This window comes from Pinus tabuliformis, chromosome 2_2 (genome assembly GCF_031772625.1).
Source record: "Pinus tabuliformis cultivar Carrire ecotype Pingquan chromosome 2_2, CPIR1, whole genome shotgun sequence".
Lineage (NCBI taxonomy): Eukaryota > Viridiplantae > Streptophyta > Pinopsida > Pinales > Pinaceae > Pinus > Pinus tabuliformis.
The window spans coordinates 1290413870-1290546760 of record NC_142300.1 but is presented as its reverse complement, the minus strand read 5'-3'; the positions used below and the strand labels follow the sequence as shown (position 1 = coordinate 1290546760).

General features: G+C 38.1%; 1 long non-coding RNA gene and 1 pseudogene across 1 annotated transcript; both read left to right on the top strand.

The window, feature by feature from the left end:
• Positions 1-17450: 17450 nt before the first annotated feature.
• On the top strand, positions 17451-52205 carry LOC149198205 (uncharacterized). The gene is made up of 3 exons (XR_016254255.1): positions 17451-17640; positions 17766-17825; positions 52081-52205. It is a non-coding gene; the product is annotated as an uncharacterized LOC149198205 (long non-coding RNA).
• A 95-nt stretch (positions 52206-52300) lies between these two features.
• On the top strand, positions 52301-76393 carry LOC149198204 (calcium-dependent protein kinase 1 pseudogene; annotated as a pseudogene).
• Positions 76394-132891: the final 56498 nt, after the last annotated feature.

The window sequence follows — 132891 nt, the reverse complement described above, 5'->3', positions numbered from 1 at the left end:
ATAAACTAATGACCAAACTCTAAACAATTTACCGCAAGTACTAAGGAAGGAAACCACCAGTAGATCTTAGGAGAGGAATGCAATGATGAAATCTGAAAGAATCACATATTTGATGGCTAAGGGATATCTTGTATTAAATTCACTTATTTATTAAGATGCCCTTCAACCAAAAGAAGTGGAGTAAAAGTCCAAAGTGACTATATCTTCAATCGTGCAAAGTATAAATTTGATGGGCACTCCTACCCGTCAAGTAAATATAAATTTGATGGGCACTCAAACCTGTCAAGTAAATATTTTATGACGTGTCTATTTTTAAATGTGCACTTTCTCCTACACATACACTTCTCTCTCTCTCTCTCTCTCTCTCTCTCTCTCTCTCTCTCTCTCTCTCTCCTCTCTCTCTCTCTCTCTCTCTCTCTCTTCCATAGACACACACACACATATCTACTCCAAATAGATATGGGTAAATTTTTATTTCACCCAAATTTACAGTTTTAATTTTTATTTTTTTAAATTTACTTCAAGAGATTTGTGATTTGGGAGTTCTAGAAGGGGGAATTTTAAACCTCAAGAGTTCAACTTGGGAGAGCTACACCTTTATGAGGACTATGAGACAACTAGATGGAGTTCATTATAAAAGATTTCAAAATGATTGAATATGTTGACGAATACTTTACGAGACAAAGATCAAGACAAGTAGTCATCAATGAGGGAGGGTGTTGGAGATATTAAATCCTACCTTTCTTGTGCTTAATATTTGATGTCAGTCAGCATATGTATTGGTTATTGTAATCTCTATGTGAGTTGTTTATTTGTTTTATGTAAGAGATTGTTAGTTAGTTTGATTTAAGAGATTTTTCCAACTCATATAAATATGTACTATTGTGATGATAATAATAAATGTTTTGTGCAATAATTTCTACTCTCCACAATTTTATCTAAATTCATCATTATTTCATAAGTTTATGTAAAGTTTAAAAGTAGATAATTTTTTTTTGAAATAGTGAGAGTACTTATCATAAATTAGTTATGTATTAGTATTAAGGATAATAATTATTAATTATTATCTTAATAGATAAAAAATAGACAGTTTATTGGTGGTTGTCAAATTCATTTTCGACACATAGTTTCATATAGTTTGTTTTAAGCTTTTCCAAAGTTGCAATAGTATATTTTTAAAAATAGGGGGAATAGTTATCATTCAAAGCTCCATTAATAATAGAGATAAATACTATTGCTTGTTATTCATAACTGTAAACTAATTCATCATAGTTATTCAAAGAATTGAAGTTAAAGATTTCATAAAAAATTGGAATTTTCATGTATGTTTCCATAGATAGAATTTGTTCAAAAGATATTTTTAATTTTGGATATAAAATTAAGATTAAGATATTTTTAATCGGGATCGAGTCGGAGTGGATTATCTGCTCTAATCAGTTCAGGTAGGTAGGTAATCGTTCTATTCTTCTCTGCTGCGGGATGAACCCTTCTGCTGTGGGATCGTTCTGTTCTGCTCTGCTGCGGGATCGAGTCGGAGTGGACTTGCTGTTGCGGGCCGGCCAAAGGAGCTGCTATTAAGGATATGTGCTTGGAGGCTGTGTTGATTGCCAATAATATATTGTTGCCTGCATTTTCGCAAGAACGGCGCCCAACCCATAGGATCCAAGCCGGGATCCAGCATTTTCGCTATAGTAGGATCTGTTATCACTCCAGGAAACTCTCCGAGGTTGTAAATCAAAGATGCCTGGTAACATATAAATTTTAATATTGTTCTCTGAAATATTGGAATGAAAGATGGTTTGGATCAAGTCGGATAACCATTTCAGCTCTATTCACACTCAAGGCATGCATGAACACCCCCAATAACACAAGGCTTTAGACTGCTAATGCTTAATAGTTTGTAGATTTAATGGATAGATGGAGAACAATGACTATGCCAGCAGGTTGCATACATGGACCTATACGAATGGCTAGCTACAGGCAGCAAATGAACTTACTGACTATACCGACAGATGCGTATATAATTACACATATAAATGGCTAGCCATAAGCAGCAAAGAAGCTTGCAAATCTAATATATCAAAGCAGAGATAAGATGACAGTTATCTGGCCTCGAACACACAGAAAACCTGAACAAACTGTTCAGGTGCAAGCATAGAACAGAAGAGAAATGGACATTAAACATGTAGCAGCAAAAGAAGCTTGTATTACTAAAGACTACAGATGAGAAGCTTGAGAAAACAGGGGAGGAATAATCTCCAAAAGTTGAACCCTTGTTACATCTTGTTTTCAGCTATTTATAGCTTGTTTACAATGGTCCTCAGCCTTTTGAGGCTTCAGGTGTCTTAATCTATCCTTCTGTCTTGTTTAACTGATTGATTCCCTCAATAGGTAGGCATGGCTCGGCGGTTTTCCTCTTCTGACAGAGAAATAACCATACTCAGATATTTTGGGTGGCCTGCTGTGATGCATAGGAGCTCCCTCGTGCCAAAGATGCCCCGTTAAGTTCGTTAGGATGACTGCTACACTGGCAGGGCCGTTAATGCTCCATGATTTTATTTGATTTGGGTTGAGGCGTGTAGTGGCCCTTTCGCTTCCCTTTCTGGGTTCTGTTTGCCGGCCGTTGTCCCTCCGCCGAATCCTTCTTCTGGTATATAACATAACTGCACGGTTCCTTCAAGGATGTCTTGCCGCTTGAACCTGCAATGGAGTGGCTGCCGTTCTTATGAAATCCCTGCACCGGTCCCTTGTTTTTTTAATATTTGAACAATATACATAAAACAGTTGCAAATTCATGAAAAATGGCTCTGGCGGATTTGAAGAATATATAATTTTACTTTCGAATCCCATTGGATCCAAAACCCATCATAATCGGCATCTGCCCAGGGATTCCCTTTATATTTTCTTTATACAAAGAAATACACCAAATACATTGAAAACAATATGGGCGCGGACTTTAAAAAATATGAAATGGAGTGTTGTGCATATATCGGGTCCGGCCCATCGGCCTACACCATCATTTGTGTTAAAGCCCTGCCCCTTTGAAAGTGCCGATGTGATATCGGCGATCACCGTGGACCCGATATTTTATAAAATGGAGTGTTGAAGGGCCATCGGGTCCGGCCCATCTCATCGGCGCATAACTTATGTTAAAGTTTGCCCCTCGTAATCGCCGATAGCGAAATGCCGACGCGATCTGGACCGTTGACCAGCCAGATCCAACGGCTGATATGATTTCGGACCCTTAAGCCTGCAACTTTGGTTTTTATGTGATATTTTGGGTACTTTCACCTTCTGATAGTGTAATTCTTCCCTCCAAAGGGCTTCGCTCTTGCAACCTCTTTGATCGGTGGGTAGATTTTGTCATGTCTTGATGATTTGAACAGCAAAAATGGATTTTGGGCATGACTATAAGCATATTTGCAGCCTTTGAGAGCTTTTTGAATCTATTTTTAATCCATTTGCATAGCAAAGCTAACACTGGCTCCTTCTGGGGATGAGATCCTCCCTGTGAGGTCTCAAGAACTGTAGATCAATGCCTTTCCTGTAGAAAACAAATTAGCCAAAATTTCCTAGTGTTCCATTGGGCATGGAGTCTACTTTGCTTATACTAAAACTGAAAAAATAAAATATTTACAGTTTTAAGGCCTAAAGACCTTAAATCACATAGCTTTTCAAAAACCGCCCATTAATTGGGCCATCAAAAACTGGTTCTCCCTCCATACTTTTCAGTATGAAGGTATTGTTCCCTTGAATCTGTGAAATGATGAAAGAGCCCATCCAGAGAGCATCAAATTTCCCATGATTGTCTTTCTTTTCTTTAAATGCATCCCATTTCATAACCAAATCCCCAACCTGCAAGTTGTCTCTCTTTGCCTTCTTGTCAAAGACTTCCTTGATCCTCTGCTGATGTGTTGTAGCTTTTTCAATCAGCTGCTCTCTGATCTGATATAATTCTGTTAAATCAGTGATTCTATTGGCCATAACATCTTCTTCATTCTGCGCTGTTTGGAGCAAATTTGCCACAGGAAGAGTAAGCTGAATTGGAAAAATAGCATCAGTACCATATACCAGCTTGAAAGGAGAGCAGCCTGTAGATCTTTTGATGGTCACTCTGTCTGCCCATAGTGCATATTTGAGCTTTGCATCCCAATTCTTCTTATTATCTTCTAACAGCTTCTTAATAATCCTGATCAGACTTTTGTTAGAGGATTCTGCTAGACCATTCCCTTGGGGGTAATAGGAGGTGGAATGAACAAGCTTAATGCCCATTGAATCACACATTTCCACCAACTCTTTTTCCTTGAAGCTGCTGCATTATCTGTTATAAGCTTATGTGGGCAACCAAATCTGCTGAAAATGTTTTCTGATAAAAATTTCATTAACACATTATGATCAGCCTTCCTTGTTGGGATTGCTTCAATCCATTTTGTAAAATAATCAGTGGCAACTAATATCCACCTGTGCTGGCCACTGGAGTGCGGGTTGATTTCACCAATGAAATCCAAGCCCCACTGCTGAAAAGGTCCTTTTGCAATTATTGGCTTTAGGGGCAGGGATTTTAACTGTTGCTTTCCTTCAAATCTTTGGCACCTGTCACAAGATTTAACAAAAGCAAATGCATCTGAAAATAAAGATGGCCAATAGTACCCAGCTCTGAGAATCTTTTGGGCTGTAGTTCTCCAATAATGATGTCCTCCACACATGTTGTTATGGAACTGCTGCATAACTTCTATTGACTTTTCTTTGTCCAGACATCTTAAAAGCACTCCAGATGGATCCTTCCAATAAAGCGAGCTATCATTGATGCAATATTTCATTGCCTTGAGCTTTAACGTTCTTGCTTGACTTTGAGAAAATTCTGAAGGAACTTCTAACTCTAAAAGGAATTTAATTACTGCAGCATACCAATTACATGAAGCTAGGTTCTCGGCCACCGACTGCCCTCTCTGCGATTCAGCTGTTTCATGCTCTTTCATTAGACCATTTCCTTCTACATTGAACAAGAAATCGATGTCCAAAGATTTGCAATTTTCTTTAGCCAACAGTTTGGCAAGCCCCTGACCTCTTACCAGCTTGGTAGGCTTCAGCTCTATGTTGAATTCTATCATTTTTGCAATCCATTTCGCTCTTTTTCCATCAGCATCAGGTTGCGTTAAGACATCCTTTATTGTAGCAGAAGGCACATATGCAACTATTTTGGAATGCAAGATGTATACTCTGAAAGCTTTCAAGGATTTGATAAGAGCGTATGCTTGTTTCTAAATAATATCATACCTCACCTCAGCATCCCTTAAGGTTTTACTGAAAAATGCCACCGGATGCTCTGAGCCTTCTTCATCTGCTTGCAATAAGACTACTACAAGGGTGTCGTCAGAGGCAAAAGAAAATATGTGGAACTCCTTGCTATAATCTGGACTGATTAAAGTGGGGGCCTCCATAATTGCCCTTTTAATGGAATCAAATGACTTTCTCGCTACACCATTCCACTTGATCTCTGACCCCTTCTTCATCATAGAGGTAATATGCTTCACAAGTTCTGCAAAATTTGGGATAAATCTCCTTACAAAATTAATCTTTCCTAGAAAAGACTGGATGTCCTTCTTCGATCTCGGGATAGACAAGGTCTGTATCGCTTTTACTCTTTCTGGGTCAATTCGGACACCTGCAGCAGAAACATTATGTCCCAACAACTTGCCTTCTTCTAACGCAAACTGTGACTTCTTAGGATTTACTGAAATCCCAAACCTTCTGCACTTCAAAAACACTTTCTTCAAATGTTGCACATGGTCTTGATGGCTACTGGAGTATACTGTTATATCATCCAGGTAGATAAGGACAAATTTATCCTTTTCTCCCACAAATGCTATATCCATAGCTCTCTGAAAGGTGCCTCCAGCATTCATCAACCCAAAAGGAATCTTGGAATACATAAAGGTACCCCAAGGAGTGGTGAATGCAGTCTTCTCCTGATCATCCGGATGCACAGAAACCTGATTATAACCTGAAAAACCATCTATAAAAGACATTACTTTGGCACCTGAGACTTGCTGCAACAAATGCTCCATTTTTGGTAGAGGATAATTATCCTTTTTGGAACATTTATTTAGATCCCTGAAATCAACACATAGTCTGATTTCTCCACTCTTCTTCCTCACAACAACTAGATTGGCCACCCATTTAGAATATCTGAGAGGCACTATGATCTTAGCAGCCAACAACTTTTTAATTTCTTTCTCAACCAGAGGAAGGAGCATAGGATTCATTGGTCTCAGCTTCTGTTTGAAAGGAATAGTGTCTTTCTCAAGTGGAATTTTATGCTGAATTATATTTTCATCATATGTCTTCAGATCGTTGTACTCCCAAGCGAACACATCAGCAAATTGCCTCATTAATTTGCAGTATTCAGCACTCTGGTTAGCAGATAGATTGGTGGACAGATTTATGGATTTGGGGTGGCCTGGACCTCCTATATCATGTTTTCAATCTGCAGTTTGATCTTCTTTTTGGGCAGCTTTGTAAGGCACATCATTGTGATCAAACAATCTCTCAAGAGGAATTAGACCCTTAGGAATATGGTTGCTAGGGAGTTGGACTATGATATTCTTGCCAATATTATTTCTAAGCTTGGACTTGGGATCTTCTAACAAATCATCATTATTTTGGTCAATTTGCATTTTAGAAAACTCATCAATGACTTGAAGAAACCTATTTAGCTCATCATCATCATCAAAAACCCTCCAATGGTGGACATTATCAGGCACGGAGGGTCTATACTTCATTTGTACCTCATAAACTAGTTTGGGAGGCGATGGAGGTATAAACAAACTAGCTGAGACAGCAAGGGAGTCGGCAAGCTGATTTTGGGCTCTAGGAATATATGAAATGTAGAAAAATTCAAAGAACTCTTTGGTTCTCCATACCTCATCTCTGTACGCTTTTAGCCTTGGGTGCTTTGCTTGGAATGTTTTGTTCACTTGTTGAATTATCAAATCAGCATCTCCGAATACCTTCAGCTTCTTTATTCCTCTGTCTTTGGTGGCATGAAGGCCCAACAGCAGTGCTTCATATTCTGCTATGTTGTTTGTCACCTGAAAAACCAACTTTAGAGACAATTGAACTGTTTCTTGTTGTGGAGACACTAGCACCACCCCTGCTCTTGCAGTCTCCTTGGTACATGCTCCATCAAATAACATCTCCCAAATCTGACCTCCTGTATTATGCTCAGCCTGAGCTGTTGGTTTCCTCATCTGCAATGCAGCCTTCTAAAATTCTTCTATTTGGAGAATGCAAGCTCCAAAATCAGTGTCCACTGCATATATGGGATGGTTTGTAGGACTCTTCTCATCGCTAATGATATATGCCAGCTGTGCTTCTCTATATAACCTCCTGCTCTCTCCTCCAAACACTGGGACAGTTGCATAAGATAAATCGTTCTGCAATGTTCCACTTAGTCTCTTAATCCACCCTCTGGACAACAGCATGCCAAACTTAGGAGGGACATCTGCCACCACAATATCCATTATCATGCTCTTCATGGGCAGCTGGGTTAGGGAAATGGCTAAATCTTTAATCAATCCCAGACATTTCACCTTCCTTGAATCAAACGAGAATAGGTCATGATATGGTCTGGTGATGTCAAGGTCTAACTCTTCCATGACAGTTTTAGGCATCAGATTGTGACTGGCACCTGTATCTAGGAGGCAGTTGTGGAGAATTTTGTCATGAATGGTCAAGGAGACATAAAAAGATGGGGAATTATCCTTGGCAAGTTCAGTCATTGGGCTTAGCACAACTGCAGGCCTATCGTCTTGCAAATTGACAAAGTCAGTGGAGGTTCGTGTGATCTTCAGCTCGAGAGCCTCAAGGATAGGCTTTCTAAACATCTCACTCTTTACCAGTTCTGTCAGAGGCATGGTTATTTTTAACTTCTGAACTTCTGATTCGAAGCTAAAAGAGAGAGGTAGCTTGTCAGGACTTTTTACCTCTTGAACTGGTGCTTTGAGGGTGACTGGATCAGCTGCTGGTCTTCTTTGTATGCTATTCTGGGTCTCTGTTTGGACGGCAGCTTTTTGGGCAGGATTCTCCTTGATATTATTTGCATTTGACCTTAGATTATATCTTTTCTGCTCCCCCGTTTGCAGAACAACCCCTCTGTCCCACCTTTGACTGTCTTGCTCCTGCAGCAAAGACTCTTCGTATGTAGCCAATGTCAAAAAGGCATCACTGCCTTTATCTTCCATACAGAGAATTTCATCCTCATCTTCAATCTGTTCCTCCTCCATGACCACATTCTGGAAAGGAGCCTTAACCTTTTGATCTTCGTTAGTTTCTTTACCCCTCTGAATGGTTTGTGATTGTTCGTTGGCTCTTCTGAATGGATTCGGATTTCTTGGTGCAAATGTGCCTGGGAGCCTTGTCTTCCCAGGGTTCTGCTCAATCTCCAGCTTAGAAATTTTAGCAGACAGTGACTAGATCATTCTAGTCATTTTATCAAGTTTGGTATCTGAGGATGAAGCAGAAGAAGCCTCGCCTCTCAACCTCCTTCTATCAACGTGACTTTTGAGCTTTTCTGCAGCCATAATGTTAGATTCGACTTCTAGTGCCGCATCCTGCATTTCAGCTAGGGTGGCACATCTTCTTTCTCTCAACAGCAAACAGAACTCAAAGTCAAAGGTACTGGTGTAGGCAAGTTTGGCAGAGGTGGGGGTAGGCTTTACCTCAGCTGGTATCTTACTATACATACAGTTGAATCTTTTATTAAAATCAGACAAGGATTCCCCATTTTCCCTCTTCAGGTTTCCAAACTCCGTATGATAGTATAGCAAGTCCTTTTTATCTCCCTAGTGTTTTAGGAACGTATCATCTAAAGCTTCGATATCTGCTATAGATCTTGGGGCTTGTTCTCTAAACCATTTCCTAGCCTCCCCATCTAGACTTTGGACAAAGACTCTCATCCACACATCATCTTCACTAATATCCAGATTATCAGCATAGCTATAAAATGACTCAAGGTGTTCTTCAGCAGTGACACCTTCAGTCCCAGTGAACTTGGGCATATACTTCTGATATTCTCCAGTGGGCATAGCATTCAAGGGAGTGGGCAGTATTAATGGTCCATACCTGGCGGCTATGATTCCTTCCATTTTGGTGGGTGCTTGTGGTCCTGCCATGTTTGGAATTTGTGGAAGGACACTAGCAGATGGGGCAGTAGGAAATAATGTAATGGATGGCAGAGATATTGGGATGTTTTGGATAGTATGGGAAGCTTTCTTTGGACTGAGATTCAAAGGGGAACTAAATGGACAAGGAGCTTTATGAATCTCTGCAGGTACTTCTTCATTAGCAATACTAGGCTTTAAATCTTCAAACTGCGTATCCTCAACTAAGAACTTCTCATGCAGAGACAAATAAGATTTCTGGGGCTTACCTGATTTTGATGCTCCCTTCTGTGATGTTTTCTTCGGGTTAACAATCTTCTCAGGGACCGACATTGGGACAACTGGAGACTTTTGCGGATTTCTTCTAGTATGCCTCACAAACTGAGCTAGAACTTCAAAGTGGAGTCGCCAGACAGATGATTACAACCAACGTCTATGCTCAAACCTTGTCTGTCATCAAAGCTTGAAGCTGTGTCGTCTCCCATGGAAGCTGAGCTTCGATTCTCTTCTCCCCGGCAACGGTGCCAATTATGTTATCACTCCAGGAACTCTCTGAGGTTGTAAATCAGAGATGCCTGGTAACATATAAATTTTAATATTGTTCTCTGAAATATTGGAATGAAAGATGGTTTGGATCAAGTCGGATAACCATTTCAGCTCTATTCACACTCAAGGCATGCATGAACACCCCCAATAACACAAGGCTTTAGACTCCTAATGCTCAATAGTTTGTAGATTTAATGGATAGATGGAGAACACTGACTATGCCAGTAGGTTGCATACATGGACCTATACGAATGGCTAGCTACAGGCAGCAAATGAACTTACTGACTATACCGACAGATGTGTATATAATTACACATATAAATGGCTAGCCATAGGCAGCAAAGAAGCTTGCAAATCTAATATATCAAAGCAGAGATAAGATGACAGTTATCTGGCCTCGAACACACAGAAAACCTGAACAAACTGTTCAGGTGCAAGCATAGAACAGAAGAGAAATGGACATTAAACATGTAGCAGCAAAAGAAGCTTGTATTACTAAAGACTACAGATGAGAAGCTTGAGAAAACATGGGAGGAATAATCTCCAAAAGTTGAACCCTTGTTACATCTTGTTTTCAGCTATTTATAGCTTTTTTACAATGGTCCTCAGCCATTTGAGGCTTCAGGTGTCTTAATCTATCCTTCTGTCTTGTTTAACTGATTGATTCCCTCAATAGGTAGGCATGGCTCGGTGGTTTTCCTCTTCTGACAGAGAAATAACCATACTCAAATATTTTGGGTGGCCTGCTGTGATGCATAGGAGCTCCCTCGTGCCAAAGATGCCCCATCAAGTTCGTTAGGATGACTGTTGCACTCGCAGGGCCGTTAATGCTCCATGATTTTATTTGATTTGGGTTGAGGCGTGTAGTGGCCCTTCCCCTTCACTTTCTGGGTTCTGTTTGTCGGCCGCTGTCCCTCCGCCGAATCCTTCTTCTGGTATATAACATAACTGCACGGTTCCTTCAAGGATGGCTTGCCGCTTGAACCTGCAATGGAGTGGCTGCCGTTCTTATGAAATCCCTGCACCGGTCCCTTGTTTTTTTAATATTTGAACAATATACATAAAACAGTTTGCAAATCATGAAAAATGGCTTTGGCGGATTTGAATAATATATATATTTTACTTTCGAATCCCATCGGATCCAAAACCCATCATAATCGGCATCTGCCCAGGGCTTCCCTTTATATTTTCTTTATACAAAGAAAATACACCAAATACATTGAAAACGATATGGGCGCGGACTTTAAAAAATATGAAATGGAGTGTTGTGCATATATCGGGTCCGGCCCATCGGCATGCACCATCATTTGTGTTAAAGCCCCGCCCCTTTGAAAGTGCCGATGCGATATCGCCGATCACCGCGGACTCGATATTTTATAAAATGCAGTGTTGAAGGGTCATCGGGTCCAGCCCATCGCATCGGCGCATAACATATATGAAAGGCCCTGTACTCTTTGGCAGCCCCGATAGCGAAATGCCGACGTTATGCGAGCCGTTGATCTGTGCACGCGATTAACGGCCCTGATCAAATCGCTAGACCGCAGTCACAATGCCACTTGCCGATACCGCCAACCCGCCGATCGCCGATATTGCCGCGGACCCGATATTTTATAAAAGGGAGTGTTGAAGGGCCATCAGGTCCGGCCCATTGCATCAGCGCATAGCATATGTGAAGGCCCTGTACTCTTTGGCAGCCCCGATAGCGAAATGTCAATGTGGTGCGAGCCGTTGATCTGTGCACGCGATTAACGGCCCTGATCAAATCGCTAGACCGCAATCGCAATGCCACTGTCGATACCGCCGACCCGCCGATCACCGATATTGCCGCGGACCCGATATTTTATAAAATGGAGTGTTGAAGGGCCATCGGGTCCGGCCCATCGCATCGGCGCATAACATATGTGAAGGCCCTATACTCTTTAGCGGCCCCGATAGCGAAATGCCGACGTGATGCGAGCCGTTGATCTGTGCACGCGATTAACAACCCTGATCAAATCACTAGACCGCAATCGCAATGCCACTGCCGATATCGCCGACCCGTCGATCGCCGATATTGCCGCGGACCCGATATTTTATAAAATGGAGTGTTGAAGGGCCATCGGGTCCGGCCCATCGCATCGGCGCATAACTTATGTTAAAGCCTGCCCCTCGTAATCGCCAATAGCGAAATGCTGACGCGATCTGGACTGTTGACCGGCCAGATCCAACGGCTGATATGATTTCGGACCCTTAAGCCTGCAACTTTGGTTTTTATGTGATTTTTTGGGTATTTTCACCTTCCGATAGTGTAATTCTGCCCTCCAAAGGGCTTCCCTCTTGCAACCTCTTTGATCGGTGGGTAGCTTTTGTCATGTCTTGATGATTTGAACAACAAACATGGATTTTGGGCATGACTATAAGCATATTTGCAGCCTTTGAGAGCTTTTTGAATCTATTTTTTATCCATTTGCATAGCAAAGCTAACAAGATCAGCCCATACGATTGGGACTACAGATCACGCGGCGTGGAGGAGACCGAGATTACAGAAGTGAATTGACGATTCAGTGATTCGTTGGACGGGCGAGGTCAGAGCAATGCAAAGGTGAAAAGGATTCACTTGATAGCGAGGAGATCGGAGTTGTTAGACGCCTAGGTCGAAATACATACACCACGCTCTTTTTCCCCACTTTATTGTTTCACATTATCTGTCAACTACTTAACAGATCCAATGCGTAGCTGCGTGATGCTTCGCAGGTCCAGCAGTATTTTTTTTTTTGAAGGTAATTCCATTTCCCTTCACGGCTAGGTTTTAGATCTAACTTTTTTTGCGGCTAGATCTAGATCTAGGCAACTAAAATTTTCTGCGGCTGGGTTCTACGGGCAAGTAAAATATGGCTGCAAGCTTCACAAAAATAACTAGTGGCTCATCTGCCTCTGGAGGGCAATCTCCTACCCATATCGTCAGTGAAGCCCCAGCTCCCACTATCCAAGTAGTCTAGGCCTCACTCGATGAAGCTTTGAAGTTCTCCGAAAGTGCCCTAATTTGCCGGTTCAATGGTTTTTGGCCGCGGCTGATAGCACTCCACAATTGGATCTCGGAGGTATGGAAGCCTGTCATTTCTGATGAAATTAATATCTACCCCTGTGCTAGGGGTTTCTTCATAGTAGATTTTGAAAATCCTGAAAGCAGACAATGTATTCTAGATTCCGGCCCTTGGTTTTGGGAAAAATCAGGCCTATTCATGAAGCCATGGAACCCATCATTCGATCCCTCTACGACAGTGATAACTTCAGCACCAGTTTGAGTGACATTGCCAAGCCTACCCTTGCATCTCTGGAATCTCTTTTCGCTAAAAGCAATCGGAAATGCAATTGGAAAATTTTACTACAGGTGCCCAGAAACAGAGGAATATGCCAGAACCACCTATGAACGCATCTGTGTGGAAATGGACTTTAGTGCCGGATTCCCAGCTGAAATAAGCCTAACAAGTAAAGACTATGTGTGGAACCAGAAACTTGATTATGAAAGTGTCATCTTCAGATGTTGATCCTGCTTTGAGACAGGGCATCTAGCCAAAAATTGCCCAAAAGCCTCTGAGAAAAATTTTGCTAGAAAAAACCACCACAGATCTACATGGTGGGAAGGAGCACACAAAGAACACTACACTGTCATCAAAGAAGAATATTCTAAAGAAAACTCTGAGTCACAAGAAATCAGGGAAGAAAGAAACAACTCTCAAGACAAGCAAGGAAAAAGCCCGCCCCAACAAATCAACAGTTATGAGGATTCAAATACCGCAGAAAATAAATCTTCATTTAACAGCAAAGCAGATCTCCTAGACCAAACTTCTTCTCCGACTATTTTCAAAAGATCGAACACAATAGATCGCGAAGCTAAGACACCAATGTTCGAAGAACCAGAAGAGATGAAAGAGATGCAATATAAAGGAAGTTGGAAGACCGTAGAGAAAAAAAAGAAAGCTACAACACCAATCTCGCCAAGAAAGACAAGGAGCCAGACAAGTAAAAATTAAGAAAATTGTAGGTCCGATAGACCAATTTGGTCTCAGGGGACGTTAGCCATCATCATCATCAATAAAACCATTTTTTATTTTTATTTAATATATAGTCAAAAGAATGATGATAGATAGAATTTGTTAGAGAAAAATTCTTCGGCGAAAATCACATGGAATACCATTTGTCGACGCGTTTCGAACCAACTAGTGTGGTTCATCGTCAGGACAAGTTGAAGAAACAGATCTAGCTCATCATGTTAAATAGTCTGAGCGGAGCCTCCAACAGCTACCTTGCCTAACGGCTAGTTTGACTCTAGGATTAGGGTCAAAATTATTATATTAGATTAATTAGTATAAAATAAATAAATTATTATTCGGTTTAAGAATTAATTATTAAAAATTATAAAATAATAATTTAAAAGAAAAATTAGTTAAATAAATAACCTTATAATAAATGAATAAGTAATAAATTTTATTTAAAAGTATTATTAAAAATTGTATGTTAATTAATAAAAGTTAATTAAGTTGTATGAAGGACCATATAAGATAGAAAATAATAAAGAAATTCAAAGGGTGTTATATTAGTTAGGAAATTAGCTAAAAATATAAGCTGATTAGAATTTGAAAGGAAAAATTAGTTAAATGAAGGACCTCAAAATAAATAAATAAAAAAAAAAAAAAAAGAAGGGGTGCCAATTTATAGGAATTATACAAAAAATAATTGAAAAGGGGGTACCAATATATAAAAAGAAGATCACATCAGGGAAAATCAATAAATATCACGTGAATAAAAACTAATAAATAAATAAACATAAAATAAAAATAAAAATCGAAAAATAAAAATGAAATAAAAATAAAAATAATAAATATAAAAATAAATTAGTTAAAAAAATAAATAAATAAAAATAAAAATAAAATAATAATAATAATAATAATGAAAAAAAAAAAAAAAAAAAGGACGAAAAAACGACTAGGAGGAGAGGGCAGGGACCCAACACCTACTGACTTTCCAACCATCCTCTCTATTGAAATTGCTTGGTCTCTTTTCAATCTCAAGTGCTTCCCTGAATTTTCGATGATGAAAATGTGAAACCTTAGCAATAACACTGGCCTCTTCAATACAAACATGATGATTGGTTTTCTCAGCATGTTCAGCCAAAGCGGAAGACTCAGCTCTCCTATGCTTCAGATCCGCTGCGTGCTCGCTAATCCTCTGATTAATGGAGAGACCAGTCTCCCCAATATAGTGGGTCCCACAGGAACAAGGGATCATATAAACACCCTTCATATCCTTAGGGTCGATAGGATCCTTCGCTGATCTGAGGGACATACGAATGGTGTTCAGGGGCCTAAAGGTCACAGGGATACTATGCCTCCTGAGAATCCTACCAATTCTATCAGTGGTCCCTTGAACATACGGAAGATGGACACCTTGAACTCGATCTTTCGGTTCTCTTTTAGTCAGAGAATTCTTGGAAGCTTTACGGAAAGCCCTTTGACCCATGTATCTACTATAACCATTCTCCACAAAGACATCCAACAGATGGGATTTTTCTTTCTCAAAGCTCTTCTTGTCCGAGATCCTCAGGGCTCGAGTAGCAAGGGTATTGAGGACACCCATCTTTTGAGCCGGGAAATGGTGGGAACTGGCATGAAGATACTGCTCCGTATGAGTTTTCTTTCGAAAAACTCAATGGGCGAGGGAACCATCATCATTCTTAGAAATAAGAATATCAAGGAATGGAAGGCATCCATCAACTTCAAGGAGCAGTTACATTTCTTGCCCTTCAATCACTGTGAAAGTCATCCATTGGAATGGCAGCGTTCAGGACCTTCCTAAAGGCGGCGGCCACCGGATAAAAGCAGCAAAGCTAATGCTGGACAATCCTCAGCGCTTTGTATGCCACTCCAATGGCTTGCAGATCCTTAGTTAAAAAGGACCACACACTTATAAGCACACCCTTGGTTGAAGAAGGGCCACAAATTTATAAATAGAAAATTTGCAGTGAAACCACGTGGATGAAGAAATGAAAAGGGAGGGGAGAGAGATACCCAACATTTTATATATCCGCCTACAGCTCCTGACCTCTATGGAGTTCGCTGTTTGCCCAGCCAATCCCCAAGGGTTATTTTCGCAGAAAATCAGATTTTAACAGGTGGCATCTCCTTCAAACTCGCAGCCTTTACTATAGCTTATTATGATAAAGATATTAATAAAATTATAAAAATATACTGTAGTTTATTATTATAAAAAATTGCGAAGAAATTTTTTTATGTAAAAATATAGTGTGGTTTTTATTATTATTAAAAAATGATTGGAACCTGAGATGAGATGTGATGCAATGAGATGAGATGCGATGCAAAACTACAGGTATTGGTAACGTGGAAATCTCTTTGACCCACACTACACACGTGCGAGGACTAAATATTTAATGAAGTAAGAAAAAATAATAAAATTATAAAGATATACTGTGGTTTTTTTAATTATTAAAAAATGCAAGTTGTGGCCTTGTCATTAACATCAGTTTCTTACAATGCTTGCGATTTTTTTTTAACTATGTTTTAATTTTTAAAGGTGATTTTTTTTTTTCATTGATTTAATATTTTTATTTTCTTTCATCTCTGGCTTGTGTTTTGATTTGTTTTTTTGATTTATTTATTTAGATTTTAGTCACACAAAAGTGTTTTGAGTTGTTTTTACAAGTTTTTGAAAGTTTTTCTGTTGGGTTTCTCTAGTTTAATTTCTCTAAAATAGGGTAGGAATTTATTAAAGTCACAAGCTTGATGGGTAGCCCCTGCCTAGGGGTTTTTTAGGGTGCTGAATCCATAAATGACAAGCTTGATGTGTAACCCCTGCACAATCCAAGTGCCTTAGGGGTTTTCAGGGTGTTGAATCCATATATACAGTAAAAAAAATAATTTAAATAACACAAATTAATATTTCACCACAAATTTTTCCGTGTAATTCGGGTACAAGAGTCCAAAAAAGCCCACTAAAAACAACTCTAATTTACAAATCTTTAAAATCTCTCTAATTTCTGTTGTAATTTGTTTTGGTGGTTTTTGAGAGATTTGTATTGTGTTTTGATTATTTTCCTCTAAAATCAAGACCAAAAAAGCTTTATATATATATATGAATGAAGACATTCACTTATATGATAAAAAGGTAATTAATTGGAAAAATGTCTTTAAAAATGGTTTGACACTAAAATAAAATGAATTTATACCTATTAAAAATTTAATTATTTGAAGAAATAGAAACATTGAAAAATGGTTTTAGTAGAAATTTTAATATTAGATATAATGTGCCATATCAATATATAGGAACTACATTTCATATAATGTGTCATGACAATACATAGTAACAAATTGCATTTGATATTGTCACATATCCTTGGAACAACTTACCAACATACAACAAATGTAAAAAAAAAAAGTTTCAAATTTGTTTTTTTATTAAACATTTATGGTTGTTATTTGTAATGTATTATCCAATGTTACAAAATTGTATTACGACATTTTTTCTCGTACAACATTTAACTTATATCTCTAGTTGGATCTGCCATTTCACAATGAAATTAATGTTATGGTTTAAATCTATGTCTGGTGTATGTATAAATTTACGAAGAATTTAATTTAGTTACGATAGTCATTATATGCGTTAGCAAACTTGCGCTTGGGAATTTTTTGGACACTCATGAGTTGCTAACATCTGTCCCCGCCTCCGGAGCAGGAATCACATCGATGGTCCAGGACGCTTGTACCCATATGACATTGAGGAATGGCTTCAGCTGGGTCATCGTAACTACCCACTCGAACCATGTTGCCCAAGGTTCTTTCGCTTCGTCTGTTATAGGGTTGCTATGCCTGCTATAGGGTTCCAAACTTCCTCTCTTCGCAGTTCTTCAGTGGTCTGGGTAGATGCCTCATACATTTATGTAAGTTCATCGTTGCTCCTTCCAGAACGTTGCCATCATGGTTGCTTGCCAAAATTTGAGGGTTACTGTGTTAATTCTACCGTTTTCTTTCTCTGAACTGGTTCCTGCTGTTGATATGCAACCAGGTGAAATGGTTTGGTTACTGCTTCCGTGGACGATGAAAATAGCGGAAAGGGAAAAACTAGGTATATTGACTTCACTGCATTTTGTTCAATGGCTCATTTTGTTCACAGTCTGGGGTAATAGTTATTAATTTTGCTTTGGCTCTGTAATTCTTTTGTTTATAACTCGTTCTTTGATCTATGCGGGTGTATTATTCCTTATGCTTAAGAGTGGCGAACGTTTAAGCTTTTAACTGGTCTACGCCCTCCAGGCATTCAGAGACCTTTAGTCTTAGAAGGTCCGGTTTTTATAGTTCAGTGTGTAGAATATACTTTATATTTCTTAGCTACTTGAGCCTGAGAGGCAACTCTGCATTGGGTTTTCCTGCGGCCATCTAATAACTTATGAATATATATAAGTTTGTTTCATTTTGTTCTAAATATGTTTTGCACAGTGAGGGTTTCGATAAAGAACCGTTTGGGATGGATTTGATTTCCTCTTATGCAGTATCGTCGATGTCTACCTAATGACTTCGACATTTCACAGTAACTTAATGTAGTTAAGAGTACTGTAAATTCTAGTTTATTTACAATCATGGTTTTTTTGTTAACAATTCTACCCTGCCATAAGGGTTTGAGTTTGAGATTAGATTAAATAGCTATTTAGAATTTATAGATAATTACAATGGCTTCTTTCTGTGTTTATCTTTCTCCTGCAACTATAGTTTAATTTTTCAGCACTTCTAGGTTTAACAGAAAGTAAATGGTTTAGTTTATTTGATTTATAGTAACTTTGTCCCATTGCACACAGTCTATAATTTATTATTTGAGATTAATGTTGACCAACCCCACTTAATATCCCAGATGTGGGACTGTCTTCCATCTAGGCCACAGTGCCAGAGAATTAGAAACTAAGAAAATTAGAGGTCCGATAACCCAAGTTGGTCTTAGTGGACGTTTAACCACCACCATCATCATCATCAATTTATTCTTTGAGATTTATGTTGACCAACCCCACTTAATATCCCAGATGCCGGACTCTCTTCCGGCTAGGCCATTGCCAGGGTAGGCCAAAAGACCAACCCAGGTTTTTTCCTACAATATTCTCGGTCTAATTTATCTGTAATTCTATTGTTTCTTTTTTTTTTAATTTCTGTTTCTTTAGTAGCCATTCCTAACCTATTTCCATTGTTAATATACTTTGTGTAATCTAAACTTTGTTCACAAGAATTTTTACAGTGGTATTAAGAGGACTTAGATACTGCAATTAAACATATTTACATTTACATTAGTCCACATAAAATAAACAACCAGGAAACTTATTGCTAATTTACACATCTAAAACTTAAGGCACTTATCTATAGCTTGATGGGCCTGTACTTATTTACTTCACCTTCTAGAAAGCAATGTTGTTCCTCCCTACCTCGAGAATTAGTCATACACCAAATCTCCCCCCGTGCTATTCTCACAACCAAGGTAGGACATAACAACACACAGCTAGTTCTTCTACAACTATTTGCTCTTAACCAGAGTTAGTCCAGCTAGCTTTCTTAAATCTGTTTGACTCTTCAGCACAGATTGAGGATATGGCTTGTTACAGTTCTCTCCTCACTCGTCACCTCAGGTACCTCTACCCTCTTGGTTCCCAACAAGGTAGGACATAACAACACACAACTAGTTCTTCTTCAACTATTTGGTCCTAACTAGAGTTAGTCCAACTAGCTTTCTTAAATCTGTCTGACTCATCAGCATAGATTGAAGATATGGCTTGTTACAGTTCTCTCCTCACTCGTCACCTCAGGTACCTCTACCCTCTTGGTTCCCAATGTTTTGAGAATTAATTCTCTAGGAGAAGTTAGGTAGTAACCATTTTCCCATAACTATCTACCCAACTAATCATGTGAGACACATTAGGTATTCTTTCCAAAATGTCACGGCTTTGCACAACTCAGCAACATAATTTTATCAATCAAATAAAATTAAAATTTCAATTGTCATCTAAATTTTCCTAATCCTAAATATTCATGTCTTTACTGTGGTAATTATTTTGTTACAATTTTACCATGGTATGTCACATCTCTCCTCCCTTATATTAAACATCGTCCTGATGTTGGACACCATCAAATAGACCAGGATATGTTTCTTTCATCATTTTCGCGTCTTCCTAAGTAGCCTCTTTCGGGCTAAAGTGTTGCCATTGCACCTTAACTTGGGTGATAACTCGCTTTCGTAGTGTTACTTCTCTTTGATTGAGTATACATAGGGGCTCAACCAGAACCTCACCGTCCGGCTTGACCTACATACACAACCACCAAGAGTCTATGAGCTTCTTTTCATCTTTAACGATAGTAATTATAAACAGAGTATACATATCATATGTGTACCTATATATTATGCCAACTAATTATATGGTGAGGATCATAGATGTATTTTTTTAACACAAAAACATGAAAAACCTTATGCACGCGTATATAATTTCGCAAGGCTAGCTAATATGCCACAGGTTCGATTCAAGCCAAATTTTGAAAAGGACCACAAAACCAGGGTGCTAGCTTAGCACAACTTCTCCATTGCAAGGAGCTTTTCTTGGGCCTCACCCATACATATACATGATCCCCAACCTGAAATTCTCAAAAATTTTGTTTCCTATCTGCATAATTTTTTCCTATCTTGAGCAACCTTTAAGTTCATCCTTACTTTCTTAATTGCATTTTCCATTTCTTTCAACATATCAGGACCTAGCATTAGTTTATCTTCGGGGCCTAACCAGTTTAAAGGTGTTAAGCACCTGGGACCATATAAAACTTCGAATGGGCTCATCTTTAAGGATGCCTGATAGTTGTTGTTGTATCCAAATTCCACCAAATGTATATAGTCTTCCCATTTAGATGGTTGCTACATCACATATATTCTTTGGTTTACGCGTTCGGCATGTCCATCCGTTTGAGGGTGGTATCTTGTACTAAATTGTATCTCGGTGCCCAAACCTTCCAATAGTGCTTTTCATAATGCAGACGTAAACTTTACATCCCTATCTAAAATTATAGCCTTTGGTATTCCATGCAGTTTGAAGATATCTTTCATAAATATGTTAGCAATTTGAACAATTTTAAAAGTAGAATGTATAGGAATAAAGTGGTATGACTTAATTAATTTATCCACAACTACCATTATTGAGTCATTTTACCTTTTGTTCTTAGGTAGACCTGTAATAAAGTCAATTGAAATAATTTCCCACTTACATTATGGGATAGGCAGTGGGTGGAGAAATCCAGCTGGGTGTTGGTGCTCTGTTTTCATCCGCTGACATTCTAAACAACAAGACAAATACTCTGCTACTTCTTTCTTCATGCCCGACCAAAAATACTCCTTCCTTAATGAAATTATTAATTTTTGATAGCCAGGGTGAGCTGCATAAGGACTCCTATGGAACTCATCCGGAATCAATTGCTTGACATGTTGTTGGTTGGGTACATATAATCTGCCTCAGTAAACCAACATTTTGTCATTATTTATCTCATATCCTAATTGTTGTTCATTGTTGTTAGTAATTTGGGTCTGCTGCAATGAAAATTCATATTTAGGATCTCTTTGAGCAACTTCTTTAATTTTCTCCCTAAAAGAAATTTGAACTTCACTAAATGAAATTTCATAAACATAATTTAATTTCCGACTTAATGCATCCGCTACTCAGTTTTCCTTTCCTTTTAAATTTTTAATTTCAAAATCAAACTCACTTAAAAAGGAAGCCCATCATTCCCATCGATCATTCAATGTAGGTTGTTCAAAATAGTTAGTTAAATTGTGATGGTCTGTCATCAACAAAAAAAATTTCCTAGTAAATAATGTCGCAACATTTTCAATGCATGGATTACCGTAGTTAATTTTAGGTCATACGCAAAGTATTTTAGCTCAGTCTCTTTCAACTTTCATGATTCATAAGCTATAACTCTGCCCTCCTGCATTAGTACTCTCTTTACAAGCATCGGTGCAGACAACAAATTCTTTGTCTGAGTTTGCAATGCTTAAAATAGGGGCAGTAGTAAGTAAGTGCTTCAATGGTCAAAACTATCTTGACACTCAGTGGTCTACTTAAATATTCATCCCTTTTTCTGCAATGAAGTAATAGGGTATGATACTTTGGAAAATCCTTCTACGAACCTTTTGTAGTATCTCGACAATCCCATAAATGATCTTATGTCAGCCACATTTTTCAGAATTGACCATTCCATTATGGTTTTTATTTTTTCCGGGTCCACTGTAATCCCATTTTTAGTTATGACATGCCCTAAGTACTGAATTTTCTCTTTAAATAAATCACACTTACTATATTTTGCATACAAGTGGTGTTCTCTTAAAATCTGGAAAACAATCCATAGTGCTCCGGTGTTCCTCCATATTTCGAGAATATATTAGTATATCGTCAATAAATATCAATACAAACTTGTTGGACACCTAATCCTCTAAGGGTTAGTGTGGAAGCCGAATAGAGCAAGGAAGTCCAAGAGACGTTGGGATGTGGAACCCAACGGTCACACCATGTACTATAAATTTATATAAATTGTTAATAATAAATGTACTCTCATGTTTTATCTTTCATATTTTGTTGCTGCCATGTGTGTGTTTAACAAAACTTATCTAAATATTGATGAAAAATAGAGTTCATAAGACACATAAAAGTTTTTGGAATGTTAGTCAAAACAAATGGCATAACAACTAACTCATAATGCCCATAACGAGTTGTAAAAGTTGCTTTGTGTATGTCTTCTTCCTTTATTCTTATCTGATGGTAACCTAAGCAAAGGTCAATCTTAGAGAATATTGTAGCTCCTTTTACTTAATGAAACAATTCATTGATACAGGGTAAACGATACTTATTCTTAATAATCAACTTATTTAACTGTCGATAGTCAATACACAGTCGTAAGGTTTCATCATTTTTCTTCATGAAGAGTACAGGAGCTCACCAAGGTGATACACTTGGTCTGATGTACTTTTTATCTAATAATTCTTGTAATTGCATCTTAAGTTTCGTTAACTTCGACACACTCATTCGATAAGATGCCCGAGATACTGGAGTAGCCCCACGAATAAGTTCAATTGTAAAATCAATATCTCTTCTTGGAGGTAATCCAAGAATATCCTCAGGGAAAACATCAGGAAATTTTGTACCATCGATAAATTTTCTAGGGTAGCGATCTTCTCTTTAGTATTAGTATATCCCACTTGCACCGCATAGATCTGTCATCCCTTCTGAATGCATGTTGCCAAATGGGAGGTTGTTATCGATCTTAATTTTAAAGGTATTTTCACCCCTTGAATCTCTTGTCTCATCCCCTTTTCATCTAAATAATTGATAGTTATATCTTTACAATTTATGAGCGACCAATGGAGTTCAAGCCAATCCATTCCTACTAGGATATCGTAAGATCCTAAAGGAAGGATATTCAAATCTGCAACAATTGGTTGTCCTACTAACTCCACGGGGAAACTATTCAACTTTGCTGTCACCCTTCTCTTAGCCCATGTGGCTAATTGTACCAACCACGGAATCTTAAATTTAATCATTTGTAAACAACATTTTTCAACTACTTTTGGGATTATATAACCTAAACTAGCTTCAGGATCAATCAAAATGGACACAATTTGGTTAAAAATCTTACCTTGAAAGTCCACCAAAGTGGGTTGATACTCAGCCTAGTGATCTTCTAGAGAAGCATTAATTAGGGGTAAAATCCTTTCTACCTCTCCAACAGTCGATGTCACCGGAATTTGTTCCACCGGCTTGATCCCTTTGCGGTGAGGACAGTTCTTAACATAATGTGGTCCTCCACATCCCCAAGATTGCACTGGGGGTCTTGTTGCGGTTTCCATTCCAGCTTTATCTGAGTGATCATTGACTTTTAATTCATTTGACAATTTAATTCTCTGATTGATTTTGTTGGCATTTCGATTCTGCAAAATTTTGTAAAGTCCTTTAATATTTGTGGCCTTGTTTCCTTTAGCACCTGGAGAGAAATTGTATCCCTTCTTCTCAGTCCACCTTTTTCCTCCTTCTCCATTATGTTTGTTTTTTTTATAATATATACGTGCTTTCCTTATCACCTCATCCATTGTTTTCAAATTATCAAACTCTACATGTTCATTCATATATGCAGGCAAACTGCTAATAAATCATTGGACCTTAGCCTTTTCCTCACGTATGTAAGGGACATAATGCAATAAGCAGTTAAAGTTTGTTATTAACTCATCCGTGGTCATTTATCCCAGTCGAAGGTCATGGAATTCCTTTGCCTTTTCATCATAACATCTTTTAGTTAAGTATTTGTCTTTAACGTGTTTATGGAATTTTTCCCAGGTCACATTCTATTCAATAATTCCGCGTACCATTTTCACTTCCCACCTCGGGGTGGCCTTTCCCTATAATTGATAAATTTCTAATCGTGCCTTTAAATTATCATCATACTCATATAATTGGAAGTATTTATTCATATTAATAAGTCAAGCTTCAACAGGCTCCTCCTACTCACCATCAAAGATTGGAGGTTTTTCTTTAAATACCTCCTACAACTCAACCTTCTGCCTCTTGTGTTTTTTATGCTCAAAAACATTGTCAGATTTCTCTTCCTGATTTTCTTGGTCTCCTTCCAATTCTGGAATCTCATTCCTGAGTTCTTGATTTCCCATCATATTTTCTTGTTCTGGACTAGGAATAGGTTGTCGTTGGTTTTTCCTATCTAGCAAACTTTTCATAATCTTCTCCTTCTCTTGCAACAGTCATTCATTATCAACTCACAATCTGTCCATTTCATTTTTCAACTCTTGAATTGTTTCTAGTATAGTAGCATTAGTGGTACGTGACTCCTCTCCCAATTTTACCCACATTTTTGGCAAGTCGCGTATACATTATGAGATTTGATATTTGAGGTTACTGTTGGTTCTAGTGGTTGTTGCAGAGTTCTGGGCTCTGCTCTGTGTTCTGGTGACTGTGTTTTGATGACAGGGTTTTAGTGATTCAGTTGTTGTGTGATTCAGAGTTGATGGTTGTATTGCAGTAGTGATTATTTTGTATTAATGGATCCAGTCTAAAAATCTATGAAACATGGTCCCTAAAGAAAAGAGAAGGTTGTAGCCTTCTGTAGGTCAGCACCTACGTACTAGTACATCAGCTAGTACAAGAGCCAGGGGGTTGTAGCTCCCTTCTAGGAGAAGCTGGAAAACGAGAGAAGGTTGTAGCCTTTTGCAGGTAGAAGCCTACGTACTGGTATAAGACTGCACCAGTACATAAATATTGTAAAAAGAAGTTTCTTATTAAAAAGAAGATAGAGACGAATTGAAGCAGGTGGTTTTCACCCACATTGGGTTTCCACCTTATATCATGGTGTTCATGTGTGCTTCTTATGTGATGATTTGTTCTGTTTTACTGCACCTGTTTACTGTTTATATGGTTAATAATGTTCTGATGCACTCATTAAATATCAACTAACTGAATCATAAGTTTACTGGATATACGCTAGTTGCATTAAACACAGTTGCGTATACACGCGGGTTGCCTTAACTGAAGTAGCATATATGAATCTGATAATGGAAATGAAAAGATTATTGATTTTCTAATACTGATTCACCCCCCCCCCTCTTAGTATTATTTCCAACAATTTTTATACAGTTTAAGTTCCGTAAGCAGAAAACCCAATTACACTAAGAAATGGTGAAAAACACAGTCGGAATCAAGTGTTGGACTTGAAATATTATGAAGGTTGGCCTAAACCCTTATCGGGTCTGAAAGTTTGATCGGATCGACGATTTATAGATGAAGGGTTCCGACCATAGAGGGGAGCGATAGTGATAATGCGGTGGATCCTGGACTGTCGGATCGAGAGTCCAGATCGACGACCTAGATCTAATCGCTAATCGCATTATCAGCGGTTTCATGAGGCAAAGGACGAACAATGTATACGCGATACACCGATATTGTGTAATATGACCTGCGATAGTGTGATAGCCGATTGCAATGAGGTTAAGCCTCGAAATCTGTGCAAAAGCCGTACGGAAGGGCGGAAAAAGGTATGTTTGGGAGCATTTTCCTTTGTAAAGGGTTTTATAAGGAATTAGCGCCGAACGAAGGTTTTGTGAGTTAAATACATATGTTAGCCAAGGTTGAAAAAGGGAAAGGTTGCATATGTATAGTTTAAGGGTTTATAACGTTATATAAAGGTTCTGAAGAGTTAATGGATCCCGATAGAAAGGAGAAAGGGTTATATTGAGGAAAAGTCCTGATAGGAGGTTTGGCGGGGTGATTGAGTTCCGATTCAAAGGAACTGGTAGTAAAAGGGCCTTAACCATTGATATTATGAAGATTTGACTCCTTTGAGAGTCAATTACCTAGGACAATGGATTTATGCATATTTATACATACTCTGGGTATGTGCAGGGGTAACCCTGCGTCATTTTTAAAGATATGTGAACCACAAATATCTCAATAAATACATTGTGTGACCAACACATTGTCAGTCTTATAGTGTGAAGAGGATTCAAAGCTTTATAATGAAACAAGAGAAGGGTTATTTGTTAAATTCGTGAGCATGGAGGCATAAATTAAGTCGTGTAGTTCGAATGACAACGTGAAGAACAATGTTAAGGATATTTGTCATAAAAAGTGTTGTTTGTAATGGGTTGTGTTGGTGTACATGCACCTAGTTAGCCTTAATTAGATTCAGTTAAACTCTAGTGTTTGCATGTGATGTGCACTTGGATTTAGTTAGTTAACTCGAGTGCTTACAAGTGGTGTGAACTTGTCTTTAGTTAGTTAACTCTAGTGCTTGCATGTGGTGCATGTGCACATTTACAGAACATAAAGCAAACTTAACTTTAGTTAGTTTTAAAGTCATAAATTCATTCTCTATTCCAATTTTCTCTTTCAATTCTTACAATTTTTTGTCATTATTCTTCAGCTAGATCTGTATTTCTGCTCTAATAATTTTAGATGGTATCAGAGCTTGGACCTAGGTTCAATTCCCTCAAGCTACATATGAGGGGGCTATTGGAGGAATCACTGCAACTCTATGGAATCTGTAATTTCCACCCTGGAGATCCAACATACTGGTTTGGAAATTTTACCAACACCTATGGGTTTTGGTGTAACGAAAATCCTATTCATGGTATCAGAGCTATAAGGAACTAGAGAAGGTGCATGAACAATCTTTTGTAGGTTTGAAGATCAAAGAATTGGAAATTGTTCAAAGATTTGATTTGTGGATAAGAATATTAGATCTTTGCTGCAATTACTTCTATATCTGGAAGGTTAAAGAATGGAATTCCCATCTTCATCTATTCTTACTCCGTATAACTACTTCCAATGGAAGCCAGATATTTTGCTTCACCTCAGAGGCAAAGGCTTGTATTAGATAGTTATGGATACAGAAGTTGAACCAAATTTTTCCATTGAAAAATCCAAATACTTCAACATGATGGGCGAGACTTTTGGTCTTCTATTACTTTCCATATCTCTAGCATTGTGTGTCCATGTGGAAACATGCAACACTTTGAATGAGGTCTGGACAACCTTGGAGAATTTATTTGGAAAGCAAGATGAGATGCGGGCTCATATTCTTGGAAATGAGCTAAATTCCTTATATCCAAATAGATTTGAGAACATTCAATATTTATTTACGAAATTCAAATCATTGCTTCTACAATTACAGGATTGCGGGATCAATAAATCCAAATAGGAAGGTCAATTGATCCTTTCTATTTTTTCTAAATTAGGTCTTGAATATGTTTTTTTCATTTCTATATTTCATACAATTAGAATTACAACTGGAGATAAAAGGAAAATTCCCAAACTCTATGCATTTATTGAGTCTCTCATTCATGATTAGGATAAACTCATCAATATGGGTTCATTAAAGTATTCAAATGCACATGAACTTGCCATGCAAGAAAATGGAAAGTCCAAATTGAAACCAAATCAACAAACCAAAGACAAAGGAAATGCAAGAGATCTAGTTCCAAGAAAGGGAGGAAATATAAAACCTCCATATGACTCTTCTAGCTCCAAGGGTAAGAATGGAAAGAAAGGAAACTCCAAGTGTCCTTATTGTAATAGAGGCTATCATCCTGAATCCTCTTGAATGTAGAAGACTATTGATCTGATGGAAAAGAATCTTTAGTAAAATAATCTTGGTCATCACATTCCAGAGAGTTCCAAGAAGAAGACGAAGGAAAAGCCATCAGAAACAAGCGGTAGTGTCTATGCTTTGATTTCCCTTCATTCTACACTACAATAATGGATAATCGATTCAAGGGCTTCTCATCACCTGGCTTCTTCAAAAGTATCCTTTTCTTCTCTACATGTAGGCTCGGGACCTCCTATTCTCATGGCAGAGAATTATGCAGTTAATGCAACTCGACAAGGAAGAGTGCAATTTGAAGATGGAATTTTTGAGAATGTCTTGCATATTCCAAGGCTTTCTGTGAATATTCTTTCAGCGTATCAGATAACATGCATTGGCACCAGAAGGAAATTGGAATTTACCCTAGATCTGTGAACATTTAGGATATGAAAACCAACTTGAAGATTTCATCTGGCAAGGTAACTCCTCAATCTCATCTCTATACATTTTCTGATTTTGTTCCTTGATCGGATTCTATTTTTCTACTTATGCATGCAAACAAGAAAGTAGGATTTGGCACAAGATATTGGGACACTTGAATTTCATATATATGCAGCAACTTAGCAAGCAAGGGATGGTTAAAGGATTGTTGACCATTGAATTTTTCAAATGGTGTTTGTAATGGATGTGCTCTTGGAAGGCATCCACAAGACAAGTTCGAGAAGGGGCATGCATGGAGAACCTCTTCATCTCTGGAGATTGTAAAAAATGATCTCATGGGTCCATTTCTAGTACCTTCAATGAGAAAAGAAAGATATGCATTGTCATTTATAGATGATTACACAAGATTCACTTGGGCTTATTTCCTGAAACTAAAGTATGAAGTTTTTCAGCATCTAAATATTTTCAAAGTGCATGCAAAAAATCAATCTAGAAAATGCATCAAGATCCTCCACACAGATAATAGGAAGGAATTAGTCAACCAATATATCCAAAATATTTGTAATGAAGCAGGCATACAGTTGCATTATACAGTTTCTTATGCTCTGCAACAAAACAGGGTGGGTGAGAGGAATAATATATCTTTAAAAGAGATGGTTAATTGCATGTTGCATGCAATATCTCTTCCATCAAAATTGTCAGTTGAAGCTATCAATTGCGCCTCATACATCTTGAATAGATCTCCTCATAAATTTGTTACTTAAAAAACACCTTTTGAGGCTTGCACAGACATGCAACCTGAAGTCATTCATTTTCACATTTTCGGATCTCAAGCATGGACCCACATTCCTACATAGAAGAGAGGGGCTTTGGAACCTTAGACAAAGGCATGCACGTTTTTTGGATATTCTTATGAAGTCAAAGGGTACAAATTGCTTGATATCAACACTAAAGAGCTTTTTATTAAAAGAAGTGTAAAGTTTGAAGATGCTGCTTTGCATGCACCACTAAATGAACCTGTTACAAATTTCCCCTCACCACTAATTTATGAGTATGTAAATGATACTTCAGGTCATAATTCTGATCTAGATAAGTCTTTTCATATGACATTTGTTGGACCACTATTTTTTGAATACCAAGATAACACTTCCTCGTGCATTTCAGAAGATTCGTGTCCATCTTCAGCACAAAAATGGCACAACATGAGTGACCTCTTAGATGATCTTGCCACTATACTTTAGTTTGAGGAAGCTCCAAAAGCACTCCTAGCTATGGATTCATGCATGCCCATGCATGCTTATATGATGCATGCATCTGATCCACATATTTACGCAGAAGCAACTGGGCATCCTAAATGGGAAGCCACTATGGATGAGGAATACGACTCTCTCATTAAGAACTAGACTTGGGACCAAGGATAATTTTAGGGGCGAATGTTCGCCCTTTGGCGAAATTAAGGGGTTTTAAATTTTTAGTGGGCGAATATTTTGTATCATAGTACATTTTTACAAATCACCTCAAATAGCCCACCTTATTTTAAGGGAGAGGGTAAAAAAGGTAAATTTAGCCCTTGAAATTAGGACTTACAACCTTCCATTCGCCCATTTTCAAGAATAGGTTTTATTTAAGTGAATCCTATGGGCCAAATACTGTATTTATAAAAGAGGTATGGTAAATTAATAAAAATGTAAATAAATGAGAGGTATGGTAAATAAATAAAACATTTTTTATATTTACTCCATAAGTCACCTTATATACATGTAAGGGTGTAAACAAATAAAAATATAAGTAAAGTGGAGGTATGGTAAATAAATAAAACGTCTTTTTATACTTCCTCAAAAAGTATGGTAAATAAATAAAAATATAGATAAACTAGACGTATCGTAAATAAATAAAACCTCTTTTTATATTTAGTCCATAACCCTCGTTCTATTTATGAAGGCTCAAGAAAGAGGTTTTATTTAAGTGAATCCTATGGGCCAAATACCATATTTGTAAAAGAGGTATGGTAAATTAATAAAAATATAAATAAACGAGAGGTATGGTAAACAAATAAAACATTTTTTTATATTTACTCCATAAGTCACCTTATATTTACGAACACTCAAAAAATGGGTTATATTTAGGTGAAACCTATGGCCAAAATACTATGGGACAAATACCATGGACTAGATTTTTATTAATACCATGCAAAAAACCATTATTAACCCTAATATTAGAATTAATAAAAATAAAAATGGCACATGGTATTGACCCATGGTATTCACCAAAATGGCACATGGTATTGACCCATGGTATTCACCTAGAATGTAGCTTATTTAAATGGGGGAATTAAACCAGCATGTAGCCTATGCTAAGATTCACTAGGACTTTACAAAGTTTTATTATTTAGTGAAAGACTCGCCAAGATCTTACAAGATTTTATAATTGAGTAAAATATTCGCCATGCCTGGTGAGAGATTCGGCAAAAAATTATATATACATATTATATTATTGATAAAATCGCCTTCCATTTTTCCTATATACCATGGAGATTCGCCCATTTATTATATTTATAAATTTAGGGGGGGTTCTTAAAATTTTCCCTGCTTGGGACTTGGATCCACTACCTTCCAATCGTAAACTTTTCAGGTGCAAGTTGGTTTATCGAACCAAGAAAGTAGTAGATGGCCAAGTTAGTCGATATCAGGCATCGTTGGTGGAAAAAGGTTTTTAGCAGGTAACATGGTGTTGACTGTGAGACTTTTGCTCCAGTGGAAAAAAATAGATTCCATTCGGCTAGTTCTCTCCATTGCAATAGCAAGATGTTGGGAGGTGCACCATATGGATGTGAAGAATGTCTTTCTCCATGGTGATCTTGAGTAGGAAATCTACATAGAGCAGCTGCAGGGATATATGCCAAATTCATCTTTGGTATGCAAGCTAAAGAAGTCTTTCTATGGCCTCAAACAAGCACCTAGACACTAGTACAAAATGACCAATTAGTTACTAAAAAAACAACTAAAATTTGCATATAAACGACCATTTTTTAGTCGGTGACCAATAGTAGCTCATTTACAGTATCTTATAACGCAACCAACTTTTAGTCATTTTTAGCTTAATCATTAATTGGTTTCCTCAATTTTATCATCTAGTGGTATATTTAGTCATAAATTTGGTCATTAATTTTTCATTGGTTTAGTTATTAATTGTTGCAATTAATGACCAAATATACAACAAAATATATTACTATATGAATCCTCAAGAAAACCAATTAATGACCAAATAAATATGACCAAAATGTTGGTCGTGTTATAAGATACTGTAAATTAGCTACTAATAGTCATATATATGCAAATTTTAGTCATCATTTAAAACCAATTAATGACCAAAGAAATATGACTAAATTTTAGTCGTGTTATAAGATACTGTAAATTAGCTACTAATAGTCATATATATGCAAAATTTAGTGATCATTTTAATAAAAAAAATATCATTTGCAGTAGTCATTTATCTTTTTTTGGTATTTTTATATTTATTATATAAACAACTAATTTATTAGTTTCTAGTCATTTCATTTAATTTCATTCATAATGATTATAAATGACTAATTCAATCGTATATTCATTTTATTCGTGTTCATCATTAATTAATATAAACTACTAATTTAGTAGTTTTAGATTGATTTTATGTATTTATTATTAATCAACATAAATTAATTAGTATGATTTTGTGACTAAATTTAAAAAAAAATGTCAGAATGTGCATGTTTATCTAATATGATAACGCAAAGTTACATATGTTAATTATGAGACTAAATAATATCAAGTGCAAATAAAATAATTTCAACCATATAAATTTTATTATATAAAATATCAAGTATTACAATATGAGTTTCCAACTTAATATCGGTTGGACTACAATTTACGCATTAAATATTGTTTTATCATTTCAAAACATTATCACTGTGTTGCCAAAGCATTGCAAGTGAATTCACCAACTCTGAAGACTTGACCATCAGTCTCTATGAGTGTGTCTCTTCTCTCTCTCATTTTGCATTTGTCGCTACAGTGTTGTTGTTCTCCTTTTTCTTCAATTGCTGCTTCTTACCATCAATATGAGTTCCTCTCCTGAAAATCAAAGAAGATACAATGCAGAGTATAAAACATGAAAGACGATGAATACTTGAATATAAAATAAAGTAGAATATAAAAGGTCTATACAACATATACCTCAACATTCGATAATGGCCATTATGCGGCTAGATGACCTGTATAAACAAAACAAATAAAACACCACCATAGAAAAAAAAAACCTTAGGAACTTAGTATTCAACCTTCAACAAAACCTTAGGCACGATCATACCAACTAAGTTACATGTTAAAAATATCACGCAATAGATAACTTGTGAAAACAAATGGAAAAAAAAAAAAAAAGATTACTGTAAAAAATATCCTTATTGCTTGTCCTAAAAGAGTCATGTTCCTTAAATTTGGATATTATTTTTCCAACAGTAAAAGTTCCTCGCTATTATGACCTATGTTTTTAGGATCATAAGATTGATCCAACATCATACTGGATTGTGAAGAAAGAATGTTCAAATTTCCAAGATGAGTACCTCACTTGGTTGAATGAAGGTGCTGGTTGTGAGTAGTGTCAAAACCTTAGGGAAGCAGAACACTAAGGCCTAAGAAAATATATCACCACTTTTCCAGTGAAAGAAAAAAATTTAATCCCACAATGGCCTCTGGGAGTACATTTCCTTGGATGGATATCGCAATCTGAGAGATGATTGTCTAATACAATAAGAAGTGTACATATATTGTCACAGTGCCCCTCACAATTGGACGCTATATTTTTGTCCAATACTATTAATCATATTATACTATTTAATTATAAATTATGACTATCAGATAATTATTAGTTTTAATAATTAGTCTGAAATTTCATTTTTAGTATTTATGTATACATGAAAATATTCAGAAAAAAGGTACTTTTTGTGACTAGTTAATTACGAGTGAATCTAAATACACAAAGAAATTATGATGCCCTGGTGTTTCTCTAGCTTTATCCACTCATTGTACCAATTTCTCCCATGTCCTCTACTGATTTTAGTGAATTCCTCTTTGATGATGTCCAATGCCAATGCAGTGGACATTTATCCTCGATACTTTTCTGAGCCAAAGGGAATCTCCACAAGTAACAACCAAAACATAGCCTCAAATATATTATTGGGGGCCAAAATGCAATAATTATATGACAATCCAAGAAACATTTCACGTTAATCATCTTCCCTTTAATATTGATTAATAATTTCTTTGCATGATCATGTAATATTAAAGTGTCAATTAGGGTCATTTAAAGTCAGTCATCCATCAATATCACCTTTGAGAGTGTTTAGGATTTAATACTTCCTATTACACACATAGTAGATCACAAACTTCAAGGATAACAATATAAACACAACAAAAATGAAACTAAAAGAACTGCAAGGAAATCAAATGTGACTAATCTTGAGCCAAGAAAATACCAAGCCCTTCACATTAGCAAGGCATTCTTAGGCACTAAAACATAAAATCCTTCCGTTGTATAATTTTCACTTTTTTTTTTTCTAATTTCTTTAATTGATAACATAACTTACAAAAAAAATAAAAAATCATTGAAAAAGGTCTCAAAATCCTAACAAATTGTCGGGTTATTGTCGTATCAATTAAGCAGAAAGGAAATCGTTCGATATACTTTTAACTTGCGGAATACATTGAAGAATATGAAACTTTCTCATCCCTTACTCCTAATCAAATTTCAATCTGTGGGTTCCGATCAAGTAATCAATTTCCCTCCAAGATGGTTAAGGGATCACTTTGGAGAAGGACTTCTAGAAGCATTGGGATAGTAGAAATGGAATTAACTAGGAGGAAATTGAAGCACTTTAGTGGGTGCTCCAAAATATGTGAATGCAACTGAAAATGATTTTATACTCCTTCCACACATTTTAAAATAGAGACCATTCAGTTGCATCTCATTTATTGTCTACCTTTCTATAATATGTAATTCTTTGAGCAAGAATAGAGCATTCATAAATATTGTCATGAAAGAGGACTCTTCATAATCCTAATAAGTTGGGCTCTAACAAATAAACAATTTCATGTAGTCATTAAATTTTACATGGTATATTTCAGTGATTAAAATGACAACTTTATTCTTAATCTGATTACAACAAAAATAAATTCAACCCTAACTAGTTGGGATCTAACAAATCAAGAATTCCATGTAGTAAAGTAAACTTACATGGTAGATCCCAATTATTTGCAATGACAACTTTATTCTTGATCTTATTACAACATAGATAAATTCAAGAGTACATACATATTTCTGTATTGAACACATTCCAAGATTTCATAGAAATATAATGATACGATTTACCTGTAGGATTTGTCTCCATCACACAAACCTCTTTTCATAATAAAATTATAAATCCCACATCTGCATTCCTCATCCCCGACATACCAATTATTTACAGTGGAATACTTTATCGTTGCTCCCTTAGTGTAATAGAGATCCACTACTGTGGCATGGAGATGATTGGTGTCATAAAATGGTGCAGTGCATCCTTCAATATATGTCACAAAACTCCTCTCACCTCACAAAATTCCTCTCATATACAACAATAAGAGTCCTCTCAAACTGCCTTGTCTCCATCTCATTCATCTTGAAATAATTGGATATTTCCATGGGTGACAAAGTGTGCTTGGGGATTTAATAGAAGGAGCTATCACTAAAAAAAAAAATACAATGCAGCATTTTAGTTATCAGCACGAGGAACAACCTTGCCAAGATATTTCCTAACTACATAAAGGTACTCTCGAATTACCTCTTATAACAAGCAAAAGATAACATCAATTTCCTATAGAGTCTAACTATGCATGGTAGCAATGAAAACACTGTAAAAAATAACATCTACAACAACGTTGGTCAATCTCTTCTTCTAGTCAAGGGCATGCCCAACTTTTGAAAAGTATCAAGTAGGTTAGGGTCCACCACATCCAGGATCCTCTTCTTCTTCTACTCTCTCCGTTTAGGTTCAGAATAATAGGAAAAGTCTTGGAAATTGATGGGTGGGTAAAAGTTATCATACCATTTGGGTTCTTCCATTTTTAATCATTGTCTGTAAGCATTGAATCTAAATTGCAAAAGCCATTCAGGTTCATTCTTTTTAGCTGAAATTAACCTAAGATTTGGAGAGCTGTAAGTTTTAATGGATCTAAGTATATTCTACTTAAAATATGGTAACATGGTTTAAAACTATAGGCATTGAGATCCGAATCTAAGGATGAAACATAAAATATTTTATGTTCATGATTACAAGAAGTTTTAATCTCATGTATCAAAGTTTGAGGAAGGTCTAGCATTTGCATCCTACTAGAAAAATTTTCTTGCATCACTCGAGCCCTTTGAATTTGGGCATGGTAGAGTCCATTACACAAACAATCAAACACTAAAAAAGGGTGAAAAGAAAAAATAAAATTTCATGCATTTTCACCCTAGAAAAGTTAGGGAGGAGCGAACTGATCTGTACAATAAAGAGATGAAAAATGCTTACTTGTCCATTGTCCTTTGATGAATTGTTGGCTGCAATCAAGATCTGCATTATCATAATCATTAAACCCTTTATACAATAAGGACATGCAAAATGCGTACTTGTGCATTGTGTTTTGATGAATTGTTGGCCGCAATCAATTATTAAACATTCAACTCTAGATAAAATTTATTCTTTGATCATATAAACCCTCAAAATTGTTTAACCATTAGAAAAAAATCATCCTTAGTAAAAAGGAAGAACTCTCCATAGTCCAAATTCATACCCATGTAAGAACTACCAAAATCTCAATAAGGACATGCGGAATTCTTACTTATGCATTGTTTTTCATGAATTATTTACCCATAAGAAAAAAAATCATCTTTAGTAAAAAGGAAGAACTCTCTAGAGTCCAAATTCATACCCATGTAAAAATTACCACTATCTTCAGGATCTGCATTATCATAATCATTAAACCCTCAACTCTAAATAAAATTTATGTTTTGATCATATAAACCCTTGAAATTGTTTACGCATAAGAACAAAAATCATCTTTAGTAAAAAGGAAGAACTCTCCAGAGTCCAAATTCATACCCATGTAAAAATTACCAAATCTTCAAGATCTGCATAATCATAATCTATGCTTTGATCATATAAACCCTCGAAATTGTTTACCCATAAGAACAAAAATCATCTTTAGTAAAAAGGAAGAACTCTCGAGAGTCCAAATTCATACCCATGTAAAAATTACCAAAATCTCCATGCCAAATGACCTTTCCCTTCCTCCATCTAATCGTTGATGCTCTCCTCAGGTGTTTCCCATGCAAACTCCATCTGGGGTTTGAATCCCATGAAATCCATAGATCACGTTGATGGTATTCCTCCTTCTAGCATTTCCACGCTGATATAGACAAGGCATAGAGAAATGCAGTGCTACAATGTGATGTGATGTTGTAATATGTAAATTATTTCACAATCAAAATATTTTATATTTTATAACAATATGACAAGATTGCTAACCATGGATATTAACCCTCACTTTACCATGGATATTAATTTGTAAATAGGCTTTGTTACAATACCATGGGCCAATACCATGGCTTAGCAATACCACATGCCAAAAAACCATAACTTATTTCATAGTAAAAATATATTATTTTAATTTAATTTTACAGCATTTTTTTAATTGAATTTAAAAGGGATATATATATATATATATATATATATATATATATATATATATATATATATATATATATATATATATATATATATATAACCGACATAGATCCATCTTAGCTAAGGATCCAAGGGATGAGAGCAAGCAAATTGTCTAATTATAATAGATTAAATATGGTGCATGACTTTTTAAAGTTTTTCATTACTTTATTTTCTTTTACATGATTGATCCTAAATATAGGTTTAATATTTTACAACCAATTAAGTTTTTTTAATTTAGATAATTTCTTAAACACAATACAATATGATCAAATTCAAGAGAGAGTTGTGGAGGGGGCAGTGAGAGGGAGGGAGATAGTGAAAAGGTTGGAGGACAGAGAGAGAGAGAGAAAGAGAGAGTGATGGGGGGGAGAGAGAGGGAGGTGGGAGAGAGGGAGTGAGAGGAAAGAAGAGAGAGGAGAGAGAGAGAAATGGAGTTGGAGTGGGGGAGAGAGTGAGGAAAGAAAAAAGACATAGAGAGATAGAGGTGGAGAGAGGGAGAGGAGTGAGAAGGGAGAGATGGAGAGAGAGTGAGGGAGATAGGAGAGGAGGGAAGAGAAAGAAGAGGAGAGGATATATATAGGGAGATAATGGGAAGGGAGAGAGATGGAGACAAAGAGATGGAGAAGGATAGGGAGGGGGGAGATAGTGATAGAGTTTGAAGGAAGAGAGAGAGAGAGAGGGAGAGTGATTTGGGGAGAGAGATAGAGAGATGTGGGAGATAAGGGATAGAGAGGAAGGAATATAGAGATGAGGAGAAAGAGATGGAATTGGAGGGGTAGGAGAGGAAGGGAACAAGAAAAACATAGAGGGAGAAAGGTGGAGAGAGAGAGGGGGTGAAAAGGGAGTCATGGAGAGAGAGTGAGGGAGAGAGGAGAGCAGGAGGGAATAGAGAGAAGGATATAGATAGAGAGGGAGAGAAGGGGAAGAGAGAGTTAAATAGAGAAGGGGAAGAGAGGGAGAGAGTGTGTGTATGTTTTGGGGTGAGATAGAAAGAGGGAATAACAAAGAGACACAATACAAATATAGATATTATAATATAGTTATATTATATAACTAACCTAGATCCATATTAACCCTATAACTATCAAGTGCCGAGAGAGATCCAATCTCTTGAGGTGCAAACATTTCCTCAAGTTTTGCACTAGAAAAAAAAGTTTGCACCTCGAGAGATTGGACCCCTCTCGGCACTTGATAGATCCGGGGTTAAGATGGATCTAGGTCGGTTAATATGAAATTAAAGTAGTTTTTATTTGATATTATAGTCTTAAAAAATAAAATTTCCCTTCAAATTAATTTCAAATTGGAACTAGATCAAATTAGATTCAATGAATAGATTTTTAAAAAATACATAAAATAATTTTTTAATTAAAAAATATATTTTTAAAAGTACAAATTATTAGAGATAAATAATGCAAAGTTGGCTCACCTATACACCATGTGAGGATGAAGAAGTTTTCAAGGAAGGATAACCTTTCAACCAATATATAACAACCTTTCAATCCCCTATCACTTGTAAGTTTAGATTGCTTGACACAATTAAGATGACTAATATAAAAAACTGATCCATATTATTGTAATACTTGTTAGGTAGTTGTATTTTTGTTCTTAGACTAAATTAGTCATTCATGTTAGTCATTTTTAGTTGTATTACTTATTAGCTAGTCACATATTTTAACCCGCAACTAAATTAGTGATTTATGTTAGTCGTTTTTAGTTCGGTCACTTAATATTGCTAATTTTTTGTAGTATTTCACTTGGAAAAGCTGTGGTGACTAACTTTCTTAGTCACCTAGTCACTAATTGCTCATTTTCTACTAGTGAGAATGTGGTATGAAAATATGGCTTCTTATTTGTTATCTCATAATTTTTTACGTTGCAAATCTAATTCCAATCATGGAAAACTTTAGGGGCTAATGTTTGCCCAGTGAGCTAATTTTCCATGATTTTTCCACAAAAAAGATTCACCAACTTTATAAAAGACAATTCAACCAAATTTTACAATATAAAATTATTTTACCTTAAAAATCGTCAACATTATATAGAGACTATATATAAAATCATTATAAATTTGAATAATTTTACAAATATATCAATAAACATTTTATAGTTTGCATATTAGGGATTAGTGACATTCACCAATGTTTTTAAACTTCAAAAAAAAATTCCAGCCTTAAAATTTTCCTTGATTCAAATGTTTATTTGTTGAAGAAACTTAACTCCTTGTTGATCATAGTACTTTATGTACATGATCTTTTGATAACAGGTAGTTCACTTCTGTCATTGCTGAGGTTAAAACTCCATTGCATAAGAGGTTTTATATGATAGATATGGGCTTGCTTATAAATTTCTTCCTTGTACTAGATATCAATCAAAGTGGTTATGGGATTACCATTTCTCAACCAAAGTATGCTAAAGATATTTTGGCACAATTTCACATGAGTGACTGCAAGCCAGTAGCCACACCTTTCTTATCAGGGATACATCTTGAGAATGGAAAAGACACACCATTGGTTGATTGCACATTATATCGTCAACTTGCAGGAAGTCTTATTTATCTCACTCACTCATGTCCTGATCTCTCATATGTCATAGGAGCAGTTTCCAGATACATGTAGGAGCCACATGAGTTACACTATAAAGTTGCAAAGCACATCCTTCGATATGTCCAGGGGATAATCACCTATGGGATTCACTATGCAACTAATTTTTCTTTGGATCTCATTGGGTCCACAAATTCTTATTGGGTTGGAGAGAACCTTGATTGCAAGTCCACCTTTGGTTATGTACTTATTTTGGCATCTAGCCCAATTTCTTGGTCAAGCAAGAAGCAGGTTGCCATTGCATTATCATCCATGGAGGCTAAGTATAGAGGGGCAGTCAATGCCACTATTTAGGCCATTAGGCTACAACATTTCCTTTCTGAGCTTGGTATTAGTGTCTATCGTCTGAATTTCATATGGTGTGATAATCAAAGTACACTAAAGTTTTGTAGAGATCTCGAGTAGCAACAACATACCAAACATATCGAGATCCACATGCACTTCATTAGATAACTGATTCATGATTGGATCATCAATCTACAATATTGTCCCAGTTATGAGCAGATTCCTGAAATCTTCACCAAGACCTTCATTGAGAAGAAGTTTCAATTTCTACGAGATCATCTCGGGGTGAAGGACATGACTGCCTAACCGTTGTCTTTTCTCTATATTTTACATCTTATTTTGAGAGGGGGTTTTCTTCCCACCGGGTTTTCCCTCTTTACTCTTTTCATGCATTGTACATGGGTACCTAAAATATCTTTTTTGTCGGGACTCATTAATTTTTCATTACACTCACCTCATTAGGTCGAAGGGGAAACAAAAACTGCATTTGGGTGTGCGTGGGAGAAATCTAGTACCATAGAACGTTGAATATGCTAGAATTTATAGAACGAAGCCTTCTAGTATGAATTGCAACAATTGAGCGTGAAGCTAGAGTGGAATGGAGAGTATATGCTAGAGCCAGCCAACGTTGAGTAGCATTTAAGGAAGGAGTTGTATGTTGAGTGTGTGTGAATGCCATAAAGTATTGTGCTATGAAGCGGTTGAGCTATGTGGAAGTGGTGGTGGAGATGAGTGTTGTCATGAGCCATAAAGTTCGATTCAAATATTCATACAAAAAAAAAGATAGAGAGATCAACCAACTCAAGGGTTTGTAAACTAAACATCATTTTAAAAATTCATGTTATGTTCTGTTCATTCTTTGTCAAGAAATCCATCTGTTTGTTGCTGCCAAAGATTTCTATTATTTAATATTTTTGATTCTATAATTTGGATGGTTTGAGTGAATCATACATCCTTGAATAACATTGAATTGGGATCAAAGCTACCTCTACTCAGTTGTAATGGAAGAAAACAATATCTCCAGTGCTCTACAGAATCAAATACTACTCAGAGTTGTGAACTAGACGTGTGTGGCATAGTTTTTGTGAGAGAGGATATTTTTTATGGAAAGAAATTTAGAATGAGATAAATATTTAAATTTTATAATGTAGTGTTGCTTACCAATCTCTTATCATTCATTATGGATAACAATGAAACAAAATTCATGAGAGCCTATTTTTTTTCTTTTTGGTGGCTTTCATATTGTATGTACTGTGCATGGAAGTACAGTGCATGGAGAACCTTCTAGGTGGATGTGGAGCAAATGTATTGTTGAATTTTTTTTGTGTGAAGTGTTGAATGCCAAGAAAGTGTGAGAAGAAACCATCATCAAATGTTTTCCAGCATAGGAGTTGGAGTGTTGTGTATTTGCTAGAGTGCCAAGGTGAAACATATTGCTTGTGGAGCGCTTAGCAGTTAGCAAGGAGGAAATTTCCTACGATGTACAATTTGTCGTAGGATTGCTTTTGCAGCTTTGATGTAAAAATATGATGAGGATAATGAAGGGTTTATGAAGGCACCATCAGTGTGCATAATTCAAAGAAGATGAGGTAAAGTAGATAGTAATGCATTACACTGTGATAAAATTTAAATGGGCTTATATGTTTGGGCAGATAATTTTCACATAGTAATATTATTATATTTTTGTTGCATCTGACTTGAGATTGTTGTAATGAGGCATTTGTGTTGTAAAGGATGCATGATCAGTTATACCCAACACCCTAAAGTTTATTTCCCCAGTTGTGATGTAATCCTTGTTGAGTCAGACAAGTAATGTTTATCCCTCTTAGGTAGAGAGAGGATGTGACCTCAAGTTGTGGAATTAACCACTAGGTAGATATGAGGGTTTACTCATATCTAAGCTTGATGTGTAATTTTTGAGTAAGGAATGTAGTGTTTATCCCTCTTTGATAGAGAGAGGATGTGACATCAAGTTATGGAATTAACCACTAGGTAGATATGAGGGTGTACTCATATCCAATCTTGATGTGTAATAGAAGAAGTTAAAATGTGAGATGGAGTCGAAATGTAAGCGACCAAGTCATAGAGAGTTTATCATGATTGATGATCAACCATGTAGCGGAAAAAGATTCCTAGAGAACTAGATAGCACAATGGATGGTACCCATGTGCCTCAGTAGATGGATTTTGTTTTATACAGACATCAATAATTAATTGTATGCAGATACAAGAGAGAAAATAAGAATTCCCATTACGAAGAAAGCCTAAAGGGAAGATAATAACAATTCAAGAAAAAGCTTTTGGTGTTTTGTAGATTTGAAGATCAATTTGTAGACATTTAAAAAACCCTCAACAAATTACCTTTGGTGGGATAATTAAAGGGAGAGAATGGTAGATAGGTAATTATCTTACGACCTCATCATGGCTACACCTTCAGTGTGTGCACTACCTCAGTGATCACTGCCTAAAATCACCAAAGAGCCAAACCGACTTTCCATCATCTTTACTACCTCTTCTAGACTCATCGAAATCTAAGAGGAAAAATTAATTTATGTAACCCACTTAGATTTTGTATAAATATGCATGCTCATATAAAGTCGGAGACCCACTCTCTGTTTGAGATTTGTTTGTTTAATTTAGCAGTCTTCGCTATGTTTTGGTATGTATTGTTTCTTTCAGTAAACATTTTAAATTAATTAGAAGGGAGGGGCTAGTTCCCAAAAGCATTATAGGGCCCTCTTTTTATTACATTTATACATATCAGACAAGCTAATAACTGTCACATCGAAACCATCATTACAACTGGAATATTCGCCATCACATCAGCTGGAATAATCGCCATGGGACAGCATATGCTGCAGCGCAGCAACACGAAGGGGATTCGAACGATCGCGGGGTGCGAGTTAGCCACTGCCCCATCCGCTGAGCCATGCACTCATGTGCAAGTAAACATATTAAATTACTAGCACTATGAACTCAAGATTTCTACACATGTTTCATTAAGACAAACGGGGCGACGTGTATAGTAATGAACCCAAAATTATTTTAACCTTGTAGACCCAACATCCATGCACAAGGAATATGGAAGGGAATGACAATGAAAAGGATTAAACGTGAAACAATTTATAAGATACAAATAAAATAGATAACATTTTGCTATATGAAAACAAATGTTCTCAGACTGAGCTTGAAATTCCACATACCTTGCTTCCTGAACTTAAATGATGTCTATGATGCGATTTTGGGAAATTGTTATGTTCAGGCGGGAAATTCTTTACAAATCTGATTGAGTTCTTGCTAATTTTGAAGCTCTCGACAATTCTCTCATTATCAAAAAGACTGAAACTAACTCTAACTTTGCCAAAGGAGTGCCTCGGGGATTTTGGCTCCATTTTTAGAGGATGTCAATTCTCATTAACACACTGATGTACCACTAACCCTTTCCACATTAAGCCATTATGATAAAATTAAAATGAACCAGTAAATGAATAGTTCACACTATTTTCCAAATCTTATGCAATTTTCAAAGGGAGTTTCTTCTTTTCACGAAAACAGCATCGCTCCCGACTATGGTCGAACCTGATTTGGTTTTGGGGCACTTATTTTCTTACACGTAAATATCTACATCGTGGGCTCGACTACCCACTATTTTGTGGGCCAACACATAACTCGGGGTCAAATTGTGTTGCGGTGCTTTGCAAGATAGAGGGGATTCAGGATAACTGGCCTGCAACTAATGGTCTACTATCACAATTATTGATCGGTGGAAATAAGACTTGGTGTTGGCATATTTCTTTTCAACACTGATATTTTTTCTAAATGTTTGGGATTTTTCTGGTAAAATCCCAAAAACAAGGAAACTAAACACACAGAGGCAATGCTCTGTTACTCTGCCACAGGATCTTTTGCACAGGGAAGTTTAAAAAAAATTCTTTGAACAGAGTATTACACTTCCACACAAATATTTGTATTCATTAAAAACATAATGCCTAATACAAACTTCATCCTCTTTTACTGAGAGGGATTCACCCAAAAAAAAACATTCAGCCAATAAGAACAAAAGCTCTGTCTCCTCTGAGATTTTACACTGCTGGTGTGTAAAAACCTCATTTACATTTACTGCTGTGAAAAGATTTTACATAAACTGCTGTAAAAACCCTTTTTCACTTACTGGTGTGAAAACTATTTTACTCATACTGCTGTAAAACAAATTTTTACATATGCAGTAAAATCTTCATTACATTCACTATGAAAAATAAAATTCTTTACTCACACCATACGCACTTGCTTCCCCTTCGTTTTTTTTACAACATCAAAAACTTACATTTCAACCTTTTGTTTTGTTCCACATTGTTGTGCGGTATATGCTCCCTGCTTCACACGCTGATCTTCATTGTATTTCATTAACGCCTTCTTTTTTTCTTTTGCACTGTTGTGCACACTTTAGTTTCTCTCTGTTCTCTTTTGCTGCAGCGAGCTCACCTTTCTCGTTTTTTTTTCATTCGTTATGTTTTCATTACACAAAATGGTCAACACACATATATGCGCTCCCCCATTTTTATTTTTCATATGCACTGTTGTGCAATACCATAGTTTTTCGCTGCTGCAGAAAGGAACATTACAACCACAAGCGTTTTTCACTTTGACTCGTTATCACACAAAAAACTTAAAACAAACATATGTAAAAACATAAAACGAACACACATAATTACTTTATGTGCCGTAAAAGAACTTCTACCAACTTTCTACGATCAGGAAGAGTTCATTAAATGCCTTAATGAAAAAAATCTGCGGTCAACCAAATGTTAATTTTACTCCACGCAATGTAATTAATTCGATGCAGGTTCGTATGCAGGTTTGATTTATGGATGGCGGAGAACATTGAAGTGAATCAGACGGTGGACAAATATTTCGAGAGGCTCCTTTGTGCTGAACATTAGCATCCGAAAAGTGAGTTCTGCTGACGTATGTAGAGAACCACGTGGCTGCATTACATTGTATCGGAGTCCACTGTCCGGAAATAGCCAGATGACCAAAGGCGGTCCGATAAGTTTAAGTGGTTTTTCTGAGGCGGTTTTAGGTGCTGCGTGCTTGCTGAGTTGATGGCGGATTTGGCCTGTCGTCGCTGTCCACGATTTTGCAGTTGCTGTCCACAACGCCTGCAGTTGGAATTAATATTCCAACACTCCCCTTTAATTTCAACTGTTGGGCATTCAAACATACCCAAACACTTCCTCACATAGAGGGATTCACCAACTACTGTTACAAAAATATCTTCCTCACACAGAGGGATTCACCAACACTGCTTCTGATGAAGTTCCATAAACAACAAAATAGTCTTCCTCTTAACAGAGGGATTCACCTGAGACTGTGCTGAAGAGCACCTTCCTCATGACAGAGGGATTCACTAGTGTATGCTAAAAACATCTTCCTCTTGATAGAGGGATTTACCACACTATGCTGAAAAGCATCTTCCTCTTGACAGAGGGATTCACCAAGAAGTTGTGCTGAAAAGCATCTTCCTCCTTAACAGAGGGTTTCACCAAATGACTGTGCTGAAAATCACCTTCCTCTCACAGAGGGATTACAACCAGACACTGCTTTAGATGCAGTTCCAAAACAACCGAAAATATTACTCTGTTTTCCTCCTGAGATTTTACACTGCTGTGTGTAAAATCTCAATTACATTTACTGCTGTAAAAACAGAGTTTTACATATACTGCTGTAAATAAAAAAATTTACTTACATTTACTGTTGTAAATATAATTCCTTACATTTCATTAAAAACCTCCTTTACTGTCGTGTTGCTGCACCTCTCTTACTCTTCATGATTGCTCTTTTACTGCTGTGTAAAAACACATTCTTTTTCATTCTCACTTCTCTGGAAAAATTAACCTTAGCTCTGGTTTCATTTTCATCACACTGCTGTGCTCCCCCTCACTCATTTCATTGCTCTGTTTTGGTTTTCTTTTATCCGCACTTGTTGTGCATTTCATTGCCCATACATTTGCAATAAACAACGCCCTCAACTCCTTATGCACTACTGCGCATCTGCTTTCATTCTTCTGCTGCCGCCTCTGCAATTAGTACTGATGTGCGTAACAATTCCTCACTGCTCTTCTGTGCATATTGCTTTGCACATATATATAAAAACTTTTACATATTTTTACACACCTCATATGTGCTGCTGCCCATGACATTTCATTTCTTCAACAAAAAAAACTTCATGCTGCTGCATTTTTCATATTCACATTGCTGTGTGTTTTTACTACATATTCTCTGACAACAAAAACAAGACTTACATTACCCTTTTCACTGCTGTGTGAAAAAATTTCATTGCATTCTCAAACACTGGGCATTTACGCTCTGTTGCGTTTTGCCCTCTTCTCATTTTCCTCTCACCGCTTTGCGTTTTCATTGCCAATACAAAACATTTCCATCTGCTGTGTATTACACTCAGTCTGCTGTGAGTATATTCTCTCATATTACATAAAAGGAAAACTACATTCCATTGCTATGAATTTCAATTCATGTGTTCCACAAAAAAAAATTCCATGCTGCCCCTGTTCTATGTTCTGCCTTCGCACTGCTGTGCGGGTCTCCTTGCTTTGCATTACAATGCATATACAATGCATATGATTCACATCGAATTCATCTTCATCTTCACTCACACACTGCTGTGCGTTCTACTGCTTCTCATTTTTCTTATCGCGCTGCTGCACTTCACATTTCAACGCTGCCCCTTTTTCTTCTCCGCACTTCTGTGCATATTGCATTGCATATGTGATAAAAAAAATTACATTTTTCAACACTGCTGCATATTACATTTCAGAGGGATTAACAACAAAAATTTCATTTGCGCTCTGCTGCGCTGCAATACATCCTCCACGCAATCTCCATGCCCTGCAGATTTTTTTTCTGCTTTTATGGTAGATTTAATTCCATATCTCTCCCCTTATAACAAGATCTTCATCAAAGAATGACTGTTAAAACAGTTCAGAAATAATGATTAATAATTACAGGCTCCCCCTTAATGTATGCATTGTTTTCTTTCAGCAAAGTTTTCTTAAAAGAAACTTAGATCAGCTAGAGAGCTCAAGGGACTTTCAGGCTGTATTTCCTTCTTTCTCCATACTTGTGTAACTTTCTTCTTTTGCATGGGTCTAGCTTGTGTAAAGGCCCATATTAAGTTACAGTCACGTGCCATATGCCCAATGTTATGACACTTGAAGCATTCAACATTGTTCATGAATAAGAATTCATGATTTCTTCTTGTAAAATTGTTTCTTGGAGATTGTCGGAGACTACAACATCTATCTCTATGAAATGCTCCACAGTCTTTTGCCATATGACCAAAGTTTGAACAAGAGTAACAATAACCATAAAATGAACTTTGGTACCTGGGAGATGGAGGTTTCCTTGATGTACTTCTGAAGCCTTGCTGCTTTGAGATCCTTTGATGATAACCATTGCATCTTGCCTCTTTGACATCAGCTACATTTCTTCTTGGAGCTGGTTTTCTACTTGGAGTAGGATTTCTTCTATTGTAGCCTTGATCTTTCTCCTTGCCTTTGCTAGAACTAGGAGCATCACAATTTCTTTCTGCCTTCTTCGCATCTCCTTTGCTTAAATCATATTCATTCTTGTTTGAAGGTTCACCTACATACCCGAGTCCTGATTTATCAGATGGAGATCTGTGATAGCTGAGCATGTCATCCAAGGCTTGAGAGCTCTTCATGATTTTGTTCATCCCTTCAACCTTTTTCCTGAGGAGGACAATCTCTTCTTCCAATCTTTCACACTCATTATTTTTCTTTGCAAGTTGTTCCTCAGTTTCTTCTTTGCTACAAGTAGCTTCAGCTGCTACTATTTTAAGGGAGATAATATCAGACTTCATTTTGGAGATTTCTGCTTGACTGCTCTCCATTTTCTTTTCAACTTCTTGTGCCTGCTTCCTGGCTTCTTGTAATTTAGACTTAAGGGAGGAGACCTCTACCTTGTACTGTCCAATCTCTTCTACAAGCTTATTCACTCTCTTGTGCCTTTGTTCAAGTTGACTTGACAAGGCGTCTTCCTGCTTCTTTGCTTTATTCAACTGATTTGTCATGGATATGACTTCTTCATGATGTTTCCTCTTGCATTGATCAAGCTCCTTCTTAAGCTTGACGAGCTCTTCATCCCTTTCTTGTACTTGAAGCTTAATGAGGTCAACCTTCTCACATTCAGCTTCTATGATGGGTTCAGAATTTTCTTCTTCACTGATGGTCATGGTCAGTGCTCCCTTTGCATGAAGGTCATGAAGTCTGTCCCATATCTCCTTTGCTGATGAATATTTTCCTAGATTCTTCTTTATAGAATCAGGGAGTCCATCCAAGATAGTCTTTGCTGCCTTTGCATTGTATTCCTTGGATTATTTATCCTTCTTGCTATCATCCATCACTGATTCCCAAATTTCAATCCCTTCAGACTTTAAGAAAGTCCTCATTTTTATTTCCCATATATCAAAGTTCCCATCGAACCTTGGAGCCTCAAATAGAAAGCTTTTAAATAGATTGTTTTCTATTTTAATAGGAGAGGGAGACACAACCTTAGGGGGATTGGAGGCTTTCTTCCTTGACCTTGCCATTCTTAACTATTTTTAAATACCTGACTGTGTTTTTAAATGACTCACTGTTTCTTCAACAGCAACACAGAAAATTAATCTGAGAAATACCTGAATCCTTTTGCTGAGTCTTCACACTGCTGGAGAAGCTTTTACTGCTGCAACAAGAGTCTTTCCTTCAGCTTCTTTGACGCATTCAAAGAGCCTGAGCCTACTCTGATACCATTGTTGGGGATTTTTCTGGTAAAATCCCAAAAGCAAGGAAACTAAACACACAGAGGCAATGCTCTGTTACTCTGCCACAGGATCTTTTGCACAGGGAAGTTTAAAAAAAAATTCTTTGAACAGAGTACTACACTTCCACACAAATATTTGTATTCATTAAAAACATAATGCCTGATACAAACTTCATCCTCTTTTACTGAGAGGGATTCACCCAAAAAAAACATTCAGCCAACAAGAACAAAAACTCTGTCTCCTCTGAGATTTTACACTGCTGGTGTGTAAAAACCTCATTTACATTTATTGCTGTGAAAAGATTAAACCTCATTTACATTTACTGTTGTGAAAAGATTTTACATAAACTGCTGTAAAAACCCTTTTTCACTTACTGGTGTGAAAACTATTTTACTCATACTGCTGTAAAACAAATTTTTACATATGCAGTAAAATCTTCATTACATTCACTATGAAAAATAAAATTCTTTACTCACACCATACGCACTTGCTTCCCCTTCATTTTTTTTACAACATCAGAAACTTACATTTCAACCTTTTGTTTTGTTCCACACTGCTGTGCGGTATATGCTCCCTGCTTCACACGCTGATCTTCATTGTATTTCATTAACGCCTTTTTTTTTCTTTTGCACTACTGTGCACACTTTAGTTTCTCTCTGTTCTCTTTTGTTGCAGTGAGCTCACCTTTCTCATTTTTTTTCATTCGTTATGTTTTCATTACACAAAATGGTTAACACACATATATGCGCTCCCCCATTTTTATTTTTCATATGCACTGTTGTGCAATACCATAGTTTTTCGCTGCTGCAGAAAGGAACATTACAACCACAAGCGTTTTTCACTTTGACTCGTTATCACACAAAAAACTTAAAACAAACATATGTAAAAACATAAAACGAACACACATAATTACTTTACGTGCCGTAAAAGCACTTCTACCAACTTTCTACGATCAGGAAGAGTTCATTAAATGCCTTAATGAAAAAAATCTGCGGTCAACCAAATGTTAATTTTACTCCACGCAATGTAATTAATTCGATGCAGGTTCGTATGCAGGTTTGATTTATGGACGGCGGAGAACATTGAAGTGAATCGGACGGTGGACAAAGATTTCGGGAGGCTCCTTTGTGCTGAACATTAGCGTCCAAAAAGTCAGTTCTGCTGACGTATGTAGAGGACCACGTGGCTGCATTACATTGTATCGGAGTCCACTGTCCGGAAACAGCCAGATGACCAAAGGCGGTCCGATAAGTTTAAGTGGTTTTGCTGAGGCAGTTTTAGGTGCTGCGTGCTTGCTGAGTTGATGTCATATTTGGCCTGCCATCGCTGTCCACGATTTTGCAGTCGCTGTCCACAACGCCTGCAGTTGGAATTAATATTCCAACACTAAATGGACTATTCAACCTTTAAAACAGGGCTTTGGCACCAAGAGATTTCACCCTTGATTTAAATAATGCTAGAAATTGTTACTATTTCTATATTTGTTATTCCCAAAAAAAAAAGCAAAATGAGATAAGGTAGTCCTGTTGGCTCCCCGTGGTGTAGAAGGTCAACGCTCCCTGTTGTTTCGTGGCATGTGCTTAAATCTAGCAATGTGTCTAATGTGCTTAAATCTAGCAATGTGTCTGTTTACTAACACTCGCTAGTTTTGACTCCAACAAGTGGTATCAGAGCCAGAGGTCTCGAGTTCGAAACACATTGGGCTCGCGTTGGGGGGAGATTGTTGGCTCCCCATTAATGGCACTCCATGTATGTTTCATGGCATGTGCTTAAATCTAGTGATGTGTATGTTTACTAACGCCAGCTAGTTAAGTTTTGGTGTAATGGCAATCGTGACACCAACAAGACCATAGTACTGAGCTACTAAGAGGTGCATACCTGTACCTAAACTAGCTATAAATAACACGCAGTTGATTAACGGGTTCATCTTCATCGCCATTGCAGGACAAGGGCATGAGCTCAACGCTCTCTTCTCGATCGCTAATTTGACGAGCGCAGTTGCATATATGATGATAAGGGATTGCAGATTTGAGTTATAAGCTTAACATATTTTAGAAACAAAAGGACATATTCTTTTATTTTCTGAAGTTCGTTGATTTTACTTGTCTTCCCAGTGGGGTTCTTACCATCAAGGATCAATTATATATTTTATCTCAATTATTGTTCATTTTTATATTACGTATTCTCATGTCTATGAAGTACATTTCATTAGTATTAGATCCATTCAAATATACTTATATCATTTGTTTAGTAGATAATGTTTATCCAAAATTGGCTACATATTTAACTAAACTTTAAACATTTTAAATTTAGAATTTTAGTGAAATGATATTTGCTTTGTTGCAAATTGAATAAATATTTTAAGTAAGCATATCATGAGTTCAAAGGGTGAACAAATTTGATAATAGATATCTAAGATATATATATGAGCACCATCCAAATCGTGTGCGCCATGGAATCTGAAAAATCACAATAAATTAATATTAAAATAAATTAAATTTAGACCTTTGATATATATATTCAAAAAACAAAATATATTAAATATATAAAATTTTCTATTTAACTATTTTAAGTTATTGATAAAATATTTTTAGGTTCCAACAATATTGATGCTACGGACTACATATTTTTTTTCAGGGAGAAAATCATCATATGGCCGAAGCCAGCAGATTTTTACAACATATGGCCGAAACCAGTAGAATTCTTTATGGCATAGCTGTTACAAATATCGTTCATATGGCCAAAGCCAGCAGATGACCAAATCGTGGGGGCCTCAACGAAACACCGCCACAAGAATCGATCCCGACTGGGGGTGCGAAAGCCATCCGCCCCAGCCGTCACGTACAACCGACTACATACTTATCTATTTGAAAATTAAAAATATAAATATGATTTGAGGAATACATTTGAATTTTTGAAAACATTATTTTTATTTAATCACAATTCACACATTAATTATATTTGCGCTAAAGTAGAGTCACATCAATGATGTTTTCACAATAAGTAGATATTTATGCAAAACCTGAAAATTAAAAATATAAATATGATTTGATGAATACATTTGAATTTTTGAAAAAATTATTTTTATTTAAACATAATTCACACATTAATTATATTTGCACTAAAGTAGAGTCACATCAATGATGCTTTCACAATAAATAGATATTTATGCAAAAACAATGACTCCAACAATTTAACTTATGGTTATATTTATATTTTTTTGGTTAATTGTCCTCATTCTCATCGATCACGCTCAGACTTTGGGTCTAACAACTGATATGTATTAGGTTAGTTTATGCTAACCGCCTCCTCCCAGACTCCCGTCGGAGCCTCTCATTCATTTTGTGAAACGGCACAGCTTTGCAACTCTCGAAGGTAGGGTTTGGCCCGTTTCCGTCAGTTTCTACCATGGTAAGTACATTTGTTATGATTCTCCACATATTCTCTGTTAACCATTATAGAGTATTCATAGGGAGTTAATTCCAGTGGTGGTGTTGCACAGGCGGCATGGCGACGCTCCTTTACAGTGTTCATTCATCAAAAGGTGGCAGGGTTCTTCCTTATTTCAGGTAAGTTATCTTGTGGATAGTTCTCTTGTATTCTGGTAGTCTTCTTATTCTTTTGAAATACCGCTAACCCTTGCCCTCTCACCAGGGCTTCTTTCGGCGGTTGCTGGTTTCCAACACACTATCGCAAGTTTATAATTTAAGTTGTTAGAGTTTCAGTTTTCTGCAAAGGGTAAATTACTTCGATGCTGTAGGGTATAGTTGATACTAATTCTTCTTGCCTATAATTTACAGGTGAGAGGTCCTGCCTTGGTCGTAGCTCCTCCCGTCGGCAGTCAGTTTTCTTTCGATCTACACTAACAGATTTACATATGTCTCCTCTGCTCCCGGCTATTGGAACCTTACCCTTCCTCTATTTCATGAGAGTTAATTTATTGGGTTTCTGGTCGGAGATTCAGTTATCGCTCTGTTGTATTTTTAGCGATAATAAGCATGAAGTGTGACATCTTCCCTTAAATGGGTTATGTATAATTTTATTGTTTGTCTTTTAATGATGACTCTATCTACTCCGAGTCGAATTTAAGCTTTTGTTTATATGAAGAATTTATTCAAAGTAATTTGTTGTTTCAAGAGTCTCCGATGTCACATGCAAGAACATGTTTGTTTTAAAGGCAGTTTATTGTGTCTGGTTCATTTATGATTAGTTTTCCTCTGAACAAACACGTGAATGGTTATGAATATATAAAACATGGTTACTCATTAGAGGTAGCAAAATAATAAAAAAGTGGTTATTCATAATACGCTTGTATTTTTAAGCTTATTTTTGAAACTTTAAATTTTTTATTTAACAATTTTTTTAAATGCTAGTCATTTTTATGTTGATTTTAAAAAGTGTTAAAGTAAAGAATTTTTTTTAAAGATAAGAATGAAACAACATCAACCAACCATTTCTGGCTTATGTTAAATTTTTTAATATATTAAGTGTGGATAGTTTTTTTTTACTATTCCTAATTTTCATGTTAGTATTAAAACATATTTTATATATATATAACCCATAAAAATGTTAAAAAAACAAAATTAACTTGTAAAAATAAAAATAAAAATAAACAAAATATAAAATAAAAAATATTAAAAAATAAATAGATAAATGGAGAAAATATTTAAAATATATATATAATTTAAGCCAAAAAAATAAAAACTAACAAAAAAAAACCATAATTAAAATAAAATTAAAATTAAAATTAAAAAAAAAAAAAATTGAAAAAAAACAATTTTAAATTAAAAAAAAAATTATATTAAAAAATAATTAAAATTTTAAATTATTTAAAAAAAAACTAAAATTAAAAATACATATATTAAAAAATAATTCAAAATTTAAAATATATAAAAAAATAAAATAAAAATAAAAATTTATTATTATTTTTTAAATTACCCAATCGGCCATGCAACAAGACTTGAGGGAATCCGGAGGGGTTGGGTGGCCCGACCCCTCCACCAACCCTCTGACTCCCTTTGCTGGTCAAGGTCAGTTCTAGGAATCGACCCCGGCCAAGCAAGGGGCCTGAGAGTCGCCTAGGGTCGGCTAAGGGGTCGTCTCGGCCCTATGCCAGCCCTTAGGCGACCCTCAAGCCTTTCCCTAGCCGGGGTGAATTCCTTTCCCTAGCCGAGGTGAATTCCTAGAATCAACTCTGGCCAAGCAGGGGTCGTCTCGGCCCTACGCCAGCCCTTAGGCGACCTTGAGGCCCTTTCCCTAGCCGGGGTGAATTCCTTTCCCTAACCAAGGTGAAGGTGAATTCCTAGAAAACTCTGGCCAAGCAGGGGGTCGAAGGGGCTCAATTTAAAAAAAAAAAAATTAAAAAAAAATGATTTTTTTAATTTAAAAAATGATTTATTTTTAATTCAAATTTTATTTAAATTATTTATTTTCATTTATTTTTAAAATTATATTTTTTATTTTATATATATATATATATATATATCATTTTTTTAAGTGTTATTTAATTTTTTTTGTATTTTTTTTTTAAATTTAAATGTTTTTTATTAATGTTTTAAAGTGCTTTTTTAATAGTTTTTATTTTTATTTTTTATTTGGTCAATTTTTTTTAATGTTGCCTTTTTTTTATAAAAATTTTGATTTCTTTTAACTTTAATGTTTTTTTTTTTTTTTTTTTTTTAATTTAGTTCTATTCTTTGTTTTTATCGTTAAATTATTTTTTTTTCTTTAAATTTTGTTTTTTTAATATTTTTTATTTTTAATTTCTATTTTTTATTTGGTCTATTTTTTTTTAATAAAGAGTTTTTGATGACGTTGATGATGATGGTTAACGTCCACTGAGACCAAACTTTTTTGATGACGTTGATGATGATGGTTAACGTCCACTAAGACCAAACTTTGGTCTATCGGACCTAAAGAAAGGAATTATTTAGTTTGATTTAAGATTTTATTCCTATGCTCAAAAAGCTTGGAGAGAAGCCTCACGAGCTCACTATAATTTTGACATCGTAAAAGGGTAGGAAGGTCAGTATTGCAACAAAGATTATGAAACTGAGATCTAATGTGGTTGTACATAGCACACTCTAAGAGAAAGTGATTTTCATCCTCGATGTTCATATTCTCACAGAGATGGTGTTTTAGGAACTGCCCAACGACCCATTTCACTATGGAGCTCATGAGAGTTCGTTCTAATCTTAGCTATATTAATTTTCTTCTTTGAGCTAGTTAAAACATAGAGATACTTTTGATCTTCTAGGGTGGGGTTGATGACCTCCTTATAATATCTTAATTTTCTTTTAGCTGTTAAATCTTTCTCACACCATATTTTTTCTTTGAACTTAGAAGTAACAATATTTTTAATGTTATTAATGTTTTGCAATGCAACATTCTCTTTGATCTCCCAATGCTTTAACCGGGCCCTGGTGTCTTTATACCAACCTCGTTTGAGCCTTAGGTGGTTTTTGCTGGAATTTAAAGCTAGCTTAGGAAGTCTATGGTCTCCTATGTTATTGAGTTTGTACTTGTACAACAGATCCTAGTTATAGCTAGGATCTCGATAGGGGAAAGACCCACTTCTATAAGGAGAGTAGGATAGGGTGTATGGCTTTTAATTTTGAGGTTATGTGTTATAAAATGCTTCTGGTTTTGCTCAATATTTCTCCAGGATTCTCTAGAGATGTTGCAACTCCAAACCTCACATCCATATAAGATAACAGGAGAGACTAAATTTTCAAAGAGGAACTTATTTTTATCCCACATTACGAGGTTTGTCATTTTACAATTATTTTCAAGATTAAATTAAGCTTTCCACCCCCCATTAATCCTTTTCTCAATGCTATAGTTCCAGTTGAGCTTGTGATGAATATCAATTCCTAGGTACCTGTAAGAAGACACTTCCTCCAAGTTACTATTGTCATACATAAAATTAGCGTAAGTGTCATTCTTAGATTTGATAATCATAACTTTTATTTTGTTAGTGTTAACAACCATACCCATGGTAGAGCAGAAATCCTTAAGAAGTCTAATTTCCTTATCAAGATCAGATGGGCACCTTGCAAGAAAACAATATCGTGAGCATAGAGAAGAAGGATGATGACTATCCCAACTAAGATCATGCTAGCACAACCTGCTTCCTCTAAACAACCTTGTAGTGTGTCGATGTAAATGACAAATAAGGTAGGGGAGAGAGGGCAACCTTGTTTTTTTATCTTTAATGTTTTTTTTTATTTAATTATATTCTTTGTTTTTAATGTTAAATGTTTTAGTTTTTTCTTTAAATATTTTTTTTTTATATTTTTTTGTTTTTTCATTTTTTTTTTTCATTTTTTTTTCATTTTTTTCATTTTTTCATATTTTTGTGTTAATTTTTTTTTTTTTTTTTTTTTTAATTTATTATTATTATTATTATCAGGATAACTATAGCAAGTTGTTCAAAGTAAACTTTGATTTATATTTTGTATATTTTTTTTTATTTGAATTTTTTGTCATTTTTATCTTTTTAATCTTTTCATATTTCATTATTATTATTATTATTATTATGTGTTTTTTATTTTGATTTATTTATCTATTTATTATTATTATTATTATGATTATGTTGTAGGGTTCGTGTCAATCCTCAATTAGCGATCTAACCCCTTTATGTGTCAATTTGATAATTGCCTCTAAAATTTTCATTATAATGGATCAATTCTGCCCCCACAGTGTGTCAATTTGATGGTTGATTTTTAAAATTTCATTGTAATAGGTCGATATCACCTACACTACATGTCAATTCGTTGCAATGTGTCAAGTTGTCTTAGGCTAACATTTGAAAATAGCTATACGTTTAACATTTAAAAAAGAAATTACTCTTGGTATAATGACTCTTTCATTCGAGTGTTCACTTTTAAAGTTTTTTTTAGTCATAATTTTTCCATAATGTCATGGTTGAAATATATTGAAAATTTAAGGTTTTTTTATGTTATGATATTTGGTTTTAATTCCATGGTTAAGAAATTGTCAGAATTTTGAGGTTTTTCTAAGTCATAATATTTTATCTTTAATGCTATAGTTGAAAAAAATTATATATATTTTATATTTAATGTCATGGCTGAAAATTGTTTGAATTTTAAGGCTTTTCAGAGACATGATATTTTATCTTTAATGTCATGCTTGAAAATTGTTGGGATTTTAAGGTTTTTTGGAGACTTGATATTTTATCTTTACCATCATTGCTAAAAATTGTTGAAAATTTACCTCGTAAAGAAGAGAGGTTATTCCTGTATCAACATTTTTCATTTTCAGGGTGGCTTTTGCACCAAAAAAATTTCCTTTACTCTCAATTTTTAAAATATTGAAAATTTACCCCGCATAAAAAAAAAAAAATAAATAAATAAAAAATAGTAGTTGTAAAATCAACACTTTTCATTTTTAGGATGTTTTTTCATGTTTTTCTAAGGCTTTGGCTAGAGTTCTCATATTGAGGTAATAGTTCTTTTTTGATCAGTAACTTTGTTATAAATGGGTTTGTGGCTAGCATGTTAACTGCGTATCTAGCTCGTTGTCTTTTCTTTTACTTAGAATAATAGTTACTGTGTAATAGTTATTTCTTGAATTTGTTTACACCACTCTTGGGTACAGACCCTTTGCATACTTGGAGCACGGGGGCTTCACTCAATCAACCTCCAACATATCACGCGTGGAATACTAAAAAATACCCCTAATTTGACTAAATATTGGAAAATACCTCTAAAAATCAAATTGTTTAACCCCCTACCAATATGAACCCATTACGCCTTCCCAATTAAAAAAACCCCTACTTTCACTAGATATTGCAGATATCCATTTTTTCATTAACATTTTTTATACCCCTTTATATTTTTCATTAACTTTGAGATCCATTTTTATACCTATCAATATAAAAACCCTTTACCCCCTATTATATGCTCAATATATTATGTCAATTTTTCCTCAATATATATCCCCCAATATGAACCCACGTGGTATGGTATTGCTCCACCAGTGAAGCCCCTGTGACTTGGAGATGGCTAATTGTTTTCCTGTTATCTCAATATTTTTATATATACTTAATGTAAACCTGATTATAACTTAGTTCTGTAGAGATGTTTTCCCATGTTGGGTGTTTCATATTTTTACAAAAAGGAATGGTAACCCAAGGAGTACGGAATCAGACTTACAAAGCTTGTTTCCTTACTTCGGTATTGGGGTTTCTTTACATAATTTCCAAATTGTTTTCCAGTGGGGTTCTTGTCCCGTCATGGAAAAAATAACCTCTTTCCAATCCCTATAGCTTTTGTAATTCTATTTATAAAATTAATTTCAAGACTCTCCTTATGATCCTTATACCCATGTAGTCCTTCTAGCTTTCATAGCTCTCATAGGGACATCTAGGAGTGGGTTTGAGTTCATCCAAGGTTCTTTTTGTAGTTATGTTTCGTCCCAACTCATCGGGTTCATTTACTCCTACAATCATTTTACATAAAGATATGTTCTATCTTTATTAGTATGAGAATACTTCAACAAATCCATACTACACAATGCATGGTAGACAAATCATATTTTCATTATGATAGTCCCTTAAGTTATAATGAACTCTTAATTCGACTATTATGTTTACCAAGTTCCCAGCTTTCCTAAGATAATTATTTCAGAACACCATCAGTTCCATTCAGAAGTACTAAATTCTTTTAACAACCAAGATATTTAAAAAATTCTTCTAATTTCATACCAGGATTTCAAATTCTTAATAACAACACATTCAGAGATGCTTTCAACCTCTGTCTAGAATGACAATACATTCAGAATTACCATCAACTTCTTTCCAGAATTCCAAATTCTTTAATAAACAACATTTTCATAAATACTTTCAAAGTTTCAATTCATTAAATAAACATTACAATTAGAAATACTTTCATTTTTCTTTTTCTGATTCAAACAAAATACTTATCTCTTTAAGCTTCTCTACCAAAAATTAAACCAAAGAAATACTCCTTTCCTTCCAACATGCGAGACTGACTATTACGTCCAGGTCTCCCCCGAGCCTCTTAGTTGCTAGAGAAGTTTAAGAAAGTGACCATTTTATGACCTCAAGACCTCTAGTCTAGTCTAGAATATATTTTTGATGGGCTTCCACTGGATAAGACCAGCTCATGAAGACCCTCAGCAATACCATGTTACTTTCTTGACAGCGTCCTCTCACAAATTCTCTTTTTTTCATTCCCTCTCTAGGCACTCTATTTTATTGCCTTTCCCAACTGAGAGATCTTCTTTTCATCTCTTCAGGGAAGGAGGTAACTATCTAACTACCTGGAACCAATATTTTCTTTCCAAGTCTTTCTCTAGCTATTTTCTGACTATGCATAACTCTTCTTTAAAGCAATTAAAATAATAAAACAAATACACTTTTAAGTTCTTTACTAATCTATCTCGAATTAACAAGTATTGCACAGTAAAAGGTAAATACCAATTATTTACATAGTCAGAGGTGTTACATCTTACCCCGCTCGAGCGAAACATTGTCTTCAGTGTCTACTCCTGCCACCGAACAGGTCAGGGTATGATTCTCACATTAAGCCTTCATCCTCCCACGTGGCCTCTTTGGGGACAAAGTGCCTCCACTACACTTTAACTTGGGTGATATCTCACCTCCGTTGCATTGTTTCTCTCTGATCGAGAATATGTAGAGGCTCTACCAGAAACTCTTTGTCCAGTTCTACCTGTTTCATATTATAAGATGTAGTTACTGACAGGTATTTAATAAACATAATTAACTATCAGGAAATAAAAATTATCTATTCAAAACTTTTACCTGTACCTCCTGCCAGTTAATTATATATCTAGAATCATATATATATATATATATATATATATATATATATATATATATATATATATATATATATATATAGCGAGAGAGAGAGAGAGAGAGAGATGTTGTGGATTCACATATGGCTAGGTAACGCTATTTGATATGTGACAAGTCCAATTCTTTCTAATATCTGTAAGGGTACACAATATCGAGGAGCTAATTTTGCACATCCCTTCCACTACAAGATACTTTTCTTAGGTCTCACTCGAACATACACATGTTCTCCCACCTAGAATTCATTGTAAGTTTTTTTTTTTTTTTTGCATGTGTTTTTTGTCTATCTTGAGCAACCTTTAAATTTTATCGAACCCTTTTCAAGGTGACTTCCATTTCTGCTAACATATTAGGCCTCAACATTATTTTATCTTTTGGGTTGTTCCAATTAATGAGTGTTCTACATCTCCTTTCATATAAAACTTCAAAAGGGATCATTTTTACTGACTCGTCCTAACTGTTATTGTATGTGAATTCACATATGGCTAGGTAACGCTATTTGGTATGTGACAAGTCCAATTCTTTCTAATATTTGTAAGGGTACACAATATCAAGGAGATAATTTTGCACATTCCTTCCACTACAAGGTACTTTTCTTAGGTCTCACTCGAACATACACATGTTCTCCCACCTAGAATTCCTTGTAAGTTTTTCTTTTGTTTGCATATGTTTTTTGTCTATCTTGAGCAACCTTTAAATTTTGTCGAACCCTATTCATGGTGACTTCCATTTCTGCTAACATATCAGGCCTCAACATTAGTTTACCTTTTGGGTTGTTCCAATTAATGAGTGTTTTACATCTTCTTTCTTATAAAACTTCAAAAGGGATCATTTTTAGTGACTCGTGATAATTGTTATTGTATGTGAATTCCACTAAGTGGAGATATTATTCCCATTTACTAGGTTGTTTCATTACATATATTTGTAGCATATTTTCCAACACTTGATTCACTCTTTTTGTTTGTGGATGGTAAGCAGTGCTAAATTGAGCTTGAGTTCCCAAACCCGTAAAGAGAGTTTTCCATAAGGCAAATGTGAATTTCACATCTATTTCAGAGATCATAACCTTTGGTAGTCTGTGTAGTCTAAAAATTTCCCGCATGAATATGTCCGCAATATGCACATTTTTATATTTGGACTGGACATGAATGAAATGCATTACTTTACTTAGTTTATCCACTACTACCACGATGAAATCATTATACTTCTTTGTTTTAGGCAGACACGTTATAAAATCTAGAGTGATTACCTCCCATTTCCATTGCAGAATGGGTAACGGGTGAAGAAATCAAGATGAATGTTGTTGTTCAGCCTTGACTTGCTGGCATTCCAGACATTTGGACAAATACTCAGTGATGTCTTTTCTCATTCCAGGCCAAAAGTAGTTTTTCTTGATAGCATAAAACAATTTCTAATATCCCAGATTGGCAGCATAGGGTCTAATTTCTAATAGCTATCTGATTAGGAACATATATTCTTTCTTTATATGTCAATAAATTATCCTTTTTTATGCCATAATCAACTTACTGTTTTGAATTAACTGTTTGTTTGGTTTGCTGCCACAAAAGCATATATTTGTGGTCTTTGGTGGCAACCCCTTTTATCATATCTAAAAAAATAATAATAATAAATAAATAAATAAAAAATAAAAAATAAAATAAAATAAAATAAAATAATAAAATAATAAATAAATAAAATAAAATAAAATAAAATAAAAATAACTAAAAAATAAATAAATAAAAAATAAAAATAAAAAATAAAAAATAAAAATAAAAAAATAAAAAAATAAAAAAAAATTATTATTATATGAGATTTCATACACATGATGTGATTTATTTCTTAATTCATCAACTACATGGTTCTCTTTCCCTTTCAAATGTTTAATATCAAAATCGAATACATCTAGAAAGGTTTTCCACCTAGCTTGTCGTATATTAAGACTAGGCTTCTTAAAGAAATTAATTAAGCTACTATGGTCAGTCATTAATACAATTTTTTCCCCATCAAGTAATGCCTCCACCTTTTCAAGGCGTGCACCACTGTGGTTAATTCCATGTCATGATTCCATGGCATGAGAAGAGTATCTTTGCTCATGCTCTTTTAGTTTTTGGGACTCATAGGAAATTACTTTTCCCTCTTGCATCAACACACCCCCCACTCCCTCTTGACATGCATCGATACATACCACAAATTCTTTCTCCGGATCAACAAGCCCTAAGACTAGGGTAGTGGTTAATAATTGTTTTAATAGTTGAAAACTATGCTGACAATCAGCTGTCTGCTTCAAAATTTTAACTTTCTTCTATAGGGAGGTTATACGATAAGCTATCCTAAAAAATTCCTAAATGAAACGACGATAATACCCCACTAAACCCATGAAAGATCAGATACCAACAACATTAGTAGGAACAAGGCACTCCATGATAGTCTTTTTTTTTTTTCTAGATCAATAACTATTCCTTCTATAGAAATTACGAGGCATAAATATTGTATCCAATCCTTGTAAAAGTCACATTTACTAAATCTAGCATATAGCTAGTGATCTCTTAAACTTTGCAAAACAATATGTAAATTCTTTTCATGCTCTTCTAAATTTGTTGAATATATGAGGATATCATCGATGAAGATTAAGATAAATTTGTCAAGACAGGGATGGAATACACTACTCATGAGACTCATAAATGTTGTTGGAGCATTGGTAAGCCCAAAGGGAAAGACCACAAGCTCATAATGACCATAATAGGTCCTAAAAGTTGTTTTAGGAATATCTTCCCCTTTTACCCTTACACTATTCATGAGACTCATAAATGTTGATGGAGCATTGGTAAGCCCAAAGGGAAAGACCACAAGCTCATAATGACCATAACAGGTCCTAAAAGTTGTTTTAGGAATATCTTCCCCTTTTACCCTTATCTGATTATACTCGGATCGTAAATCTATCTTAGAGAACATTGTGGCTCCCTCAACTTGATCGAATAGATCATCGATCCTTGGCAGAGGGTATTTGTTCTTAATAATTAGCTTATTAAGTTGTTCATAGTCAATACATAACCTCACAGTGCTATCTTTCATTCTAACAAACAAGACAGGGGCTCCCCAAGGTGACTCACTTGGGTGAATATAACCTTTACCAAGAAATTCCTGTAATTGCATTTTTAGCTCAGTTAGCTCAAGTATACTCATATGATAAGGAGCTCTTGACAATAGTGCATCTCCCAGGATTAATTCTATAGTGAAATCGATATCTCATTTGGGAGGTAACCCCGATATTTCTTTCAGAAACACATTCGTGAAATCTTGTATAATTGGAAAAATTTCTAAGGAGGTTGACTTACCCTTAGATTTAGTAAACCCACTTGGACCGCATACATCTGCCATCCATTCCTAAGTCACTTACCTAGCTAAGAGGCGATAATTGGTCACAGTGATATGGCCCTTTTTACACCTCGAATTTCTTGTCTAACACCCTCCTCAGTAACATAACTAATAGTCTTCTCTCTACAATTAATCAATGACCCATTTTTTTCCAACCAGTCCATCATGATTAACACATCATAAGATTCCATAGGTAACACATTTAATATTACATTAATTAGTTGGCCTACTATATTGACAGGCTAGTCATCCATTTTCATTGTCACCCTTCTTTTTTCCCCAGTGGCCAACTACACTAGCTACGGACTTTTAAACTTACAGGTTTTTAAATGACACATTTCAACAATTTTTGGACTGACATAACTTAAACTGGCTCCCGGGTCTATCAAAATTAATACAACATGGTTAAGCACCTTACCTTGAAATTCGATAATCATAGGTTGATATTCATCTTGATGATCATCCAAAGAAGCATTAATCTTGGGTAAATTCCGTGCCACCTCACCAACAAAAGAAGCTTCTTGTATGTTGGCAGCCATTTTTGTTCTAGTATGGTGAGGGAAAGTTTTGTAATAATGGGGCTCTCCACATCCCGAGCATTGCAATGGAGTTTCTTTTGATTGACTGAATTCTTTTTTACGGGAGACCTCCACTTGTTTTGATTCATTTTGTAATTTTAGCTTCTGCTGATTCTTTCCTAAATTTTTACCATGAGGATTCTTATGTAGATTTCTGACATTTCCACCCTTCATGCTTTTCATGTTTTGGAAACCCTTTTGTCCTTTTTTGTTGATCCAACCTTATCACCTTCCCCATTTTGATTCATCTACTGATAACAGATTCACGCCTCTCTAATAGTTTTTTCCATGGTTTTGGGATTATCAAATTTCAAGTCTTTCATGAAAGCCTGTAAGCTACTCATAAAACATTGCACTTTGGCCTTCTCTTCCTGAATGTAGGGCACATACCTCAACAGAGATGTAAATTTGGTCATAAATGCGTCCATAGAGAGTTGTCCAAGTCAGAGGTCGTGGAATTCCTTTGCTTTATCGTCATAAAAGCGCTCAGTCACATACGTTTCCTTAAGGTATTTATGAAATTATCCCCAAGTCACTCGTTGTTCATCAATAGCATAAAGAGGCTTAAACTCTTCCCACCATAACGTAGCCTTTCCTTGAAATTGATAAATATCTAGTCTCGCCTTCATATTTTCATCATATTCATAAATTTGAAAGTACTTATTAATATTAATTAACCATGATTCAATGACTTCTTTTACTTCTCCGTCAAAAGTGAGAGGTTTTATCTTTTTGAATTCCCTTTTAATTTTGTTTTCTGTTTCCTATTCTTTTGATGGTCTAACACATTGTCAAAATCTTCCTCATTTCCTTCCTTGTCCCCTTCCAAACATTGTGTATGACTTCCTTCAGGTGCATTTTCCCCTCTGTGTCTATGCTCCTCATTCCTGTCATCATTACCAAAGGTGGGTATAAAAGTTCTATTGTTTTGGTGATCAGTCAAAATTTTCAATATTCATTTTTGATCTTGCATTAATCTTTCATTGTCTGCACACACATTGGTCATCTTAGTCCTTAATTGTTGTACTATTTCCATTAGTATAGTTGTGGGCTTGTGTTGGTCTCCCTCCAACTACACCCACATTTTTGGGTTAACTCTTGAACTAGGTAAGGACCCTGATTCGATAAATGGTTGTACTGATTGAGTACCTCCATCTCCCCTTCGCATCATACTTCATTTCTGTGATCACAAAATCTATGTATTTTGTTAATCAATTGCCCAAATAGGGCATAGTCACAGGGGCTTCACTCAATGAACCTCTAACATATCACGTGTGTTCATGGCTTACTAAAAAATACCCTTAATTTGACTACATATTGGAAAATACCTCTAAAAAATACATTATTTAACCCCCTACCAATATGAACCCAATACATCTTCCCAATTTAAAAAGCCCCTACTTTTACTAGATATTGTAGGAATCCATTTTTTCATTAACATTTTTATACCCCTTTATATTTTTTCATTAAGTTTGAGCCCTTTTTTTTATACCTACTAATATGAAAACTCTTTACCCCCTATTTTATGCTCAATATATTATGTCATTTTTTACTCAATATATATCCCCCAATATGAAACCATGTGGTATGATATTTATCCCCTAGTAAAGCCCCCATGGCCATAGTATTGCGACCTCAACTTTGATACCACTTGTAACACCCTTCAACACTCAAACACGGAAACACATATATATTTTTATACTTTGTTATATCATATCGTATCTAGTCAATAAATAAATGAGTACATGCATTAAGTGTTATAATCCAAAAATTCATATATGATACAAATTTAATACCTTTGGTTGTAGTTTTTCTAATGTTAAAATCCATACACTGATAGTTATTTACATGGTCACGATTTCTTTCATTAATGTTCTTACCTTCAGGTAAGTTGAAAAGGCATAGTTTAACATTTCCCAACCCCAAAGAACCTTCTAGCTTTTGGTGGTCTCGTCAATTGTTCAAAAGAAAACAATTGTCCTCGTTCTCACCATTCACGTTCAGACTTTGGATCGAACGACTGATATGCATTAGGTTAGTTTATGCTAACCGTCTCTTCCTGGTCTCTTGTCAGAACCCTCTCATTTAGTTTGTGAACCGGTGCACCTCTGCAACCCTCAGAGCTAGGGTTTGGCTCATTTCCATAAGTTTCTACCCTAGTAAGTACATTTGTTATGATTCTCCACATACTATTTGTTAACCATTACAGAGTATTCACAAGGAGTTAATTCTAGTGGTTGTGTTGGATAGGTGGTACGGCAGTGCTCCTTTACAGTGTTCTTTCATCAAAAGGCAGCAGTGTTCTTCCTTATTTTAGGTAATTTATCTAGTGGATACTTTTCTTGTATTCAGATAGTCTTCTTATTCTGTTAAAATACAACTAACCCTTTCCTCTTCCTTATTTTAGGTAAGTTATCTAGTGGATACTTTTCTTATATTCAGATAGTCTTCTTATTCTGTTAAAATACAACTAACCCTTTCCCTCTCACTAGGGCTTCCTTCAGCGGTTGTTGGTTTCCAACACACTGTCACAAGTATATAATGTGTTAACTTGTTAGAGTTTTAGTTTTGTGCAAAGGGTAAATTACTTCGGCGCTATAGGGTATAGTTGATACTAATTCGTCTTGTTTATAATTTATAGGTGAGAGGTCCTGCCTTGGTCTTAACTCCTCCCCTTAGCAATCATTTTTTCTTCGGTTGGAACCACTAGATTTACATATGTCTCCTCTGCCCCAGGTTATTGGAACCTTGACCTTCCTTTGTTTCACAAGAGTTAAATTAATGGGTTTCTTGCTAGAGATTCAATTATCGCTCTATTAAGTTTTTAGAGATAATAAGCATGAACTATGACATTTTTCCTTAAATGGGTTATGTATAATCTTATTGTTGGTCTTTTATGTTAAGCTCCTCTAAGTTTTCCCAACTGCTGCCTACAATTTTTATTTTTATTTTTTTTCTGAATTTGTCTACTCCTATATTGATAAAAAAATATTTTTACATAGAGGCAGCAGCCTCGAGAGGTCTAGCCTAGAGAGGCGGCATACTCACAATACATAGCTGAACACTGACCAAAAAGACTTGCTGTTGACTGACCAGAAGAGATTTTAGGACCACGACCATGACTATGGCATAGAAACAAAATACACCATTGTCAAAACTGTAGACTGACTAGAGGTAATTCAAGGACCAAAAAAGATTAGTTGGGCCCATACAAATAAACAGGGAAGCACTACCCAGTTCAAAACTGTAATTTGATCCATTAAGCAGCTGTAACCATAACATTGAGCAACAGAGAAACAAAAACCAAAGAACGCAGACCTGTTTAAGCTTCATGAGTGGTGGAAGGCGACTCTTCAACGATACGACACCCATAATTGTAGGGATCATCATCATCAGAGGGATGGCCCTCTTTGCCTGAAGAACCGCCAGGATGATGACCCTCTTTGCCAGAAGAACCGCCACCAGTAGGGACACCCGGACCAGCTTAAGTTTGCATGTCCTGGGTAGCAGTTCCACCAGGGTCCTTATTCTGAATATTCTGCTTGTTGTAAAACTAAGAAGTGCCAGGCAAATCTTCCGCCCTCGTCTCCATAGTCACTTCTGGAGTTGCGGCCACCAGACCAGCAGTACCCTCGCGAAGCTCAATGGTGACTGAAGCTGTGAAGGAGTGATTACTGAGAGTACAGGGGAATTGAAAACAAGCAGTGTGCGAGTGATAATTGTGAGAGCTCGTCATTGAGATATGCTGCCCTTGACCTCATCCACGACTGCTCCTGGTAACCGGATAGCGATCAGAGTAGAAGCCCGAGGAGTAAGACGAGGAGTCCGAGGTAAACGAGGAGGGCTGGCGGATAACTCACCCACAGGAGCTTCCCTTCTTGCAGCCCATTCTTTGGCGCAATTTAGGCATGTTGAAAAGAGCAGGAGGAGTTGAACAGGCAGCAAAACTATGAAGGCGGGGGGAGATTGAAAGGAGCCTGGCTTCAGCACGCAGAGAAGCACTGAGAATGACAAAGGACGTGCGACACTTGAAATTGCAGGAAGGACTACGTAAAACATGAAATCCAGGCAACGAATCAACCCCACATTCCTGAACACAACGATTCCCTGGTCTGGGCCGAGAGCAAGGCTCTGCGACAACGAGGGAGCAATACACTCACAGGGGAGGAGCATTATGGAATTGGAGGGGTGCCATGACAGAAGAACAAGGAGGCTGGTATGGAAGGACGAGTTGCATTAACACAACATTGAAGGTGTTTGCAGAGAACATAAAGGCTAGAAACACGTGAGGCCAAATGGCAGTGGTGATAAGCCACGGGCCAACCCACCAAGCCGCCCTCATACAGAGCTCAGTACTACACACCTGCATCTGGGAAACTGCTGCCTACAATTACGGAAGTGAACTGCAGTTAATTAATTTCTTGTTGGGAGCTTCTGAAGTGGTCCATTACACCATCTGGAGTTCTCTACCATGATCTGTGGAACAACTGACACATAGCCAACAGAAGCTTGATGGAAGCTTGGCTATATATATTTCTGTTTGGTCCCCAATCTTGTATCTCAATCCCCTTCAGTTTTACACCATCAAGTTGAGAGATCAGAGCTTGGAAGTGCCTTCAGATTTTTAGAATTCAGTTATTAAAGAGATCGCAGGGTTTAGCTTCGTATGTGGAGGTTTACCACCAGTTTAGTAAAAGTTTCCCTAATTAGATACCCACTTCAATCGCATTAACGTTTTTGTAAAGCTATTCCAGATCGGGCTTCTTATTAGTAAATTCATTAATCTCTGTTTTCGAGAGAGGGTATTTCAAGATAAGAGAACAACGACGCTTCTGAGAAAGTGCCGACGCATACAGGAATTGGTCGCATTTCAGTCAAGATATTTTTCTATCATTTGAGGCTGAGAGGAAACTGATGGCTTGGGCTCTCTTCTTGTCAGTAGTTTAACCAGATTTCAAAACAATTTGAAAGCAAAGCTACTACCGGTTTTGATCAAGCCAACACATAAGAAAATAAGAAGGGAAGGGACTGCTACGCTTAAGGCATCAGAGTGTGTTTAACATCAATGGTTGGAGGTATTTTTCTTGGGCATAAAAATTTATTCCGCATTAAAGTTTAGATTTAACATTGTTACAATTCTTTACGATAAGTAATTATTCCGCATAAAGAATCGTTATTTGCTAACATTTGGTATCAGAGCCCAGTTTTATCTCTGCCTTGGTGTGTGTAAATTTGTAATTGTGCTCATATTTAATTTGTGTAAAGCAGTGTTTTAATTTTAATTTTATTTATCTTGTGAGGAATTATTACTGTCGTTTACAGTAGTGCTGACATTTATGGCAGTTTTTACAAGAAACAGTTATATGGAGTTTACTTAAAATGTCATTTTGACTTATTCCTTTCACGAAACATTATTTTTACTTTGGTTAAGATTTGTTTATAATCTTATAAGTGAATTTTAAGTGCTTCGTGTGAGTGTTTCTGTTTTCCATATTTTTTAATTGCTTCATACTAAACTGTGTATATGCCATTTCACGTAGCATGAAATGTGAAGCACTGTGTATAGTTTTGTTTATGCAATTTATGTAAGAAATAATGTTTAGTGATCCATATAATTTTAATTAATTAGAGAATAGCCACAACATCTCTAATTAAATAAAATTATATATTATGATTGGTTAGGATCACATAAAGATTATTTAGACATTAAATTGTAATTAATTATACTAAATATAATAAATTTTATCCCATAGAAATTTTTATTATATTTATGTAATTAATTAGGATAAAATATTCATAACTTACCCACAGGAATTATGAATCAATAGTTTTATCATAAAGTTCAAAACTAAGATAGAATTTATATCAAATTATAATCATAATATACTCTTAAAATTATGAATTAAGTGAATATTTTGATAGATTATATCATAAAGAATAATTGAATCTGATTGAATTGGAAATTTAGCCCACAGGCAATTTTTATGTCATTAGATTCAATTTTAAGCATGGTTTACATTGGTAAAACATGAAATTTTATTTAGGCCTCAATTTTTAACTTAAGCATGTGATCTTTAATTTTATGCAGTTGTACAACCTGCAAATTTCTCTGAAATTCATTGTGATATCCCTGAACTTAAGCGAGATAACTATAAGGTCTCGAAGGAAAGGATTCTCCTTCATTTGGGGTGGATGGACATAGACTATGCTATTAGGAAAGATGAACCATCGGCACTCACTAATACCAGCACTGCAGTGGACATCACGCTTTATGCGCGATGGGAGAGATCTAATCACCTAAGCATGATGTTCATTAAGACTAAAATTTCAGCTGGTATTCATGGTTCCGTTGATCGGCATGAAAATGTCTGAGACTTGCTAAAGGCCATTGATGATCAATTCGTCACTTCAGAAAAGGCACTAGCAAGCACCCTATTCATGAAGTTCTCATCCCTAAGGCTCACCAGTGTGAAAGGTGTGCGCGAGCACATCATGCAGATGAGGGAAACTGTGGCTCAATTGAAGAAACTTGAGGTTGAAATATCGGAGTCCTTCCTGGTGCACTACATCCTGAAAACCCTTCCGCACCAATATAGACTTTTCAAAATCTCATACAACACACATAAGGATAAATGGTCAATTAATGAACTCATGACCATGTGTGTTCAAGAGGAAGAGACACTGGTGATGGAACTGGGAGAAAGTGCAACGCTGGCAACTTGTGGAAAGGGCAAATCTCAAGCCAATCGGAAAGGGAAAGGTAAAGTACCTCCCCAAGCCGATATCAAGAAGGATTCCAAGTGTTTCTTCTGTAAAAAGAAGGGACACATGAAGAAGGAATGCGCCAAATTTCAGAAATGGCTTGCGAACAAAGGTAATGCAATCTCGTTTGTTTGTTATGAATCTAATATGGTTAATGTTAATATTAACACATGGTGGATTGATTTTGGATCAAAAATTCACATTTTGAATTCCTTGCAGGGTTTTCAAAACCTAAGGAAGCCAGTGGGAAGTGAGCAAAGCATCTTATCAGGAAACAAGATAGACTCGCATGTGGAAGCTATAGGAACATATTATTTAACTTTAAGTAGTGGTTTTTTTTTAGAATTAGAAAAGACCTTTTATGTTCCAAGTTTTTCTAGAAACTTGATTTCAGTCTCACGGCTTGTACCTTTTGGATATTCCTTTAAATTTTCAGAAAAATCCTTTAGTCTATTTTATAAATCTGATTATGTTGGGAATGGTATTTTGTCTAATGGTCTTTACTGCATTAATTTACAAAACAATGTCACTTATGATTCAATGCATGTTCACACTGGCACTAAAAGATGCGTTATTAATGAAGATTCCTCTAAATTATGGCACCGGAGACTAGGTCATATCTCCATAGAAAGAATTAAAAGATTGGTAAATGAAGGGGTACTTAATACTCTGGATTTTACTGATTTTGAGACTTGTGTGGACTGCATAAAGGGAAAGCAAACCAACAAGTCAAAGAAAGGTGCCAATAGGAGTTCGGACATATTATAGATCATACATACTGATATATGTAGTCTAGACATGGACTCACATGGTCAGAGATACTTCATCTCCTTTATAGATGATTACTCACGATATATCTATCTCTACATACTTCATAAAAAGAGTGAAGCATTAGATGCCTTTAAGATCTTCAAGGCTGAATTAGAGAAACAATGCGGCAAACAAATTAAGATTGTGAGATCAGATAGAGGTGGAGAATATTATGGTAGATACACAGAAGATGGACAAGCACCTGGGCCATTCGCTAAATTTCTTCAAGAGCATGGGATTGTTGCCCAATACACCATGCCTGGTTCACCTGACCAGAATGGTGTAGCAGAAAGAAGAAATCGAACATTATTGGACATGGTGTGGAGTATGCTTAGTAGCTCCAATATTCCTAAATCCTTGTGGACTAAAGCACTTAAGATGGCAGTGTATATATTAAACCGAGTTCCAACCAAGGTTGTTCCTAAAACGCCATTTGAATTATGGAAAGGTTGGAAATCGAGTTTGCGACATATGCACGTTTGGGGATGCCCGTCTGAAGTGAGAATTTATAATCCACAAGAGAAGAAGCTGGACCTAAGGACCATTAGTGGGTATTTCATTGGTTATGCTGAAAGGTCTAAAGGTTACAGATTTTATTGTCCATCTCACAGCACTAGGATTGTGGAATCAAGAAATGCAAAGTTTCTTGAAAATGACTTGATCAGTGGGAGCAATCAAACCAGAAACATAGTTTCTGAGAAGGATCATTCTGAATCTCAACCTTCCACCTCAAGTGATAGATTGGTTATTGTTCATAGCACCCCTCAAGTACAAACTGGTGTTGAACAACCAATTTTTGAAGTTCCACAAGCTGCTGACGACATTCCAGTAGATCAGGTAGTTCAAGAGTTGCCAAGAACTTTTGAACAACAAGTTGAACCACATACTTCTCACGAAGATGATGGTACAACATTAAGAAGATCTACTAGACCAAAGAGATCAGCAATTCCTGATGATTATGTTGTGTATCTGCAAGAATCTAACTACAACATTGGAGTTGAAAATAATCTTGAGTCCTTTTCACAAGCTATGAGTTGCAAAGAATCAGAATTATAGTACAATGCCATGAAGGAAGAGATGAATTCCATAAAGAGTAACGAAGTCTGGGATCTTGTTGAGTTTCATAATGGTGCAAAAGCCATTGGATATAAATGGGTCTTTAAGACAAAGAAAGACTCAGTGGGCAACATTGAGAGATACAAGGCAAGACTTGTTGCTAAGGGATTCACTCAGAAAGAAGGAACCGACTACACGAAGACTTTTTCTCCTATATCTAAGAAAGATTCCTTGCACGTTATTATGGCATTAGTAGCCCATTTCGACTTGGAGTTGCAACAAATGGATGTGAAAACGACTTTTCTCAATGGAGATCCAGAGGATGAGATTTACATGAAACAACCTGAAGGATTCCCCTCTAGTGATGGTGAGCAATTGGATTGCAAGCTTAAGAAGTCATTATACGGTTTAAAACAAGCATCCCGCCAATGGTATTTGAAATTCCATAATGTAATTCCTTCTTTCGGTTTTGTAGAAAACATTATGGATCAATGTATATACCTGAAAGTTAGTGGGAGTAAAATTTGTTTTCTTGTTTTATATGTGGATGACATTTTGCTAGCAACCAATGATAAGGGTTTGCTACATGAGGTGAAACAATTCTTCTCTAAAAATTTTGATATGAAGGATATGGGTGAGGCATCTTATGTCATTGGCATTAAGATCCATAGAGACAGATTTCAAGGCATCTTGGGTCTGTCACAGGAAACCTATATTAATAAAATTTTAGAGAGATTTCGGATGAAGGATTGTTCACCAAATGTAGCTTCTACTATGAAGGGTGATAGGTTCAATTTGAACCAATGCCCGAAGAACGACTTTGAAAGGGAACAAATGAATAACATTCCATATGCTTCTGTTGTCGGAAGCCTAATGTATGCTCAGGTCTGCACAAGACCTGACATTTCATTTGTTGTGGGAATGTTGGGACGATATCAAAGTGATCTAGGTTTAGACCACTGGAGAGCTACAAAGAAAGTAATGAGGTACCTTCAAGGAACCAAAGACTACATGCTTATGTATAGACGGACGGACAACTTGGAAGTAATTGGCTACTGAGATTCTGACTTTGTTGGATGTGTTGACTCATGCAAATCAACATCAGGATACATTTTTATGATGGCCGGTGGAGCTGTATCATGGAGGAGTGCCAAGCAAACCTTGATTGCCACTTCCACTATGGAAGCCGAGTTCATCTCTTGTTTTGAGGCTACTTTACATGGTGTATGGCTTAAGAGTTTCATTTTTGGGCTTAGAATTATGGATTCTATCTCTAGGCCATCGAGAATATATTGCGACAATTGAGTTGCTGTTTTTATGGCTAAAAACAACAAAAGTGGGAGTCGAAATAAACACATCGACATTAAGTATTTAGCTATAAGGGAATGTGTTAAAGAAAAGAAAGTGGTCATTGAGGATGTTAGCACTGAGTTGATGATCGTTGATCCTTTGACTAAGGGCATGCCACCGTTTAAATTCAAGGATCATGTAATGAATAGGGGACTTGGTTCCATTATGTAGTTTTTCATTGTATGGACAATGTTATTTTAATGAAATTCTTAATTATTGTGATGTTTTTCTCATATTTATGTGCACCTTAATTTGATTTGAGAAAATTCCTCTGTGTAGGACCAGGAATAAACATAAGGTTTATTCATTAAAAAATTGTTGCCACATAAATTATAATAAGAATAAATACATAGTAATACATGGAAGATAATACTCGTCATTAGAGGACTTATCGCCATGATTCATGTATCTATTACTTAATACAGATTATCAATGGGTTTTAAAATGAGACATTAAGATTGGAAGTATGGACCAAGTGGGAGAATGTTAAGCTCCTTTAAGTTTTCCCAACTACTACCTACAATTATGGAAGTGAACTGTAGTCATTTCCTTAATTTCTGAAACCAACTGCAATAATTTCCTTAAATTACGAAAATCAACTGCAGTTAATTAATTTCTTGTTGGGAGCTTCTAAAGTGGTCCATTACACCACCTGGAATTCTCTACCATGATCTGTGGAACACCTGACACATAGCCAACAGAAGCTTGATGGAAGCTTGGCCATATATATTTCTGTTTGGTCCCCAAGCTTGTATCTCAATCCCCTTCAGTTTTACACCATCAAGTTGAGAGAGCAGAGCTTGGAAGTGCCTTCAGATTTTTAGAATTCAGTTATTAAAGAGATCGCAGAGTTCAACTTCGTATGTGGAGGTTTACCACCAGTTTAGTAAAAGTTTCCCTAATTAGATACCCACTTCAATCGCATTAACGATTTTGTAAAGCTATTGCAGATAGTTAGAAATAATTAATTCCTACTTGTCTATGGTTGTAATTCTCCATTTGAGGAGTTTGTTCCTACATAATAGGAATTTAGTTTCTCCTAGTTTAGTGTGTGGTTGAGAGAATCTCTCAACCACACTACTGTACGTCTAAGATAGCATTCCTATCTTGAGACTATTGATTGTATAAATATGTGTGTAATTTCCTCATTCAAATTAATAGAATATATTATTGAGTGTCTGTAATTTTATCTTGGTATCAGAGCCCGTGAGGGCCTGGCCCCTCGTGGGCTTGGCCCACCCTGGGCTTGGCCCATCCTGGGCTGAGGAAATAAAAGAGTATTTGTTTTTAGTGTTTAGTTTGTCCATCATCAAGAGACTCTAGATTTGGATTAGGGCGGATCTCTGATTTCTGCATTTGTGAAGCCTTTCGGTGGCAGAGTTTGGGAGGCCGAGCAGACGGGCAAGCTGCGAGCCAAGTGGTGGCACAAGGAGAACCGTGGTGCAACAGAGTTTGCGTGCTCTCTAGTGGATAATGGTTGCCAAACTGCACATGAATCTGCGTGGCTGCGTGGAGCCTGGAGGTGGAGATCGGATGGTGTGTGTTACTGTTCGCATGAAGATGTTCGCATGAAGGTGTCAGATTTGCATGGGAGCCGGATCTGAGTCTGAAATTGCATTGTAGCAGCGGTGATAGAGTGCTGAGAAACGTTGTGTCGGTCAGTTGAAACGACGGGTTGTGCGAAGTGAATGTTGCTGGCAAACGAGGGATCTGCTATGTGGAGAAGACTGCGAGAAGAAAGGATGTGTTGCGGTATTGGATACTGCAAAGAAGAGCACTATTGAAACGATCTATCTGGTCCAAGGTTGGCTCTTGACTGCCGCATTGGAAGTTTTGAATAGAGTTCGTATGCATAAGATGGGTGAGATGGAACTGTTGTGAGCGTGGCCAGCCACTGTTACTGCTGCCAGAGGAGATCCTCCTTCGCAGTTTCGCAGGTCGGTATTTCAACCCGACGTGAAGCGTGGCTGCCATGGTGTAGTAGTAGATCTGCAAAAAAGAAGATCCTGAAGAATTTGTACTCGGTAGGTCGGAGGCTGGGTCAGGGCCAGTTCAAGACAACATACCTGTTCATCGAGAAATCCACGAGAAAAGAGTACGCTTGCAAATCGCTTGCCAAGTGGAAGCTGACAGCTGAGGATCAAGACGTGGAAGAGGCCCGATGGGAGATTCAGATAATGCACCACCTGGCCAGGCATCCAACGTGGTGACCATCAAGGGGCCTACGAGGACATAACCTCTGTGCATCTCGTCGTGGAGCTCTACGCCAGTGGCGAGCTCTTTGACTGGATTGTCAAGTGGGGCCACTTCAGCGAGCGCAAGGCCACCGATTTGACCAGGATGATCGTCGGCGTCTTCGAGGCCTGTCACTCACTAGGAGTCATGCACCAGGACTTGAAGCTGAGAATTTCTTGTTCTCCAACAAAAGCGAGGATTCCCCCTCAAGAGCATAGATTTTAGGTTGTTCATCTTCCTCAAACCAGGAGAGACATTTAGTGATGTAGTTGGTAGCCTTATTATGTAGCTCTTGAGGTTCTACGCAAACAGTATGGTCCTGAAGCTGATGTGTGGAGTGCTGGAGTCATTCTCTACATTCTATTGAGTCGAGTTCCTCCATTTTGGCTAAAAACCGAACAAGGGATCTTTGAGAAGGTCCTCGAGGGTTAAATTGATTTCTCATTAGAACTATGGCCTGCGATTTCAGATAGTGCCAAGGACTTAATTAGAAAGATGCTTGTTAGAAATCCTAAGAAGCAAGGATTTTCTAAGCTTGACCGGGAGGTTTTGCCAGGCAACGGGGTTTGGTAATCAATTCTAATGGTTGGCCGCAATGGTGGATCTCAGCATCTAGGAAAAGAACAATCTACACATTGTTGAGTTGTGTTATGGAACTCCGTGCATTTTGTTTTTTGAGGAACATATTTGCTATTGTCAAAATGCATTTTTTTTTTCTTTTAATTCTCTGATGATGTTGCAATATATTGATTCACTGTCATGACAATGAAACTAGTTGTAATTTAAGTGACATTAGTATGACCAACTATTGTCACAATTCTGAGTGTGTGTTGGAACTAGTCATTCCAACACTAAGAAAATTTGCAGGGAATGATGAACACATGACAGTAAAAACGACATCAATTGGAGCTACATCAGAGATTGGAGGATGATCGAGATCGTGTTGCAAATTGTTAGCGAGCATGAGGCAGTATGCTTGAAAACAGTGACTAGCCTTGATACTGTGAGTAAGGGAAGTGGCATTATGTTGCGGTGCCAGGAGAATTGGATACTGAAATGCGATGGAGGATTGGACCATGGAGTCCTGGATTACTATTCTTGAAGGGAAAATTGTGTTCTCTTCGTGTGGCTGTGAGTGCCTATGTTCTGGTTTTTTTATCAGTGGACACCTCACAAATGAGGTAAAGGAGCAGCGACAACGTTTATGGTGGACAACAAAGTAGATGTTTGTTTGAATTAGTGTGGTTTGTGGAATAGACTCCCTAGCATGTTATAAACAAGTCCAATTGTTGTAATGGTCATTGTATGTACCCAGAAACTCCAAAATGTTGAATGAAATGTAAGCCTTTTAAAGGTATTTGAAAGTTCGTGGTGATCTTAAAACCACTTTGTAATGGATTGCCTGTGTGGCTGGTTGGTGGTGAGCCAGAAACCATCCATAGAGCCTTAGTGGCTACAAAATGTTCCCGAAGGTGGCACATTTAAATTTCGGATTTGCCTAGTGGTGGTAGTTCGGACTTGCCCGGAGGTGGCACATTTAAGTTCCGGATTTGCCCGGTGGTGGTAGTTCGAACTTGCCCGGAGGTGGCACATTTAAGTTCTGGATTTGCTCGGTGGTGGCAGATCGGACTTGCCCGGTGGTGGCAGAGCCTTAGTGGCTACAGGATTTGCCCAGTGGTGGCAGATCGGACTTGCCCGGTGGTGGCTACAGGATTTGCCCGGTGGTGGCAGATCGGACTTGCCCGGTGGTGGCATATTGCCTCAGTGGCTAACGTGTACACGGGAGCTTTATGCTCGTAGGAGCAGGTGGACTGCAGTAACACCTGGCTCACGGTCTTAGATATTGGTGTGTCTGAGCATAAGAGGGTTGGTGCACTTTTCTATCTGACAGTTGCGTTGAAAGGTGCAATCAACGCAAATGTTTGCGATTGTTATTTGGACATGAATATTTGGCTTAGAAAGGCACTGGTCTCTCTTTGTTTTTGGGAAGTTCTGTACATGCAATTCGCGTGACGGTGGTGGATTTGACTATCATGACAAGTAGTCATTAACGGGGGGAGTTAGAAATAATTAATTCCTACTTGTCTATGGTTGTAATTCTCCATTTGAGGAGTTTGTTCCTACATAATAGGAATTTAATTTCTCCTAGTTTAGTGTGTGGTTGAGAGAATCTCTCAACCACACTATTGTACGTTTAAGATAGCATTCCTATCTTGAGACTATTGATTGTATAAATATGTGTGTAATTTCCTCATTCAAATTAATAGAATATATTATTGAGTGTCTGTTTATTTGAGATCGGGCTTCTTATTAGTAAATTCATTAATCTCTATTTTCGAGAGAGGGTATTTCAAGATAAGAGAACAACGACGCTTCTGAGAAAGTTCCAATGCATACAGGAATCGGTCGCATTTCAGTCAAGCTATTTTTCTATTGTTTGAGGCCGAGAGGAAACTGATGGCTCGGGCTCTCTTCTTGTCAGTGGTTTAACCACATTTCAAAACAATTTGAAAACAAAGCTACTACCCGTTTTGATCAAGCCAACACATCATAAAATAAGAAGGAAAGGGACTACATCAGAGTGTGTTTAACATCAATGGCTGGAGGTATTTTTCTTGGGCATAAAAATTTATTCCGCATTAAAGTTTAGATTTAACATTGTTACAATTCTTTACGATAAGTAATTATTCCGCATATAGAATCGTTATTTGCTAACATTTTAACGACTCTGACTACTCTGAGTCAAATTTAAGCTTTTGTCCGTATGAAGAATTTGTTTGAAGTAATTTGTTGTTTCAAGAGTCTCAGATGTAATATGCAAGAACATGTTTGTCCATAAAGGCAGTTTATGATTAGTTTTCCTCTGTAATTAGTTCTTTTGTTCTGGTATCTTCTTTTGTGCGTGAATGGTTATGAATATATAAATGGGTTTACCGCTAGCACGCTACGTCTAGCTCGCTGCCTTTTCTTTTACTTAGAATAATAGTTATTGCATAATAGCTGTTTCTTGAATTTGTTTACACCACTCCAGGGTACAGACCCTTTGCATACTTGGAGATGGTTGATTGTTTTCATGTTATCTCGGTATTTATATATATACTTAATGTAAATCTAATTATAACTTAGTTATGTTGAGATGTTTAAACGTGTTGGGTATTTCATATTTTTACAAAATGGAATGATACCCCAAGGAGTACGAAATCAGAGTTATGGAGCCTATTTCCTTGCTTCGGTACTGGGGTTTTTTTACATAATTTTAGGACTATTTTTAGGTAGGGTTCTTGTCCCGCCATGGAAAAACTTACCTATTTCCAGTCCTCGTTGCTTTTATAATTTTACTTATAAAATTAATTTCAAGACTACCTAGGTAGTCCTTCTGATTTCCTAGCTCTCATAGGGACATCTAGGAGTGGGTTTGAGTTCATCTGAGATTCTTTTCCTAGTTCTGTTTCGGGTTCATTTACTCCTGCAATCATTTTACATAAATATATGTTCTATCTATATTAGAATGAGAATACTTCAGCAAATCCATAATGCACAATGCATGCCAGAAAAATCAAATTTTCATTACGATAGTCTCTTAACTTATAATGAACCCTTAATTCAGCGATCTGTTAGCACAATAAGGGTTTCTTGGATTCCATTCAGAATTACTAAATTCTTTTAACAACCAAGATATTTAGAACATTATTCTAATTTCATACCAGGATTTCAAATTCTTAATAACAGCAAATCAAAGATAATTTCAACCCTTTTTCAGAATGTCAATACATTCAGAATTACCATCAACTTCTTTGCAGAATTCCGAATTCTTTAATAGACAATATTTTCATAAATACTTTCAGAATTTCAATTCATTAAATAAACATTACAATTAGGAATACTTTCAGTTTCCTTTTCCTGATTCAAACAAAATACTTATCTGTGTTGCTCTGCTAGAAAATAAACCAGAGAAATACTCCTTTCTTCCCAACCTGCAAGACTGAATATTACGTCCCAAGTCTCCCCTTGAGCCTCTTAGTTAACAAAGCAGTTTAAGACAATGACCATTATGTGACGTCAAGACCTCCAGTCCGATCTAGAATGTCTTTTCTAGGGGCTTCCACTGTTAAGATTAGCTCAAGAAGACCCATAGCAGTACCATGTTACTTTCTTGACACTGTCCTATCACAAATTTCCTCTTTTTTGATTCCCTCACTAGGCACTCTTTTTTCTTGCCTTTCCCAGCAACATTCACCAAAACAATGTCTCTCTCGACTATTGATGTATGTAGAATTACATGTAATTGAAAAATGCGGTGATTGCACAGGTTGTCCAGAGAACAAGTCTGGTATCCATTAAAAATCATAATATTTTACACTTAGATCTCCATACAAAAAAAATCATGGCAGTGTGCAGTTAGATCTCTCTTGTTATTTTTTGTTTGTTAGTTAGTCATATAGTGTGTAGACTACTGAGAGGAGAAAAAAGATCATCTTACATTGTAGAGAATAAAGTCCTGATAATGTTGGTAGAAATAAAGTTTTTGTATACAAGGTCAAGACAAAAATCAGAAACAAACCTCAGAAAATGGTCCATATCAGGAACGAATGAGCTATAAATTCTTATTTATAAATAAGTTAATTATATAAGGTATTTTTTAATGAAAATTTTGATTAGCAAAACCTCTCAACTAATGATTCGTAGTCTGCTCTAAATTACAACCATGGGCACTTTTGCTACTTTGGGAAAAAAATATTAGCTGGTTTTATCAAAGTGGTTTAGAGTGGTTATAAGAATATATAGAATTGATTCTATATTTCCAATATAGAGTTAATCATAACAAGATATTCATTTTATTTTTAATTAAAATATATATAAATTAAAATAATAAAAATGAAGAGCTCTAAAAAAAATATGTAGTAACATAGGTTGGAAAACAATATATTCATTATACATAATTATTTATATTTTTTAAGACATTTTTCATTTATATAATATTATAAGAGTGTTAGTGATGTCGTATTGTATAATGTTACATATCAAATTTTAAATTCATAATTCAAAGATGGTACACAATATTTAAAATCACGATATTTATTTTCATTAAAAATTGACAAATTTAATAAACAAAATTAAATTATAAACTTAATAAACATTGAATTATAAATCACTTTTCATTTAGATTTCAATTTAACATTATTATATTTCATAAAACTACAGAATTTTTCAAAATATATTTTGAATTTTTAAATTAATACATTAACAATTTTAATGCAAATTTTAAATTTTAAATAAATACCAAAAAATTACTACTTATTATTCTCTTCAATTATATATATATAACCATAAAATACTTAATTATAATTAAAAAATCAAATATTTATATATATTTTACAATTTTATTATTATTAATAACATCTTTTACGATTAATAACACTTTTTAAATATCAAAATATTTTATTTAAACTAAGCCCTAGAAATAACCAACTATAAAACCTTACTTTTAATTATGCAAATGCTCTAAATACTAATTTATGTGCTTTCCAATGTATATACTCACATCTGGAAATGAACAGTCCTTAAGGTGTAGCCTAATCCAATCACAGACTTATCCATAACGTGGATCCTCCCATCATACATCATAGACTAATCCATAACGTGGATCCTCCATCATACATGATTTAGTGTCATGATATATGACACTGCTTTAACTCGTTATAATCCTTTTTTTCCTATTTGAACATAATTTCTTGTTCTTGGTGATGATTTCCCATGTGCATGTACAATACAAGATAATTGAACAACAATTTATAATATTTTTCAAACATGATCATGAGATAGTTTTATCAATGGATGTTATTAATTAAAAACATTTATTGTTGTGTTCTTTTGAATTGAAAAAACAATTATATTATTTCAGTTACATAGCAATTGAAAAAACAATTATATTATTTAAGTTACATAGCAATTATTTGATTTTGTATTATTAAAATTTTATTTTGATAATTAATAAAGATTTGAAGTTGTTTAATTTTATAATAAATTTTTATTTAATAGTTAAAATTTGATAATATGAAAAGTTAAAGTTTGTTAATGGAATAAATAAATTATATTTTATTGTGGTAAGTGGATATTGGTGACTACTCGTCTATTCTATATAGACTTCTAGGCAATTTCATCTATTTTATTGTTCATTTCAGCATTTACTATTTTTAGCAGTTTTTTGGGTCTTGAATTTCTAGAGCAATTTTGACCTCCTAAACAACGTTTTTTTAGTGTCCGCGACAAGCCCATAGCCATAGGCATAGGCATGTGCCTGCAACGAAACTTGTAGTACTCAGCAAGACCTTTCCAACAAGGTATCGTACACGTCAAATAGAGATAATATGATCAAGTTACGACCCCGGGAAGTTGGCTGCCCAACTAACCCCAACGGGACCCACAAACTCTTGGTGTTACATCTCGTGGGTTTAGGGTTTTCTCATTTTTTTCTAATAATAAATAGGCCCTTGAGCCTCATTGTAACACAGTTCAGAGGCATGTAGCTGCCACATTGCTTCTGATAGATAAGTTACCATCGCTCGAGCTATCTTATTTCCATTATGTTTGTAAGCATAGTTCAATATTTTTCTATTAATGAAATGAAATGTTTTTCTATTGCATCTATGTATTTATGGTTATATATGTAAGTTGTTGTGTTCCTGTTTAAGTTCAGATCATTCGTATCAGAGTGGTCCGCTCTTTCTCTGTTTTTCTTTGCATGTCCCCAACAAGGTTAGGGTATAAGGAGTTAGGGCTTGATCTCGTTGAACCATTACAAGATCAGCCTCGCAAAACCTAGTGACCTCCCATGGTAGAAGAAAATAAAGACGAGGGAGTAGGAGCTCCTTTCAAATGTTGCTCGAGGAAGCCCTTGAGTGACAAAGGGACGCGATGATGGATAACTTTTCCTAGATCCTTCGACGGCTGCCCACAGGCGATGCATCTTCATCCAACAACCACTCTAGAGGTACCACTCCTTTTAACGTACAAGTTAACTTCGATATTCCCATATTCGAAGGCTTGATAGATGCAGACGCCGTAGATAAATGGTTAAATCTGTTAGAAGGATATTTTTTAGTTTGTGACTTTTCCAATCGGGAAAATATTAGTTTTTCACTTCTCAAAGTCACCCCACACGTCAAGGACTGGTTGGAAACCTACTATGGACAAAAGGATGAGAGTGAACCCTTGTTGTTTTTAGCCGCACCCACTTGGAATTCTTTCTGAGACACCATCAAATAACAATATTACCGTGTCGAGAGCTATGAAGAAAAATACATGAAGTGGACCACGCCATGGCAGGGAAGGGACCAAGATGTGCTAGAGCTCACAAATATTTTCCATACCCTTCATACGAAGCTGGATATCAAGGATATTGAGCGGAATTTGGTGCTCAAGTACAATGGTTGTCTACACAAGTACATCTAGGACGAGATGGAGTTCCTGGACATTTCCTCGCTCGGCACGGTGTATCATTACGGTGTCAAGATTGAGCAGAAGTTTAAATAGAAGAAGCGGGACTTTGGATCTATAAATCCAAATCAAGGAAAAGGTGCCCCAAAACTGTAGAACAAAGGACCAAGCCATGACGGGGCTACCTAGGACAGCCCACCGAAGCAGCAAGCAAATAACAACACCACTAAGACGAAGAAGGACACAGGAAAATGGTGTGAGTTCCATAAGAGCTCCACTCATAATACAAGTGGGTGTTGGGCCAAGCAGTCACTGGTGGTCAAGCTGAAGGCTTCCGAATCAGACGTAGGTTCCCACCCTAAATTACAATTGGATAAGGGAACTGACAAAGGGCATCAGATCATTGATGTTTAGCCCAGCGCCACGTGGCCATCCCAAGATCCAGAAGATTGAGCCTGAAGATCCAGAGGAGGGGGAATGCCTCTTCCACTCACAAATGTGGGTGAATGGTTCTCCGTTGCAGTTCATTGTTGACATCAGGATCCAAAAGAACCTCATTTCAGCAGAGGTTATGAAGCGGCTAGGCATAATGACTACAGTTGTACACCATCGGGTGGCTTCACCAAGGACGCGATCTTCGCATCATCCAGCAGTGTCGCTTTCCCTACAACATCGAGCCCTTCACGAAAGAGGTACTGTGTGATGTTGCTCCTCTTGATGTTTGTGATGTATTATTAGGACAACCATACTTGTGGAAATGACATGTTATATATGAGTCTTGTTAGCCCTGAGGTGCAGCGCTGCTAGTTTGGAAACTAAAGGAAGAAGATGGTCTGCTTTGTTGTCTTGGAAAGGGTCCCCGAACGGGCCATCACTCCACTTTCCCCACTCTTCCACTTACATTCTATTCCGCTCATATCTTAACCTGACCCTCACTTCAGAACGAAACCCTCTTCCACCTTAGCCTTAAATAAATTAACCCAAAAAACCCCAAAAAAACCTTACCTTTCCGTCATACGTGCCCTCCGCGCATTGCTCAAGGACATCTTGTACTTCCATGTCCCTCCATCGTCGATCTCCCTGCCGATTTGATGGCCCACATTTCACCCGATCGACGAGACATGCTCGATCGATCTCTGCCATTAGATCACTCCCGCTAGATCTAATGGCTGTCGCCCTTATCGTGCAGGCAACTAACGAGAGGAGTACCCTCCCAATAAAGGCAATTTTCTCTCTCCCCCCTCTGCTACGTGGCGTGCAGTGAGTGGCATCGGACAGACTCCACCCTTTATCGCTTACTGCCCGATGAGCGCCCGATAGAAACCATAACCACCCAAACAAAACCACCCCTGGGGTGCTATCATCCGAGCACCTCCTCCGCCCGATAGTCGTCCAATCTGTCCACCAAGATCCAATGGTTCAGATACTTTCCACTCCCACCAAAGACTGCAAGCCTCATGCAATCGATCTCCTCCGTCCATTTCTTCCAATCCAGCGGCCCTCGTCCATGATTGCTCCCGCTTGTCCTTCGCCACCCTGCCATTACTATGTCCGTCCGATTTAATTCATCCAACAGCTACCTGCTTGTCCTCCGCCACCCTGCCATTACTCTGTTCTTCCTAATTAGCACGTCCAGCCACCCATGCACCTCGTACTCTACTTCCTATCAGTTACCTGAGGAGGAAGGTGGTTGACTCTGTCAGTATTATGACAATCATGCCACTGAACTGAAATACCAAAAAGCATGGCCGAAAGAGGAAGGACACAACATGATGCAATCAAGTATAAATAAACAGTCATGGGGCCTCACTGGCACAATCAAATCAGTCATCGAATAGGGCAGCGTTGTACCAGAATTAATTGTCGTTTTCGTGATGGAAGGAGAAATGTGTCCTCACACGCAATGAGGCAGTTAAAGCTAAAGGGGCTAGGTTAGGATAGCTGGAGGCCTCTGAAAGCCAGAGAGAATTGTAAAGGGCCTATAAAAGGCTGGAAACTAAATTTAAGAAGGGTTCAACTTCTGGAGACTCTAGAGACTCTGCTACTCAAGCTTCTCATCTTCATTCATCAGTAATACAAGCTTCCTTTACTGCTATATGTTCAATATCCCAATTTCTCTTCTGTTCTAAGCTTGCACTTGAACAGGCCGTTCAGGTTTCTTTTGTGTCGAATGCCAGATAATTGCCATCTTATCTTTACGCTGATGTATTAGACTTGCAAGTTTCATTTACTTTCTGTAGCTGGCCATCATATGGTTATGTATGTATCTGCTAGTATGGTTAGTATTCTCTGTTCACTCACTTAATCTACAAACTATTGAGCATTAGTGGTCTAAAGCCTTGTAGGTTGAGGGTGTTCATGCATGTCTTGAGTAATAACAAAGTCAGAGTGGTTATTTGTCTTGATCCAGACCATTATTTATTCCAATAGTTCAGAGAACAATATTAAAGATTATATGTTACCAGGCATCTCCAAGCTACAACCTAGGAGAGTTTCCTGGAGTGATAACATAATCGCTGCCATTACTGAGGAGAGGAGATTGAAGCTCAGCTTCCCCAGGTGATGACACAAATCCAACTTTGATGATAGACAAAGTCTAGACACTATTCTGGTTGTAATGATCTATCTGGCGACTCTACTGGAGGACGAACCTCTTGGCGGCTCCACTCCATAATTCTGGCTCAATTTTGAAGACATACTCAGAGAAATCCTCAAAAGTCACAAGCTAACCCAGTACCTGACCTTGGAAATATAATCAAAGAAAGAAAGGCTTTCCAGAAGGGAGCATCAGGTTCAGGTAAACCTAAACAATATTCTATACATCTTCAAGAAAATCCTACAATAGAACAAACACGTGTTGAGAGTATAGCATCTAATACTAGTAGTGAAGAAAAAATCTTAGAGATATATAAAGCTCCTGATTCTTTAGGTTCTCCTTTTGTTGTAAGCCCAAAGGGAGCCTCTCCTCCTATCCATCATATTCCTTTAGTCTTATTAGTCACTCCGTAGCCCTCTATCATTCATACTTCTAGTACCCTTCTAGCCACCACAGCTATGGCAGATCCACAAGCACCCACCAAAACGGAGAGAATTATAGCTGCTAGGTATGGACCTCTAGTACTGCCCGTGCCTTTGAATGTTATGCCTCCTAGAGAATATTAGAAATACATTCCTAAGTTCACTGGGATAGAAGGGGTTATAGCTGAAGAACATCTTGAATCATTCTATAGCTATGCTGATAATCTAGACATTAGTGAAGATGATGTATGGATGAGAGTATTTGTCAAAAGCCTAGATGGATAGGCTAGGAAATGGTTCAGAGAGTTGACCCCGAGGTCTATAATAGATATTGAAGCATTAGATGATGTATTCTTAAAGCATTGGGGGGATAAGAAATATCTTCTCTACTACCAGACTGAGTTTGGGAACCTGAAGAGGCAAAATGGTGAGTCACTATCTGATTTCAATAAAAGGTTTAATCGCGTGTACAACAAGATACCAGCTGAAGTGAAACCCACCCCTACCTCTGCTAAACTCACCTATGCGAATGCTTTTGACTCTGACTTCTATCTACTATTCAGAGAGAGAAGATGTGCCACTTTGGCTGAGATGCAGGATGCAGCCTTGGAGGTAGAATCCAACATCATGGCTGCAGAGAAACTCAAGGGACATGTTGATCAAAGGAGACAAAGGGGTGAATCTTCATCATCTTTAGATCCCAAATCTAGATAAGAAGACCAAGATAATAGAGTCATTAGGATCTGAAATCTCTAAGCTAAAGATGGAACAACACTCTCGGAAAGGAAGAGCTCCTAATGCCTTTGCTTTTAGAAATCCGAACCCATACAGAAGAACTAATGAGCAGTTGCAGGTTCCTCAAAGAAACAAAGATGCAAATGAAGACCAAAGGATGAAGACCCCCTTGCAGAATGTAGTCATGGATGAAGATTAGTATGAGGAAGACAATGAGATCCATTGTCTGGAAGACAAGGGTAGTGCCTCTTTTTTGACCCTAGCTGCATATGAAGAGTCACTATCTGAGGACCAAAATAGCCAAGAGTGGGATGGTGGGGCTGTTCTGCAAACTGATGACCAACATAGATACAATCTAAGGTCCAAGGTGAATACTGCCCAGCAAACCCCTATTCAAAGGGCTACCATCCCTACAATGCAGAAAACTAACAAGCAAAAACAACCAGTAGCTGATCCCATCGTTCTCAAATCTCCAACTCAAGAGGTAAGAGGCCCTGAGAAGTTCCATTCTCCTTTCAGTTTTGAATCAGAAATCCAAAAGCTGAAAATATCTATACCTATGATGGAACTAGTGAAGAATGAATCCTTTAAAAGACCCATTCTTGAGGCCCTTGAGCTTAAAGCCACACAAGCATCCAATGACTATATGAATTTGCAAGATGATAAGCCAGCTTTTATTCTCAGCCCAATGATTAAACATTCTGATGACAATTCCCCATCATTTTATGTGTCCCTAACTATTCATGACAAAATGCTACACAATTGTCTATTAGACACAGGTGCCAGCCATAATCTAATGCCCAAGGCTGTCATGGATGAGTTGGGCCTTGACATCACTAGGCCTTATCATGACCTGTTTTCTTTTGACTCTAGAAAGGTGAAATGTCTGGCATTAATCAAAGATCTAGCCATCACCTTGTCTCAGCTTCCCATGAAGAGCATGATGATGGATACTGTGGTAGCAGATGTCCCCCCAAGTTTGGCATGTTACTTTCCAGAGGATGGATTAAGAGATTAGGTGGGACATTGCAGAATAACCTATCCTATGCCACCGTCCCAGTTTTTGGAGGTGAAAGCAGGAGATTATACAGAGAGGCTTAGTTAGCTTATATCATCAGCGATAAAATGAGTCCTACTAATCATCCCATCTATGCTGTTGATATTGATTTTGGGGCCTGTATCCTCCAAGTAGAAGAATCCCAGTTGGCCTCCATGCAGCTTAGAAAGCTGGTTTGCCATATCACAGAGGAAGGAAGCCCACAAATCTGGGATATGTTCTTTGATGGAGCTTTCTCTAAGGAAGCTATAGGAGCAGGTGTAGTTCTTGTATCTCCCACACAAGAATGCTTACATTTATCTTTCAAGCTAAGTTTTCAGGTCACCAATAACATAGCAGAATACAAAGCCTTGATGTTAGGCTTAAATGCTGCTAAAGAAATGGGCATCAAATATCTGAAAGTGTTTAGAGATGCAGACCTTATTATTCAGCAGGTGAACAAGACATTCCAAGCAAAGCACCCCACGCTGAAGGCATACAGAGAAGAGGTATGGAAGCTCAAGGATTCTTTCAATAGCTTTAGTATTTCCTACATCCCTAGAGCTAAGAATCAGCTTTTGATTCCCTTGCTGTGTCTACTAGCACTTTTATCCCTCCTTTGCCTCCTAAGTTGACTTATGAAGTCCAAGTCAAATATAGACCGTCTTTGCATGACAATGTCAAGTACTGGAAAGTTTTTGAAGACGATGATGAAGTCAATAGGTTTCTACAGGTCATTGATGAATTCTTTGAAAAGAAAATTTACCAAGAGAATGAAGTTGTTGAGAAATGTAACCAGTCCAGGTTGAGAGACAAAATTGGCCAGGATAGCATTGTGTAACTACCTAGTAACCATATCCCCAAAGGGTTGGTTCCCTTAGAGAGATTGTTTGACCATAACGATTTACCTTATAAACCTGCCAAAAAATAAAGTGAGTCTGCAGTTCAGGGACATAATATAGGGAGTCCAGCCCACCCAAAGTATATCAATTTGTCCACTCATTTGTCCTCTGCCCAATGCTCTGAGTATTGCACCCTGATGAAACAATTTGCTGATGTCTTCGCTTGGGAATACAACAACCTTAAGACCTATGACACCAGCATTATTCAACATAAGATTCCACTGGAGAAGAACACCATCCCCTTCAAGCAAAAATTGAGGCTGATCAACCCTCTCTTGTTACCTTTGATTGAAAAGGAGATCAAGAAGTTGCTAAATGCCAAAATCATAGTTCCCCTAAGGTACTCGAAGTGGATAGCTAACCTTGTGATAGTGAGGAAGAAGAATGGAGAAATCAGGCTTTGTGTTGATTTCAGGAATCTGAACAAGTGCTCTAAAAAAGACAACTACCCCCTACCCAAGATGGAACATTTGCTGCAAAAAGTCTCAGGGGCTAGAGTCATGTCTTTCTTGGATGGATTTTCAAGCTACAATTAGATCGTCGTACAACCAGAAGACCAAGAAAAGACTACATTCACTACTCCTTGGGGCACTTTCATGTACTCTAAAATGCCTTTTGGACTAATGAATGTTGGGGCTACTTTTCAGAGGGCCATGGACATAACCTTCGTGGGAGAGAAGGACAAGTTTGTCCTCATTTATCTTGATGACATAACAGTTTTCTCCAACAGTCACAAGGATCATTTACAACATTTGAGGAAGGTGTTCCTAAAGTGTAGAAGGTTTGGAATTTGAGTAAATCCAAAGAAGTCACAGTTTTCTCTTGAAGAAGGTGAAATTTTAGGGCATATTGTTTCTGTTGCAGGTGTCAAAATTGATCCAGAAAGAGTTCAAGCAATATAGACATTGTCCATACCAAGGTCAAAAAGGGACATTCAATCCTTTCTGGGTAGAATTAACTTTGTGAAGAGATTTATTCCAAACTTCACAGAGTTAGTGAAGCACATCACTTCCATGCTAAAAAAGGGGTCAGAGATAAAATGGACAGAGGCTGCAAGAAGATCTTTTGAGGCCATCAAAATATCTATCATGGAAGCTCCCACTTTAATCAGCCCATACTACACCAAGGAGTTTTATATCTTCTCTTTTGCCTCTTATGATACACTTGCAGCGGTCTTGTTGCAGAAAAATGGTGAAAATGTAGAGCACCTAGTGGCCTTCTTCAGCAAAACATTGAGGGATGCTGAATTAAGGTATGACCTTATTGAAAAACAGGCATATGCTCTTATAAAGTCCTTAAAGGAATTTCGAATTTACGTTATGCACTCCAAGGTGGTTGCCTATGTGCCTTCAGCTTCAGTAAAGGATGTCCTAACCCAGCCAGATGTTGATGGAAGAAGAGCCAAATGGATTGCAAAACTCATAGAATTTGATATAGAGGTGAAGCCCACCAAGCTTGTCAAAGGCCAAGGCTTGGCTAAGCTTATGGCCGAGGAAAATTGCAGTCTGCTGGACATAAATTGCATGAGCTTAAATTCAGATGGAGAAAAAACAGAGGAAGCAACAAGAAAGCACGAACAGAACCAGTCTTTGGCTGAGAATTTGGCCACTTGTGAGTGGTATTCCAGTATAGTTCATTTCTTATTGAAGCTAGAAGTCCCTCCAGGGCTTAGCTCAGGTCAGGCTAGGACCATTAAGCTCAGATCAGCTAAGTTTTGTATTAATAAGAACCTGCTTTATTATAGGGACCCATCTGCAATCCTCTTGAGATGTCTAGACAAAGAACAATCTGTCGAAGTTAAGCACTAGTTTCATTCTAGCATCTGTGAAGGGCATCATTATTGGAAAACCACAACCCACAAGATCCTAAGGGCTGGGTATTATCGGCCTGTTCTATTCTCTGATATGTTTTCATTTGTGAAATCTTGTGACAAATTCCAGAGGTTTACAGGAAGACAACAACTGAAATCTCTACCCTTAAAGCCCATACACAACCATGGTCCCTTCCAGCAGTGAGGTTTAGATTTCATAGGGGAGATTAATCCACATTCCAGTGGCTAGCACAGGTGAATTTTAGTAGCCACTGACTATTTTACCAAATGGATTGAAGCTATACCCACTAAGAAGGTTGATCATCAGGTTGTCATGAAGTTCCTAACCGAGAATATTTTCACTAGATTTGGCTACCCAACCAAGCTAGTCACTAATAATGCAACAGCTTTCAAAGCGAAGGAACTAGTGGACATGTGTCAATCAATGGGCATTCAATTAGTGCATTCTACTTCATACTATCCTCAAGGCAATGGCTTAGCAGAATTGTCAAATAAGAGCTTGGTAAGAATAATAAAAAAAATGTTGGAAGACAACAAAACGAGTGAGGATTTCAAGCTGAAGTTTTCATTGTGGGCTAACAGAGTTACCACCAAGAAATCCATAGGGAACTCTCCATTCAAGCTGGTGTATGGTACTGAGCCTATTTTTTCTATCCAATTGACCCTCCCTATAGCCAAGTTCTTGCAATAGGAGCTGGATGAAGGAGATGACATGGCAAGGAGGATGAGTGACTTGGTTGAAGTCCAGCAGATCAGGGAACAACTAATTGAGAAGTCAGCAATGCATCAAAAGAAGATCAAGGAAGTCTTTGATAAAAAGGCAAAGATGGACAATTTTCAGGTTGGTGACTGGGTCCTCAAGTGGGATGCGTTCAAGGAAAAGAAGGGTAATCATGGCAAATTCGATGCCTTGTGGATAGGACCTTTTGTCATTACTCAGGCTCACACAAACAACACCTTCGTCCTTCACAATCTGGAGGGGGAAAGTGTTTTCGATGGCCCAATCAATGGGTGATTTCTCCAACTTTATTTCGTTTAAGGTTGTAAAGGCCTTAGCATTGTAAATATGTTTTTGTATCAGTTTTTATTTTATGCAAAATTGACTCCATGCCCAATGGAACACTAGGAGGAAGCTTCGATTTTGGTTTTACTGGAAAGGCAGTGGTCTATAGTTCTTGAAACCTCATAGGGAGGTTCTCATCCCCAGAAGGAGCCAGTGTTAGCCCTGAGGTGCAGTGCTGCTAGTTTGAAGACTAAAAGAAGAAGATGGTCTGCTTTGCTGCCCTACAAAGGGTCCCCACACGGACCATCACTCCACTTTCCCCACTCTTCAAATTACATTCTATTCCGCTCATATCTTAATCTGACCCTCACTTCATAATGAAACCCTCTTCCGCCTTAGCCTTAAATAAATTAACCCAAAAAACCCCTGAAAAACCTTACCTTTCCGTCATACGTGCCCTCTGCACATTGCTCGAGGACATCCCGTACTTCTGTGTCCCTCCTCCATCGATCTCCCCACCGATTTGACAGCCCACGTTTCACCCGATCGACAAGACATGCTCGATCGATCTCCACTGTTAGATCACTCCTGCTAGATCTAATGACTGTCGCTCTTATCGCGTGGGCAACTAACGAGAGGAGTACCCGCCTGATAAAGGTAGTTTTCTCTCTCCCCCCTCCACTACGTGGCATGCAGTGAGTGGCATCGGGAAGACTCCACCCTTTACCACTTACCACCCGATGAGTTCCCGATAGAAACCATAACCACCCAAACAAAACCACCCCTGGGTCAGCATCGTTTGAGCACCTCCTCTGCCCAATAACCGTCCGATTTGTCGACCAAGATCCAATGGTTCAAACCTTTTTTTATCCCACCAAAGACTGCAAGCCTCATGCAATCAATCTCCTCCGTCCATTTCTTTCGATCTAGCGGCCCTCATCCATGACTGCTCCCGCTTGTCCTTCGCCACCTTCCCATTACTATGTCCATCCGATTTAATTCATCCAACGGCTACCCACTTGTCCTTCGCCACCCTGCCATTACTTTGTCCTTCCTAATTAGCACACCCAGCCACCCATGCACCTCGTACTCTACTTCCTATTAGTGACCCGAGGAGGAAGGTGGTTGACTCTGTCAGTATTGTGACAGTCAAGCCGCTGAACTGAAATACCATAAAGCATGGCCGAAAGAGGAAGGACATAGCACAATGCAGCAAGTATAAATAAATAGTCATGGGGCCTCACTGACATGATCAAACCAACCATCTAACAGGACAGCGCTATACCAGAATTAATTTCCATTTTCGTGATGGAAGGAGAACTGTGTCCTCACACGCAATCAGGCAGTTAAAGCTAAAGGGGGTAGCTTAGGACAGTTGGAGGCCTCTGAAAGCCAGATAGCATTGTAAAGGGTCTATAAAAGGCTGGAAACTAAATGTAAGAAGGCTTCAACTTTTGGAGACTTTGGAGACTCTGCTACTCAAGCTTCTCATCTTCATTCGTCAGTAATACAAGCTTCTTTTGCTGCTATATGTTCAATATCCCAATTTCTCTTTTGTTCTAAGATTGCACTTGAATAGCTCGTTCAAGTTTCTTTTGTGTCGAATGCCAAATAACTGTCATCTTATCTTTGCATTGATGTATTAGACTTGCAAGTTTCATTTACTTTCTGTAGGTGGCCATCATATGGTTATGTATGTATCTTTTGGTATGTTTAGTATTCTCCATTCACTCACTTAATTTACAAACTATTGAGCATTAGTGGTCTAAATCCTTGTAGCTTGAGGGTGTTCATGCATGTCTTGAGTTATAACAGAGTCAAAGTGGTTATCTTGCTTGATCCAGACCAATATTTATTCCAATAGTTCAGAGAACAATATTGAAGATTATATGTTACCAGGCATCTCCGAGCTACAACCTAGGAGAGTTTGCTGGAGTGATAACAAGTCTAGACCTCGCTCTGTGATTATTACTTTGGCTAATAAGTTGTACAAGATGCCAGAGGTAACCCCTCCTATCGCCATTTCCTTGATCACTCCAAAGAAATGTAGTTAGATCATTTCCCATACCAAGAAATTTGTTTTCCTTATGATTCGCCCCCAGGGCAAGAAGAAGGTTGTGGCCACAGCTTCCAAGCAGGGCTCCTTTGCACAACAAAACAGATGGATGGAGGAGTACAGGGATATTTTCACCTCACCCATAGGGGTACCTCTGCACTATCAGGTCAATCATTCCATCGATCTGACCCCGAGCACGTCGCTACCCAATAGACCTATCTATCGACGCTTTGTTCTGGAGAACGATGAGATCAAGAGGTAGATTCATGAACTATTGCAAAAAGGGCACATCAGGCCAAGCTCATCACCTTGTGGGAGCCTGATTGTATTGGTACAGAAGAAGGATGGGACCTAGAGGCTTTGTATTGACTATCGAGCACTGAACAAGATCACTGTCTGAAATAGGTACCCAATCCCATAGATTGATGACCTTCTGGACCATCTCAAAGGGGCCAAATATTTCAGCAAGATTGACCTGAAGTCAGGCTATCAATAGGTGCCTATCAAACCCTCCGATGTGTGGAATACTTCCTTCAAATTCAAGGAGGGCCTTTTGGAATGGTTGGTCATGTCGTTCGGATTGACGAATTCCCCTGGAACCTTCATGAGAATGATGTATGACATCTTGTGACCCTTCACTAATGCATTCGTGGTGGTGTATTTAGATGACATCTTGATATTTAGCCAGAGTTGGGAAGAGCACCTCCACCATATTCGACAGGTCCTTCAAACCTTGCAGCAACACACATTATGTGTTAACTTGGAGAAATGCACATTTGGCCTGACCTAGGTTCAATATTTGGGATACATCATTGATGAGCAAGGTGTACATGTGGATCCATCCAAGATACAAGTCATTCGGGATTGGCTAGCCCCAACCACTCTAACAGATCTATGCAACTTTTGGGCATTTCCAATTTCGTAGGTTCTTGTTGTGGTTCTCTCATATCACTTTGCCTTTAAGTCAAGTCACAAAGGGCAGAGCGAAAGAAAGTGTTTTTCGTCAGAAACCTAACAAAGAGAATTCTTCGACTTGAAGAATCGCCTATGTTATGCACCAGTGCTCACATTACCAGACCTGCAACAACCATTTGAGTTTGAGACAAATGCCTTCGACTATGCTATTGGTGTGGTTCTTACTCAGCATGGGCATCTAGTGGCTTACCACAGTGAGACAATTTCAGACACAGTCTGAAAGTACCCCACTTACGACAAAGAAATGCATTCCATTGTGCAAGCCTGTTATCAATGGAAGCATTATATTTTGGGGAAGGAAATTTTCATCCACATAGACCACCGACCTCTACAGTTCATATAGACACAAGGGAAGTTGCAGAACGATCGCCATCAGAAATGGTCCACTTATCTGTAATAGTTGCATTTGAACATTAAGTATAAGAAGGGCAGCACCAATAACATCATTGGTTGCCTCAACCGACCATCGGTCATGGCGTTGATCATTGTGCTTGACTCCTATGGGCATGAGACATCGGGGTGGCCTGTTATAGACATTTTTGGGCACTACAACCCCAAGCATAAAATGTCCATAAACCAAGGGCTCCTATGTCCCTAAAGGTGTTGTTCCAACCCCTAAAAGAACAAGGTCAACTGATTACAACATCTCCCAAAAGTTCTCCACGAAAAAACTACTCAGAACTGGTCAAAATTGGACCATTTCACCTGCTCCATAGGCAAAGTGCATTGCATCCCACCTAAATACACATAGTAGGTGTGTTGCATTTCAAAAATCCCTTCTATGGGGTGCGATGGGTGAGAAGGGACAAATGACAGTGTCAATCCGCAAGGTGGAGAAGCATGGAATCTTCTAGAAACTTCTCCTGTGACACTTGCCTATCTAAGTTCGACCAGGGATGAGTAAGAGATCATCAATCTCCAAGTGGAATCAAGAACCATTAGAGGGAAGACACTAATCAAATCACAAGCTGACTCATCTCCCTTGCAGACATCTATATATGGATCCCTCATCCCAGAGATCTAGGAGGATGGAATTTTGCATCTTGTAAGGAATTCCTGTTGGTTTCTTGAGGCAACATCATAGTGTTGGGTGATCTAAGCTTTTCATGAGGTGAAGAAGGGCTTACTTTCTGAGAGGATGATGCTGGGTCAGAACAATTGGTTGTAACTCTCTTGGCTCTTTCTTGATTATCAAAAAAGTTATTCAAGTTTTCCTCCATACTCTTGTGTGATTTATGTTTTATGCATTTGTAAGGTCAATTTACATCTGATCCTAAATTGTTTATGATAATAGATCTATGTTTTCGTATAGTGTTATGCTACTTTGATTCTACAGGTACTCTGTGAAGCTAGGTATACAAGAAAGCAAGTAGCAAAGGACTATCAGAAGAGAGAGGAATCGAACAAAGAACCAAGCGCAAGACAGAGGCTGGTCTCTTTTATTCTTCTCTTGTCTATCTTTCATAAAGGAAAGCGAAAGTAGTTTTACTTTGTTTGTTTCTAAGGTAGCTACCAGCCTTAGTGGGATTAGCAGTTCTGCATAGACACTATTCCCGGTAACAAAATGGCGACTCCGCTGGGGAGCGAGTAGATTGTTTGTTCATCTACATTTGTTTACTTTATAAACTTACAGACGAAGCCTGAAGTCAAGCCAGCTAGCCTTCGAACTGCATTTGCTATGCAAGTGCAAAGTAGATCAACGCTACTTCAGTCAATCTCTGGGTTTTGTTTATGATTTAAACAACTGATTTACAAGCTCTCTAATTGCCCTTGTGGTGGCTCTAGTAACCTCCTTAGATCTACCCCTGTGATTGATTTACTGATTACCACTTGCTCGCCAAAATCCCTGAACTGAACTGCAAACTGTGACCCGAAACCCAATCAAAGTCTCGTCCCTAGTCCAGCGCACTGTCTGTTCTGTGAATCTCAAATTCAGCGCACTTCCCAAGTGTAGTAGGTGCGTTGCATTTCAGTTTCACTGTGTTACAGGTGCGCTAATTAGACTAGGCATTGTTCCTAAATCTTGGTTTTTGTGTTCACTCTTTTCAGATCTATTCAAGAGTTTTGCTGCCTGTAGTCAGTACACCTCTGTTTGAAACCCCTTTCCTTGTTGTCATTCCGCCTCCATTATGCAAAGAACTGTAAATGTTTTTATGTATTTTTTTGAGTCATTTTCAGTTCTCCTTTACAAAGAAGTAACGTAATTGTACCGTCGTTTCTTGATTTGAGAGTGTCGCAAGTGTCGTTTTCAGTCATAGAAGAGAGTCTGATTGCTCTTGATAGTCGATTACCCTGTTACTATTGGATTTGATCTGAATTTGTAGTTTTTCTAGTGTCGAAAGCAAGTTTTCAATTCCAAATCACAAAGTGTTGTCATTGTCCTCATTTTGTTTTGAAAAGAAACTTGTTAGTAATTGTCACTTTGAAAATAATTCAGATTTGCGCATTAGCTTTCTTTTTATCATTTACACATTAAGAAGGCTGAAAACAAATACATGCATGTGCATTTGCATTTAGACTGTTTGTTTGTTTGATTTAGGACAGTGCATATAGTGTGTGCTCTTTGCTCTTTGTTGAAAGAACGCCATCTCTCTTTTCTTAGTAGCTAGGATTTTCATTGCACAAAGAAGATAAAATGAGTGCTTATCATCTTAGATTGCATTTTAGGAATTGTACCTCTACATCACGCGGTGAACCTGAAAGGCAAATTTCTTAAGCAAGATCAACTATAAAATAAATTTAATGAATCTAACAACGCTTTGGAACCTAACGCACAACATCTAGAAGTCTAGGCTAGAGGCGTATTTCGGCGTCGTCAAGCCTGGTAACTATTGTTTTCGCTGTTGGTTGGGTGATTCCTCCACTTTGAGACAATAAGTGCCAGTATGGACTTGTGCTCCCACATACCGTCGAGTATATTTTGGGAGACCACAATAGGCTTGATCCTTTATCCATAGGAAGCTGTGTCTGCCGCCCTATCGATCGCAATGCACTGAACACAGCATTTGGGAAGATTGACTGCCGTACCGTAAAAAGTATTCTACAGTTTTGCGATTGGTTTGGTAATCCCTCTGCCTAGATTTCCAGAGCAGTTCCTTTCGTTCCTTTTCAGACTCCTTAACGCAAAAGGTCCATCTGAGCACTTGTCACTTTAGGCTCATTAAAAATCAAAGGTGACTAGAGTCATCTTTTGTTTTTTCTCGACTCTTAAAAATTGAAAAAACAAGTTGTGTCAAAGCATCTAAAATTCATCTAATTCGGAAATATCCTTCCCCTTGATTTTTACTTGATCGAGTAATCCGCAATCGTGGAAGAAAGTCAATTGAAACCCCGTCGTTCGTGGAGGCTTACGAGTCAACCGTCTTTGTCTCTGGAATCGAAACTGTTACGGACAAAGCAAACTCGTTTAACCGATTCCAAATCCCCTGGTAAAGTTAGAACAAGTGTTCCAACACCATCAGAGACTCCAGTCACTCCAAACATTTCTGGTATCCCTGCCTTTACAGAAGAAGTTCAGCAGCCACCGAAGGATAGTAGCATGATCCTAGTGTGAGAGTAAACACTTGTGTTACTGAACCAGTTCCATCTACAACTGATTCGGAGGGTGTTACTCCCCAAACATCTATCGCTGTAGGTTCCATACCTTCTTCGGCACCAGAAATATTTTACGGACCAGACGGTCTACCTCTTCCACCTGGTCTAATTGCTATAGAAGAGATTGTGGAGGATCCTCCATCTAGTACTCCATCGCAATTTGGAGTTGGGATCACTCTATATCCTTCTTCATCATAAATTAGTCTACCGCCATTGGAAGCTCCTGTAGAATCGCTAGGCAATCTTTTGGATAGACTAGAAATGTCTGAACAACCGTCAACATCTAGGACTGTGTCATCCGATACAGCGACGGCAGAACTTCCTGCTGTCACTCCAACAATGTTCGCCGGTATACCATCTGTCCCAACTAGTTCTCAATCGCTATAAGGGGCCCACTCAGGGGCTATTTCGACAGTATGGTCTGTTCATGTTTGTTCATCCGTAATAGTATCCGGAAACTCTTATGTTGAGTCTCAGCAAATTGATCCTTCAGGGTGTCAATTTGGGCAGTCCGGTCCTCAAGGACAAGCCATACCTTTAAGTACCAGATTACCGCCGTATGGGGGGCAGTATACCCTTTCATTGTCTCCTTTGGGAGGACAACCATACAGGGGTTCACAACAAAATTCAGGTTATGCTGGAATTACGATAGTCTCTTAACTTATAATGAACCCTTATGTTGAGATGTTTTCCCGTGCTGGGTATTTCATATTTTTACAAAATGGAATGATACCGCAAGGAGTACGAAATCAGAGTTATGGAGCCTATTTCCTTGCTTCGGTACTGGGGTTTTTTAACATAATTTTAGGACTATGTTTAGGTAGGGTTCTTGTCCCGCCATGGAAAAACTAACCTATTTCCAGTCCTCGTTGCTTTTATAATTTTACTTATAAAATTAATTTCAAGACTCCTTATACCTAGGTAGTCCTTCTGATTTCCTAGCTCTCATAGGGACATCTAGGAGTGGGTTTGAGTTCATCTGAGATTCTTTTCATAGTTCTGTTTCGGGTTCATTTACTCCTGCAATCATTTTACATAAATATATATCATTTTACATAAATATATGTTCTATCTATATTAGAATGAGAATACTTCAGCAAATCCATAATGCACAATGCATGCCAGAAAAATCAAATTTTCATTACGATAGTCTCTTAACTTATAATGAACCCTTAATTCAGCGATCTGTTAGCACAATAAGGGTTTCTTGGATTCCATTCAGAATTACTAAATTCTTTTAACAACCAAGATATTTAGAACATTATTCTAATTTCATACCAGGATTTCAAATTCTTAATAACAACAAATCAAAGATAATTTCAACCCTTTTCCAGAATGACAATACATTCAGAATTACCATCAACTTCTTTGCAGAATTCCGAATTCTTTAATAGACAATATTTTCATAAATACTTTCATAAATACTTTCAGAATTTCAATTCATTAAATAAACATTACAATTAAGAATACTTTCAGTTTCCTTTTCCTGATTCAAACAAAATACTTATCTGTGTTGCTCTGCTAGAAAATAAACCAGAGAAATACTCCTTTCTTCCCAACCTGCAAGACTGAATATTACGTCCCAAGTCTCCCCTTGAGCCTCTTAGTTAACAAAGCAGTTTAAGACAATGACCATTATGTGACCTCAAGACCTTCAGTCCGATCTAGAATGTCTTTTCTAGGGGCTTCCACTGTTAATATTAGCTCAAGAAGACCCATAGCAGTACCATGTTACTTTCTTGACACTGTCCTATCACAAATTTCCTCTTTTTTGATTCCCTCACTAGGCACTCTTTTTTCTTGCCTTTCCCAGCTGAGAGATCTTGTTTTCATCTCTCCGGGGAAGGAGGTAACTGTCTAACTACCTGGAACCAATATTTTCTTTCCAAGTCTTTCTCTAGCCATTTTCTGACTATGCATAATTTTTCTTTAATGTAATTAAAATAATAAAATAAAGTTCTCTACCAATTTATCTCGAACTAACAAGTCTCGCAAAGTAAAAAGGTAAATGCCAATTATTTACATAGTCAGGGGCGTTACATATACCATCGTACCCTGGTACTCACTGTTTTGCAATGGACGCGTGCAATCCTTCTTCTTGCTTAGAAATTTCAAATAATAAAACTCAAGATAATACTTCCTTTCATCAAAACAAAACAATGTCTCTCTCGACTATTGATGTATGTAGAATTACATGTAATTGAAAACATAGTTACTAAATTCGAATTTGGATTCGAATTCGAATTCGATTCGATACAGAAAAAATTCGACTCTATAAAATTCAATACGAAAAAAATTCGACACTATACATATTACAATATATATATATATATATATAAACAATCATTATATTCAAAATTTTAACAAAAATATAAAAGCTGTATAAGTTGATTTTTTTCCAAAATAGAAGTTACTATTTTTAAAAGTTATTGATTTGCAACCAATTTGCTATTTGATAATTTCTTGTAAGGTAAGAATTATCTTTTTCTTAATTGCAATTTGTAATTTTATAAAAATTTCTAATATAGAAATTACTATTTTTTTTATTTTTCTATAAAAATTTTATATATTTTTTATTTTTTTTCCAATAAGAATTATCAATTTGTTAAAATAGAAAAAGTTGGTATTTTCTGTATTCAAGCTTCTGTAATCACATAATGAATTAAGCAAGTTGATATTTTTTATTGGAAAAAAAAATATTTTTATAGGATATATATATATATATATTCTTATAAGAAAATTTATAAAAGATAATCGATCTTAGCATTAGCTTTGCCTTTCTCTAAATTATTTCAATTTTCCACTAAGGTTGCCTAGTTCCAAACTTGTTTTGTCCTTGTATTGTTTTCACCAACATTGTGCAGATCTGAACTTGTATTTTTCCAATGGATCAACAAAGCAAAGCTGGAATTAAAAGTTTACCTTGCCGATTCCTATTCAACAATTAAAAGGTAAGTTCAATGACCTATTTCCACTAATTCAACCATTAAAAAATAATTTTTAATTTAGTGAAATAAATATAAATTTTATTTTTTTAATAAAATAAATAAAAGATAAATAAATCAATAATTTTAAATTTACATACATAGAACACGATCTTATGAATTTATAAAATATATTTAAACAATGTTAAAAAATCCCTTAATTTAAAAAATTCATATTTATTTAATCAACCAGGTGGATGGATATATATCAAACTTCCAAATCAATTTACCATATACCTTGGGTATGGCGATAGTCAGGGGTAACGAAGCACAGGTCATTGTTTGGTGCAACGAAACACTTGAAGTATTCATGTTCGGGTGCGAAACATGTTTGGTGCAACGAAACACATGAAGTATTCATGTTCGGGTGCGAAACACATTCAAGTCAAGGGACAAAGCAGGAGATAGCGAGCTGGCGCAGGGGATTTGACAAAAATATTTCACCGAACCGAATTGAAATTCACCTAATTAATTGCCGTACCGAATCGAACTGGCGAATTAACGTATTTTTTTCGCCGATACGGACGAACCTGGTAACTATGATTGAAAAATGCGGTGATTGCACAGGTTGTCCAGAGAACAAGTCTGGTATCCATTAAAAATCATAATATTTTACACTTAGATCTCCATACAAAAAAATCATGGCAGTGTGCAGTTAGATCTCTCTTGTTATTTTTTGTTTGTTAGTTAGTCATATAGTGTGTAGACTACTGAGAGGAGAAAAAAGATCATCTTACATTGTAGAGAATAAAGTCCTGATAATTTCGGTAGAAATAAAGTTTTTGTATACCAGGTCAAGACAAAAATCAGAAACAAACCTCAGAAAATGGTCCATATCCGGAACGAATGAGCTATAAATTCTTATTTATAAATAAATTAATTATATTAGGTATTTTTTAATGAAAATTTTGATTAGCAAAACCTCTCAACTAATGATTCGTAGTCTGCTCTAAATTACAACCATGGGCACTTTTCCTACTTTGGGAAAAAAATATTAGCTGGTTTTATCAAAGTGGTTAAGGGTGGTTATAAGAATATATAGAATTGATTCTATATTTCCAATATAGAGTTAATCATAACAAGATATTCATTTTATTTTTAATTAAAATATATATAAATTAAAATAATAAAAATGAAGAGCTCTAAAAAAAAATGTACTAATATATGTTGGAAAACAATATATTCATTATACATAATTATTTATATTTTTTAAGACATTTTTCATTTATATAATATTATAAGAGTGTTAGTGATGTCGTATTGTATAAATGTGTTATATATCAAATTTTAAATCCATAATTCAAAGATTGTACACAATATTAAATATCACAATATTTATTTTCATTAAAATTTGACAAATTTAATTAACAAAATTAAATTATAAACTTAATAGAAATTGAATTATGAACAATTTTTCATTTAGATTTCAATTTAATATTATTATATTTTATAAAAACTAAAAAAAATTTCAAAATATATTTTGAATTTTTAAATTAATACATTAACAATTTTAATGCAAATTTTAAATTTTAAATAAATAAATACCAAAAAAATTACTTCTTATTATTCTCTTCAATTATATATATATAGATAGATAATACTTAATTATAATTAAAAAATCAAATATTTATATATATTTTACCATTTTATTATTATTAATAACATCTTTTACGATTAATAACACTTTTTAAATATCAAAATATTTTATTTAAACTAAGTCCTATAAATAACCAACTATAAAACCTTACTTTTAATTATGCAAATGCTCTAAATACTAATTTATGTGCTTTCCAATGTATATACTCACATCTGGAAATGAACACTCCTTAAGGTGTAGCCTAATCCAATCACAGACTTATCCATAACGTGGATCCTCCCATCATACATCATAGACTAATCCATAACGTGGATCCTCCATCATACATGATTTAGTGTCATGATATATGACACTGCTTTAACTCGTTATAATCCTTTTTTTCCTATTTGAACATAATTTTTTGTTCTTGGTGATGATTTCCCATGTGCATGTACAATACAAGATAATTGAACAACAATTTATAATATTTTTCAAACATGATGATGAGATAGTTTTATCCATGGATGTGATTAACTAAAAACATTTATTGTTGTGTTCTTTTGAATTGAAAAAACAATTATATTATTTAAGTTACATAGCAATTATTTGATTTTGTATTATTAAAATTTTATTTTAATAATTAATAAAGATGTGAAGTTGTTTAATTTTATAATAAATTTTTATTTAATAGTTAAAATTTGATAATATGAAAAGTTAAAGTTTGTTAATGGAATAAATAAATTATATTTTATTGTGGTAAGTGGATATTGGTGGCTACCCGTCTATTCTATATAGACTTCTAGTCAGTTTCATCTATTTTATTGTTCATTTCAGCATTTACTATTTTTAGCAATTTTTTGGGTCTTGAATTTCTAGAGCAATTTTGACCCCCTAAACGACGTCTTTTTAGGGTCCGCGACAAGCCCATAGCCATAGGCATAAGCATGAGCCTGCAACGAAACTTGTAGTACTCAACAAGACCTTTCCAACAAGGTATCGTACACGTCAAATATAGATAATATGACCAAGTTACGACCCCGGGAAGTTGGCTGCCCAACTAACCCCAACGGGACCCACAAACTCTTGGTGTTACATCTCCTGGGGATAGGGTTTTCTCATTTTTTTCTAATAATAAATAAGCCCTTGAGCCTCATTGTAACACAGTTCAGAGGCATGTAGCTGCCACATTGCTTCTGATAGATAAGCTACCATCGCTCGAGCTATCTTATTTTTATTATGTTTGTAAGCATAGTTCAATATTTTTTATTAATGAAATGAAATGTTTTTCTGTTGCATCTATGTGTTTTTGGTGTGTTCCTGTTCAAGTTCAGATCATTTGTATCAGAGTGGTCTGCTCTTTCTTTGTTTTTCTTTGCATGTCCCCAACAAGGTTAGGGTATAAGGAGTTAGGGCTTGATCTGGTTGAACCATTACAAGATCAGCCTCGTAAAAGCTAATGACCTCCCATGGTAGAAGAAAATAAAGACGAGGGGGCAGGAGATCCTTTCAAAATGTTGCTCGAGGAAGCCCTCGAGCGACAAAGGGACGCGATGATGGATAACTTTTCCTAGATCCTTCGACGGCTACCCACAGGCGATGCATCTTCATCCAACAACCACTCTAGAGGTGCCACTCCTTATAACGTAAAAGTTAACTTCGATATTCCCATATTCGAAGGCCTGATAGATGCAGACGTCGTAGATAAATGGTTAAATCTATTAGAAGGATATTTTTTAGTTTGTGACTTTTCCAGTCGATAAAATATTACTTTTGCACTTCTCAAAGTCACCCCACACGTCAAGGACTCGTTGGAAACCTACTATGAACAAAAGGATGAGAGTGAACCCTCGTTATTTTTAGCTGCACCCACTTGGAATTCTTTCTCAGACACCATCAAAGAACAATATTACCGTGTCGAGAGCTATGAAGAAAAATACATGAAGTGGACCACACCATGGCAGGGAAGGGACCAAGATGTGCTAGAGTTCACAAATATTTTCCATACCCTTCATACGAAGCTGGATATCAAGCATATTGAGCGAAATTTGGTGCTCAAGTACAATGGTTGTCTACACAAGTACATCTAGGACGAGATGGAGTTCCTGGACATTTCCTCGCTCAGCACGGTGTATCGTTACAGTGTCAAGATTGAGCAGAAGTTTAAATAGAAGAAGCGGGACTTTGGATCTGTAAATCCAAATCAAGGAAAAGGTGCCCCCAAACTGTAGAACAAAGGACCAAGTCATGACGGGGCTACCTAGGACAGCCCACTGAAGCAGCAAGAAAATAACAACACCACTAAGATGAAGAGGGACACAGGAAAATGGTGTGAGTTCCATAAGAGCTCCACTCACAATACAAGTGGGTGTCAGGCCAAGCAGTCACTGGTGGTCAAGCTGAAGGCTTCCGAATCAGACGCAGGTTTCCACCCTAAATTACAATTGGATAAGGGAACTGACAAAGGGCATCAGATCATTGATGTGGAGCCCAGCGCCACGTGGCCATCCCAAGATCCAGAAGATTGAGCCTGAAGATCCAGAGGAGGGGGAATGCCTCTTCCACTCACAAATGTGAGTGAATGGTTCTCCGTTGCAGTTCATTGTTGACATCAGGATCCAAAAGAACCTCATTTCAGCAGAGGTTATGAAGCGGCTAGGCATAAAGACTACAGTTGTACACCATCAGGTGGCTTCACCAAGGACAAGATCTTCGCGTCAGCCAGCAGTGTCGCTTTCCCTACAACATCAAGCCCTTCACGAAAGAGGTACTGTGTGACGTTGCTCCTCTTGATGTTTGTGATGTATTATTAGGAAAACCATACTTGTGGAAGTGACATGTTGTATATGAGTCTTGTTAGCCCCGAGGTGCAACGCTGCTAGTTTGAAGACTAAAGGAAGAAGATGGTCTGCTTTGCTGTCTTGGAAAGGGTCCCCACACAGGCCATCACTCCACTTTCCCCACTCTTCCACTTACATTCTATTCCGCTCATATCTTAACCCGACCCTCACTTCAGAACGAAACCCTCTTCCACCTTAGCCTTAAATAAATTAACCCAAAAAACCTTACCTTTCTGTCATACGCGCCCTCTGCGCATTGCTCAAGGACATCCTGTACTTCCATGTCCCTCCATCGTCGATCTCCCCACCGATTTGACGGCCCACGTTTCACCCGATCAACGAGACATGCTGGATCGATCTCCGCCATTAGATCACTCCCGCTAGATCTAACGGCTGTCGCCCTTATCATGCGGGCAACTAACGAGAGGAGTACCCGCCCAATAAAGGCAGTTTTCTCTCTCCCCCCTCTGCTACGTGGCGTGCAGTGAGTGGCATCGGGCGGACTCCACCCTTTACCGCTTACTGCCCGATGAGCGCCCGATAGAAACCATAACCACCCAAACAAAACCACCCCTGGGGCACTATCGTCCGAGCACCTCCTCCGCCCGATAGCCGTCCGATCTGTCCACCGAGATCCAACGGCTCAGACCTTTTCTGCTCCCACCAAAGACTGCAAGCCTCATGCAATCGATCTCCTCCGTCCATTTCTTCCAATCCAGCGGCCCTCGTCCATGATTGCTCCCGGTTATCCTTCACCACCCTGCCATTACTGTGTCCGTCTGATTTAATTCATCCAACAGCTACCTGCTTGTCCTCCGCCACCCTGCCATTACTCTGTCCTTCCTAATTAGCACGTCCAGCCACCCATGCACCTCGTACTCTACTTCCTGTCAGTTACCCGAGGAGGAAGGTGGTTGACTCTGTCAGTATTATGACAATCAGGCCGCTAAACTGAAATACCAGAAAGCATGGCCGAAAGAGGAAGGACACAACACGATGCAATAAAGTATAAATAAACAGTCATGGCGCCTCACTGGCACAATCAAACCAACCATCGAATAGGGCAGCGCTATACCATAATTAATTGTCGTTTTTCGTGATGGAAGGAGAACTGTGTCCTCACACGCAATCAGGCAATTAAAGCTAAAGGGGGTACGTTAGGATAGCTGGAAGCCTTTGAAAGCCAGAGAGAATTGTAAAGGGCCTATAAAAGGCTCGAAACTAAACGTAAGAAGGGTTCAACTTCTGGAGACTCTAGAGACTCTGCTACTCAAGCTTCTCATCTTCATTCATGAGTAATACAAGCTTCTTTTGCTGCTATATGTTTAATATCCCAATTTCTCTTCTATTCTAAGCTTGCACTTGAACAGGCCATTCAGGTTTCTTTTGTGTCGAATGCCAGATAACTATCATCTTATCTTTGCACTGATGTATTAGACTTGCAAGTTTCATTTACTTTCTGTAGCTGGCCATCATATGGTTATGTATGTATCTGCTGGTATGGTTAGTATTCTCCATTCACTCACTTAATCTAAAAACTATTGAGCATTAGTGGTCTAAAGCCTTGTAGGTTGAGGGTGTTCATGCATGTCTTGAGTAATAACAAAGTCAAAGTGGTTATTTGGCTTGATCCAGACCATTATTTATTCCAATAGTTCAGAGAACAATATTAAAGATTATATGTTACCAGGCATCTCCGAGCTGCAACCTAGGAGAGTTTCCTGGAGTGATAACATAATTGGTGCCATTACCGAGGAGAGGAGATTGAAGATTAGCTTCCCCGGGTGATGACACAAATCCAACTTTGATGATAGACAAAGTCTAGACACTATTCTTGTTGTAATGATCTATCTGGCGACTCTACTGGAGGACGAACCTCTTGGCGACTCCACTCCATAATTCTGGCTCAGTTTTGAAGGCATACTCAGAGAAATCCTCAGAAGTCACAAGCTGACCCAGTACCTGACCTTGGAAATATCATCAAAGAAATAAAGGCTTTCCAGAAGGGAGCATCAGGTTCAGGTAAGCTTAAACAATATTCTATACATCTTCAAGAAAATCCTACAATAGAACAAACATGTGTTGAGAGTATAGCATCTAATACTAGCAGTAAAGAAAAAATCTTAGAGATATATAAAGCTCCTGATTCTTTAGGTTCTCCTTTTGTTGTAAGCCCAAAGGGAGCCTCACCTCCTATCCATCATATTCCTTTAGTCTTATTAGTCACTTCGCAACCCTCTATCATTCAGACTTCCAGTACCCTTCTAGCCACCACAGCTATGGCAGATCCACAAGCACCCACCAAAATGGAGAGAATTATAGCTGCTAGGTATGGACCTCTAGTACTGCCGTGCCTGTGAATGTTATGCCTCCTGGAGAATATCAGAAATACATGCCTAAGTTCACTGGGACAGAAGGGGTTATAGCTGAAGAACATCTTGAATCATTCTATAGCTATGTTGATAATCTAGACATTAGTGAAGATGATGTATGGATGAGAGTATTTGTCAAAAGCCTAGATGGATAGGCTAGGAAATGGTTTAGAGAATTGACCCTGAGGTCTATAATAGATATTGAAGCATTAGATGATGTATTCTTAAAGCATTGGGGGGATAAGAAATATCTTCTCTACTACCAGACTGAGTTTAGGAACCTGAAGAGGCAAAATGGTGAGTCACTATCTGATTTCAATAAAAGGTTTAATCGCATGTACAACAAGATACCAGCTGAAGTGAAACCCACCCCTACCTCTACTAAACTCACCTACGCCAATGCTTTTGACTCTGACTTCTATCTACTATTGAGAGAGAGAAGATGTGCCACTTTGGCTGAGATGCAGGATGCAGCCTTGGAGGTAGAATCCAACATCATGGCTGCAGAGAAACTCAAGGGACATGTTGATCAAAGGAGACAAAGGGGTGAATCTTCATCATCTTTAGATCCCAAGTTAGATAAGATGACCAAGATAATAAAGTCTTTAGACTCTGAAATCTCTAAGCTAAAGATGGAACAACACTCTAGGAAAGGAAGAGCTCCTAATGCCTTTGCTTTTAGAAATCCGAACCCATACAAAAAAACTAATGAGCAGTTGTAGATTCCTCAAAGAAACAAAGATTCAAATGAAGACCAAAGGATGAAGACCCCCTTGCAGAATGTAGTCATGGATGAAGATCAGTATTAGGAAGACAATGAGATCCATTGTCTGGAAGACAAGGGTAGTGCCTCTTTTTTTACCCTAGCTGCATATGAAGAGTCACTATCTGAGGACCAAAATAGCTAAGAGTGGGATGGTGGGGCTGTTCTGCAAACTGATGACCAACACAGATACAATCTAAGGTCCAAGGTGAATACTACCCAGCAAACCCCTATACAGAGGGCTACCATCCCTACAATGCAGAAAACCAACAAGCAAAAATGACCAGCAGCTGATCCCATCGTTCTCAAATCTCCAACTCAAGAGGTAAGAGGCCCTGAGAAGTTCCCTTCTCCTTTCAATTTTGAATCAGAAATCCAAAAGCTGAAAATATCTATACCTCTGATGGAACTAGTGAAGAATGAATCCTTTGAAAGATCCATCCTTGAGGCCCTTGAGCTTAAAGCCACACAAGCATCCAATGACTATGTGAATTTGCAAGATGATAAGCCGGCTGTTATTCTCAGCCCAATGATTGAACATTATGATGACAATTCCCCATCATTTTATGTGTCCTTGACTATTCATGACAAAATCCTGCACAATTGTCTATTGGACATAGGTGCCAGCCATAATCTAATGCCCAAAGCTGTCATGGATGAGTTGGGCTTTGACATCACTAGGCCTTATCATGACTTGTTTTCTTTTGACTCTAGAAAGGTGAAATGTCTGGGGTTAATCAAAGATCTAGCCATCACCTTGTCTTAGCTGCCCATGAAGAGCATGATGATGGATACTGTGGTAGTAGATGTCCCCCCCAAGTTTGGCATGTTACTTTCGAGAGGATGGATTAAGAGATTAGGTGGGACATTGCAGAATGACCTGTCTTATGCCATCGTCCCAGTTTTTGGAGGTGAAAGCAGGAGATTATACAGAGAGGCTTAGTTAGCTTATATCATCAGCGATGAAAGGAATCCTACTAATCATCCCATCTATGCTGTTGATACTGATTTTGGGGCCTGTATCCTCCAAGTAGAAGAATCCTAGTTGGCCTCCATGCAGCTTAGAAAGCTGGTTTGCCATATCACAGAGGAAGGAAGCCCACAAATCTGGGATATGTTCTTTGATGGAGCTTGCTCTAAGGAAGCTGTAGGAGCAAGTGTAGTTCTTGTATCTCCCACACAAGAATGCATACATTTATCTTTCAAGCTAACTTTTTAGGTCACCAATAACATAGCAGAATACGAAGCCTTGATGTTAGGCTTAAACGCTGCTAAAGAAATGGGCATCAAATATCTGAAAGTGTTTGGAGATGCAGACCTTATTATTCAGCAGGTGAACAAGAGATTCCAAGCAAAGCACCCCATGTTAAAGGCATACAGAGATGAGGTATGGAAGCTCAAGGATTCTTTCAATAGCTTTAGTATTTCATGCATCCCTAGAGCTAAGAATCAGCTTGTTGATTCCCTTGCTATGTCTACTAGCACTTTTATCCCTCCTTTGCCTCCTAAGTTGACTTATGAAGTCCAAGTGAAATATAGACCGTCTTTGCCTGACAATGTCAAGTACTGGAAAGTTTTTGAAGAGGATGATGAAGTCAATAGGTTTCTACAGGTCATTGATGAATTCTCTAAAATGAAAATTTACCAAGAGAATGAAGTTGTTAAGAAATGTAACCAGTTCAAGCTGAGAGACAAAATTGGCTAGGATAGCATTGTGCAACTACCTAGTAACCATATCACCAAAGGGTTGGTTCCCTTAGAGAGATTGTTTGACCATAACAATGTACCTTATAAACCTGCCAAAAAAGAAAGTGAGTCTGCAGTTCAGGGACATAATATAGGGAGTCCAGCCCACCCAAAGTATATCAATTTGTCCACTCATTTGTCCTCTGCCCAATGCTCTGAGTATTACACCCTAATGAAACAATTTGCTGATGTCTTTGCTTGGGAATACAACAACCTTAAGACCTATGACACCAGCATTATTCAACATAAGATTCCACTGGAGAAGAACACCATCCCCTTCAAGCAAAAATTGAGGCCGATCAACACTCTCTTGTTACCTTTGATTGAAAAGGAGATCAAGAAGTTGCCAAATGGCAAAATCATAGTTCCCCTAAGGTACTCGAAGTGGATAGCTAACCTTGTGATAGTGAGGAAGAAGAATGGAGAAATCAGGCTTTGTGTTGATTTCAGGAATCTGAACAAGTGCTCTAAAAAAGACAACTACCCCCTGCCCAAGATGTAACATTTGCTGCAAAACGTCTCAGGGGCTAGAGCCATGTCTTTCTTAGATGGATTTTCAGGCTACAATTAGATCGTCGTACAACTAGAAGACCAAGAAAAGACTGCATTCACTACTCCTTGGGGCACTTTCATGTACTCTAAAATGCCTTTTGGACTGATGAATGCTGGGGCTGCTTTTCAGAGGGCCATGGATGTAGCCTTCGTGGGAGAGAAGGACAAGTTTGTCCTCATTTATCTTGATGTCATAACAGTTTTCTTCAACAGTCACAAGGATCATTTACAACATTTGAGGAAGGTGTTCCTAAAGTGTATAAGGTTTGTAATTTGAGTAAATCCAAAGAAGTCACAGTTTTCTCTTGAATAAGGTAAACTTTGAGGGCATATTGTTTCTGTTGTAGGTGTCAAAATTGATCCAGAAAGAGTTCAAGCAATACAAACATTGTCCATGCCAAGCTCAAAAAGGGACATTCAATCCTTTCTGGGTAGAATTAACTTTGTGAAGAGATTTATTCCAAACTTCGCAGAGCTAGTGAAGCACATCACTTCCATGCTAAAAAAGGGGTCAGAGATAAAATGGACAGAGGTTGCAAGAAGATCTTTCGAAGCCATCAAAAGAGCTATCATGGAAGCTCCCACTTTAATCAGCCCAGACTACACCAAGGAGTTTTATATCTTCTCTTTTGCCTCTTATGATACACTTGCAGCGGTCTTGTTGCAGAAAAATGGTGAAGATGTAGAGCACCTAGTGGCCTTCTTCAGCAAAACATTGAGGGATGCTGAATTAAGGTATGACCTTATTGAAAAACAGGCATATGCTCTTATAAAGTCCTTAAAGGCATTCTGAATTTACATTCTGCACTCCAAGGTGGTTGCCTATGTGCCTTCAGCTTCAGTAAAGGATGTCCTAACCCAGCCAGATGTTGATGGAAGAAGAGCCAAATGGATTGAAAAACTCATAGAATTTGATATAGAGGTGAAGCCCACCAAGCTTGTCAAAGGCCAAGGCTTGGCTAAGCTTATGACTGAGGAAAATTGCAGTCTGCTGGACATAGATTGCATGAGCTTAAATTCAGATGGTGTCAGGCGGAAAGAGTCGATTGTGCGGACACAACCAACCTCCCTAGGAGCCTAAGACTCTCTAGTGACAAACAAGACAAACAAGAACAATCCTTCTCTAAACATGCATTTACTATATAAGAAATCAAGTGTTTAGATCCTACCTGTAGTCCAACGCTGTTGTAGCAGTCCAGCTCCGCTGATCCGGATGAGCTCCTCCTTCACTTTGAAACCTGCATCCACTAACAATCAAACGATTAAATAGCACTTGATAATCTCATAGAATAAAACATATTTAACACATAGACCAAGGAGTACATGAAACAACTCATAAATAACAAGTTATTGAGAAGAATGGACTCATTTGCATTAATAGGTAACAAAAGGAACAAATACAACCTAAGCCTTGGTGTTGTGCAAGTCCCTCCCAGGGTCCATCAAGAGTTCTCCTTTACTTTGACAAAGCTCACCCACTTCCAAATAGAACAAGCAAAGATGGCAATCTCTCCTCACAAGCTTCTAAATGGGAGTCCTAATTCCAGCAGCATTTACCCTTAGAAATGTATAGCTTCCAACCTCCTCTCCTTCTGGCCCAATGCCTGTATTTATAGTGCTCAAGAGGAAGTTAATCAGGTCCACCATCAATGGGATAATCCCCTCTTTGGATGGGATAGCTCCCTTATTGATGGGATAAGTTCCTCTTTGGTAGGGGTGCATGAACCATCTGGAGGCGCTCAATACACGTCGAACAACCTTCTAGAATGCTCTAGAAATGACCACAAGTAACTTTTTAAAGATGAAACTTGCGCATTTTGACCTTTACAGGGGGACGCACCTGCCCCTTTACATACAGAGCGTCCAAAGACGCAGCTTTTGTGAACATTGGGTGCGTACCCGCAGGTAAGGTTGAGAGAACCTGCGTACCCAGAGATAAATACATTTATAAAGACTTTCTCTCTTTTTGGAGTTTGACATGGAGAGCAGAGGCATAAGACTTGCCTAAGAGGATAGCATGACTGTTGATAGAGCCATACTAACTGTAAATAGTCATGGTGACATTTTTTAGTGTAACAGATTGCCCCCTAAAGTGCGAAGCCTGTAATAGATTAGGGTTTTGTATTATCTAGGAAGGGTGAAGCGCTTTATCATTTCAAGGATTATCTCGTGGAGAGCCTGGTCAGAACCTGCAATTTTCAACACAAAATACATGTATAAGATTATATCATCACTGAGGTAGGCATTCCCATACTCAGATCAAAACTTTAACTAACAGACTAACTACTCTGATACAGGAATGATCTTGCAGTACATCATAATCATAGACTTTTGTAGACACAGTATGGGCGCAGCCATCTGTTTATGATTAGTCTACTTAGATAATGAATACAAAACTCCTCGCAACCTGGATGGTGGAAACTAGATCCAGGGTCTTCATTTCTACTTCCCGAATTGGTACGATTCTAGCCATGCGAATAAATGAGTTGATGTCGAACATGGTAGAAACCACTTGATTACCAGTCGATGATGAAAACTGTTAACAAGTGTGAGAGAGACCACCAGTAATGTCAATGGTTCTCAAAGTACCCAGTACAATCCATGAGATGTGAATGAATGAGTTGATGTCGAACATTTCACGGAATCCTTCGATCGACAGTCAATGATGTAAACTGACGTCAAAGGCGAGAAACCTGCCATTGATGCATGCAGACTTCAAGGTACTGACGATTTCTAAGTCATCTCTCTAGATAATGTGCTGATGTCGATAGAAAGCGACCCGTTGCAGGCAAGCCCACAACACGAAATCATTGTTCAAGTTGAAGAAATGTTGCTGTAAGGACTGACTCAGGGATGGTCAAATGGATGACAAGTATTTTGCAGATGAAAGTTTTGCTTGCAGACCTCTTGAACACATAACGACACGACAGATGGCTTGGTGATGAATAACTCAAAGTTAATCCCCGGAACCCGGCTGAAGACTTTCAAAGTGGTTTGATCAACTGTGAGGTAAAGGATTTCCCAACCCAGGTGAATGAAAAGTGTCGTGTCCAAGAGTGGTAATAAAGTTTCTTCTGAGACAAAGGATAACAAATAGGCTCATTCTTCTCTTTTTCCCCCACCATTTCTGGCAAGTACCTCTTTATTTTTAACAAGCTTGAGGAGGATAACATATGCTTGATTATAAGCTCATCCTTCGGATGAGTCCAACCTAGTTTTGATTCGAACCCTAGGAAGGAGTGGTTCGTTCCTGTTTGTAATTGAACAGGTCCTTTACTGTGAAATGTTTAACGAGCCCAGTATAGGAGAAACTCGGCGTTTTTCAATTTTAGAGAGTCTGAAAAACTTAAGAAGACTCCAAGTTGAACTTTTTCGTAGATTTGTGTCCCTCAAGCCCGAAAAAGTATAAAATAATACCTGGGGGAACCGCTTGATCTTGCGACCAAGGAGTACTTTCATAATTAGTGTCACTGACCTGAAAAGTAAAAAGCGATCAAGGACACGTCGTTTTATTTCCGTATCGAGTTTGAAACGACAAAAACCCGGCAATCTTTTCCTGATTTTACGGTCAGAAAAGAGCTATAAGGGGACCGTCTTTTAATTCCGTTTTAACGAGTGTAAAAGAAACGCTCGGCAATCTTTTCATATTTTAGGAGTCAGAAAAGGGCTTAAAAGATGACTCTGATATTTTGGTTCGTGAAAAATGACAATTTTCCCTCTAAATCCCTTTGTCCTGCACAAAAACGACACATTACTCATACCTGTTTAAGATAGGCAAAAATACATTGAAAAATATCCTTCCATGGTGAAAAATGAACAAACCTAGCATTCATTCATCCAAAAAACCTATAAAAAGACTTTTTACCATGTCATTTTTACCATTTTACTGTTGAGGTTGAAAAAAGGGCTTTTGGCAAGAAACTTCCCGTGGTCGCTGCGGAGAATCCGACCGTCAGAATCGAACGCCGTCTCTTCCAGGTATTTCACAACATCCTCCTCTTCAATTTCATCCGATTAAAAGTTTGTTTTAGGTTTTAGTTTTGATTTTTTGGGGGGTTTTGGGTTTCAAAAATCGCTCTGCGGGGTACGCAGGTGCCCTTAGGGTGACCTGCGTCCCCCGACTTTTTCCTATACAGGAAAAAGGTCGGGGGACGCAGCCCACCTTCAGGCCAGCTGCGTCCCGACGCTCTGTGTCCTAAACGCGGGGTGCGTCCCCCGCGAAAGGCGGAATTTGAAACCCCAAACTCCACAAACAACCATTTGAATTTTCCCAAATCAATTCTAATCTTCATTTCTTGGTGTGTAGGGCACTCACCATGTTGGATTGGAGAGAAAGAGAGCACGAGGACGTTGATTTAGCCGCAATTAATCATCAACCTTCCATTGATGCCCTAAAAGCATGCGGACTATATAAATACTGGGCCATACCTGGCATGAGGGCTCAGGTGAGATTCTTGGAGTGGCTGGTTGAGAGATGGAACATTCATGAGCAATGCTTTTACATCGGAGGGCACCAGCTCGAGATAGAGCCCTCTGACATATACTTTCTCACTGGCTTGCCAAATAGGGGCGAGCAACTCAATCTAGCCGGGACTAGGCCGGGTGGCCAATCCCTTGCTAGTCTCCGGGCAGATTGGTGCATACCCAATGCACACCATGCGAAAGGCGTAGAAATCAAACACATCTCTCTGCGTGAACTCAAGGTTATAGCTTTCACGGTTACCAGAATTTGCGGCGCAGCCGCTTTACATATTGCCACCGGGTCCCAAATGCGGATGGCGATTGACTGTTTCCAAGGCACCATTTTCAACTGGTGTGATGCTGTGTCGGCCAATATGAAGGGCCAACTGACTAGGGCAAAGAACGGACAACTGAAGACCTTTGGATATGGGCCTCTAGTTGTGAGCTTTGCCTTAGAGAGAGTTCCGATGCTGATCCCTCAGCAACTCACTGTTGATATCTTGGGTCCTCGGGAGCCAAAGCTGATACGATGGGTTACGGTGATGGCCCGGCATCCTGACGAGGGCGCGGCGGTTGTTCGATTCCCTGATAGTTATTTTCACTGGTTAGAGGACCAGGTTTTTTCGATCCAGGACTTTCCGTATGCCGGAGTAGATTTTCGAGGTGATCCGGACATGGTTCTTCCACAGGGAGAACAATGGGATGACAGAGGTACTTTATTTTTCACAAGTTTTCAAATTATATATATTTTTTGTTTTTTATATATATCGTCTCAAAACTGATAGTAAAAATTTTCAAAATGCAGATGTTGGTCCACGGCGCCCAGCCAACCTCCGGCCTTTTGAGAGAAGACATCCAGTTGCACCGGTACCGGCTCCACAGGATGCGGCTGCAGAGTCACTAGCTGAGTTGGAGCAGGATCTAGAGCGTCTGACGGTGGATATACCTGAGACTACCATAGATGATATTCCTATCAGACTTCAGCGCTATGTAGTCGCAGTCCCTGGGCCGTTTAGGAGATTTTTGTGTAAGGTAGCCCGTGCAGTGGTGTCGTATAGGGAGCACCACCAGTGATTGGCTAGTCACTTTTGTAGACACATGTGACATTTTTGACTTTTTGTACTTATCATTTTGCCGATCATAAGGTGTTTTTCAACCTATGATCGAAGACGATGTATATTTTTTGACACACTCCTATCTATATATATATCACTATTACCGGCTTATCTTGTTTAACATATGTGATGAAATGTTTTTAAATTTACTTGCATGATTATCGTAAATGTCTGTCCAACATTCGAGAAGCAATTGCATCTGCTAATGTATTTAAAGACCTCGGAATATGCTGATATTCAATGTAATCAAATTCACGTTCCAAGAGACGCACTCTCAAAAACAACCTTAATAACACAGGATTTCTAATGGCATATACTCTATTAAGCTGTAATACAACAAGTTCAGAATCTAACCTCACTATCAAACGTCGAATTCCAAATGAAATAGATTCGGATAATAATTCAACCACTGCACTGTATTCTGCAATGTTGTTCGTTGTTTGACCGAGGCTTACCCCATGCATAGAAACTAACTCGTCAGAGGGCGAATAGATAACCCAAGCTGCGGAAGAGATATTCCGTGTACTACGACAAGCACCATCAGCAAATCCAATGTATGTTTGGAGAGGCGTCGACATCTGCAATATCAAGAGTAAAACCAAGATAAGCCAGAATAACGACGAAAAACACACTCTCTAAGCTAAGCACACTGACTAAACTAACAAACATACTAGCTAGAAAGAAAACCTAACCTAACTAAAAATTCTCCATACCCACCATTTAAGCATAATACCTCTTTAGGTAAAGTCCATTTCTGGGTTTACCCAAAGAGTCCCCATCAAAATCTACCAGCTCATAAGCCCCTTTTGCTAGCTTTCGCTTTACAATGTAGGGTCCATGCCACATAGGAACGAATTTTCCAGCACCTAGCTTATCGTTAGCTTGATCATATAATAGCACTAGGTCTCCCTCCGAAAAACTTCGAGGGGTCACATTTCTATCATACTGAGCTTTCATTCGCTTCGCGTGAGTCTCGATTGCCAATGCAGCGTCACGTCGAGTCTCATCTAATTTAGCTAAGTATAATAAACGTTTCTCCTCTTCGGAAGTAGCTGGAAGTAATTCGACAGCCATTTGAAGTGATGGGATTTCGCATTCAATGGGTAACACAGCTTCCAAGCCATAAACTAGCTGGAAAGGAGTGAACCCTGTTGAAGTTTTTACTGAGGTTCGGTATGCCCATAGCGCCGAAAATAACATGTTGTGCCAATTCGACCGATGAATACCAATGGTTCGTCGGATCATGATAACCAGAACTTTGTTGATAGACTCAACCAAACCGTTGGCTTGCGGATAATAAGGAGTAGAGCTATCGTGGCGCAAACCAAGCTGGCTTGTAAGCTCAGTCATCATGATGTTTCGAAAATGGCTCCCATGGTCAGTAATGATTGCTTGTGGGACACCAAACCTAGTTATAATATGATTGAATACGAAAACTGCAGCTGTTTTGCCGCTTGCGTCGAATGTAGGCATCGCCTCGGCCCATTTAGTAAAATAATCAACCGCGAGGATGATATACGCATGCCCCCCGGCCGAGTGAGGGTTACAAGTAATAAAATCGATACCCCATTTGGCGAATGGACCAACGGCAATTATAGGGTGGAGAGGAGCAGGTGGTGCGCGCATCTTGCGATCAAACACTTGACAGTTGTGGCATTTCCGGACTGCAATGATACAATCTTTAAACATAGACGGCCAGAAATAGCCAGCGCGCAACACCTTCTGAGCTGTGGCATACCCAGACATATGACCGCCACATGCTCCAGAGTGACAATCATTCAAAACCCTCTCAGCCTCTTCGTGAGTTAAACAACGTCGAAAAACTAAGTCTGCCCCCCGGCGATAAAGTGTATCTCCAATAATTTTGTATTGCTGGGATTGAAACCGAATTTTTCGACGTTCCGCCTTTGAAGCTTCAGGCCGAAAGGTTTGGGTTTGGAGATAGATGATTATATCCCCGTACCACGGATCTAAAGTACTGATAAGAAACAAAGATTCGTCCGCAATGGACTCCTCTGCCACAGTCTCTGTGTCAGCACGCGGGAAATCACACATCAATTCCGCAAAAACTAAGGATTTCTTAGACTTGGACTTCTCGAACTCCAAGTCGAACTCTTGCAGGATAACGATCCATTTAGAGTACTTGCCCCCTAGCAGTTGTTTTGTCAAAATATAAATCATAGGGTTGCAATCCGAAATAACTGTAGTTTTACGGAGAAGAATGTAGTGACGAAAACGCTGGACAGCTTGAACGGCTGCCAGGGCCAATTTCTCCACATGCGAATATTTTAGCTCAGTGGGATTTAAGGTCCTACTAAGATAATATATCACATGTTCCGCTCCGAATTCATCTTCTTGAACTAACACCATTCCAATGGTGGAATGCGAAGCTGCGAGGTATAAGAAGTAGTCCTGGTTGTAGTTGGGAGGATGCAACAACGGTGCATGGGTCAACGCGTGTTTAAGTGCATCAAAAGATTGTTGGGCAATCTCGTCCCAAAAGAATTGAGCGTTCTGTTTCAACAACCGTGTAAAACCTTTAGTGACCTCGGCGTAGTTGGGAATGAATCGGCGTAAAAAGTTCGCTTTCCCTTGCAAACTTTGGAGTTGGCGCAAACTCGAAGGAGGAGGCAATTTGATGATAGCTTCAACCTTCGAGGGATCGACGCGAATGCCGGCTTTTGAAACAACAAATCCCAGCAATCGACCCGTCTCTATACAGAAAACACACTTGTGGGGATTCAACCGAATTCGATAATGCCTACACCTCATAAAGATTGCTCGTAAGTGGACAAGGTGATCAGCTCGATGTAATGAATGAGCAGGCAAATCATCGAGATACGGTTGCACAATGTGCTTGATGTCATGAAATGCATAAGACATCGCCCGTTGAAAAGTGGCCCCGGCATTCTTAAGCCCAAAAGGTAATTTGCAATAAGCAAATGTCCCCCATGGACAAATGAATGCCGTTTTTGGTTGGTCGGCAGGTAGAATATTGATTTGATTATAGCCCGAAAAACCATCCATAAAGGAAAACATTTCACTTCCGGCACAATCATCAATAATTTGATCGATATAAGGCGTAGGATAGTTGTCTTTTGGACAAGCTCGATTTATATCCCTATAATCGATACAGATTCTTATTGTTCCTTGTTTCTTGTTGACCGGAACAATATTCGATACCCAATCCGTTAACGGGATCGGATAAATGAAACCTGCTTTCAACAGCTTTTCGACTTCTGCTTTAATCGCAGCCGCTTTCCGAGGGTGAATTTGACGCAACCGTTGCCGGACGGGTTTAGCATCCGGGTAGGTCTTTATTTCATGAACAACAATGGCAGGATCGATTCCCGGCATTTCCTCGTAAGACCAGGCAAACACATCGCGGAATTCTTGGAATAGGGCCTTGTAAGTTTGGATTTCATCTTCTGTACATGAGGCACCTATATGAATGTTCTCCTCAATTCCGGGCTTCACTGAAATATCAATGGGAATAGTACGAGAAATATTCCCTAAATTCAACTCTGAATCAGAATGTTTCGTTGGATTCTGAGCGTCTTTGACATATTCAGCGGTAAAGATAGATGAAAAATCATTTTCAAAAGCATCATCCTTAGGTAAAAACGAAGATCTGTGATGGAGATCTTCCCATGGTAGATCGTCTACACTTAGGATTTCGCGAAGTTGTTCGTCAGATGACACGACTTCGGGAAACGCTATCCGTTCTAAGGTTGAGGTGAAAAGTGATTCTTCACTGACCACATTCATTTGGTCGAGCTCGGTTGAACGCGAGTCGGTAAAAGACATGACAGCTTCATAAGCAATTTCATATGGACTCAAAGGCATAGCATCACCGAATGAGTCTATCTCAGATTCAGATGGGACAATCCAAGGATCATCATAAATAATGTTTTCTGATGTAATCATATGAATTGATGCAAATGAAGGGTCTGCGTTGATTGGAGGGAAAGGAAAAGTTCCCAGTAAACCGGAATCTTTAACTAAACCTACGCCAACGTCCCTATAAGGGATTGTCGTCTTACCGACATGCTGGATACTCTCTGAAGAGGCTGGGTCGGATGAAAAGTATGTCAGCTGATCAATGGTCACGATCTTACCGTTATATGGAAACTTTATTACTCTGAAGACCGATGAAACGACTGCTGTCATAGCATATGACCAACTTCGACCCAAAAGAAGGTTGTAGTCTAGAGGGGCATCAACCACCTCCACATCCAGACTAACGGTTTTGCCTTCTACCCCTATAGGTAATTCCTGTAGAATACCAAATGGACGGAACCCACGGCCATCAAAGGCCTTAAGGATGGTCGGGGATTGGTTCAACGAAGGAGAACCAAGCGATCTCCAACATTGAATCGACATAATACACGTAGAAGCTCCCTCATCAATCACAGTCCGATGAATAGGCCTGTTTTTTACTATCACTGGAATTTGGAAAGCCATTTGATGGGGTAGACGCGGTGTACTATTTTCTAGATCGAAGATTATCAGGTTCGGGTCCTGAACATCAACAGCTCCGATAGCCGACAAAAGTAATTTTCGTTGTGCTGGGCATGATTGCAGCACTTCTAAAGCCGACATTGCTGAGGGTGAAACAGCTAAGTCCTCAACAATGTTGTAATTCTGGGCTGCTCTCGCATGTGGATTGAAAGCAGACCTTCGAAGTACACCCTTGGCGGGCGGTTTGATTACTAGATCCGGGTTAGGTTTCTCGATCTGTAGTGGATCGGAACCAGGAGCTGAGGTTGATGGAATAGAATGAGAAGATTCTGCTTCCTTACCATCAACAGGATTCTTACTACCATAATCTTGCGATCGAGTCGCAATCCTCACATGAGACATCATCAAAATGGGTTCTTCACTGGCAGTCGAGGAAGAACCTATCATCTTACTTTCCTGCTTTGGAAATGGATCTTTTAACACAGCAGGAGTGGGAGAACCTTTGACTATTTTCACAACCTCGGCCCGATGAGGGCAATCTCTCGTAAAATGATCCTCTTCACAAATAAGACAAGGATATCGAGGTTTGCGCTTTTCGTCATTGGTTTCCGACTTTTCCGTTTTCTCCTTCGGAGCCTTGTCTGCTTTAGCCTTCTTCTTTCCTTTCTTCTTTCCACCGTTTTTTGATTTGGCCGTAGATGACTCTACAGCATGAATATCGGCGGAAAGTTCGGGAGAAGACTCTCCTGTCGGGGAATCAGGCAAAGTGATTATAGGAGTAGTTGAAGCCTTGGAAGACTTCTTCTTGCTCTTTGTATTCACGATACCAATCATACCATCAGCGGCATGAGATCCCGAAGGAGCAGCAGCGATTTGATTCGACTTTGGAAGATCTGGAATCTTCTCGTGTAACGTACCCGACTGAGTATAAACTAAGTCAAGGTATTGCGCCTGAGCAATGACTTGCTCCTCAGTAACTACTCCGGCCTTAGCTACATCTTCAGTAATCTTCGGTAATAATGATTTAACAAACCATTCAGCTAAGATTTGGTCCAGGATAAAAACTTTCACTAACCTTCTTCGACGTCTCCACTCATGAATGTGATCAGAAATATACGTGGACGTTGATTGTTTTAGTGAAGTTAATAACTCCGTTCCGTTATCGTATCTGACTGGCAACTGAAAGTGAGTTAAGAACGAGGTAGCTAACTGGCTAAAATTGTAAAAAGAGGCCCGTGGTAACTCAATGTACCACTTGGCCGCGAGACCAATGAGTGTACGCTGGAAAAGACGTAAGCGGATCGAATCATCTGAGATAGAATTTGAAGCACACCAGAGGTGGTAAGTCATCACATGATTGGACGGATCCTCTCCAGACTTACCTTCGAACTTGGGTATATCACTGGGCAACTTATTTGGCATTGGCGGCCAGAACGGAAGATATTGAATTGGATCGTTCGTTAGGCGCGTCAAGTCTGGTAAATCCAAAGTTGCGATAAACGGTAACTGCCGGTTAGGATCTCTAAAACTCTGGGTCACAAGACCAGTCCCAGGAGGAGGATATCCAGGATAACTAGGAACAGGAGTCGCATTTGGGATATTATATCCTCCTGGAAAACCAGGATTAACCGGACCGTACTGGGGTTGTTGAGGTTGTTGATAAGTGTACCCAGGATACGGTTGATACTGGTAAACTGGCTGTTGGACAGCTTGCCCAGGTTGGTACTGTCCCTGGTACGGTTGTTGAACAAATTGAGGTTGAGTAGTGACAACCGTACTTATACCAGGCTGACCTGTAGGCATCTGGACCGTGGTTTGAATCGTAGATCCAGACAACGGTAAAGATGTCTGAGGAGTGGTTACAGAGACAGTAGAAACCGGAGCTGTCGATACTCCAGAAGTAAGTGCGGCAGATGTAGCGGTAGTTGCAGCAGCCGTTTGAGATGGAGTACTAGGTGCAATTGGCAGCTGAGTAACTACCGAAGTTACAGAAGTTTGAACATTTGACTGGACAGGTTGCGGTTGCTGGGGTGGACCAGAAACTACGGGTTGTCCAGCTTGAGGTACCAACTGTAAACTTGGCTGCAACACCTGTTGACCTTGTGATGGATCCCACACTAACATTCCGGGGTATTGACCCGTAACAGGTTGAGGATACTGAGATCCATGACTGGATTGAGGATAGGATTGATAATTGAAAGGTGCAGTTCCCATACCTTGAACATATGACTGACCTTGAGGTGGTTGATAACCTTGACTCGAGTATTGACCTTGAGGTTGATAACCTTGAGGTAAATACGGATACTGGGGTTGACCTTGACCTTGAGGTTGATACCCTTGGGTTGATACCCTTGGGGTTGATACCCTTGAGGTTGCCATCCTTGAGGTTGCCATCCTTGAGGTTGATATTGATACTGAGGTTGACCCTGGGGTACATATTGAGGCTGGGGTTGACCTTGAGGCATGTATTGCACCATAGGTACATACTGACCTTGAGGTTGCCCCCCAGACACGATTGGTGTACCTTGAGGTTGCCCCCCAGGCGTTAACTGAGGTTGCCCCCCAGGCGGTAATTGGCCACCTTGAGGTTGGGAAACGGGAACTGAACCTGACATCATGTAAATGTCTCCTACACCCAATGGTATATTACCATTGTTTCCAGCAAATAACCCATGATCAATGGGTTGAGGAGATGCCCCCGCAAAGGTACCAGAAAGTGATTGATACCCGGTGGGAACAGAAGGACCGCCGTGTAAGAAAGATTCAGGACTTTGAGTAAACACGGACGACTGACCAGACATATTTACGGGAGTATAAATACCTCCAGGTGGAAAAGGAGTACGAGGTGTAGAAAAACCTACCGCTGAGTTGTCTAAATAATTGGTTAACGAAAGGTACCAAGTAGTACTTCTAGGAGGACTGTAAAAGATAGATTCACGCTCCCTTAGATCAATAGTAAGTTGATCTTCAAGGTTAGAGACGCCTATTTCTTCCTCTGGAGCAAGTTCTTCAATAGCAATCAGACCAGTAGGAAGATTTTTGGTGATAACTCGTTCTACTCTTGGTGAATCTGGAACACTAGAAGTCGGAGTAACAGGTTCAGATATTTCAGGTTCTTCGCCTGTATCACTAGCAGACGAAAAAATACCAACAAGTTCAGAAACTGTAACAGCTTCGGGATTATAACCTGTCTCTAAGCCTTGGTAATCTGAATGGACTACCAAGGAAGATTCTCCTTCTTCAGGTGAACCTACTCTACTGCCACTAGGAGGAGTTACAAGGACCTTTAAACCTTCTAGATTACCGGGGTCGTCTCGAGGAGGTGATCCCCTAAGTCTACGGGATCTTCTCAACAATTCGGCCACAGAAACAACTTCAGGAGACTGGCCCCGAAGTCTACGGGACTGTCTCGGTAATTCCGCCACAGCTAAAAACTTTTAACTACTACACACGAAAACAAAGTAAAATCTCAAATCAAACCACCTAAAGTCTCTAAAGAACCAAACAAATTTGAATCACACGCCTAAAGAATCTAGGGCGTCAAACCAAGCACAAACAGTAGCCTTCCAGACCGAAAACGCTAGTTGGTGATGAAGCCCAACATCGCCGGATTCAGTACAGAAGTGGCGGGTGGAACAGTTACCCCGGCAACCTGCTTAATGAATAGACCGGCACAAGTTCCTCCACTTTAACCGTCTCGAGTGAAGTGAACCCCCCAGAAAATCCAAGTGAGTCTAGCCGACGTCTGCTCCAGGTACAGTGGGATCTTCCCTCCACCGTCACCTCGGTAGAATCCTAAAGATAATGGTCACTAAGGTTACCAACCGCAACAAATGCACCTGGGGGAACAGTCTACACTCTGACAGCACGCAAGGGCAGAGTATCAAGCTCAATCCCCTTGCCGGCTCCTTGACAATAATCCAAGGTTTACCGACAAGTGACCCCTGGCTCCTCGACAATGGTTAATCCGAGGTTTACCGTTTGTAATACGTGCGTGTCTGGCGTCGTTCCCAACGAGGGGGGATTGATCCCCTCACTGGTTCGGACACGAGCTCGTGCTTCTCCTTTAAGAGGAGCTTTCCCAGAGTACAAATGAGACAATTGGATTTATTCTATCACAAGATAAGCTACTTGTTTGGTTTTGTTGTCTTGGAGAGTTAATTACTCTCCTACTCCAAGACACTAGCCTGATCTAAATTGGTGTTTCAGAGCCCTAGTAAATAAAAGTTACTACGTTGATTTTACTTTAAGCGTTAATTTTATGGTTTTTCTTAAAGACAAAAGGTAGCGGAAGTGAAACCAATGGTGTGTAGACTCGACTCAAACCACTACAAAGATGCACCTAAGATGATTTACGCTACTTTCCTTTTTTCAATGAAATTCTTAACTAAGAGAGTTGAGAGATGCAAATTTGATAGAAAACAACTTTCTTAGTAAAGACAATCAAAGAAACAATTCTCTCTATCTTTCCAAGCATACAAACATGACCACTCTTTACGTGCACGAAAAACTCTTTTTCTTTCAAAACTCTTCAAAGCTACTTGAAACAAAACTTTTCAAAGGAGATGTTTTTGTTTTTTCTCTTTTTTAATAAAGCATATAAATCTATCTTAACGAAAATCAATCTTAAAAGCTATAAAATCTATGAAAACTTGACTCACAAGCAAATCAAAAAGAAATTTATTCTAAGCAAACCTAACGAGGCAAAAGCCTACAAGGATGATTCTAGGTTGTTTTACTTGACCAAAATCAAGTCAAGGACCAGCTAATGCAGAATCAAAAGACTAGTCAAAACAAAACTCAAATCTTTTTGTTCTTTTTGTAAAATGGAATTCAATACTCAATCAACAAGCACTTCGAAATTTGCCAAAGAGACAACTCAATGGTAAGTTGCTCTCACAGGTAGACTTTATGACAGGTCTGACTTCTAAGAATGCTGACAAAACCAGAGAGATCTAAGGCTTGACAACTTCTACCGCCAAAGTCACTACAAGACCTACTCAAAAATCAAACCCTAGGGCTTAAACTTCTATGAAATCCACTAAAACACTCAATGCTATCGAAACAAGTTCAGGTGAAGATCTTTGACAAGAGACTAATGGATTTGGGCAGTAAAAACTAAGAAAAATCAAAATCTAAGAGAAAAAATGCAAAAAATGGAATTTTCTTAAATTTTAGCAGGGGACGCAGGCAACCCGTTAAGACAGGTGCGGGCCCGCTCTGTGCACACAGCGACAGTGCGTCCAGGGACGCACTGTGCAATACTCAGAGGGTGCGTCCTACTGGAAAATTCAAGAAAAACTAAATTGAATCTAACCCTAAGCTAACCCACCCAAAAACAAAGTCACAGAGCCAAAAACCAGAAAATAAATGACTTTTCTCAGAGCAAAGTTGCATACAAAGGAAAAGACTTTCACATCAATGGAGTCCCCAGTATGGTCGCCAATTTGTCAGGCGGAAAGAGTCGATTGTGCGGACACAACCAACCTCCCTAGGAGCCTAAGACTCTCTAGTGACAAACAAGACAAACAAGAACAATCCTTCTCTAAACATGCATTTACTATATAAGAAATCAAGTGTTTAGATCCTACCTGTAGTCCAACGCTGTTGTAGCAGTCCAGCTCCGCTGATCCGGATGAGCTCCTCCTTCACTTTGAAACCTGCATCCACTAACAATCAAACGATTAAATAGCACTTGATAATCTCATAGAATAAAACATATTTAACACATAGACCAAGGAGTACATGAAACAACTCATAAATAACAAGTTATTGAGAAGAATGGACTCATTTGCATTAATAGGTAACAAAAGGAACAAATACAACCTAAGCCTTGGTGTTGTGCAAGTCCCTCCCAGGGTCCATCAAGAGTTCTCCTTTACTTTGACAAAGCTCACCCACTTCCAAATAGAACAAGCAAAGATGGAAATCTCTCCTCACAAGCTTCTAAATGGGAGTCCTAATTCCAGCAGCATTTACCCTTAGAAATGTATAGCTTCCAACCTCCTCTCCTTCTGGCCCAATGCCTGTATTTATAGTGCTCAAGAGGAAGTTAATCAGGTCCACCATCAATGGGATAATCCCCTCTTTGGATGGGATAGCTCCCTTATTGATGGGATAAGTTCCTCTTTGGTAGGGGTGCATGAACCATCTGGAGGCGCTCAATACACGTCGAACAACCTTCTAGAATGCTCTAGAAATGACCACAAGTAACTTTTTAAAGATGAAACTTGCGTATTTTGACCTTTACAGGGGGACGCACCTGCCCCTTTACATACAGAGCGTCCAAAGACGCAGCTTTTGTGAACATTGGGTGCGTACCCGCAGGTAAGGTTGAGAGAACCTGCGTACCCAGAGATAAATACATTTATAAAGACTTTCTCTCTTTTTGGAGTTTGACATGGAGAGCAGAGGCATAAGACTTGCCTAAGAGGATAGCATGACTGTTGATAGAGCCATACTAACTGTAAATAGTCATGGTGACATTTTTTAGTGTAACAGATGGAGAACAAACAGAGGAAGCAACAAGAAAGCACGAACAGAACCAGTCTTTGGCCGAGAATTTGGCCACTTGTGAGTGGTATTCCAGTAGAGTTCATTTCTTATTGAAGCTAGAAGTCTCTCCAGGGCTTATTTCAGGTCAGGCTAGGACCATTAAGCTCAGATCGGCTAAGTTTTATATTAATAAGAACCTGCTTTATTAGAGGGACCCATCTGGAATCCTCTTGAGATGTCTAGACAAAGAACAATCTATGGAAGTTATGCACCAGTTTCATTCTAGCATCTGTGGAGGGCATCATTATTGGAAAACCACAACCCACAAGATCCTAAGGGCTGGGTATTATTGGCCTGCTCTGTTCTCTGATGTGTTTTCATTTGTGAAATCTTGTGACAAATGCCAGAGGTTTACAGGAAGACAACAACTGAAATCTCTGCCCTTAAAGCCCATACACAACCATGGTCCCTTCCAGTAGTGGGGTTTAGATTTCATAGGGGAGATTAATCCACATTCCAGTGGCTAGCACAGGTGGATTTTAGTAGCCACTGACTATTTTACCAAATGGATTGAAGCTATACCCACTAAGAAGGCTGATCACCAGGTTGTCATGAAGTTCCTAACTGAGAATATTTTCACTAGATTTGGCTACCCAACCAAGCTAGTCACTAATAATGTAGCAGCTTTCAAAGATAAGGAACTAGTGGACATGTGTCAATCAATGAGCATTCAATTAGTGCATTCTACTTCATACTATCCTCAAGGCAATGGCTTAGCAGAATTGTCAAATAAGAGCTTGGTAAGAATAATAAAAAAAATGTTGGAAGACAACAAAACGAGCGAGGATTTCAAGCTGAAGTTTTCATTGTGGGCTAACAGAGTTACCACCAAGAAATCCATAGGGAACTCTCCATTCAAGCTGGTGTATGGTACTGAGGCTATTTTTTTCTATCCAATTGACCCTCCCTATAGCCAAGTTCTTGCAAGAGGAGCTGGATGAAGGAGATGACATGGCAAGGAGGATGAGTGACTTGGTTGAAGTCCAGCAGATCAGGGAACAACTAATTGAGAAGTCAGCAATGCATCAAAAGAAGATCAAGGAAGTCTTTGATAAAAAGGCAAATATGGACAATTTTCAGGTTGGTGACTGGGTCCTCAAGTGGGATGCGTTCAAGGAAAAGAAGGGTAATCATGGCAAATTCGACGCCTTGTGGACAGGACCTTTTGTCATTACTCAGGCTCACACAAACAACACCTTCGTCCTTCACAATCTGGAGGGGGAAAGTGTTTTCGATGGCCCAATCAATGGGCGATTTCTCAAGCTTTATTTCGTTTAAGGTTGTAAAGGCCTTAGCATTGTAAATATGTTTTTGTCTCAGTTTTTATTTTATGCAAAATTGACTCCATGCCCAATGGAACACTAGGAGGAAGATTTGATTTTGGTTTTACTGGAAAGGCAGTGGTCTACAGTTCTTGAAACCTCATAGGGAGGTTTTCATCCCCAGAAGGAGCCAGTGTTAGCCCTGAGGTGCAGCGCTACTAGTTTGAAGACTAAAGGAAGAAGATGGTCTGCTTTGCTGCCCTAGAAAGGGTCCCCACATGGGCCATCACTCCACTTTCCCCACTCTTCCACTTACATTCTATTCCGCTCATATCTTAACCCGACCCTCACTTCATAATGAAACCCTCTTCCGCCTTAGCCTTAAATAAATTAACCCAAAAAACCCCTGAAAAACCTTACCTTTCTGTCATACGCGCCCTCCACGCATTGCTTGAGGACATCCCGTACTTCCGTGTCCCTCCTCCATTGATCTCCCAGCCGATCTGACAGCCCACGTTTCACCCGATCAACGAGACATGCTCGATCGATCTCCGCCGTTAGATCACTCCTGCTAGATCTAACGGCTGTCGCTCTTATCGCGTGGGCAACTAACGAGAGGAGTACCCGCCTGATAAAGGTAGTTTTCTCTCTCCCCCCTCCACTACGTGGCATGCAGTGAGTGGCATTGGGCAGACTCCACCCTTTACCACTTACCACCCGATGAGTGCCCGATAGAAACCATAACCACCCAAACAAAACCACCCCCGGGGCGCTATCGTCTGAGCACCTCCTCCGCCCAATAGCCGTCCGATTTGTCGACCGAGATCCAATGGTTTAGACCTTTTTTTCTCCCACCAAAGACTGCAAGCCTCATGCAATCAATCTCCTCTGTCCATTTCTTTCGATCTAGCGGCCCTCGTCCATGACTGCTCCCGCTTGTCCTTCGCCACCCTGCCATTACTATGTCCGTCCAATTTAATTCATCCAAAGGCTACCCGCTTGTCCTTCGCCACCCTGCCATTACTTTGTCCTTCCTAATTAGTATGCCCAGCCACCCATGCACCTCGTACTCTACTTCCTATCAGTTACCCGAGGAGGAAGGTGTTTGACTCTGTCAGTATTGTGACCGTTAGGCCATTGAACTGAAATACCAGAAAGCATGGCCGAAAGAGGAAGGACATAGCACAATGCAGTCAAGTATAAATAAATAGTCATGGGGCCTCACTGACAAGATCAAACCAACCATCAAACAGGGCAGCATTGTACTAGAATTAATTTCCGTTTTCGTGATGGAACGAGAACTATGTCCTCACACGCAATCAGGCAGTTAAAGCTAAAGGGGGTAGGTTAGGATAGTTGGAGGCCTCTGAAAGCCAGAGAGCATTGTAAAGGGCCTATAAAAGGCTGGAAACTAAATGTAAGAAGGCTTCAACTTTTGGAGACTCTGGAGACTCTGCTACTCAAGCTTCTCATCTTCATTCGTCAGTAATACAAGCTTCTTTTGTTGCTATATGTTCAATATCCCAATTTCTCTTTTGTTCTAAGCTTGCACTTGAACAGGTCGTTCAAGTTTCTTTTGTGTCGAATGCCAGATAACTGTCATCTTATCTTTGCATTGATGTATTAGACTTGCAAGTTTCATTTACTTTCTGTAGCTGGCCATCATATGGTTATGTATGTATCTGCTGGTATCGTTAGTATTCTCCATTCACTCACTTAATCTACAAACTATTGAGCATTAGTGGTCTAAAGCCTTGTAGCTTGAGGGTGTTCATGCATGTCTTGAGTTATAACAGAGTCAAAGTGGTTATCTGGCTTGAACCAGACCAATATTTATTCCAATAGTTCAGAGAACAGTATTGAAGATTATATGTTACCAGGTATCTCCGAGCTACAACCTAGGAGAGTTTCCTGGAGTGATAACAAGTTTAGACCTCGCTCTGTGATTATTAATTTGGCTAATAAGTTGTACAGGATGCCAGAGGTAACCCCTCCTATCGCCATTTCCTTGATCACTGCAAAGAAATGTAGTTAGATCATTTCCCATACCAAGAAATTTGTTTTCCTTATGATTCGCCCCCAGGGCAAGAAGAAGGTTGTGGCCACAGCTTCCAAGCAGGGCTCCTTTGCACAACAAAAACAGATGGATGGAGGAGTACAAGGTTATTTTCACCTCACCCATAGGGGTACCTTTGCACTATCAGGTCAAGCACTCCATCGATCTGACCCCGAGTGCATCGCTACCCAATAGACCTATCTATCGACGCTTTGTTCTGGAGAACGATGAGATCAAGAGGCAGATTCATGAACTATTGCAAAAAGGGCACACCAAGCCAAGCTCATCACCTTGTGGGAGCCTGATTGTATTGGTATAGAAGAAGGATGGGACCTGGAGGCTCTGTATTGACTATCGGGTGCTGAACAAGATCACTGTCCGAAATAGGTACCCAATCCCATAGATTGATGACATTCTGGACCATCTCAAAGGGGCCAAATATTTCAGCAAGATTGACCTGAAGTCAGGCTATCAATAGGTGCCTATCAAACCCTCCGATGTGTGGAATACTTCCTTCAAATTCAAGGAGGGCCTTTTGGAATGGTTGGTCATGCCGTTCGGATTGACGAATTCCCTTGGAACCTTCATGAGAATGATGGATGACATCTTGTGACCCTTCACTAATGCATTCGTGGTGGTGTATTTAGATGACATCTTGATCTTTAGCCAGAGTTGGGAAGAGCACCTCCACTATATTCGACAGGTCCTTCAAACCTTGCAGCAACACACATTATGTGTTAACTTGGAGAAATACACATTTGGCCTGACCTAGGTTCAATATTTGGGATACATCATTGATGAGAAAGGTGTACATGTGGATCCATCCAAGATACAAGTCATTCGGGATTGGCCAACCCCAACCACTCTAACAGACCTATGCAACTTTTGGGTATTTCCAATTTCTACCGTAGGTTCCTGTTGGGGTTCTCTCATATCACTTTTCCTTTAAGTCAAGTCACAAAGGGCAGAGCGAAAGAAAAGTGTTTTGGTCAAAAACCCAACAAAGAGAATTCTCCGAGTTGAAGAATCGCCTATGTTATGCACCAATGCTCACATTACCAGACCTGCAACAACCATTTGAGTTTGAGACAAATGCCTTCGACTATGCTATTGGTGTGGTTCTTACTCAGCATGGGCATCTAGTGGCTTACCACAGTGAGACACTTTCAGACACAGTCCGAAAGTACCCCACTTACGACAAAGAAATGCATTCCATTGTGTAGGTTTGTTATCAATGGAAGCATTATATTTTGGGGAAGGAAAATTTCATCCACATAGACCACTGACCTCTACAGTTCATATAGACACAAGGGAAGTTGCAGAACGATCGCCATCAGAAATGGTCCACTTATCTGCAATAGTTCCATTTGAACATTAAGTATAAGAAGGGCAGCACCAATAACATCATTGGTTGCCTCAACCGACCACCGGTCATGGTGTTGATCATTGTGCTCGACTCCTATGGGCATGAGACATCGGGGTGGCTTCATATTTACAAGAGCGATCCAAAATTCAGCAACATGTACCAAACACTCCTACAGGTCTCTGGTCGATGTTGGATACAAAACTTACTAATTCCATGAATTTCCATCCCCAAACTGATGGCCAAACATAGGTTGTCAACATGATGATTGTACACATTCTGCGCATGTATAACTCGAAGCATCCACGCACGTGGGATGAAATTCTCTCCTATGTCCAACACAGCTACAACAAAGTTCTCCACAGCTCAACAGGCCACAAC